Genomic DNA, 144,179 nt, shown 5'->3' with positions numbered 1-144,179 from the left:
ATTTTAAAAGCATTTTAGAACGCATATTTCTTCATTTTAAGCTTCTCAGAACACTTTATTTCGCATAGGCATACATAGTAAACTTTAGAGTCACTCTGTGTACCCCCTAATTGACCTTAATTATTTCCTGTGGTAGGGTACACTATAACCCTGTAATATAATACGTGGTCCAATTTAAAAATTATAGGTCAATATTAAGGTCCGATACCGTGCCGTTAGTTAACATAGAAAAGTGTCTTCGTATTTCTTTGTTTTAATGCACTATTTAAAATATACATAGTGTACCCCCTAATTGACCTATATATATTTCCTGTGGTAGGGTACACTATTACCCTGTAATATAATACCTGGTCCAATTTAAATATTATGGGTCAATATTAAGGTCTGATATCGCGCCTTGCGTTAGTTAACCATTGAAAGATGTCTTTGAATTTTTAAAGCATTTTAGAACGCTTATTTCTTCATTTTAAGCTTCTCAGAACACTCTATTTCGCATAGGCATACATAGTAAACTTTAGGGTCACGCTGTGTACCACCTAATTGACCTATAATTATTTCCTGTGGTAAGGTACACTATTACCCTGTAATATAATACGTGGTACAATTTAAAAATTATAGATCAATATTAAGGTCCGATACCGTGCCGTTAGTTAACATAGAAAAGTGTCTTCGTATTTCCTTGTTTTAATGCAGTATTTAAAATATACATAGTGTACCCCCTAAATGACCTATAATTATTTCCTGTGGTAGGGTACACTATTACCCTGTAATATAATAGGTGGTCCAATTTAAAAATTATAGGTCAATATTAAGGTCCGATACCGTGCCGTTAGTTAACATAGAAAAATGTCTTTGAATTTTTAAAGCATTTTAGAACGCTTATTTCTTCATTTTAAGCTTCTCAGAACACTCTATTTCGCATAGGCATACATAGTAAAATTTAGGGTCACGCTGTGTACCCCCTAAATGACCTATAATTATTTCCTGTGGTAGGGTACACAATTACCCTGGAATATAATGCGTGGTTCAATTTAAAAATTATAGGTCAATATTAAGTTCCGATACCGTGCCGTTAGTTAACATTGAAAAATGTCTTCGTATTTCCTTGTTTTAATGCACTATTTAAAATATACATAGTGTACCCCCTAATTGACCTATAATTATTTCCTGTGGTAGGGTACACTATTACCCTGTAATACAATACCTGGTCCAATTTAAATATTATGGGTCAATATTAAGGTTTGATATTGCGCCTTGCGTTAGTTAACCATTGAAAGATGTCTTTGAATTTTTAAAGCATTTTAGAACGCTTATTTCTTCATTTTAAGCTTCTCAGAACACTTTATTTTGCATAGGCATACATAGTAAACTTTAGGGTCACGCTGTGTACCCCCTAATTGACCTATAATTATTTCCTGTGGTAGGGTACACTATTACCCTGTAATATAATAGGTGGTCCAATTTAAAAATTATAGGTCAATATTAAGGTCCGATACCGTGCCGTTAGTTAACATAGAAAAATGTCTTTAAATTTTTAAAGCATTTTAGAACGCTTATTTCCTCATTTTAAGCTTCTCAGAACACTTTATTTCGCATAGGCATACATAGTAAATTTTAGGGTCACTCTGCGTACCCCCTAATTGACCTATAATTATTTCCTGTGGTAGGGTACACTATAACCCTGTAATATAATACGTGGTCCAATTTAAAAATTATAGGTCAATATTAAGGTCCGATACCGTGCCGTTAGTTAACATAGAAAAGTGTCTTCGTATTTCCTTGTTTTAATGCACTATTTAAAATATACATAGTGTACCCCCTAATTGACCTATAATTATTTCCTGTGGTAGGGTACACTATTACCCTGTAATATAATACCTGGTCCAATTTAAATATTATGGGTCAATATTAAGGTCTGATATTGCGCCTTGCGTTAGTTAACCATTGAAAGATGTCTTTGAATTTTTAAAGCATTTTAGAACGCTTATTTCTTCATTTTAAGCATCTCAGAACAATCTATTTCGCATAGGCATACATAGTAAAATTTAGGGTCACGCTGTGTACCCCCTAAATGACCTATAATTATTTCCTGTGGTAGGGTACACTATTACCCTGTAATATAATACGTGGTCCTATTTAAAAATTATAGGTCAATATTAAGGTCCTATACCGTGCCGTTAGTTAACATAGAAAAATGTCTTTGAATTTTTAAAGCATTTTAGAACGCTTATTTCCTCATTTTAAGCTTCTCAGAACACTTTATTTCGCATAGGCATACATAGTAAACTTTAGGGTCACTCTGTGTACCCCCTAATTGACCTATAATTATTTCCTGTGGTAGGGTACACTATAACCCTGTAATATAATACGTGGTCCAATTTAAAAATTATAGGTCAATATTAAGGTGCAATACCGTGCCGTTAGTTAACATAGAAAAATGTCTTCGTATTTCCTTGTTTTAATGCACTATTTAAAATATACATAGTGTACCCCCTAATTGACCTATAATTATTTCCTGTGGTAGGGTTCACTATTACCCTGGAATATAATGCGTGGTTCAATTTAAAAATTATAGGTCAATATTAAGTTCCGATACCGTGCCGTTAGTTAACATTGAAAAATGTCTTCGTATTTCCTTGTTTTAATGCACTATTTAAAATATACATAGTGTACCCCCTAATTGACCTATAATTATTTCCTGTGGTAGGGTACACTATTACCCTGTAATACAATACCTGGTCCAATTTAAATATTATGGGTCAATATTAAGGTTTGATATTGCGCCTTGCGTTAGTTAACCATTGAAAGATGTCTTTGAATTTTTAAAGCATTTTAGAACGCTTATTTCTTCATTTTAAGCTTCTCTGAACACTTTATTTTGCATAGGCATACATAGTAAACTTTAGGGTCACGCTGTGTACCCCCTAATTGACCTATAATTATTTCCTGTGGGAGGGTACACTATTACCCTGTAATATAATAGGTGGTCCAATTTAAAAATTATAGGTCAATATTAAGGTCCGATACCGTGCCGTTAGTTAACATAGAAAAATGACTTTGAATTTTTAAAGCATTTTAGAACGCTTATTTCTTCATTTTAAGCTTCTCAGAACACTCTATTTCGCATAGGCATACATAGTAAACTTTAGGGTCACGCTGTGTACCACCTAATTGACCTATAATTATTTCCTGTGGTAAGGTACACTATTACCCTGTAATATAATACGTGGTACAATTTAAAAATTAAAGGTCAATATTAAGGTCCGATACCGTGCCGTTAGTTAACATAGAAAAGTGTCTTCGTATTTCCTTGTTTTAATGCACTATTTAAAATATACATAGTGTACCCCCTAAATGACCTATAATTATTTCCTGCGGTAGGGTACACTATTACCCTGTAATATAATAGGTGGTCCAATTTAAAAATTATAGGTCAATATTAAGGTCCGATACCGTGCCGTTAGTTAACATAGAAAAATGTCTTTGAATTTTTAAAGCATTTTAGAACGCTTATTTCCTCATTTTAAGCTTCTCAGAACACTTTATTTCGCATAGGCATACATAGTAAACTTTAGGGTCACTCTCTGTACCCCCTAATTGACCTATAATTATTTCCTGTGATAGGGTACACTATAACCCTGTAATATAATACGTGGTCCAATTTAAAAATTATAGGTCAATATTAAGGTCCGATACCGTGCCGTTAGTTAACATAGAAAAGTGTCTTCGTATTTCCTTGTTTTAATGCACTATTTAAAATACACATAGTGTACCCCCTAATTGACCTATAATTATTTCCTGTGGTAGGATACACTATTACCCTGTAATATAATACCTGGTCCAATTTAAATATTATGGGTCAATATTAAGGTCTGATATTGCGCCTTGCGTTAGTTAACCATTGAAAGATGTCTTTGAATTTTAAAAGCATTTTAGAACGCATATTTCTTCATTTTAAGCTTCTCAGAACACTTTATTTCGCATAGGCATACATAGTAAACTTTAGAGTCACTCTGTGTACCCCCTAATTGACCTTAATTATTTCCTGTGGTAGGGTACACTATAACCCTGTAATATAATACGTGGTCCAATTTAAAAATTATAGGTCAATATTAAGGTCCGATACCGTGCCGTTAGTTAACATAGAAAAGTGTCTTCGTATTTCTTTGTTTTAATGCACTATTTAAAATATACATAGTGTACCCCCTAATTGACCTATATATATTTCCTGTGGTAGGGTACACTATTACCCTGTAATATAATACCTGGTCCAATTTAAATATTATGGGTCAATATTAAGGTCTGATATCGCGCCTTGCGTTAGTTAACCATTGAAAGATGTCTTTGAATTTTTAAAGCATTTTAGAACGCTTATTTCTTCATTTTAAGCTTCTCAGAACACTCTATTTCGCATAGGCATACATAGTAAACTTTAGGGTCACGCTGTGTACCACCTAATTGACCTATAATTATTTCCTGTGGTAAGGTACACTATTACCCTGTAATATAATACGTGGTACAATTTAAAAATTATAGATCAATATTAAGGTCCGATACCGTGCCGTTAGTTAACATAGAAAAGTGTCTTCGTATTTCCTTGTTTTAATGCAGTATTTAAAATATACATAGTGTACCCCCTAAATGACCTATAATTATTTCCTGTGGTAGGGTACACTATTACCCTGTAATATAATAGGTGGTCCAATTTAAAAATTATAGGTCAATATTAAGGTCCGATACCGTGCCGTTAGTTAACATAGAAAAATGTCTTTGAATTTTTAAAGCATTTTAGAACGCTTATTTCTTCATTTTAAGCTTCTCAGAACACTCTATTTCGCATAGGCATACATAGTAAAATTTAGGGTCACGCTGTGTACCCCCTAAATGACCTATAATTATTTCCTGTGGTAGGGTACACAATTACCCTGGAATATAATGCGTGGTTCAATTTAAAAATTATAGGTCAATATTAAGTTCCGATACCGTGCCGTTAGTTAACATTGAAAAATGTCTTCGTATTTCCTTGTTTTAATGCACTATTTAAAATATACATAGTGTACCCCCTAATTGACCTATAATTATTTCCTGTGGTAGGGTACACTATTACCCTGTAATACAATACCTGGTCCAATTTAAATATTATGGGTCAATATTAAGGTTTGATATTGCGCCTTGCGTTAGTTAACCATTGAAAGATGTCTTTGAATTTTTAAAGCATTTTAGAACGCTTATTTCTTCATTTTAAGCTTCTCAGAACACTTTATTTTGCATAGGCATACATAGTAAACTTTAGGGTCACGCTGTGTACCCCCTAATTGACCTATAATTATTTCCTGTGGTAGGGTACACTATTACCCTGTAATATAATAGGTGGTCCAATTTAAAAATTATAGGTCAATATTAAGGTCCGATACCGTGCCGTTAGTTAACATAGAAAAATGTCTTTAAATTTTTAAAGCATTTTAGAACGCTTATTTCCTCATTTTAAGCTTCTCAGAACACTTTATTTCGCATAGGCATACATAGTAAATTTTAGGGTCACTCTGCGTACCCCCTAATTGACCTATAATTATTTCCTGTGGTAGGGTACACTATAACCCTGTAATATAATACGTGGTCCAATTTAAAAATTATAGGTCAATATTAAGGTCCGATACCGTGCCGTTAGTTAACATAGAAAAGTGTCTTCGTATTTCCTTGTTTTAATGCACTATTTAAAATATACATAGTGTACCCCCTAATTGACCTATAATTATTTCCTGTGGTAGGGTACACTATTACCCTGTAATATAATACCTGGTCCAATTTAAATATTATGGGTCAATATTAAGGTCTGATATTGCGCCTTGCGTTAGTTAACCATTGAAAGATGTCTTTGAATTTTTAAAGCATTTTAGAACGCTTATTTCTTCATTTTAAGCATCTCAGAACACTCTATTTCGCATAGGCATACATAGTAAAATTTAGGGTCACGCTGTGTACCCCCTAAATGACCTATAATTATTTCCTGTGGTAGGGTACACTATTACCCTGTAATATAATACGTGGTCCTATTTAAAAATTATAGGTCAATATTAAGGTCCTATACCGTGCCGTTAGTTAACATAGAAAAATGTCTTTGAATTTTTAAAGCATTTTAGAACGCTTATTTCCTCATTTTAAGCTTCTCAGAACACTTTATTTCGCATAGGCATACATAGTAAACTTTAGGGTCACTCTGTGTACCCCCTAATTGACCTATAATTATTTCCTGTGGTAGGGTACACTATAACCCTGTAATATAATACGTGGTCCAATTTAAAAATTATAGGTCAATATTAAGGTTCGATACCGTGCCATTAGTTAACATAGAAAAGTGTCTTCGTATTTCCTTGTTTTAATGCACTATTTAAAATATACATAGTGTACCCCCTAATTGACCTATAATTATTTCCTGTGGTAGGGTACACTATTACCCTGTAATATAATACCTGGTTCAATTTAAATATTATGGGTCAATATTAAGGTCTGATATTGCGCCTTGCGTTAGTTAACCATTGAAAGATGTCTTTGAATTTTTAATGCATTTTAGAACGCTTATTTCTTCATTTTAAGCTTCTCAGAACACTCTATTTCGCATAGGCATACATAGTAAAATTTAGGGTCACGCTGTGTACCCCCTAAATGACCTATAATTATTTCCTGTGGTAGGGTACACTATTACCCTCTAATATAATACGTGGTCCAATTTAAAAATTATAGGTCAATATTAAGGTCCGATACCGTGCCGTTAGTTAACATAGAAAAATGTCTTTGAATTTTTAAAGCATTTTAGAACGCTTATTTCCTCATTTTAAGCTTCTCAGAACACTTTATTTCGCATAGGCATACATAGTAAACTTTAGGGTCACTCTGTGTACCCCCTAATTGACCTATAATTATTTCCTGTGGTAGGGTACACTATAACCCTGTAATATAATACGTGGTCCAATTTAAAAATTATAGGTCAATATTAAGGTGCAATACCGTGCCGTTAGTTAACATAGAAAAATGTCTTCGTATTTCCTTGTTTTAATGCACTATTTAAAATATACATAGTGTACCCCCTAATTGACCTATAATTATTTCCTGTGGTAGGGTTCACTATTACCCTGGAATATAATGCGTGGTTCAATTTAAAAATTATAGGTCAATATTAAGTTCCGATACCGTGCCGTTAGTTAACATTGAAAAATGTCTTCGTATTTCCTTGTTTTAATGCACTATTTAAAATATACATAGTGTACCCCCTAATTGACCTATAATTATTTCCTGTGGTAGGGTACACTATTACCCTGTAATACAATACCTGGTCCAATTTAAATATTATGGGTCAATATTAAGGTTTGATATTGCGCCTTGCGTTAGTTAACCATTGAAAGATGTCTTTGAATTTTTAAAGCATTTTAGAACGCTTATTTCTTCATTTTAAGCTTCTCTGAACACTTTATTTTGCATAGGCATACATAGTAAACTTTAGGGTCACGCTGTGTACCCCCTAATTGACCTATAATTATTTCCTGTGGGAGGGTACACTATTACCCTGTAATATAATAGGTGGTCCAATTTAAAAATTATAGGTCAATATTAAGGTCCGATACCGTGCCGTTAGTTAACATAGAAAAATGTCTTTGAATTTTTAAAACATTTTAGAACACTTATTTCCTCATTTCAATCTTCTCAGAACACTTTATTTCGCATAGGCATACATAGTAAATTTTAGGGTCACTCTGCGTACCCCCTAATTGACCTATAATTATTTCCTGTGGTAGGGTACACTATAACCCTGTAATATAATACGTGGTCCAATTTAAAAATTATAGGTCAATATTAAGGTCCGATACCGTGCCGTTAGTTAACATAGAAAAGTGTCTTCGTATTTCCTTGTTTTAATGCACTATTTAAAATATACATAGTGTACCCCCTAATTGACCTATAATTATTTCCTGTGGTAGGGTACACTATTACCCTGTAATATAATACCTGGTCCAATTTAAATATTATGGGTCAATATTAAGGTCTGATATTGCGCCTTGCGTTAGTTAACCATTGAAAGATGTCTTTGAATTTTTAAAGCATTTTAGAACGCTTATTTCTTCATTTTAAGCATCTCAGAACACTCTATTTCGCATAGGCATACATAGTAAAATTTAGGGTCACGCTGTGTACCCCCTAAATGACCTATAATTATTTCCTGTGGTAGGGTACACTATTACCCTGTAATATAATACGTGGTCCTATTTAAAAATTATAGGTCAATATTAAGGTCCTATACCGTGCCGTTAGTTAACATAGAAAAATGTCTTTGAATTTTTAAAGCATTTTAGAACGCTTATTTCCTCATTTTAAGCTTCTCAGAACACTTTATTTCGCATAGGCATACATAGTAAACTTTAGGGTCACTCTGTGTACCCCCTAATTGACCTATAATTATTTCCTGTGGTAGGGTACACTATAACCCTGTAATATAATACGTGGTCCAATTTAAAAATTATAGGTCAATATTAAGGTTCGATACCGTGCCGTTAGTTAACATAGAAAAGTGTCTTCGTATTTCCTTGTTTTAATGCACTATTTAAAATATACATAGTGTACCCCCTAATTGACCTATAATTATTTCCTGTGGTAGGGTACACTATTACCCTGTAATATAATACCTGGTCCAATTTAAATATTATGGGTCAATATTAAGGTCTGATATTGCGCCTTGCGTTAGTTAACCATTGAAAGATGTCTTTGAATTTTTAAAGCATTTTAGAACGCTTATTTCTTCATTTTAAGCATCTCAGAACACTCTATTTCGCATAGGCATACATAGTAAAATTTAGGGACACGCTGTGTACCCCCTAAATGACCTATAATTATTTCCTGTGGTAGGGTACACTATTACCCTGTAATATAATACCTGGTCCAATTTAAAAATTATAGGTCAATATTAAGGTCCGATACCGTGCCGTTAGCTAACATAGAAAAATGTTTTTGAATTTTTAAAGCATTTTAGAACGCTTATTTCCTCATTTTAAGCTTCTCAGAACACTTTATTTCGCATAGGCATACATAGTAAACTTTAGGGTCACGCTGTGTACCACCTAAATGACCTATAATTATTTCCTGTGGTAAGGTACACTATTTCCCTGTAATATAATACGTGGTACAATTTAAAAATTATAGGTCAATATTAAGGTCCCATACCGTGCCGTTAGTTAACATAGAAAAGTGTCTTCGTGTTTCCTTGTTTTAATGCACTATTTAAAATATACATAGTGTACCCCCTAAATGACCTATAATTATTTCCTGTGGTAGGGTACACTATTACCCTGTAATATAATAGGTGGTCCAATTTAAAAATTATAGGTCAATATTAAGGTCCGATACCGTGCCGTTAGTTAACATAGAAAAATGTCTTTGAATTTTTAAAGCATTTTAGAATGCTTATTTCCTCATTTTAAGCTTTTCAGAACACTTTATTTCGCATAGGCATACATAGTAAACTTTAGGGTCACTCTGTGTACCCCCTAATTGACCTATAATTATTTCCTGTGGTAGGGTACACTATAACCCTGTAATATAATAGGTGGTCCTATTTAAAAATTATAGGTCAATATTAAGGTCCGATACCGTGCCGTTAGTTAACATAGAAAAGTGTCTTCGTATTTCCTTGTTTTAATGCACTATTTAAAATATACATAGTGTACCCCCTAATTGACCTATATATATTTCCTGTGGTAGGGTACACTATTACCTTGTAATATAATACCTGGTCCAATTTAAATATTATAGGTCAATATTAAGGTCCGATACCCTTCCGTTAGTTAACATAGAAAAATGTCTTTGAATTTTTAAAGCATTTTAGAACGCTTATTTCCTCATTTTAAGCTTCTCAGAACACTTTATTTCGCATAGGCATACATAGTAAACTTTAGGGTCACGCTGTGTACCCCCTAATTGACCTATAATTATTTTACGGGGTAGGGTACACTATAACCCTGTAATATAATAGGTGGTTCAATTTAAAAATTTTAGGTCAATATTAAGGACCGATACCGTGCCGTTAGTTAACATAGAAAAGTGTCTTCGAATTTCCTTGTTTTAATGCACTATTTAAAATATACATAGTGTACCCCCTAATTGACCTTTAATTATTTCCTGTGGTAGGGTACACTATTACCCTGTAATATAATACCTGGTCCAATTTAAATATTATGGGTCAATATTAAGGTCTGATATTGCGCCTTGCGCTAGTTAACCATTGAAAGATGTCTTTGAATTTTAAAAGCATTTTAGAACGCATATTTCTTCATTTTAAGCTTCTCAGAACACTTTATTTCGCATAGGCATACATAGTAAACTTTAGGGTCACGCTGTGTACCCCCTAAGTGACCTATAATTATTTCCCGTGGTAGGTAACAATATTACCCTGTAATATAATACGTGGTCCAATTTAAAAATTATAGGTAAATATTAAGGTCCGATACCGTGCCGTTAGTTAACATAGAAAAATGTCTTTGAATTTTTAAAGCATTTTAGAACGCTTATTTCTTCATTTTAAGCTTCTCAGAACACTCTATTTCGCATAGGCATACATAGTAAACTTTAGGGTCACGCTGTGTACCACCTAATTGACCTATAATTATTTCCTGTGGTAAGGTACACTATTACCCTGTAATATAATACGTGGTACAATTTAAAAATTATAGGTCAATATTAAGGTCCGATACCGTGCCGTTAGTTAACATAGAAAAGTGTCTTCGTATTTCCTTGTTTTAATGCACTATTTAAAATATACATAGTGTACCCCCTAAATGACCTATAATTATTTCCTGCGGTAGGGTACACTATTACCCTGTAATATAATAGGTGGTCCAATTTAAAAATTATAGGTCAATATTAAGGTCCGATACCGTGCCGTTAGTTAACATAGAAAAATGTCTTTGAATTTTTAAAGCATTTTAGAACGCTTATTTCTTCATTTTAAGCTTCTCAGAACACTCTATTTTGCATAGGCATACATAGTAAACTTTAGGGTCACGCTGTGTACCACCTAATTGACCTATAATTATTTCCTGTGGTAAGGTACACTATTACCCTGTAATATAATACGTGGTACAATTTAAAAATTATAGGTCAATATTAAGGTCCGATACCGTGCCGTTAGTTAACATAGAAAAGTGTCTTCGTATTTCCTTGTTTTAATGCACTATTTAAAATATACATAGTGTACCCCCTAAATGACCTATAATTATTTCCTGCGGTAGGGTACACTATTACCCTGTAATATAATAGGTGGTCCAATTTAAAAATTATAGGTCAATATTAAGGTCCGATACCCTGCCGTTAGTTAACATAGAAAAATGTCTTTGAATTTTTAAAGCATTTTAGAACGCTTATTTCCTCATTTTAAGCTTCTCAGAACACTTTATTTCGCATAGGCATACATAGTAAACTTTAGGGTCACTCTGTGTACCCCCTAATTGACCTATAATTATTTCCTGTGATAGGGTACACTATAACCCTGTAATATAATACGTGGTCCAATTTAAAAATTATAGGTCAATATTAAGGTCCGATACCGTGCCGTTAGTTAACATAGAAAAGTGTCTTCGTATTTCCTTGTTTTAATGCACTATTTAAAATATACATAGTGTACGCCCTAATTGACCTATAATTATTTCCTGTAGTAGGATACACTATTACCCTGTAATATAATACCTGGTCCAATTTAAATATTATGGGTCAATATTAAGGTCTGATATTGCGCCTTGCGTTAGTTAACCATTGAAAGATGTCTTTGAATTTTTAAAGCATTTTAGAATGCTTATTTCCTCATTTTAAGCTTTTCAGAACACTTTATTTCGCATAGGCATACATAGTAAACTTTAGGGTCACTCTGTGTACCCCCTAATTGACCTATAATTATTTCCTGTGGTAGGGTACACTATAACCCTGTAATATAATAGGTGGTCCAATTTTAAAATTATAGGTCAATATTAAGGTCCGATACCGTGCCGTTAGTTAACATAGAAAAGTGTCTTCGAATTTCCTTGTTTTAATGCACTATTTAAAATATACATAGTGTACCCCCTAATTATCCTTTAATTATTTCCTGTGGTAGGGTACACTATTACCCTGTAATATAATACCTGGTCCAATTTAAATATTATGGGTCAATATTAAGGTCTGATATTGCGCCTTGCGCTAGTTAACCATTGAAAGATGTCTTTGAATTTTAAAAGCATTTTAGAACGCATATTTCTTCATTTTAAGCTTCTCAGAACACTTTATTTCGCATAGGCATACATAGTAAACTTTAGAGTCACTCTGTGTACCCCCTAATTGACCTTAATTATTTCCTGTGGTAGGGTACACTATAACCCTGTAATATAATACGTGGTCCAATTTAAAAATTATAGGTCAATATTAAGGTCCGATACCGTGCCGTTAGTTAACATAGAAAAGTGTCTTCGTATTTCTTTGTTTTAATGCACTATTTAAAATATACATAGTGTACCCCCTAATTGACATATATATATTTCCTGTGGTAGGGTACACTATTACCCTGTAATATAATACCTGGTCCAATTTAAATATTATGGGTCAATATTAAGGTCTGATATCGCGCCTTGCGTTAGTTAACCATTGAAAGATGTCTTTGAATTTTTAAAGCATTTTAGAACGCTTATTTCTTCATTTTAAGCTTCTCAGAACACTCTATTTCGCATAGGCATACATAGTAAACTTTAGGGTCACGCTGTGTACCACCTAATTGACCTATAATTATTTCCTGTGGTAAGTTACACTATTACCCTGTAATATAATACGTGGTACAATTTAAAAATTATAGATCAATATTAAGGTCCGATACCGTGCCGTTAGTTAACATAGAAAAGTGTCTTCGTATTTCCTTGTTTTAATGCAGTATTTAAAATATACATAGTGTACCCCCTAAATGACCTATAATTATTTCCTGTGGTAGGGTACACTATTACCCTGTAATATAATAGGTGGTCCAATTTAAAAATTATAGGTCAATATTAAGGTCCGATACCGTGCCGTTAGTTAACATAGAAAAATGTCTTTGAATTTTTAAAGCATTTTAGAACGCTTATTTCCTCATTTTAAGCTTCTCAGAGCACTTTATTTCGCATAGGCATACATAGTAAACTTTGGGGTCACTCTGTGTACCCCCTAATTGACCTATAATTATTTCCTGTGGTAGGGTACACTATAACCCTGTAATATAATACGTGGATCAATTTAAAAATTATAGGTCAATATTAAGGTCCGATACCGTGCCGTTAGTTAACATAGAAAAATGTCTTCGAATTTCCTTGTTTTAATGCACTATTTAAAATATACATAGTGTACCCCCCAATTGATCTATAATTATTTCCTGTGGTAGGGTACACTATTACCCTGTAATATAATACCTGGTCCGATTTAAATATTATGGGTCAATATTAAGGTCTGATATCGCGCCTTGCGTTGGTTAACCATTGAAAGATGTCTTTGAATTTTTAAAGCATTTTAGAATGCTTATTTCCTCATTTTAAGCTTCTCAGAACAATTTATTTCGCATAGGCATACATAGTAAACTTTAGGGTCACTCTGTGTACCCCCTAAGAGACCTATAATTATTTCCCGTGGTAGGGAACAATATTTCCCTGTAATATAATACGCGGTCCAATTTAAAAATTATAGGTCAATATTAAGGTCCGATACCGTACCGTTGGTTAACATAGAAAAATGTCTTTGAATTTTTAAAGCATTTTAGAACGCTTATTTCCTCATTTTAAGCTTCTCAGAACACTTTATTTTGCATAGGAATACATAGTAAACTTTAGGGTCACGCTGTGTACCCCCTAATTGACCTATAATTATTTCCCGTGGTAAGGAACAATATTACCCTGTAATATATTACGTGGTCCTATTTAAAAATTATAGGTCAATATTAAGGTCCGATACCGTACCGTTAGTTAACATAGAAAAATGTCTTTGAATTTTTAAAGCATTTTAGAACGTTTATTTCCTCATTTTAAGCTTCTCAGAACACTTTATTTCGCATAGGCATACATAGTAAACTTTAGGGTTACGCTGTGAACCCCCTAAGTGACCTATAATTATTTCCCGTGGTAGGGAACAATATTACCCAGTAATATAATACGTGGGCCAATTTAAAAATTATAGGTAAATATTAAGGTCCGATACCGTGCCGTTAGTTAACATAGAAAAGTGTCGTCGAATTTCCTTGTTTTAATGCACTATTTAAAATATACATAGTGTACCCCCCAATTGACCTATAATTATTTCCTGTGGTAGGGTACACTATTACCCTGTAATATAATACCTGGTCCAATTTAAATATTATGGGTCAATATTAAGGTCTGATATTGCGCCTTGCGCTAGTTAACCATTGAAAGATGTCTTTGAATTTTAAAAGCATTTTAGAACGCATATTTCTTCATTTTAAGCTTCTCAGAACACTTTATTTCGCATAGGCATACATAGTAAACTTTAGAGTCACTCTGTGTACCCCCTAATTGACCTTAATTATTTCCTGTGGTAGGGTACACTATAACCCTGTAATATAATACGTGGTCCAATTTAAAAATTATAGGTCAATATTAAGGTCCGATACCGTGCCGTTAGTTAACATAGAAAAGTGTCTTCGTATTTCTTTGTTTTAATGCACTATTTAAAATATACATAGTGTACCCCCTAATTGACATATATATATTTCCTGTGGTAGGGTACACTATTACCCTGTAATATAATACCTGGTCCAATTTAAATATTATGGGTCAATATTAAGGTCTGATATCGCGCCTTGCGTTAGTTAACCATTGAAAGATGTCTTTGAATTTTTAAAGCATTTTAGAACGCTTATTTCTTCATTTTAAGCTTCTCAGAACACTCTATTTCGCATAGGCATACATAGTAAACTTTAGGGTCACGCTGTGTACCACCTAATTGACCTATAATTATTTCCTGTGGTAAGTTACACTATTACCCTGTAATATAATACGTGGTACAATTTAAAAATTATAGATCAATATTAAGGTCCGATACCGTGCCGTTAGTTAACATAGAAAAGTGTCTTCGTATTTCCTTGTTTTAATGCAGTATTTAAAATATACATAGTGTACCCCCTAAATGACCTATAATTATTTCCTGTGGTAGGGTACACTATTACCCTGTAATATAATAGGTGGTCCAATTTAAAAATTATAGGTCAATATTAAGGTCCGATACCGTGCCGTTAGTTAACATAGAAAAATGTCTTTGAATTTTTAAAGCATTTTAGAACGCTTATTTCCTCATTTTAAGCTTCTCAGAGCACTTTATTTCGCATAGGCATACATAGTAAACTTTGGGGTCACTCTGTGTACCCCCTAATTGACCTATAATTATTTCCTGTGGTAGGGTACACTATAACCCTGTAATATAATACGTGGATCAATTTAAAAATTATAGGTCAATATTAAGGTCCGATACCGTGCCGTTAGTTAACATAGAAAAATGTCTTCGAATTTCCTTGTTTTAATGCACTATTTAAAATATACATAGTGTACCCCCCAATTGATCTATAATTATTTCCTGTGGTAGGGTACACTATTACCCTGTAATATAATACCTGGTCCGATTTAAATATTATGGGTCAATATTAAGGTCTGATATCGCGCCTTGCGTTGGTTAACCATTGAAAGATGTCTTTGAATTTTTAAAGCATTTTAGAATGCTTATTTCCTCATTTTAAGCTTCTCAGAACAATTTATTTCGCATAGGCATACATAGTAAACTTTAGGGTCACTCTGTGTACCCCCTAAGAGACCTATAATTATTTCCCGTGGTAGGGAACAATATTTCCCTGTAATATAATACGCGGTCCAATTTAAAAATTATAGGTCAATATTAAGGTCCGATACCGTACCGTTGGTTAACATAGAAAAATGTCTTTGAATTTTTAAAGCATTTTAGAACGCTTATTTCCTCATTTTAAGCTTCTCAGAACACTTTATTTTGCATAGGAATACATAGTAAACTTTAGGGTCACGCTGTGTACCCCCTAATTGACCTATAATTATTTCCCGTGGTAAGGAACAATATTACCCTGTAATATATTACGTGGTCCTATTTAAAAATTATAGGTCAATATTAAGGTCCGATACCGTACCGTTAGTTAACATAGAAAAATGTCTTTGAATTTTTAAAGCATTTTAGAACGTTTATTTCCTCATTTTAAGCTTCTCAGAACACTTTATTTCGCATAGGCATACATAGTAAACTTTAGGGTTACGCTGTGAACCCCCTAAGTGACCTATAATTATTTCCCGTGGTAGGGAACAATATTACCCAGTAATATAATACGTGGGCCAATTTAAAAATTATAGGTAAATATTAAGGTCCGATACCGTGCCGTTAGTTAACATAGAAAAGTGTCGTCGAATTTCCTTGTTTTAATGCACTATTTAAAATATACATAGTGTACCCCCCAATTGACCTATAATTATTTCCTGTGGTAGGGTACACTATTACCCTGTAATATAATACCTGGTCCAATTTAAATATTATGGGTCAATATTAAGGTCTGATATCGCGCCTTGCGTTGGTTAACCATTGAAAGATGTCTTTGAATTTTTAAAGCATTTTAGAACGCTTTTTTCCTCATTTTAAGCTTCTCAGAACACTTTATTTCGCATAGGCATACATAGTAAACTTTAGGGTCACGCTGTGTACCCCCTAAGAGACCTATAATTATTTCCCGTGGTAGGGAACAATATTACCCTGTAATATATTACGTGGTCCAATTTAAAAATTATAGGTCAATATTAAGGTCCGATACCGTACCGTTAGTTAACATAGAAAAATGTCTTTGAATTTTTAAAGCATTTTAGAACGCTTATTTCCTCATTTTAAGCTTCTCAGAACTATTTATTTCGCATAGGCATACATAGTAAACTTTAGGGTCACGCTGTGTACCCCCTAAATGACATATAATTATTTCCCGTGGTAGGGAACAATATTACCCTGTAATATAATACCTGGTAAAATTTAAATATTATGGGTCAATATTAAGGTCTGATATCGCGCCTTGCGTTGGTTAACCATTGAAAGATGTCTTTGAATTTTTAAAGCATTTCAGAAAGCTTATTTCTTCATTTTAAGCTTCTCAAAACATTTTATTTCGCATAGGCATACATAGTAAAATTTAGGGTGACGCTGTGTACCCCCTAAATGACCTATAATTATTTCCTGTGGTAGGGTACACTATTACCCTGTAATATAATACGTGGTCCAATTTAAAAATTATAGGTCAATATTAAGTTCCGATACCGTGCCGTTAGTTAACATAGAAAAATGTCTTTGAATTTTTAAAGCATTTTAGAACGCTTATTTCCTCATTTTAAGCTTCTCAGAACACTTTATTTCGCATAGGCATACATAGTAAACTTTAGGGTCACGCTGTGTACCCCCTAATTGACCTATAATTATTTCCTGTGGTAGGGTACACTATAACCCTGTAATATAATACGTGGTCCAATTTAAAAATTATAGGTCAATATTAAGGTCCGATACCGTGCCTTTAGTTAACATAGAAAAATGTCTTCGAATTTCCTTGTTTTAATGCACTATTTAAAATATACATAGTGTACCCCCCAATTGATCTATAATTATTTCCTGTGGTAGGGTACACTATTACCCTGTAATATAATACCTGGTCCGATTTAAATATTATGGGTCAATATTAAGGTCTGATATCGCACCTTGCGTTGGTTAACCATTGAAAGATGTCTTTGAATTTTTAAAGCATTTTAGAACGCTTATTTCCTCATTTTAAGCTTCTCAGAACACTTTATTTCGCATAGGCATACATAGTAAACTTTAGGGTCACTCTGTGTACCCCCTAAGAGACCTATAATTATTTCCCGTGGTAGGGAACAATATTTCCCTGTAATATAATACGTGGTCCAATTTAAAAATTATAGGTCAATATTAAGGTCCGATACCGTACCGTTAGTTAACATAGAAAAATGTCTTTGAATTTTTAAAGCATTTTAGAACGTTTATTTCCTCATTTTAAGCTTTTCTGAACACTTTATTTCCCATAGGCATACATAGTAAACTTTAGGGTCACGCTGTGTACCCCCTAATTGACCTATAATTATTTCCTGTGGTAGGGAACACTATAACCCTGTAATATAATACCTGGTCCAATTTAAATATTATGGTTCCATATTAAGGTCTGATATCGCGCCTTGCGTTAGTTAACCATTGAAAGATGTCTTTGAATTTTTAAAGCATTTTAGAACGCTTATTTCTTCATTTTAAGCTTCTCAGAACACTATATTTCGCATAGGCATACATAGTAAACTTTAGGGTCACGCTGTGTACCCCCTAAGAGACCTATAATTATTTCCCGTGGTAGGGAACAATATTACCCTGTAATATATTACGTGGTCCAATTTAAAAATTATAGGTCAATATTAAGGTCCGATACCGTACCGTTAGTTAACATAGAAAAATGTCTTTGAATTTTTAAAGCATTTTAGAACGCTTATTTCCTCATTTTAAGCTTCTCAGAACACTTTATTCCGCATAGGCATACATAGTAAACTTTAGGGTCACGCTGTGTACCCCCTAAATGACCTATAATTATTTCCCGTGGGAGGGAACAATATTTCCCTGTAATATAATACGTGGTCCAATTTAAAAATTATAGGTCAATATTAAGGTCCGATACCGTACCGTTAGTTAACATAGAAAAATGTCTTTGAATTTTTAAAGCATTTTAGAACGCTTATTTCCTTATTTTAAGCTTCTCAGAACACTTTATTTCGCATAGGCATACATAGTAAACTTTAGGGTCACTCTGTGTACCCCCTAATTGACCAATAATTATTTCCTGTGATAGGGTACACTATAACCCTGTAATATAATACGTGGTCCAATTTAAAAATTATAGGTCAATATTAAGGTCCGATACCGTGCCGTTAGTTAACATAGAAAAGTGTCTTCGTATTTCCTTGTTTTAATGCACTATTTAAAATATACATAGTGTACGCCCTAATTGACCTATAATTATTTCCTGTAGTAGGATACACTATTACCCTGTAATATAATACCTGGTCCAATTTAAATATTATGGGTCAATATTAAGGTCTGATATTGCGCCTTGCGTTAGTTAACCATTGAAAGATGTCTTTGAATTTTTAAAGCATTTTAGAATGCTTATTTCCTCATTTTAAGCTTTTCAGAACACTTTATTTCGCATAGGCATACATAGTAAACTTTAGGGTCACTCTGTGTACCCCCTAATTGACCTATAATTATTTCCTGTGGTAGGGTACACTATAACCCTGTAATATAATAGGTGGTCCAATTTTAAAATTATAGGTCAATATTAAGGTCCGATACCGTGCCGTTAGTTAACATAGAAAAGTGTCTTCGAATTTCCTTGTTTTAATGCACTATTTAAAATATACATAGTGTACCCCCTAATTATCCTTTAATTATTTCCTGTGGTAGGGTACACTATTACCCTGTAATATAATACCTGGTCCAATTTAAATATTATGGGTCAATATTAAGGTCTGATATTGCGCCTTGCGCTAGTTAACCATTGAAAGATGTCTTTGAATTTTAAAAGCATTTTAGAACGCATATTTCTTCATTTTAAGCTTCTCAGAACACTTTATTTCGCATAGGCATACATAGTAAACTTTAGAGTCACTCTGTGTACCCCCTAATTGACCTTAATTATTTCCTGTGGTAGGGTACACTATAACCCTGTAATATAATACGTGGTCCAATTTAAAAATTATAGGTCAATATTAAGGTCCGATACCGTGCCGTTAGTTAACATAGAAAAGTGTCTTCGTATTTCTTTGTTTTAATGCACTATTTAAAATATACATAGTGTACCCCCTAATTGACATATATATATTTCCTGTGGTAGGGTACACTATTACCCTGTAATATAATACCTGGTCCAATTTAAATATTATGGGTCAATATTAAGGTCTGATATCGCGCCTTGCGTTAGTTAACCATTGAAAGATGTCTTTGAATTTTTAAAGCATTTTAGAACGCTTATTTCTTCATTTTAAGCTTCTCAGAACACTCTATTTCGCATAGGCATACATAGTAAACTTTAGGGTCACGCTGTGTACCACCTAATTGACCTATAATTATTTCCTGTGGTAAGTTACACTATTACCCTGTAATATAATACGTGGTACAATTTAAAAATTATAGATCAATATTAAGGTCCGATACCGTGCCGTTAGTTAACATAGAAAAGTGTCTTCGTATTTCCTTGTTTTAATGCAGTATTTAAAATATACATAGTGTACCCCCTAAATGACCTATAATTATTTCCTGTGGTAGGGTACACTATTACCCTGTAATATAATAGGTGGTCCAATTTAAAAATTATAGGTCAATATTAAGGTCCGATACCGTGCCGTTAGTTAACATAGAAAAATGTCTTTGAATTTTTAAAGCATTTTAGAACGCTTATTTCCTCATTTTAAGCTTCTCAGAGCACTTTATTTCGCATAGGCATACATAGTAAACTTTGGGGTCACTCTGTGTACCCCCTAATTGACCTATAATTATTTCCTGTGGTAGGGTACACTATAACCCTGTAATATAATACGTGGATCAATTTAAAAATTATAGGTCAATATTAAGGTCCGATACCGTGCCGTTAGTTAACATAGAAAAATGTCTTCGAATTTCCTTGTTTTAATGCACTATTTAAAATATACATAGTGTACCCCCCAATTGATCTATAATTATTTCCTGTGGTAGGGTACACTATTACCCTGTAATATAATACCTGGTCCGATTTAAATATTATGGGTCAATATTAAGGTCTGATATCGCGCCTTGCGTTGGTTAACCATTGAAAGATGTCTTTGAATTTTTAAAGCATTTTAGAATGCTTATTTCCTCATTTTAAGCTTCTCAGAACAATTTATTTCGCATAGGCATACATAGTAAACTTTAGGGTCACTCTGTGTACCCCCTAAGAGACCTATAATTATTTCCCGTGGTAGGGAACAATATTTCCCTGTAATATAATACGCGGTCCAATTTAAAAATTATAGGTCAATATTAAGGTCCGATACCGTACCGTTAGTTAACATAGAAAAATGTCTTTGAATTTTTAAAGCATTTCAGAACGCTTATTTCCTCATTTTAAGCTTTTCTGAACACTTTATTTCCCAAAGGCATACATAGTAAACTTTAGGGTCACGCTGTGTACCCCCTAATTGACCTATAATTATTTCCTGTGGTAGGGTACACTATAACCCTGTAATATAATACGTGGTCCAATTTAAAAATTATAGGTCAATATTAAGGTCTGATATTGCGCCTTGCATTAGTTAACCATTGAAAGATGTCTTTGAATTTTTAAAGCATTTTAGAACGCTTATTTCTTCATTTTAAGCTTCTCAGAACACTTTATATCGCATAGGCATACATAGTAAACTTTAGGGTCACGCTGTGTACCCCCTAAGTGACCTATAATTATTTCCCGTGGTAGGGAACAATATTACCCTGTAATATATTACGTGGTCCAATTTAAAAATTATAGGTCAATATTAAGGTCCGATACCGTACCGTTGGTTAACATAGAAAAATGTCTTTGAATTTTTAAAGCATTTTAGAACGCTTATTTCCTCATTTTAAGCTTCTCAGAACACTTTATTTTGCATAGGAATACATAGTAAACTTTAGGGTCACGCTGTGTACCCCCTAATTGACCTATAATTATTTCCCGTGGTAAGGAACAATATTACCCTGTAATATATTACGTGGTCCTATTTAAAAATTATAGGTCAATATTAAGGTCCGATACCGTACCGTTAGTTAACATAGAAAAATGTCTTTGAATTTTTAAAGCATTTTAGAACGTTTATTTCCTCATTTTAAGCTTCTCAGAACACTTTATTTCGCATAGGCATACATAGTAAACTTTAGGGTTACGCTGTGAACCCCCTAAGTGACCTATAATTATTTCCCGTGGTAGGGAACAATATTACCCAGTAATATAATACGTGGGCCAATTTAAAAATTATAGGTAAATATTAAGGTCCGATACCGTGCCGTTAGTTAACATAGAAAAGTGTCGTCGAGTTTCCTTGTTTTAATGCACTATTTAAAATATACATAGTGTACCCCCCAATTGACCTATAATTATTTCCTGTGGTAGGGTACACTATTACCCTGTAATATAATACCTGGTCCAATTTAAATATTATGGGTCAATATTAAGGTCTGATATCGCGCCTTGCGTTGGTTAACCATTGAAAGATGTCTTTGAATTTTTAAAGCATTTTAGAACGCTTTTTTCCTCATTTTAAGCTTCTCAGAACACTTTATTTCGCATAGGCATACATAGTAAACTTTAGGGTCACGCTGTGTACCCCCTAAGAGACCTATAATTATTTCCCGTGGTAGGGAACAATTTTACCCTGTAATATATTACGTGGTCCAATTTAAAAATTATAGGTCAATATTAAGGTCCGATACCGTACCGTTAGTTAACATAGAAAAATGTCTTTGAATTTTTAAAGCATTTTAGAACGCTTATTTCCTCATTTTAAGCTTCTCAGAACTATTTATTTCGCATAGGCATACATAGTAAACTTTAGGGTCACGCTGTGTACCCCCTAAATGACATATAATTATTTCCCGTGGTAGGGAACAATATTACCCTGTAATATAATACCTGGTAAAATTTAAATATTATGGGTCAATATTAAGGTCTGATATCGCGCCTTGCGTTGGTTAACCATTGAAAGATGTCTTTGAATTTTTAAAGCATTTCAGAAAGCTTATTTCTTCATTTTAAGCTTCTCAAAACATTTTATTTCGCATAGGCATACATAGTAAAATTTAGGGTGACGCTGTGTACCCCCTAAATGACCTATAATTATTTCCTGTGGTAGGGTACACTATTACCCTGTAATATAATACGTGGTCCAATTTAAAAATTATAGGTCAATATTAAGTTCCGATACCGTGCCGTTAGTTAACATAGAAAAATGTCTTTGAATTTTTAAAGCATTTTAGAACGCTTATTTCCTCATTTTAAGCTTCTCAGAACACTTTATTTCGCATAGGCATACATAGTAAACTTTAGGGTCACGCTGTGTACCCCCTAATTGACCTATAATTATTTCCTGTGGTAGGGTACACTATAACCCTGTAATATAATACGTGGTCCAATTTAAAAATTATAGGTCAATATTAAGGTCCGATACCGTGCCTTTAGTTAACATAGAAAAATGTCTTCGAATTTCCTTGTTTTAATGCACTATTTAAAATATACATAGTGTACCCCCCAATTGATCTATAATTATTTCCTGTGGTAGGGTACACTATTACCCTGTAATATAATACCTGGTCCGATTTAAATATTATGGGTCAATATTAAGGTCTGATATCGCACCTTGCGTTGGTTAACCATTGAAAGATGTCTTTGAATTTTTAAAGCATTTTAGAACGCTTATTTCCTCATTTTAAGCTTCTCAGAACACTTTATTTCGCATAGGCATACATAGTAAACTTTAGGGTCACTCTGTGTACCCCCTAAGAGACCTATAATTATTTCCCGTGGTAGGGAACAATATTTCCCTGTAATATAATACGTGGTCCAATTTAAAAATTATAGGTCAATATTAAGGTCCGATACCGTACCGTTAGTTAACATAGAAAAATGTCTTTGAATTTTTAAAGCATTTTAGAACGTTTATTTCCTCATTTTAAGCTTTTCTGAACACTTTATTTCCCATAGGCATACATAGTAAACTTTAGGGTCACGCTGTGTACCCCCTAATTGACCTATAATTATTTCCTGTGGTAGGGAACACTATAACCCTGTAATATAATACCTGGTCCAATTTAAATATTATGGTTCCATATTAAGGTCTGATATCGCGCCTTGCGTTAGTTAACCATTGAAAGATGTCTTTGAATTTTTAAAGCATTTTAGAACGCTTATTTCTTCATTTTAAGCTTCTCAGAACACTATATTTCGCATAGGCATACTTAGTAAACTTTAGGGTCACGCTGTGTACCCCCTAAGAGACCTATAATTATTTCCCGTGGTAGGGAACAATATTACCCTGTAATATATTACGTGGTCCAATTTAAAAATTATAGGTCAATATTAAGGTCCGATACCGTACCGTTAGTTAACATAGAAAAATGTCTTTGAATTTTTAAAGCATTTTAGAACGCTTATTTCCTCATTTTAAGCTTCTCAGAACACTTTATTCCGCATAGGCATACATAGTAAACTTTAGGGTCACGCTGTGTACCCCCTAAATGACCTATAATTATTTCCCGTGGGAGGGAACAATATTTCCCTGTAATATAATACGTGGTCCAATTTAAAAATTATAGGTCAATATTAAGGTCCGATACCGTACCGTTAGTTAACATAGAAAAATGTCTTTGAATTTTTAAAGCATTTTAGAACGCTTATTTCCTTATTTTAAGCTTCTCAGAACACTTTATTTCGCATAGGCATTCATAGTAAACTTTAGGGTCACGCTGTGTACCCCCTAATTGACCTTTAATTATTTCCTGTGGTAGGGTACACTATAACCCTGTAATATAATACGTGGTCCAATTTAAAAATTATAGGTCAATATTAAGATCTGATATTGCGCCTTGCGTTAGTTAACCATTGAAAGATGTCTTTGAATTTTTAAAGCATTCTAGAACGCTTATTTCTTCATTTTAAGCTTCTCAGAACACTCTATTTCGCATAGGCATACATAGTAAACTTTAGGGTCACGCTGTGTACCCCCTAATTGAAATATAATTATTTCCTGTGGAAGGGTACACTATAACCCTGTAATATAATACGTGGTCCAATTTAAAAATTATAGGTCAATATTAAGGTCCGAGACCGTGCCGTTAGTTAACATAGAAAAGAGTCTTCGAATTTCCTTGTTTTAATGCACTATTTAAAATATACATAGTGTACCCCCTAATTGACCTATAATTATTTCCTGTTGTAGGGTACACTATTACCCTGTAATATGATACCTGGTCCAATTTAAATATTATGGTTCCATATTAAGGTCTGATATCGCGCCTTGCGTTAGTTAACCATTGAAAGATGTCTTTGAATTTTTAAAGCATTTTAGAACGCTTATTTCTTCATTTTAAGCTTCTCAGAACACTATATTTCGCATAGGCATACATAGTAAACTTTAGGGTCACGCTGTGTACCCCCTAAGAGACCTATAATTATTTCCCGTGGTAGGGAACAATATTACCCTGTAATATATTACGTGGTCCAATTTAAAAATTATAGGTCAATATTAAGGTCCGATACCGTACAGTTAGTTAACATAGAAAAATGTCTTTGAATTTTTAAAGCATTTTAGAACGCTTATTTCCTTATTTTAAGCTTCTCAGAACACTTTATTTCGCATAGGCATTCATAGTAAACTTTAGGGTCTCGCTGTGTACCCCCTAATTGACCTTTAATTATTTCCTGTGGTAAGGTACACTATTACCCTGTAATATAATACGTGGTACAATTTAAAAATTATAGATCAATATTAAGGTCCGATACCGTGCCGTTAGTTAACATAGAAAAGTGTCTTCGTATTTCCTTGTTTTAATGCAGTATTTAAAATATACATAGTGTACCCCCTAAATGACCTATAATTATTTCCTGTGGTAGGGTACACTATTACCCTGTAATATAATAGGTGGTCCAATTTAAAAATTATAGGTCAATATTAAGGTCCGATACCGTGCCGTTAGTTAACATAGAAAAATGTCTTTGAATTTTTAAAGCATTTTAGAACGCTTATTTCCTCATTTTAAGCTTCTCAGAGCACTTTATTTCGCATAGGCATACATAGTAAACTATGGGGTCACTCTGTGTACCCCCTAATTGACCTATAATTATTTCCTGTGGTAGGGTACACTATAACCCTGTAATATAATACGTGGATCAATTTAAAAATTATAGGTCAATATTAAGGTCCGATACCGTGCCGTTAGTTAACATAGAAAAATGTCTTCGAATTTCCTTGTTTTAATGCACTATTTAAAATATACATAGTGTACCCCCCAATTGACCTATAATTATTTCCTGTGGTAGGGTACACTATTACCCTGTAATATAATATCTGGTCCAATTTAAATATTATGGGTCAATATTAAGGTCTGATATTGCGCCTTGCGTTAGTTAACCATTGAAAGATGTCTTTGAATTTTTAAAGCATTTTAGAACGCTTATTTCTTCATTTTAAGCTTCTCAGAACACTCTATTTCGCATAGGCATACATAGTAAAATTTAGGGTCACGCTGTGTACCCCCTAAATGACCTATAATTATTTCCTGTGGTAGGGTACACAATTACCCTGGAATATAATGCGTGGTTCAATTTAAAAATTATAGGTCAATATTAAGTTCCGATACCGTGCCGTTAGTTAACATTGAAAAATGTCTTCGTATTTCCTTGCTTTAATGCACTATTTAAAATATACATAGTGTACCCCCTAATTGACCTATAATTATTTCCTGTGGTAGGGTACACTATTACCCTGTAATATAATACCTGGTCCAATTTAAATATTATGGGTCAATATTAAGGTCTGATATTGCGCCTTGCGTTAGTTAACCATTGAAAGATGTCTTTGAATTTTTAAAGCATTTTAGAACGCTTATTTCTTCATTTTAAGCTTCTCAGAACACTTTATTTTGCATAGGCATACATAGTAAACTTTAGGGTCACGCTGTGTACCCCCTAATTGACCTATAATTATTTCCTGTGGTAGGGTACACTATTACCCTGTAATATAATAGGTGGTCCAATTTAAAAATTATAGGTCAATATTAAGGTCCGATACCGTGCCGTTAGTTAACATAGAAAAATGTCTTTGAATTTTTAAAGCATTTTAGAACGCTTATTTCCTCATTTTAAGCTTCTCAGAACACTTTATTTCGCATAGGCATACATAGTAAATTTTAGGGTCACTCTGCGTACCCCCTAATTGACCTATAATTATTTCCTGTGGTAGGGTACACTATAACCCTGTAATATAATACGTGGTCCAATTTAAAAATTATAGGTCAATATTAAGGTCCGATACCGTGCCGTTAGTTAACATAGAAAAGTGTCTTCGTATTTCCTTGTTTTAATGCACTATTTAAAATATACATAGTGTACCCCCTAATTGACCTATAATTATTTCCTGTGGTAGGGAACACTATTACCCTGTAATATAATACCTGGTCCAATTTAAATATTATGGGTCAATATTAAGGTCTGATTTTGCGCCTTGCGTTAGTTAACCATTGAAAGATGTCTTTGAATTTTTAAAGCATTTTAGAACGCTTATTTCTTCATTTTAAGCATCTCAGAACACTCTATTTCGCATAGGCATACATAGTAAAATTTAGGGTCACGCTGTGTACCCCCTAAATGACCTATAATTATTTCCTGTGGTAGGGTACACTATTACCCTGTAATATAATACGTGGTGCTATTTAAAAATTATAGGTCAGTATTAAGGTCCTATACCGTGCCGTTAGTTAACATAGAAAAATGTCTTTGAATTTTTAAAGCATTTTAGAACGCTTATTTCCTCATTTTAAGCTTCTCAGAACACTTTATTTCGCATAGGCATACATAGTAAACTTTAGGGTCACTCTGTGTACCCCCTAATTGACCTATAATTATTTCCTGTGGTAGGGTACACTATAACCCTGTAATATAATACGTGGTCCAATTTAAAAATTATTGGTCAATATTAAGGTTCGATACCGTGCCATTAGTTAACATAGAAAAGTGTCTTCGTATTTCCTTGTTTTAATGCACTATTTAAAATATACATAGTGTACCCCCTAATTGACCTATAATTATTTCCTGTGGTAGGGTACACTATTACCCTGTAATATAATACCTGGTCCAATTTAAATATTATGGGTCAATATTAAGGTCTGATATTGCGCCTTGCGTTAGTTAACCATTGAAAGATGTCTTTGAATTTTTAAAGCATTTTAGAACGCTTATTTCTTCATTTTAAGCTTCTCAGAACACTCTATTTCGCATAGGCATACATAGTAAAATTTAGGGTCACGCTGTGTACCCCCTAAATGACCTATAATTATTTCCTGTGGTAGGGTACACAATTACCCTGGAATATAATGCGTGGTTCAATTTAAAAATTATAGGTCAATATTAAGTTCCGATACCGTGCCGTTAGTTAACATTGAAAAATGTCTTCGTATTTCCTTGTTTTAATGCACTATTTAAAATATACATAGTGTACCCCCTAATTGACCTATAATTATTTCCTGTGGTAGGGTACACTATTACCCTGTAATACAATACCTGGTCCAATTTAAATATTATGGGTCAATATTAAGGTTTGATATTGCGCCTTGCGTTAGTTAACCATTGAAAGATGTCTTTGAATTTTTAAAGCATTTTAGAACGCTTATTTCTTCATTTTAAGCTTCTCAGAACACTTTATTTTGCATAGGCATACATAGTAAACTTTAGGGTCACGCTGTGTACCCCCTAATTGACCTATAATTATTTCCTGTGGTAGGGTACACTATTACCCTGTAATATAATAGGTGGTCCAATTTAAAAATTATAGGTCAATATTAAGGTCCGATACCGTGCCGTTAGTTAACATAGAAAAATGTCTTTGAATTTTTAAAGCATTTTAGAACGCTTATTTCCTCATTTTAAGCTTCTCAGAACACTTTATTTCGCATAGGCATACATAGTAAATTTTAGGGTCACTCTGCGTACCCCCTAATTGACCTATAATTATTTCCTGTGGTAGGGTACACTATAACCCTGTAATATAATACGTGGTCCAATTTAAAAATTATAGGTCAATATTAAGGTCCGATACCGTGCCGTTAGTTAACATAGAAAAGTGTCTTCGTATTTCCTTGTTTTAATGCACTATTTAAAATATACATAGTGTACCCCCTAATTGACCTATAATTATTTCCTGTGGTAGGGTACACTATTACCCTGTAATATAATACCTGGTCCAATTTAAATATTATGGGTCAATATTAAGGTCTGATATTGCGCCTTGCGTTAGTTAACCATTGAAAGATGTCTTTGAATTTTTAAAGCATTTTAGAACGCTTATTTCTTCATTTTAAGCATCTCAGAACACTCTATTTCGCATAGGCATACATAGTAAAATTTAGGGACACGCTGTGTACCCCCTAAATGACCTATAATTATTTCCTGTGGTAGGGTACACTATTACCCTGTAATATAATACGTGGTCCAATTTAAAAATTATAGGTCAATATTAAGGTCCGATACCGTGCCGTTAGCTAACATAGAAAAATGTCTTTGAATTTTTAAAGCATTTTAGAATGCTTATTTCCTCATTTTAAGCTTTTCAGAACACTTTATTTCGCATAGGCATACATAGTAAACATTAGGGTCACTCTGTGTACCCCCTAATTGACCTATAATTATTTCCTGTGGTAGGGTACACTATAACCCTGTAATATAATAGGTGGTCCTATTTAAAAATTATAGGTCAATATTAAGGTCCGATACCGTGCCGTTAGTTAACATAGAAAAGTGTCTTCGTATTTCCTTGTTTTAATGCACTATTTAAAATATACATAGTGTACCCCCTAATTGACCTATATATATTTCCTGTGGTAGGGTACACTATTACCCTGTAATATAATACGTGGTCCAATTTAAATATTATAGGTCAATATTAAGGTCCGATACCCTTCCGTTAGTTAACATAGAAAAATGTCTTTGAATTTTTAAAGCATTTTAGAACGCTTATTTCCTCATTTTAAGCTTCTCAGAACACTTTATTTCGCATAGGCATACATAGTAAACTTTAGGGTCACGCTGTGTACCCCCTAATTGACCTATAATTATTTTACGGGGTAGGGTACACTATAACCCTGTAATATAATAGGGGGTTCAATTTAAAAATTTTAGGTCAATATTAAGGACCGATACCGTGCCGTTAGTTAACATAGAAAAGTGTTTTCGAATTTCCTTGTTTTAATGCACTATTTAAAATATACATAGTGTACCCCCTAATTGACCTTTATTTATTTCCTGTGGTAGGGTACACTATTACCCTGTAATATAATACCTGGTCCAATTTAAATATTATGGGTCAATATTAAGGTCTGATATTGCGCCTTGCGTTAGTTAACCATTGAAAGATGTCTTTGAATTTTTAAAGCATTTTAGAACGCTTATTTCTTCATTTTAAGCTTCTCAGAACACTCTATTTCGCATAGGCATACATAGTAAAATTTAGGGTCACGCTGTGTACCCCCTAAGTGACCTATAATTATTTCCCGTGGTAGGTAACAATATTACCCTGTAATATAATACGTGGTCCAATTTAAAAATTATAGGTAAATATTAAGGTCCGATACCGTGCCGTTAGTTAACATAGAAAAATGTCTTTGAATTTTTAAAGCATTTTAGAACGCTTATTTCTTCATTTTAAGCTTCGCAGAACACTCTATTTCGCATAGGCATACATAGTAAACTTTAGGGTCACGCTGTGTACCACCTAATTGACCTATAATTATTTCCTGTGGTAAGGTACACTATTACCCTGTAATATAATACGTGGTACAATTTAAAAATTATAGGTCAATATTAAGGTCCGATACCGTGCCGTTAGTTAACATAGAAAAGTGTCTTCGTATTTCCTTGTTTTAATGCACTATTTAAAATATACATAGTGTACCCCCTAAATGACCTATAATTATTTCCTGCGGTAGGGTAAACTATTACCCTGTAATATAATAGGTGGTCCAATTTAAAGATTATAGGTCAATATTAAGGTCCGATACCGTGCCGTTAGTTAACATAGAAAAATGACTTTGAATTTTTAAAGCATTTTAGAACGCTTATTTCTTCATTTTAAGCTTCTCAGAACACTCTATTTCGCATAGGCATACATAGTAAACTTTAGGGTCACGCTGTGTACCACCTAATTGACCTATAATTATTTCCTGTGGTAAGGTACACTATTACCCTGTAATATAATACGTGGTACAATTTAAAAATTAAAGGTCAATATTAAGGTCCGATACCGTGCCGTTAGTTAACATAGAAAAGTGTCTTCGTATTTCCTTGTTTTAATGCACTATTTAAAATATACATAGTGTACCCCCTAAATGACCTATAATTATTTCCTGCGGTAGGGTACACTATTACCCTGTAATATAATAGGTGGTCCAATTTAAAAATTATAGGTCAATATTAAGGTCCGATACCGTGCCGTTAGTTAACATAGAAAAATGTCTTTGAATTTTTAAAGCATTTTAGAACGCTTATTTCCTCATTTTAAGCTTCTCAGAACACTTTATTTCGCATAGGCATACATAGTAAACTTTAGGGTCACTCTCTGTACCCCCTAATTGACCTATAATTATTTCCTGTGATAGGGTACACTATAACCCTGTAATATAATACGTGGTCCAATTTAAAAATTATAGGTCAATATTAAGGTCCGATACCGTGCCGTTAGTTAACATAGAAAAGTGTCTTCGTATTTCCTTGTTTTAATGCACTATTTAAAATACACATAGTGTACCCCCTAATTGACCTATAATTATTTCCTGTGGTAGGATACACTATTACCCTGTAATATAATACCTGGTCCAATTTAAATATTATGGGTCAATATTAAGGTCTGATATTGCGCCTTGCGTTAGTTAACCATTGAAAGATGTCTTTGAATTTTAAAAGCATTTTAGAACGCATATTTCTTCATTTTAAGCTTCTCAGAACACTTTATTTCGCATAGGCATACATAGTAAACTTTAGAGTCACTCTGTGTACCCCCTAATTGACCTTAATTATTTCCTGTGGTAGGGTACACTATAACCCTGTAATATAATACGTGGTCCAATTTAAAAATTATAGGTCAATATTAAGGTCCGATACCGTGCCGTTAGTTAACATAGAAAAGTGTCTTCGTATTTCTTTGTTTTAATGCACTATTTAAAATATACATAGTGTACCCCCTAATTGACCTATATATATTTCCTGTGGTAGGGTACACTATTACCCTGTAATATAATACCTGGTCCAATTTAAATATTATGGGTCAATATTAAGGTCTGATATCGCGCCTTGCGTTAGTTAACCATTGAAAGATGTCTTTGAATTTTTAAAGCATTTTAGAACGCTTATTTCTTCATTTTAAGCTTCTCAGAACACTCTATTTCGCATAGGCATACATAGTAAACTTTAGGGTCACGCTGTGTACCACCTAATTGACCTATAATTATTTCCTGTGGTAAGGTACACTATTACCCTGTAATATAATACGTGGTACAATTTAAAAATTATAGATCAATATTAAGGTCCGATACCGTGCCGTTAGTTAACATAGAAAAGTGTCTTCGTATTTCCTTGTTTTAATGCAGTATTTAAAATATACATAGTGTACCCCCTAAATGACCTATAATTATTTCCTGTGGTAGGGTACACTATTACCCTGTAATATAATAGGTGGTCCAATTTAAAAATTATAGGTCAATATTAAGGTCCGATACCGTGCCGTTAGTTAACATAGAAAAATGTCTTTGAATTTTTAAAGCATTTTAGAACGCTTATTTCTTCATTTTAAGCTTCTCAGAACACTCTATTTCGCATAGGCATACATAGTAAAATTTAGGGTCACGCTGTGTACCCCCTAAATGACCTATAATTATTTCCTGTGGTAGGGTACACAATTACCCTGGAATATAATGCGTGGTTCAATTTAAAAATTATAGGTCAATATTAAGTTCCGATACCGTGCCGTTAGTTAACATTGAAAAATGTCTTCGTATTTCCTTGTTTTAATGCACTATTTAAAATATACATAGTGTACCCCCTAATTGACCTATAATTATTTCCTGTGGTAGGGTACACTATTACCCTGTAATACAATACCTGGTCCAATTTAAATATTATGGGTCAATATTAAGGTTTGATATTGCGCCTTGCGTTAGTTAACCATTGAAAGATGTCTTTGAATTTTTAAAGCATTTTAGAACGCTTATTTCTTCATTTTAAGCTTCTCAGAACACTTTATTTTGCATAGGCATACATAGTAAACTTTAGGGTCACGCTGTGTACCCCCTAATTGACCTATAATTATTTCCTGTGGTAGGGTACACTATTACCCTGTAATATAATACGTGGTGCTATTTAAAAATTATAGGTCAATATTAAGGTCCTATACCGTGCCGTTAGTTAACATAGAAAAATGTCTTTGAATTTTTAAAGCATTTTAGAACGCTTATTTCCTCATTTTAAGCTTCTCAGAACACTTTATTTCGCATAGGCATACATAGTAAACTTTAGGGTCACTCTGTGTACCCCCTAATTGACCTATAATTATTTCCTGTGGTAGGGTACACTATAACCCTGTAATATAATACGTGGTCCAATTTAAAAATTATTGGTCAATATTAAGGTTCGATACCGTGCCATTAGTTAACATAGAAAAGTGTCTTCGTATTTCCTTGTTTTAATGCACTATTTAAAATATACATAGTGTACCCCCTAATTGACCTATAATTATTTCCTGTGGTAGGGTACACTATTACCCTGTAATATAATACCTGGTCCAATTTAAATATTATGGGTCAATATTAAGGTCTGATATTGCGCCTTGCGTTAGTTAACCATTGAAAGATGTCTTTGAATTTTTAAAGCATTTTAGAACGCTTATTTCTTCATTTTAAGCTTCTCAGAACACTCTATTTCGCATAGGCATACATAGTAAAATTTAGGGTCACGCTGTGTACCCCCTAAATGACCTATAATTATTTCCTGTGGTAGGGTACACAATTACCCTGGAATATAATGCGTGGTTCAATTTAAAAATTATAGGTCAATATTAAGTTCCGATACCGTGCCGTTAGTTAACATTGAAAAATGTCTTCGTATTTCCTTGTTTTAATGCACTATTTAAAATATACATAGTGTACCCCCTAATTGACCTATAATTATTTCCTGTGGTAGGGTACACTATTACCCTGTAATACAATACCTGGTCCAATTTAAATATTATGGGTCAATATTAAGGTTTGATATTGCGCCTTGCGTTAGTTAACCATTGAAAGATGTCTTTGAATTTTTAAAGCATTTTAGAACGCTTATTTCTTCATTTTAAGCTTCTCAGAACACTTTATTTTGCATAGGCATACATAGTAAACTTTAGGGTCACGCTGTGTACCCCCTAATTGACCTATAATTATTTCCTGTGGTAGGGTACACTATTACCCTGTAATATAATAGGTGGTCCAATTTAAAAATTATAGGTCAATATTAAGGTCCGATACCGTGCCGTTAGTTAACATAGAAAAATGTCTTTGAATTTTTAAAGCATTTTAGAACGCTTATTTCCTCATTTTAAGCTTCTCAGAACACTTTATTTCGCATAGGCATACATAGTAAATTTTAGGGTCACTCTGCGTACCCCCTAATTGACCTATAATTATTTCCTGTGGTAGGGTACACTATAACCCTGTAATATAATACGTGGTCCAATTTAAAAATTATAGGTCAATATTAAGGTCCGATACCGTGCCGTTAGTTAACATAGAAAAGTGTCTTCGTATTTCCTTGTTTTAATGCACTATTTAAAATATACATAGTGTACCCCCTAATTGACCTATAATTATTTCCTGTGGTAGGGTACACTATTACCCTGTAATATAATACCTGGTCCAATTTAAATATTATGGGTCAATATTAAGGTCTGATATTGCGCCTTGCGTTAGTTAACCATTGAAAGATGTCTTTGAATTTTTAAAGCATTTTAGAACGCTTATTTCTTCATTTTAAGCATCTCAGAACACTCTATTTCGCATAGGCATACATAGTAAAATTTAGGGACACGCTGTGTACCCCCTAAATGACCTATAATTATTTCCTGTGGTAGGGTACACTATTACCCTGTAATATAATACGTGGTCCAATTTAAAAATTATAGGTCAATATTAAGGTCCGATACCGTGCCGTTAGCTAACATAGAAAAATGTCTTTGAATTTTTAAAGCATTTTAGAATGCTTATTTCCTCATTTTAAGCTTTTCAGAACACTTTATTTCGCATAGGCATACATAGTAAACATTAGGGTCACTCTGTGTACCCCCTAATTGACCTATAATTATTTCCTGAGGTAGGGTACACTATAACCCTGTAATATAATAGGTGGTCCTATTTAAAAATTATAGGTCAATATTAAGGTCCGATACCGTGCCGTTAGTTAACATAGAAAAGTGTCTTCGTATTTCCTTGTTTTAATGCACTATTTAAAATATACATAGTGTACCCCCTAATTGACCTATATATATTTCCTGTGGTAGGGTACACTATTACCCTGTAATATAATACGTGGTCCAATTTAAATATTATAGGTCAATATTAAGGTCCGATACCCTTCCGTTAGTTAACATAGAAAAATGTCTTTGAATTTTTAAAGCATTTTAGAACGCTTATTTCCTCATTTTAAGCTTCTCAGAACACTTTATTTCGCATAGGCATACATAGTAAACTTTAGGGTCACGCTGTGTACCCCCTAATTGACCTATAATTATTTTACGGGGTAGGGTACACTATAACCCTGTAATATAATAGGGGGTTCAATTTAAAAATTTTAGGTCAATATTAAGGACCGATACCGTGCCGTTAGTTAACATAGAAAAGTGTTTTCGAATTTCCTTGTTTTAATGCACTATTTAAAATATACATAGTGTACCCCCTAATTGACCTTTATTTATTTCCTGTGGTAGGGTACACTATTACCCTGTAATATAATACCTGGTCCAATTTAAATATTATGGGTCAATATTAAGGTCTGATATTGCGCCTTGCGCTAGTTAACCATTGAAAGATGTCTTTGAATTTTAAAAGCATTTTAGAACGCATATTTCTTCATTTTAAGCTTCTCAGAACACTTTATTTCGCATAGGCATACATAGTAAACTTTAGGGTCACGCTGTGTACCCCCTAAGTGACCTATAATTATTTCCCGTGGTAGGTAACAATATTACCCTGTAATATAATACGTGGTCCAATTTAAAAATTATAGGTAAATATTAAGGTCCGATACCGTGCCGTTAGTTAACATAGAAAAATGTCTTTGAATTTTTAAAGCATTTTAGAACGCTTATTTCTTCATTTTAAGCTTCGCAGAACACTCTATTTCGCATAGGCATACATAGTAAACTTTAGGGTCACGCTGTGTACCACCTAATTGACCTATAATTATTTCCTGTGGTAAGGTACACTATTACCCTGTAATATAATACGTGGTACAATTTAAAAATTATAGGTCAATATTAAGGTCCGATACCGTGCCGTTAGTTAACATAGAAAAGTGTCTTCGTATTTCCTTGTTTTAATGCACTATTTAAAATATACATAGTGTACCCCCTAAATGACCTATAATTATTTCCTGCGGTAGGGTACACTATTACCCTGTAATATAATAGGTGGTCCAATTTAAAAATTATAGGTCAATATTAAGGTCCGATACCGTGCCGTTAGTTAACATAGAAAAATGACTTTGAATTTTTAAAGCATTTTAGAACGCTTATTTCTTCATTTTAAGCTTCTCAGAACACTCTATTTCGCATAGGCATACATAGTAAACTTTAGGGTCACGCTGTGTACCACCTAATTGACCTATAATTATTTCCTGTGGTAAGGTACACTATTACCCTGTAATATAATACGTGGTACAATTTAAAAATTAAAGGTCAATATTAAGGTCCGATACCGTGCCGTTAGTTAACATAGAAAAGTGTCTTCGTATTTCCTTGTTTTAATGCACTATTTAAAATATACATAGTGTACCCCCTAAATGACCTATAATTATTTCCTGCGGTAGGGTACACTATTACCCTGTAATGTAATAGGTGGTCCAATTTAAAAATTATAGGTCAATATTAAGGTCCGATACCGTGCCGTTAGTTAACATAGAAAAATGTCTTTGAATTTTTAAAGCATTTTAGAACGCTTATTTCCTCATTTTAAGCTTCTCAGAACACTTTATTTCGCATAGGCATACATAGTAAACTTTAGGGTCACTCTCTGTACCCCCTAATTGACCTATAATTATTTCCTGTGATAGGGTACACTATAACCCTGTAATATAATACGTGGTCCAATTTAAAAATTATAGGTCAATATTAAGGTCCGATACCGTGCCGTTAGTTAACATAGAAAAGTGTCTTCGTATTTCCTTGTTTTAATGCACTATTTAAAATACACATAGTGTACCCCCTAATTGACCTATAATTATTTCCTGTGGTAGGATACACTATTACCCTGTAATATAATACCTGGTCCAATTTAAATATTATGGGTCAATATTAAGGTCTGATATTGCGCCTTGCGTTAGTTAACCATTGAAAGATGTCTTTGAATTTTAAAAGCATTTTAGAACGCATATTTCTTCATTTTAAGCTTCTCAGAACACTTTATTTCGCATAGGCATACATAGTAAACTTTAGAGTCACTCTGTGTACCCCCTAATTGACCTTAATTATTTCCTGTGGTAGGGTACACTATAACCCTGTAATATAATACGTGGTCCAATTTAAAAATTATAGGTCAATATTAAGGTCCGATACCGTGCCGTTAGTTAACATAGAAAAGTGTCTTCGTATTTCTTTGTTTTAATGCACTATTTAAAATATACATAGTGTACCCCCTAATTGACCTATATATATTTCCTGTGGTAGGGTACACTATTACCCTGTAATATAATACCTGGTCCAATTTAAATATTATGGGTCAATATTAAGGTCTGATATCGCGCCTTGCGTTAGTTAACCATTGAAAGATGTCTTTGAATTTTTAAAGCATTTTAGAACGCTTATTTCTTCATTTTAAGCTTCTCAGAACACTCTATTTCGCATAGGCATACATAGTAAACTTTAGGGTCACGCTGTGTACCACCTAATTGACCTATAATTATTTCCTGTGGTAAGGTACACTATTACCCTGTAATATAATACGTGGTACAATTTAAAAATTATAGATCAATATTAAGGTCCGATACCGTGCCGTTAGTTAACATAGAAAAGTGTCTTCGTATTTCCTTGTTTTAATGCAGTATTTAAAATATACATAGTGTACCCCCTAAATGACCTATAATTATTTCCTGTGGTAGGGTACACTATTACCCTGTAATATAATAGGTGGTCCAATTTAAAAATTATAGGTCAATATTAAGGTCCGATACCGTGCCGTTAGTTAACATAGAAAAATGTCTTTGAATTTTTAAAGCATTTTAGAACGCTTATTTCTTCATTTTAAGCTTCTCAGAACACTCTATTTCGCATAGGCATACATAGTAAAATTTAGGGTCACGCTGTGTACCCCCTAAATGACCTATAATTATTTCCTGTGGTAGGGTACACAATTACCCTGGAATATAATGCGTGGTTCAATTTAAAAATTATAGGTCAATATTAAGTTCCGATACCGTGCCGTTAGTTAACATTGAAAAATGTCTTCGTATTTCCTTGTTTTAATGCACTATTTAAAATATACATAGTGTACCCCCTAATTGACCTATAATTATTTCCTGTGGTAGGGTACACTATTACCCTGTAATACAATACCTGGTCCAATTTAAATATTATGGGTCAATATTAAGGTTTGATATTGCGCCTTGCGTTAGTTAACCATTGAAAGATGTCTTTGAATTTTTAAAGCATTTTAGAACGCTTATTTCTTCATTTTAAGCTTCTCAGAACACTTTATTTTGCATAGGCATACATAGTAAACTTTAGGGTCACGCTGTGTACCCCCTAATTGACCTATAATTATTTCCTGTGGTAGGGTACACTATTACCCTGTAATATAATAGGTGGTCCAATTTAAAAATTATAGGTCAATATTAAGGTCCGATACCGTGCCGTTAGTTAACATAGAAAAATGTCTTTAAATTTTTAAAGCATTTTAGAACGCTTATTTCCTCATTTTAAGCTTCTCAGAACACTTTATTTCGCATAGGCATACATAGTAAATTTTAGGGTCACTCTGCGTACCCCCTAATTGACCTATAATTATTTCCTGTGGTAGGGTACACTATAACCCTGTAATATAATACGTGGTCCAATTTAAAAATTATAGGTCAATATTAAGGTCCGATACCGTGCCGTTAGTTAACATAGAAAAGTGTCTTCGTATTTCCTTGTTTTAATGCACTATTTAAAATATACATAGTGTACCCCCTAATTGACCTATAATTATTTCCTGTGGTAGGGTACACTATTACCCTGTAATATAATACCTGGTCCAATTTAAATATTATGGGTCAATATTAAGGTCTGATATTGCGCCTTGCGTTAGTTAACCATTGAAAGATGTCTTTGAATTTTTAAAGCATTTTAGAACGCTTATTTCTTCATTTTAAGCATCTCAGAACACTCTATTTCGCATAGGCATACATAGTAAAATTTAGGGTCACGCTGTGTACCCCCTAAATGACCTATAATTATTTCCTGTGGTAGGGTACACTATTATCCTGTAATATAATACGTGGTCCTATTTAAAAATTATAGGTCAATATTAAGGTCCTATACCGTGCCGTTAGTTAACATAGAAAAATGTCTTTGAATTTTTAAAGCATTTTAGAACGCTTATTTCCTCATTTTAAGCTTCTCAGAACACTTTATTTCGCATAGGCATACATAGTAAACTTTAGGGTCACTCTGTGTACCCCCTAATTGACCTATAATTATTTCCTGTGGTAGGGTACACTATAACCCTGTAATATAATACGTGGTCCAATTTAAAAATTATAGGTCAATATTAAGGTTCGATACCGTGCCATTAGTTAACATAGAAAAGTGTCTTCGTATTTCCTTGTTTTAATGCACTATTTAAAATATACATAGTGTACCCCCTAATTGACCTATAATTATTTCCTGTGGTAGGGTACACTATTACCCTGTAATATAATACCTGGTTCAATTTAAATATTATGGGTCAATATTAAGGTCTGATATTGCGCCTTGCGTTAGTTAACCATTGAAAGATGTCTTTGAATTTTTAAAGCATTTTAGAACGCTTATTTCTTCATTTTAAGCTTCTCAGAACACTCTATTTCGCATAGGCATACATAGTAAAATTTAGGGTCACGCTGTGTACCCCCTAAATGACCTATAATTATTTCCTGTGGTAGGGTTCACTATTACCCTGGAATATAATGCGTGGTTCAATTTAAAAATTATAGGTCAATATTAAGTTCCGATACCGTGCCGTTAGTTAACATTGAAAAATGTCTTCGTATTTCCTTGTTTTAATGCACTATTTAAAATATACATAGTGTACCCCCTAATTGACCTATAATTATTTCCTGTGGTAGGGTACACTATTACCCTGTAATACAATACCTGGTCCAATTTAAATATTATGGGTCAATATTAAGGTTTGATATTGCGCCTTGCGTTAGTTAACCATTGAAAGATGTCTTTGAATTTTTAAAGCATTTTAGAACGCTTATTTCTTCATTTTAAGCTTCTCTGAACACTTTATTTTGCATAGGCATACATAGTAAACTTTAGGGTCACGCTGTGTACCCCCTAATTGACCTATAATTATTTCCTGTGGGAGGGTACACTATTACCCTGTAATATAATAGGTGGTCCAATTTAAAAATTATAGGTCAATATTAAGGTCCGATACCGTGCCGTTAGTTAACATAGAAAAATGTCTTTGAATTTTTAAAACATTTTAGAACGCTTATTTCCTCATTTCAATCTTCTCAGAACACTTTATTTCGCATAGGCATACATAGTAAATTTTAGGGTCACTCTGCGTACCCCCTAATTGACCTATAATTATTTCCTGTGGTAGGGTACACTATAACCCTGTAATATAATACGTGGTCCAATTTAAAAATTATAGGTCAATATTAAGGTCCGATACCGTGCCGTTAGTTAACATAGAAAAGTGTCTTCGTATTTCCTTGTTTTAATGCACTATTTAAAATATACATAGTGTACCCCCTAATTGACCTATAATTATTTCCTGTGGTAGGGTACACTATTACCCTGTAATATAATACCTGGTCCAATTTAAATATTATGGGTCAATATTAAGGTCTGATATTGCGCCTTGCGTTAGTTAACCATTGAAAGATGTCTTTGAATTTTTAAAGCATTTTAGAACGCTTATTTCTTCATTTTAAGCATCTCAGAACACTCTATTTCGCATAGGCATACATAGTAAAATTTAGGGTCACGCTGTGTACCCCCTAAATGACCTATAATTATTTCCTGTGGTAGGGTACACTATTACCCTGTAATATAATACGTGGTCCTATTTAAAAATTATAGGTCAATATTAAGGTCCTATACCGTGCCGTTAGTTAACATAGAAAAATGTCTTTGAATTTTTAAAGCATTTTAGAACGCTTATTTCCTCATTTTAAGCTTCTCAGAACACTTTATTTCGCATAGGCATACATAGTAAACTTTAGGGTCACTCTGTGTACCCCCTAATTGACCTATAATTATTTCCTGTGGTAGGGTACACTATAACCCTGTAATATAATACGTGGTCCAATTTAAAAATTATAGGTCAATATTAAGGTTCGATACCGTGCCGTTAGTTAACATAGAAAAGTGTCTTCGTATTTCCTTGTTTTAATGCACTATTTAAAATATACATAGTGTACCCCCTAATTGACCTATAATTATTTCCTGTGGTAGGGTACACTATTACCCTGTAATATAATACCTGGTCCAATTTAAATATTATGGGTCAATATTAAGGTCTGATATTGCGCCTTGCGTTAGTTAACCATTGAAAGATGTCTTTGAATTTTTAAAGCATTTTAGAACGCTTATTTCTTCATTTTAAGCATCTCAGAACACTCTATTTCGCATAGGCATACATAGTAAAATTTAGGGACACGCTGTGTACCCCCTAAATGACCTATAATTATTTCCTGTGGTAGGGTACACTATTACCCTGTAATATAATACCTGGTCCAATTAAAAAATTATAGGTCAATATTAAGGTCCGATACCGTGCCGTTAGCTAACATAGAAAAATGTTTTTGAATTTTTAAAGCATTTTAGAACGCTTATTTCCTCATTTTAAGCTTCTCAGAACACTTTATTTCGCATAGGCATACATAGTAAACTTTAGGGTCACGCTGTGTACCACCTAAATGACCTATAATTATTTCCTGTGGTAAGGTACACTATTTCCCTGTAATATAATACGTGGTACAATTTAAAAATTATAGGTCAATATTAAGGTCCCATACCGTGCCGTTAGTTAACATAGAAAAGTGTCTTCGTGTTTCCTTGTTTTAATGCACTATTTAAAATATACATAGTGTACCCCCTAAATGACCTATAATTATTTCCTGTGGTAGGGTACACTATTACCCTGTAATATAATAGGTGGTCCAATTTAAAAATTATAGGTCAATATTAAGGTCCGATACCGTGCCGTTAGTTAACATAGAAAAATGTCTTTGAATTTTTAAAGCATTTTAGAATGCTTATTTCCTCATTTTAAGCTTTTCAGAACACTTTATTTCGCATAGGCATACATAGTAAACTTTAGGGTCACTCTGTGTACCCCCTAATTGACCTATAATTATTTCCTGTGGTAGGGTACACTATAACCCTGTAATATAATAGGTGGTCCTATTTAAAAATTATAGGTCAATATTAAGGTCCCATACCGTGCCGTTAGTTAACATAGAAAAGTGTCTTCGTATTTCCTTGTTTTAATGCACTATTTAAAATATACATAGTGTACCCCCTAATTGACCTATATATATTTCCTGTGGTAGGGTACACTATTACCTTGTAATATAATACCTGGTCCAATTTAAATATTATAGGTCAATATTAAGGTCCGATACCCTTCCGTTAGTTAACATAGAAAAATGTCTTTGAATTTTTAAAGCATTTTAGAACGCTTATTTCCTCATTTTAAGCTTCTCAGAACACTTTATTTCGCATAGGCATACATAGTAAACTTTAGGGTCACGCTGTGTACCCCCTAATTGACCTATAATTATTTTACGGGGTAGGGTACACTATAACCCTGTAATATAATAGGTGGTTCAATTTAAAAATTTTAGGTCAATATTAAGGACCGATACCGTGCCGTTAGTTAACATAGAAAAGTGTCTTCGAATTTCCTTGTTTTAATGCACTATTTAAAATATACATAGTGTACCCCCTAATTGACCTTTAATTATTTCCTGTGGTAGGGTACACTATTACCCTGTAATATAATACCTGGTCCAATTTAAATATTATGGGTCAATATTAAGGTCTGATATTGCGCCTTGCGCTAGTTAACCATTGAAAGATGTCTTTGAATTTTAAAAGCATTTTAGAACGCATATTTCTTCATTTTAAGCTTCTCAGAACACTTTATTTCGCATAGGCATACATAGTAAACTTTAGGGTCACGCTGTGTACCCCCTAAGTGACCTATAATTATTTCCCGTGGTAGGTAACAATATTACCCTGTAATATAATACGTGGTCCAATTTAAAAATTATAGGTAAATATTAAGGTCCGATACCGTGCCGTTAGTTAACATAGAAGAATGTCTTTGAATTTTTAAAGCATTTTAGAACGCTTATTTCTTCATTTTAAGCTTCTCAGAACACTCTATTTCGCATAGGCATACATAGTAAACTTTAGGGTCACGCTGTGTACCACCTAATTGACCTATAATTATTTCCTGTGGTAAGGTACACTATTACCCTGTAATATAATACGTGGTACAATTTAAAAGTTATAGGTCAATATTAAGGTCCGATACCGTGCCGTTAGTTAACATAGAAAAGTGTCTTCGTATTTCCTTGTTTTAATGCACTATTTAAAATATACATAGTGTACCCCCTAAATGACCTATAATTATTTCCTGCGGTAGGGTACACTATTACCCTGTAATATAATAGGTGGTCCAATTTAAAAATTATAGGTCAATATTAAGGTCCGATACCGTGCCGTTAGTTAACATAGAAAAATGTCTTTGAATTTTTAAAGCATTTTAGAACGCTTATTTCTTCATTTTAAGCTTCTCAGAACACTCTATTTTGCATAGGCATACATAGTAAACTTTAGGGTCACGCTGTGTACCACCTAATTGACCTATAATTATTTCCTGTGGTAAGGTACACTATTACCCTGTAATATAATACGTGGTACAATTTAAAAATTATAGGTCAATATTAAGGTCCGATACCGTGCCGTTAGTTAACATAGAAAAGTGTCTTCGTATTTCCTTGTTTTAATGCACTATTTAAAATATACATAGTGTACCCCCTAAATGACCTATAATTATTTCCTGCGGTAGGGTACACTATTACCCTGTAATATAATAGGTGGTCCAATTTAAAAATTATAGGTCAATATTAAGGTCCGATACCCTGCCGTTAGTTAACATAGAAAAATGTCTTTGAATTTTTAAAGCATTTTAGAACGCTTATTTCCTCATTTTAAGCTTCTCAGAACACTTTATTTCGCATAGGCATACATAGTAAACTTTAGGGTCACTCTGTGTACCCCCTAATTGACCTATAATTATTTCCTGTGATAGGGTACACTATAACCCTGTAATATAATACGTGGTCCAATTTAAAAATTATAGGTCAATATTAAGGTCCGATACCGTGCCGTTAGTTAACATAGAAAAGTGTCTTCGTATTTCCTTGTTTTAATGCACTATTTAAAATATACATAGTGTACGCCCTAATTGACCTATAATTATTTCCTGTAGTAGGATACACTATTACCCTGTAATATAATACCTGGTCCAATTTAAATATTATGGGTCAATATTAAGGTCTGATATTGCGCCTTGCGTTAGTTAACCATTGAAAGATGTCTTTGAATTTTTAAAGCATTTTAGAATGCTTATTTCCTCATTTTAAGCTTTTCAGAACACTTTATTTCGCATAGGCATACATAGTAAACTTTAGGGTCACTCTGTGTACCCCCTAATTGACCTATAATTATTTCCTGTGGTAGGGTACACTATAACCCTGTAATATAATAGGTGGTCCAATTTTAAAATTATAGGTCAATATTAAGGTCCGATACCGTGCCGTTAGTTAACATAGAAAAGTGTCTTCGAATTTCCTTGTTTTAATGCACTATTTAAAATATACATAGTGTACCCCCTAATTATCCTTTAATTATTTCCTGTGGTAGGGTACACTATTACCCTGTAATATAATACCTGGTCCAATTTAAATATTATGGGTCAATATTAAGGTCTGATATTGCGCCTTGCGCTAGTTAACCATTGAAAGATGTCTTTGAATTTTAAAAGCATTTTAGAACGCATATTTCTTCATTTTAAGCTTCTCAGAACACTTTATTTCGCATAGGCATACATAGTAAACTTTAGAGTCACTCTGTGTACCCCCTAATTGACCTTAATTATTTCCTGTGGTAGGGTACACTATAACCCTGTAATATAATACGTGGTCCAATTTAAAAATTATAGGTCAATATTAAGGTCCGATACCGTGCCGTTAGTTAACATAGAAAAGTGTCTTCGTATTTCTTTGTTTTAATGCACTATTTAAAATATACATAGTGTACCCCCTAATTGACATATATATATTTCCTGTGGTAGGGTACACTATTACCCTGTAATATAATACCTGGTCCAATTTAAATATTATGGGTCAATATTAAGGTCTGATATCGCGCCTTGCGTTAGTTAACCATTGAAAGATGTCTTTGAATTTTTAAAGCATTTTAGAACGCTTATTTCTTCATTTTAAGCTTCTCAGAACACTCTATTTCGCATAGGCATACATAGTAAACTTTAGGGTCACGCTGTGTACCACCTAATTGACCTATAATTATTTCCTGTGGTAAGTTACACTATTACCCTGTAATATAATACGTGGTACAATTTAAAAATTATAGATCAATATTAAGGTCCGATACCGTGCCGTTAGTTAACATAGAAAAGTGTCTTCGTATTTCCTTGTTTTAATGCAGTATTTAAAATATACATAGTGTACCCCCTAAATGACCTATAATTATTTCCTGTGGTAGGGTACACTATTACCCTGTAATATAATAGGTGGTCCAATTTAAAAATTATAGGTCAATATTAAGGTCCGATACCGTGCCGTTAGTTAACATAGAAAAATGTCTTTGAATTTTTAAAGCATTTTAGAACGCTTATTTCCTCATTTTAAGCTTCTCAGAGCACTTTATTTCGCATAGGCATACATAGTAAACTTTGGGGTCACTCTGTGTACCCCCTAATTGACCTATAATTATTTCCTGTGGTAGGGTACACTATAACCCTGTAATATAATACGTGGATCAATTTAAAAATTATAGGTCAATATTAAGGTCCGATACCGTGCCGTTAGTTAACATAGAAAAATGTCTTCGAATTTCCTTGTTTTAATGCACTATTTAAAATATACATAGTGTACCCCCCAATTGATCTATAATTATTTCCTGTGGTAGGGTACACTATTACCCTGTAATATAATACCTGGTCCGATTTAAATATTATGGGTCAATATTAAGGTCTGATATCGCGCCTTGCGTTGGTTAACCATTGAAAGATGTCTTTGAATTTTTAAAGCATTTTAGAATGCTTATTTCCTCATTTTAAGCTTCTCAGAACAATTTATTTCGCATAGGCATACATAGTAAACTTTAGGGTCACTCTGTGTACCCCCTAAGAGACCTATAATTATTTCCCGTGGTAGGGAACAATATTTCCCTGTAATATAATACGCGGTCCAATTTAAAAATTATAGGTCAATATTAAGGTCCGATACCGTACCGTTAGTTAACATAGAAAAATGTCTTTGAATTTTTAAAGCATTTCAGAACGCTTATTTCCTCATTTTAAGCTTTTCTGAACACTTTATTTCCCAAAGGCATACATAGTAAACTTTAGGGTCACGCTGTGTACCCCCTAATTGACCTATAATTATTTCCTGTGGTAGGGTACACTATAACCCTGTAATATAATACGTGGTCCAATTTAAAAATTATAGGTCAATATTAAGGTCTGATATTGCGCCTTGCATTAGTTAACCATTGAAAGATGTCTTTGAATTTTTAAAGCATTTTAGAACGCTTATTTCTTCATTTTAAGCTTCTCAGAACACTTTATATCGCATAGGCATACATAGTAAACTTTAGGGTCACGCTGTGTACCCCCTAAGTGACCTATAATTATTTCCCGTGGTAGGGAACAATATTACCCTGTAATATATTACGTGGTCCAATTTAAAAATTATAGGTCAATATTAAGGTCCGATACCGTACCGTTGGTTAACATAGAAAAATGTCTTTGAATTTTTAAAGCATTTTAGAACGCTTATTTCCTCATTTTAAGCTTCTCAGAACACTTTATTTTGCATAGGAATACATAGTAAACTTTAGGGTCACGCTGTGTACCCCCTAATTGACCTATAATTATTTCCCGTGGTAAGGAACAATATTACCCTGTAATATATTACGTGGTCCTATTTAAAAATTATAGGTCAATATTAAGGTCCGATACCGTACCGTTAGTTAACATAGAAAAATGTCTTTGAATTTTTAAAGCATTTTAGAACGTTTATTTCCTCATTTTAAGCTTCTCAGAACACTTTATTTCGCATAGGCATACATAGTAAACTTTAGGGTTACGCTGTGAACCCCCTAAGTGACCTATAATTATTTCCCGTGGTAGGGAACAATATTACCCAGTAATATAATACGTGGGCCAATTTAAAAATTATAGGTAAATATTAAGGTCCGATACCGTGCCGTTAGTTAACATAGAAAAGTGTCGTCGAATTTCCTTGTTTTAATGCACTATTTAAAATATACATAGTGTACCCCCCAATTGACCTATAATTATTTCCTGTGGTAGGGTACACTATTACCCTGTAATATAATACCTGGTCCAATTTAAATATTATGGGTCAATATTAAGGTCTGATATCGCGCCTTGCGTTGGTTAACCATTGAAAGATGTCTTTGAATTTTTAAAGCATTTTAGAACGCTTTTTTCCTCATTTTAAGCTTCTCAGAACACTTTATTTCGCATAGGCATACATAGTAAACTTTAGGGTCACGCTGTGTACCCCCTAAGAGACCTATAATTATTTCCCGTGGTAGGGAACAATATTACCCTGTAATATATTACGTGGTCCAATTTAAAAATTATAGGTCAATATTAAGGTCCGATACCGTACCGTTAGTTAACATAGAAAAATGTCTTTGAATTTTTAAAGCATTTTAGAACGCTTATTTCCTCATTTTAAGCTTCTCAGAACTATTTATTTCGCATAGGCATACATAGTAAACTTTAGGGTCACGCTGTGTACCCCCTAAATGACATATAATTATTTCCCGTGGTAGGGAACAATATTACCCTGTAATATAATACCTGGTAAAATTTAAATATTATGGGTCAATATTAAGGTCTGATATCGCGCCTTGCGTTGGTTAACCATTGAAAGATGTCTTTGAATTTTTAAAGCATTTCAGAAAGCTTATTTCTTCATTTTAAGCTTCTCAAAACATTTTATTTCGCATAGGCATACATAGTAAAATTTAGGGTGACGCTGTGTACCCCCTAAATGACCTATAATTATTTCCTGTGGTAGGGTACACTATTACCCTGTAATATAATACGTGGTCCAATTTAAAAATTATAGGTCAATATTAAGTTCCGATACCGTGCCGTTAGTTAACATAGAAAAATGTCTTTGAATTTTTAAAGCATTTTAGAACGCTTATTTCCTCATTTTAAGCTTCTCAGAACACTTTATTTCGCATAGGCATACATAGTAAACTTTAGGGTCACGCTGTGTACCCCCTAATTGACCTATAATTATTTCCTGTGGTAGGGTACACTATAACCCTGTAATATAATACGTGGTCCAATTTAAAAATTATAGGTCAATATTAAGGTCCGATACCGTGCCTTTAGTTAACATAGAAAAATGTCTTCGAATTTCCTTGTTTTAATGCACTATTTAAAATATACATAGTGTACCCCCCAATTGATCTATAATTATTTCCTGTGGTAGGGTACACTATTACCCTGTAATATAATACCTGGTCCGATTTAAATATTATGGGTCAATATTAAGGTCTGATATCGCACCTTGCGTTGGTTAACCATTGAAAGATGTCTTTGAATTTTTAAAGCATTTTAGAACGCTTATTTCCTCATTTTAAGCTTCTCAGAACACTTTATTTCGCATAGGCATACATAGTAAACTTTAGGGTCACTCTGTGTACCCCCTAAGAGACCTATAATTATTTCCCGTGGTAGGGAACAATATTTCCCTGTAATATAATACGTGGTCCAATTTAAAAATTATAGGTCAATATTAAGGTCCGATACCGTACCGTTAGTTAACATAGAAAAATGTCTTTGAATTTTTAAAGCATTTTAGAACGTTTATTTCCTCATTTTAAGCTTTTCTGAACACTTTATTTCCCATAGGCATACATAGTAAACTTTAGGGTCACGCTGTGTACCCCCTAATTGACCTATAATTATTTCCTGTGGTAGGGAACACTATAACCCTGTAATATAATACCTGGTCCAATTTAAATATTATGGTTCCATATTAAGGTCTGATATCGCGCCTTGCGTTAGTTAACCATTGAAAGATGTCTTTGAATTTTTAAAGCATTTTAGAACGCTTATTTCTTCATTTTAAGCTTCTCAGAACACTATATTTCGCATAGGCATACATAGTAAACTTTAGGGTCACGCTGTGTACCCCCTAAGAGACCTATAATTATTTCCCGTGGTAGGGAACAATATTACCCTGTAATATATTACGTGGTCCAATTTAAAAATTATAGGTCAATATTAAGGTCCGATACCGTACCGTTAGTTAACATAGAAAAATGTCTTTGAATTTTTAAAGCATTTTAGAACGCTTATTTCCTCATTTTAAGCTTCTCAGAACACTTTATTCCGCATAGGCATACATAGTAAACTTTAGGGTCACGCTGTGTACCCCCTAAATGACCTATAATTATTTCCCGTGGGAGGGAACAATATTTCCCTGTAATATAATACGTGGTCCAATTTAAAAATTATAGGTCAATATTAAGGTCCGATACCGTACCGTTAGTTAACATAGAAAAATGTCTTTGAATTTTTAAAGCATTTTAGAACGCTTATTTCCTTATTTTAAGCTTCTCAGAACACTTTATTTCGCATAGGCATTCATAGTAAACTTTAGGGTCACGCTGTGTACCCCCTAATTGACCTTTAATTATTTCCTGTGATAGGGTACACTATAACCCTGTAATATAATACGTGGTCCAATTTAAAAATTATAGGTCAATATTAAGATCTGATATTGCGCCTTGCGTTAGTTAACCATTGAAAGATGTCTTTGAATTTTTAAAGCATTCTAGAACGCTTATTTCTTCATTTTAAGCTTCTCAGAACACTCTATTTCGCATAGGCATACATAGTAAACTTTAGGGTCACGCTGTGTACCCCCTAATTGAAATATAATTATTTCCTGTGGTAGGGTACACTATAACCCTGTAATATAATACGTGGTCCAATTTAAAAATTATAGGTCAATATTAAGGTCCGAGACCGTGCCGTTAGTTAACATAGAAAAGAGTCTTCGAATTTCCTTGTTTTAATGCACTATTTAAAATATACATAGTGTACCCCCTAATTGACCTATAATTATTTCCTGTTGTAGGGTACACTATTACCCTGTAATATGATACCTGGTCCAATTTAAATATTATGGTTCCATATTAAGGTCTGATATCGCGCCTTGCGTTAGTTAACCATTGAAAGATGTCTTTGAATTTTTAAAGCATTTTAGAACGCTTATTTCTTCATTTTAAGCTTCTCAGAACACTATATTTCGCATAGGCATACATAGTAAACTTTAGGGTCACGCTGTGTACCCCCTAAGAGACCTATAATTATTTCCCGTGGTAGGGAACAATATTACCCTGTAATATATTACGTGGTCCAATTTAAAAATTATAGGTCAATATTAAGGTCCGATACCGTACAGTTAGTTAACATAGAAAAATGTCTTTGAATTTTTAAAGCATTTTAGAACGCTTATTTCCTCATTTTAAGCTTCTCAGAACACTTTATTCCGCATAGGCATACATAGTAAACTTTAGGGTCACGCTGTGTACCCCCTAAATGACCTATAATTATTTCCCGTGGTAGGGAACAATATTACCCTGTAATATAATACGTGGTCCAATTTAAAAATTATAGGTCAATATTAAGGTCCGATACCGTACCGTTAGTTAACATAGAAAAATGTCTTTGAATTTTTAAAGCATTTTAGAACGCTTATTTCCTTATTTTAAGCTTCTCAGAACACTTTATTTCGCATAGGCATTCATAGTAAACTTTAGGGTCTCGCTGTGTACCCCCTAATTGACCTTTAATTATTTCCTGTGGTAAGGTACACTATTACCCTGTAATATAATACGTGGTACAATTTAAAAATTATAGATCAATATTAAGGTCCGATACCGTGCCGTTAGTTAACATAGAAAAGTGTCTTCGTATTTCCTTGTTTTAATGCAGTATTTAAAATATACATAGTGTACCCCCTAAATGACCTATAATTATTTCCTGTGGTAGGGTACACTATTACCCTGTAATATAATAGGTGGTCCAATTTAAAAATTATAGGTCAATATTAAGGTCCGATACCGTGCCGTTAGTTAACATAGAAAAATGTCTTTGAATTTTTAAAGCATTTTAGAACGCTTATTTCCTCATTTTAAGCTTCTCAGAGCACTTTATTTCGCATAGGCATACATAGTAAACTTTGGGGTCACTCTGTGTACCCCCTAATTGACCTATAATTATTTCCTGTGGTAGGGTACACTATAACCCTGTAATATAATACGTGGATCAATTTAAAAATTATAGGTCAATATTAAGGTCCGATACCGTGCCGTTAGTTAACATAGAAAAATGTCTTCGAATTTCCTTGTTTTAATGCACTATTTAAAATATACATAGTGTACCCCCCAATTGATCTATAATTATTTCCTGTGGTAGGGTACACTATTACCCTGTAATATAATACCTGGTCCGATTTAAATATTATGGGTCAATATTAAGGTCTGATATCGCGCCTTGCGTTGGTTAACCATTGAAAGATGTCTTTGAATTTTTAAAGCATTTTAGAATGCTTATTTCCTCATTTTAAGCTTCTCAGAACAATTTATTTCGCATAGGCATACATAGTAAACTTTAGGGTCACTCTGTGTACCCCCTAAGAGACCTATAATTATTTCCCGTGGTAGGGAACAATATTTCCCTGTAATATAATACGTGGTCCAATTTAAAAATTATAGGTCAATATTAAGGTCCGATACCGTACCGTTAGTTAACATAGAAAAATGTCTTTGAATTTTTAAAGCATTTCAGAACGCTTATTTCCTCATTTTAAGCTTTTCTGAACACTTTATTTCCCAAAGGCATACATAGTAAACTTTAGGGTCACGCTGTGTACCCCCTAATTGACCTATAATTATTTCCTGTGGTAGGGTACACTATAACCCTGTAATATAATACGTGGTCCAATTTAAAAATTATAGGTCAATATTAAGGTCTGATATTGCGCCTTGCATTAGTTAACCATTGAAAGATGTCTTTGAATTTTTAAAGCATTTTAGAACGCTTATTTCTTCATTTTAAGCTTCTCAGAACACTTTATATCGCATAGGCATACATAGTAAACTTTAGGGTCACGCTGTGTACCACCTAATTGACCTATAATTATTTCCTGTGGTAAGTTACACTATTACCCTGTAATATAATACGTGGTACAATTTAAAAATTATAGATCAATATTAAGGTCCGATACCGTGCCGTTAGTTAACATAGAAAAGTGTCTTCGTATTTCCTTGTTTTAATGCAGTATTTAAAATATACATAGTGTACCCCCTAAATGACCTATAATTATTTCCTGTGGTAGGGTACACTATTACCCTGTAATATAATAGGTGGTCCAATTTAAAAATTATAGGTCAATATTAAGGTCCGATACCGTGCCGTTAGTTAACATAGAAAAATGTCTTTGAATTTTTAAAGCATTTTAGAACGCTTATTTCCTCATTTTAAGCTTCTCAGAGCACTTTATTTCGCATAGGCATACATAGTAAACTTTGGGGTCACTCTGTGTACCCCCTAATTGACCTATAATTATTTCCTGTGGTAGGGTACACTATAACCCTGTAATATAATACGTGGATCAATTTAAAAATTATAGGTCAATATTAAGGTCCGATACCGTGCCGTTAGTTAACATAGAAAAATGTCTTCGAATTTCCTTGTTTTAATGCACTATTTAAAATATACATAGTGTACCCCCCAATTGATCTATAATTATTTCCTGTGGTAGGGTACACTATTACCCTGTAATATAATACCTGGTCCGATTTAAATATTATGGGTCAATATTAAGGTCTGATATCGCGCCTTGCGTTGGTTAACCATTGAAAGATGTCTTTGAATTTTTAAAGCATTTTAGAATGCTTATTTCCTCATTTTAAGCTTCTCAGAACAATTTATTTCGCATAGGCATACATAGTAAACTTTAGGGTCACTCTGTGTACCCCCTAAGAGACCTATAATTATTTCCCGTGGTAGGGAACAATATTTCCCTGTAATATAATACGCGGTCCAATTTAAAAATTATAGGTCAATATTAAGGTCCGATACCGTACCGTTAGTTAACATAGAAAAATGTCTTTGAATTTTTAAAGCATTTCAGAACGCTTATTTCCTCATTTTAAGCTTTTCTGAACACTTTATTTCCCAAAGGCATACATAGTAAACTTTAGGGTCACGCTGTGTACCCCCTAATTGACCTATAATTATTTCCTGTGGTAGGGTACACTATAACCCTGTAATATAATACGTGGTCCAATTTAAAAATTATAGGTCAATATTAAAGTCTGATATTGCGCCTTGCATTAGTTAACCATTGAAAGATGTCTTTGAATTTTTAAAGCATTTTAGAACGCTTATTTCTTCATTTTAAGCTTCTCAGAACACTTTATATCGCATAGGCATACATAGTAAACTTTAGGGTCACGCTGTGTACCCCCTAAGTGACCTATAATTATTTCCCGTGGTAGGGAACAATATTACCCTGTAATATATTACGTGGTCCAATTTAAAAATTATAGGTCAATATTAAGGTCCGATACCGTACCGTTGGTTAACATAGAAAAATGTCTTTGAATTTTTAAAGCATTTTAGAACGCTTATTTCCTCATTTTAAGCTTCTCAGAACACTTTATTTTGCATAGGAATACATAGTAAACTTTAGGGTCACGCTGTGTACCCCCTAATTGACCTATAATTATTTCCCGTGGTAAGGAACAATATTACCCTGTAATATATTACGTGGTCCTATTTAAAAATTATAGGTCAATATTAAGGTCCGATACCGTACCGTTAGTTAACATAGAAAAATGTCTTTGAATTTTTAAAGCATTTTAGAACGTTTATTTCCTCATTTTAAGCTTCTCAGAACACTTTATTTCGCATAGGCATACATAGTAAACTTTAGGGTTACGCTGTGAACCCCCTAAGTGACCTATAATTATTTCCCGTGGTAGGGAACAATATTACCCAGTAATATAATACGTGGGCCAATTTAAAAATTATAGGTAAATATTAAGGTCCGATACCGTGCCGTTAGTTAACATAGAAAAGTGTCGTCGAATTTCCTTGTTTTAATGCACTATTTAAAATATACATAGTGTACCCCCCAATTGACCTATAATTATTTCCTGTGGTAGGGTACACTATTACCCTGTAATATAATACCTGGTCCAATTTAAATATTATGGGTCAATATTAAGGTCTGATATCGCGCCTTGCGTTGGTTAACCATTGAAAGATGTCTTTGAATTTTTAAAGCATTTTAGAACGCTTTTTTCCTCATTTTAAGCTTCTCAGAACACTTTATTTCGCATAGGCATACATAGTAAACTTTAGGGTCACGCTGTGTACCCCCTAAGAGACCTATAATTATTTCCCGTGGTAGGGAACAATATTACCCTGTAATATATTACGTGGTCCAATTTAAAAATTATAGGTCAATATTAAGGTCCGATACCGTACCGTTAGTTAACATAGAAAAATGTCTTTGAATTTTTAAAGCATTTTAGAACGCTTATTTCCTCATTTTAAGCTTCTCAGAACTATTTATTTCGCATAGGCATACATAGTAAACTTTAGGGTCACGCTGTGTACCCCCTAAATGACATATAATTATTTCCCGTGGTAGGGAACAATATTACCCTGTAATATAATACCTGGTAAAATTTAAATATTATGGGTCAATATTAAGGTCTGATATCGCGCCTTGCGTTGGTTAACCATTGAAAGATGTCTTTGAATTTTTAAAGCATTTCAGAAAGCTTATTTCTTCATTTTAAGCTTCTCAAAACATTTTATTTCGCATAGGCATACATAGTAAAATTTAGGGTGACGCTGTGTACCCCCTAAATGACCTATAATTATTTCCTGTGGTAGGGTACACTATTACCCTGTAATATAATACGTGGTCCAATTTAAAAATTATAGGTCAATATTAAGTTCCGATACCGTGCCGTTAGTTAACATAGAAAAATGTCTTTGAATTTTTAAAGCATTTTAGAACGCTTATTTCCTCATTTTAAGCTTCTCAGAACACTTTATTTCGCATAGGCATACATAGTAAACTTTAGGGTCACGCTGTGTACCCCCTAATTGACCTATAATTATTTCCTGTGGTAGGGTACACTATAACCCTGTAATATAATACGTGGTCCAATTTAAAAATTATAGGTCAATATTAAGGTCCGATACCGTGCCTTTAGTTAACATAGAAAAATGTCTTCGAATTTCCTTGTTTTAATGCACTATTTAAAATATACATAGTGTACCCCCCAATTGATCTATAATTATTTCCTGTGGTAGGGTACACTATTACCCTGTAATATAATACCTGGTCCGATTTAAATATTATGGGTCAATATTAAGGTCTGATATCGCACCTTGCGTTGGTTAACCATTGAAAGATGTCTTTGAATTTTTAAAGCATTTTAGAACGCTTATTTCCTCATTTTAAGCTTCTCAGAACACTTTATTTCGCATAGGCATACATAGTAAACTTTAGGGTCACTCTGTGTACCCCCTAAGAGACCTATAATTATTTCCCGTGGTAGGGAACAATATTTCCCTGTAATATAATACGTGGTCCAATTTAAAAATTATAGGTCAATATTAAGGTCCGATACCGTACCGTTAGTTAACATAGAAAAATGTCTTTGAATTTTTAAAGCATTTTAGAACGTTTATTTCCTCATTTTAAGCTTTTCTGAACACTTTATTTCCCATAGGCATACATAGTAAACTTTAGGGTCACGCTGTGTACCCCCTAATTGACCTATAATTATTTCCTGTGGTAGGGAACACTATAACCCTGTAATATAATACCTGGTCCAATTTAAATATTATGGTTCCATATTAAGGTCTGATATCGCGCCTTGCGTTAGTTAACCATTGAAAGATGTCTTTGAATTTTTAAAGCATTTTAGAACGCTTATTTCTTCATTTTAAGCTTCTCAGAACACTATATTTCGCATAGGCATACATAGTAAACTTTAGGGTCACGCTGTGTACCCCCTAAGAGACCTATAATTATTTCCCGTGGTAGGGAACAATATTACCCTGTAATATATTACGTGGTCCAATTTAAAAATTATAGGTCAATATTAAGGTCCGATACCGTACCGTTAGTTAACATAGAAAAATGTCTTTGAATTTTTAAAGCATTTTAGAACGCTTATTTCCTCATTTTAAGCTTCTCAGAACACTTTATTCCGCATAGGCATACATAGTAAACTTTAGGGTCACGCTGTGTACCCCCTAAATGACCTATAATTATTTCCCGTGGGAGGGAACAATATTTCCCTGTAATATAATACGTGGTCCAATTTAAAAATTATAGGTCAATATTAAGGTCCGATACCGTACCGTTAGTTAACATAGAAAAATGTCTTTGAATTTTTAAAGCATTTTAGAACGCTTATTTCCTTATTTTAAGCTTCTCAGAACACTTTATTTCGCATAGGCATTCATAGTAAACTTTAGGGTCACGCTGTGTACCCCCTAATTGACCTTTAATTATTTCCTGTGGTAGGGTACACTATAACCCTGTAATATAATGCGTGGTCCAATTTAAAAATTATAGGTCAATATTAAGATCTGATATTGCGCCTTGCGTTAGTTAACCATTGAAAGATGTCTTTGAATTTTTAAAGCATTCTAGAACGCTTATTTCTTCATTTTAAGCTTCTCAGAACACTCTATTTCGCATAGGCATACATAGTAAACTTTAGGGTCACGCTGTGTACCCCCTAATTGAAATATAATTATTTCCTGTGGTAGGGTACACTATAACCCTGTAATATAATACGTGGTCCAATTTAAAAATTATAGGTCAATATTAAGGTCCGAGACCGTGCCGTTAGTTAACATAGAAAAGAGTCTTCGAATTTCCTTGTTTTAATGCACTATTTAAAATATACATAGTGTACCCCCTAATTGACCTATAATTATTTCCTGTTGTAGGGTACACTATTACCCTGTAATATGATACCTGGTCCAATTTAAATATTATGGTTCCATATTAAGGTCTGATATCGCGCCTTGCGTTAGTTAACCATTGAAAGATGTCTTTGAATTTTTAAAGCATTTTAGAACGCTTATTTCTTCATTTTAAGCTTCTCAGAACACTATATTTCGCATAGGCATACATAGTAAACTTTAGGGTCACGCTGTGTACCCCCTAAGAGACCTATAATTATTTCCCGTGGTAAGGAACAATATTACCCTGTAATATATTACGTGGTCCAATTTAAAAATTATAGGTCAATATTAAGGTCCGATACCGTACAGTTAGTTAACATAGAAAAATGTCTTTGAATTTTTAAAGCATTTTAGAACGCTTATTTCCTCATTTTAAGCTTCTCAGAACACTTTATTCCGCATAGGCATACATAGTAAACTTTAGGGTCACGCTGTGTACCCCCTAAATGACCTATAATTATTTCCCGTGGTAGGGAACAATATTACCCTGTAATATAATACGTGGTCCAATTTAAAAATTATAGGTCAATATTAAGGTCCGATACCGTACCGTTAGTTAACATAGAAAAATGTCTTTGAATTTTTAAAGCATTTTAGAACGCTTATTTCCTTATTTTAAGCTTCTCAGAACACTTTATTTCGCATAGGCATTCATAGTAAACTTTAGGGTCTCGCTGTGTACCCCCTAATTGACCTTTAATTATTTCCTGTGGTAAGGTACACTATTACCCTGTAATATAATACGTGGTACAATTTAAAAATTATAGATCAATATTAAGGTCCGATACCGTGCCGTTAGTTAACATAGAAAAGTGTCTTCGTATTTCCTTGTTTTAATGCAGTATTTAAAATATACATAGTGTACCCCCTAAATGACCTATAATTATTTCCTGTGGTAGGGTACACTATTACCCTGTAATATAATAGGTGGTCCAATTTAAAAATTATAGGTCAATATTAAGGTCCGATACCGTGCCGTTAGTTAACATAGAAAAATGTCTTTGAATTTTTAAAGCATTTTAGAACGCTTATTTCCTCATTTTAAGCTTCTCAGAGCACTTTATTTCGCATAGGCATACATAGTAAACTTTGGGGTCACTCTGTGTACCCCCTAATTGACCTATAATTATTTCCTGTGGTAGGGTACACTATAACCCTGTAATATAATACGTGGATCAATTTAAAAATTATAGGTCAATATTAAGGTCCGATACCGTGCCGTTAGTTAACATAGAAAAATGTCTTCGAATTTCCTTGTTTTAATGCACTATTTAAAATATACATAGTGTACCCCCCAATTGATCTATAATTATTTCCTGTGGTAGGGTACACTATTACCCTGTAATATAATACCTGGTCCGATTTAAATATTATGGGTCAATATTAAGGTCTGATATCGCGCCTTGCGTTGGTTAACCATTGAAAGATGTCTTTGAATTTTTAAAGCATTTTAGAATGCTTATTTCCTCATTTTAAGCTTCTCAGAACAATTTATTTCGCATAGGCATACATAGTAAACTTTAGGGTCACTCTGTGTACCCCCTAAGAGACCTATAATTATTTCCCGTGGTAGGGAACAATATTTCCCTGTAATATAATACGTGGTCCAATTTAAAAATTATAGGTCAATATTAAGGTCCGATACCGTACCGTTAGTTAACATAGAAAAATGTCTTTGAATTTTTAAAGCATTTCAGAACGCTTATTTCCTCATTTTAAGCTTTTCTGAACACTTTATTTCCCAAAGGCATACATAGTAAACTTTAGGGTCACGCTGTGTACCCCCTAATTGACCTATAATTATTTCCTGTGGTAGGGTACACTATAACCCTGTAATATAATACGTGGTCCAATTTAAAAATTATAGGTCAATATTAAGGTCTGATATTGCGCCTTGCATTAGTTAACCATTGAAAGATGTCTTTGAATTTTTAAAGCATTTTAGAACGCTTATTTCTTCATTTTAAGCTTCTCAGAACACTTTATATCGCATAGGCATACATAGTAAACTTTAGGGTCACGCTGTGTACCCCCTAAGTGACCTATAATTATTTCCCGTGGTAGGGAACAATATTACCCTGTAATATATTACGTGGTGCAATTTAAAAATTATAGGTCAATATTAAGGTCCGATACCGTACCGTTGGTTAACATAGAAAAATGTCTTTGAATTTTTAAAGCATTTTAGAACGCTTATTTCCTCATTTTAAGCTTCTCAGAACACTTTATTTTGCATAGGAATACATAGTAAACTTTAGGGTCACGCTGTGTACCCCCTAATTGACCTATAATTATTTCCCGTGGTAAGGAACAATATTACCCTGTAATATATTACGTGGTCCTATTTAAAAATTATAGGTCAATATTAAGGTCCGATACCGTACCGTTAGTTAACATAGAAAAATGTCTTTGAATTTTTAAAGCATTTTAGAACGTTTATTTCCTCATTTTAAGCTTCTCAGAACACTTTATTTCGCATAGGCATACATAGTAAACTTTAGGGTTACGCTGTGTACCCCCTAAGTGACCTATAATTATTTCCCGTGGTAGGGAACAATATTACCCAGTAATATAATACGTGGGCCAATTTAAAAATTATAGGTAAATATTAAGGTCCGATACCGTGCCGTTAGTTAACATAGAAAAGGGTCGTCGAATTTCCTTGTTTTAATGCACTATTTAAAATATACATAGTGTACCCCCCAATTGACCTATAATTATTTCCTGTGGTAGGGTACACTATTACCCTGTAATATAATACCTGGTCCAATTTAAATATTATGGGTCAATATTAAGGTCTGATATCGCGCCTTGCGTTGGTTAACCATTGAAAGATGTCTTTGAATTTTTAAAGCATTTTAGAACGCTTTTTTCCTCATTTTAAGCTTCTCAGAACACTTGATTTCGCATAGGCATACATAGTAATCTTTAGGGTCACGCTGTGTACCCCCTAAGAGACCTATAATTATTTCCCGTGGTAGGGAACAATATTACCCTGTAATATATTACGTGGTCCAATTTAAAAATTATAGGTCAATATTAAGGTCCGATACCGTACCGTTAGTTAACATAGAAAAATGTCTTTGAATTTTTAAAGCATTTTAGAACGCTTATTTCCTCATTTTAAGCTTCTCAGAACTATTTATTTCGCATAGGCATACATAGTAAACTTTAGGGTCACGCTGTGTACCCCCTAATTGACATATAATTATTTCCCGTGGTAGGGAACAATATTACCCTGTAATATAATACCTGGTAAAATTTAAATATTATGGGTCAATATTAAGGTCTGATATCGCGCCTTGCGTTGGTTAACCATTGAAAGATGTCTTTGAATTTTTAAAGCATTTCAGAAAGCTTATTTCTTCATTTTAAGCTTCTCAAAACATTTTATTTCGCATAGGCATACATAGTAAAATTTAGGGTGACGCTGTGTACCCCCTAAATGACCTATAATTATTTCCTGTGGTAGGGTACACTATTACCCTGTAATATAATACGTGTTCCAATTTAAAAATTATAGGTCAATATTAAGTTCCGATACCGTGCCGTTAGTTAACATAGAAAAATGTCTTTGAATTTTTAAAGCATTTTAGAACGCTTATTTCCTCATTTTAAGCTTCTCAGAACACTTTATTTCGCATAGGCATACATAGTAAACTTTAGGGTCACGCTGTGTACCCCCTAATTGACCTATAATTATTTCCTGTGGTAGGGTACACTATAACCCTGTAATATAATACGTGGTCCAATTTAAAAATTATAGGTCAATATTAAGGTCCGATACCGTGCCTTTAGTTAACATAGAAAAATGTCTTCGAATTTCCTTGTTTTAATGCACTATTTAAAATATACATAGTGTACCCCCCAATTGATCTATAATTATTTCCTGTGGTAGGGTACACTATTACCCTGTAATATAATACCTGGTCCGATTTAAATATTATGGGTCAATATTAAGGTCTGATATCGCGCCTTGCGTTGGTTAACCATTGAAAGATGTCTTTGAATTTTTAAAGCATTTTAGAACGCTTATTTCCTCATTTTAAGCTTCTCAGAACACTTTATTTCGCATAGGCATACATAGTAAACTTTAGGGTCACTCTGTGTACCCCCTAAGAGACCTATAATTATTTCCCGTGGTAGGGAACAATATTTCCGTGTAATATAATACGTGGTCCAATTTAAAAATTATAGGTCAATATTAAGGTCCGATACCGTACCGTTAGTTAACATAGAAAAATGTCTTTGAATTTTTAAAGCATTTTAGAACGTTTATTTCCTCATTTTAAGCTTTTCTGAACACTTTATTTCCCATAGGCATACATAGTAAACTTTAGGGTCACGCTGTGTACCCCCTAATTGACCTATAATTATTTCCTGTGGTAGGGTACACTATAACCCTGTAATATAATACCTGGTCCAATTTAAATATTATGGTTCCATATTAAGGTCTGATATCGCGCCTTGCGTTAGTTAACCATTGAAAGATGTCTTTGAATTTTTAAAGCATTTTAGAACGCTTATTTCTTCATTTTAAGCTTCTCAGAACACTATATTTCGCATAGGCATACATAGTAAACTTTAGGGTCACGCTGTGTACCCCCTAAGAGACCTATAATTATTTCCCGTGGTAGGGAACAATATTACCCTGTAATATATTACGTGGTCCAATTTAAAAATTATAGGTCAATATTAAGGTCCGATACCGTACCGTTAGTTAACATAGAAAAATGTCTTTGAATTTTTAAAGCATTTTAGAACGCTTATTTCCTCATTTTAAGCTTCTCAGAACACTTTATTCCGCATAGGCATACATAGTAAACTTTAGGGTCACGCTGTGTACCCCCTAAATGACCTATAATTATTTCCCGTGGGAGGGAACAATATTTCCCTGTAATATAATACGTGGTCCAATTTAAAAATTATAGGTCAATATTAAGGTCCGATACCGTACCGTTAGTTAACATAGAAAAATGTCTTTGAATTTTTAAAGCATTTTAGAACGCTTATTTCCTTATTTTAAGCTTCTCAGAACACTTTATTTCGCATAGGCATTCATAGTAAACTTTAGGGTCACGCTGTGTACCCCCTAATTGACCTTTAATTATTTCCTGTGGTAGGGTACACTATAACCCTGTAATATAATACGTGGTCCAATTTAAAAATTATAGGTCAATATTAAGGTCTGATATTGCGCCTTGCGTTAGTTAACCATTGAAAGATGTCTTTGAATTTTTAAAGCATTCTAGAACGCTTATTTCTTCATTTTAAGCTTCTCAGAACACTCTATTTCGCATAGGCATACATAGTAAACTTTAGGGTCACGCTGTGTACCCCCTAATTGAAATATAATTATTTCCTGTGGTAGGGTACACTATAACCCTGTAATATAATACGTGGTCCAATTTAAAAATTATAGGTCAATATTAAGGTCCGATACCGTGCCGTTAGTTAACATAGAAAAGAGTCTTCGAATTTCCTTGTTTTAATGCACTATTTAAAATATACATAGTGTACCCCCTAATTGACCTATAATTATTTCCTGTTGTAGGGTACACTATTACCCTGTAATATGATACCTGGTCCAATTTAAATATTATGGTTCCATATTAAGGTCTGATATCGCGCCTTGCGTTAGTTAACCATTGAAAGATGTCTTTGAATTTTTAAAGCATTTTAGAACGCTTATTTCTTCATTTTAAGCTTCTCAGAACACTATATTTCGCATAGGCATACATAGTAAACTTTAGGGTCACGCTGTGTACCCCCTAAGAGACCTATAATTATTTCCCGTGGTAGGGAACAATATTACCCTGTAATATATTACGTGGTCCAATTTAAAAATTATAGGTCAATATTAAGGTCCGATACCGTACCGTTAGTTAACATAGAAAAATGTCTTTGAATTTTTAAAGCATTTTAGAACGCTTATTTCCTCATTTTAAGCTTCTCAGAACACTTTATTCCGCATAGGCATACATAGTAAACTTTAGGGTCACGCTGTGTACCCCCTAAATGACCTATAATTATTTCCCGTGGTAGGGAACAATATTACCCTGTAATATAATACGTGGTCCAATTTAAAAATTATAGGTCAATATTAAGGTCCGATACCGTACCGTTAGTTAACATAGAAAAATGTCTTTGAATTTTTAAAGCATTTTAGAACGCTTATTTCCTTATTTTAAGCTTCTCAGAACACTTTATTTCGCATAGGCATTCATAGTAAACTTTAGGGTCACGCTGTGTACCCCCTAATTGACCTTTAATTATTTCCTGTGGTAGGGTACACTATAACCCTGTAATATAATACGTGGTCCAATTTAAAAATTATAGGTCAATATTAAGGTCTGATATTGCGCCTTGCGTTAGTTAACCATTGAAAGATGTCTTTGAATTTTTAAAGCATTCTGGAACGCTTATTTCTTCATTTTAATCTTCTCAGAACACTCTATTTCGCATAGGCATACATAGTAAACTTTAGGGTCACGCTGTGTACCCCCTAATTGACCTATAATTATTTCCTGTGGTAGGGTACACTATTACCCTGTAATATAATACGTGGTCCAATTTAAAATTTATAGGTCAATATTAAGGTCCGATACCGTGCCGTTAGTTAACATAGAAAAATGTCTTTGAATTTTTAAAGCATTTTAGAACGCTTATTTCCTTATTTTAAGCTTCTCAGAACACTTTATTTCGCATAGGCATACATAGTAACCTTTAGGGTCACGCTGTGTACCCCCTAATTGACCTATAATTATTTCCTGTGGTAGAGTTCACTATCACCCTGAAATATAATACGTGGTCCAATTTAAAAATTTTAGGTCAATATTAAGGTCCGATACCGTGCCGTTAGTTAACATAGAAAAGAGTCTTCGAATTTCCTTGTTTTAATGCACTATTTAAAATATACATAGTGTACCCCCTAACTGACCTATAATTATTTCCTGTGGTAGGGTACACTATTACCCTGTAATATAATACCTGGGCCAATTTAAATATTATGGGTCAATATTAAGGTCTGATATTGCGCCTTGCGTTAGTTAACCATTGAAAGATGTCTTTGAATTTTTAAAGCATTTTAGAACGCATATTTCTTCATTTTAAGCTTCTCAAAACACTTTATTTCGCATAGGCATACATAGTAAACTTTAGGGTCACGCTCTGTACCCCCTAAGTGACCTATAATTATTTCCCGTGGTAGGGAACAATATTACCCTGTAATATAATACGTGGTCCAATTTAAAAATTATAGGTCAATATTCAGGTCCGATACCGTGCCGTTAGTTAACATAGAAAAATGTCTTTGAATTTTTAAAGCATTTTAGAACGCTTATTTCCTCATTTTAAGCTTCTCAGAACACTTTATTTCGCATAGGCATACATAGTAACCTTTAGGGTCACGCTGTGTACCCCCTAAATGACCTATAATTATTTCCTGTGGTAGAGTGCACTATAACCCTGAAATATAATACGTGGTCAAATTTAAAAATTATAGGTCAATATTAAGGTCCGATACCGTGCCGTTAGTTAACATAGAAAAGTGTCTTCGAATTTCCTTGTTTTAATGCACTATTTAAAATATACATAGTGTAACCCCTAATTGACCTATAATTATTTCCTGTGGTAGGGTACACTATTACCCTGTAATATAATACCTGGTCCAATTTAAATATTATGGGTCAATATTAAGGTCTGATATTGTGCCTTGCGTTAGTTAACCATTTAAAGATGTCTTTGAATTTTTAAAGCATTTTAGAACGCTTATTTTTTCATTTTAAGCTTCTCAGAACACTTTATTTCGCATAGGCATTCATAGTAAACTTTAGGGTCACGCTGTGTTCCCCCTAATTGACATATAATTATTTCCTGTGGTAGGGTACACTATAACCCTGTAATATAATACGTGGTCCAATTTAAAAATTATAGGTCAATATTAAGGTCCGATACCGTGCCGTTAGTTAACACAGAAAAGTGTCTTCGAATTTCCTTGTTTTTATGCACTATTTAAAATATACATAGTGGGCTCCCTTATTGACCTATAATTATTTCCTGTGGTAGGGTACACTATTACCCTGTAATATAATACCTGGGCCACTTTAAATATTATGGGTCAATATTAAGGTCTGATATTGCGCCTTGCGTTAGTTAACCATTGAAAGATGTCTTTGAATTTTTAAAGCATTTTAGAACGCTTATTTCTTCATTTTAAGCTTCTCAGAACACTTTATTTCGCATAGGCATACATAGTAAATTTTAGGGTCACGCTGTGTACCCCCTAAGTGACCTATAATTATTTCCCGTGGTAGGGAACAATATTACCCTGTAATATACTACGTGGTCCAATTTAAAAATTATAGGTCAATATTAAGGTCCGATACCGTACCGTTAGTTAACATAGAAAAATGTCTTTGAATTTTAAAAGCTTTTTAGAACGCTTAATTCCTCATTTTAAGCTTCTCAGAACACTTTATTTTGCATAGGAATACATAGTAAACTTTAGGGTCCCGCTGTGTACCCCCTATTTGACCTATAATTATTTCCCGCGGTAGGGTACACTATTACCCTGTAATATAATACCTGGTCCAATTTAAATATTATGGGTCAATATTAAGGTCTGATATCGCGCCTTGCGTTGGTAAAACATTGAAAGATGTCTTTGAATTTTTAAAGCATTTTAGAACGCTTATTTCTTCATTTTAAGCTTCTCAAAACATTTTATTTCGCATAGGCATACATAGTAAAATTTAGGGTGACGCTGTGTACCCCCTAAATGACCTATAATTATTTCCTGTGGTAGGGTACACTATTACCCTGTAATATAATACGTGGTCCAATTTAAAAATTATAGGTCAATATTAAGGACCGATACCGTGCCGATAGTTAACATAGAAAAATGTCTTCGAATTTCATTGTTTTAATGCACTATTTAAAATATACATAGTGTACCCCCCAATTGACCTATAATTATTTCCTGTGGTAGGCTACACTATTACTCTGTAATATAATACCTGGTCAAATTTAAATATTATGGTTCCATATTAAGGTCTGATATCGCGCCTTGCGTTAGTTAACCATTGAAAGATGTCTTTAATTTTTAAAGCATTTTAGAACGCTTATTTCATTATTTTAATCTTCTCAGAACACTCTATTTCGCATAGGCATACATAGTAAACTTTAGGGTCACTCTGTGTACCCCCTAATTGACCTATAATTATTTCCCGTGGTAGGGTACACTATTACCCTGTAATATAATACGTGGTCCAATTTAAAAATTATAGGTCAATATTAAGGTCCGATACCGTGCCGTTAGTTAACATAGAAAAGTGTTTTCGTATTTCCTTGTTTTAATGCACTATTTAAAATATACATAGTGTACCCCCAAATTGACCTATAATTATTTCCTGTGGTAGGGTACACTATTACCCTGTAATATAATACCTGGTCCAATTTAAATATTATGGGTTAATATTAAGGTCTGATATTGCGCCTTGCGTTAGTTAACCATTGAAACATGTCTTTGAATTTTTAAAGCATTTTAGAACGCTTATTTCTTCATTTTAAGCATCTCAGAACACTCTATTTCGCATAGGAATACATAGTAAAATTTAGTGTCACGCTGTGTACCCCCTAAATGACCTATAATTATTTCCAGTGGTAGGGTACACTATTACCCTGTATTATAATACGTGGTCCAATTTAAAAATTATAGGTCAATATTAAGGTCCGATACCATGCCGTTAGTTAACATAGAAAAGTGTCTTCGTATTTCCTTGTTTTAATGCACTATTTAAAATATACATAGTGTACCCCCTAATTGACCTATAATTATTTCCTGTGGTAGGGTACACTATTACCCTGTAATAAAATACCTGGTCCAATTTAAATATTATGGGTCAATATTAAGGTCTGATATTGCGCCTTGCGTTAGTTAACTATTTAAAGATGTCTTTGAATTTTTAAAGCATTTTAGAACGCTTATTTCTTCATTTTAATCTTCTCAGAACACTTTATTTCGCATAGGCATACATAGTAAACTTTAGGGTCACGCTGTGTACCCCCTAATTGACATATAATATTTCCTGTGGTAGGGTACACTATAACCCTGTAATATAATACGTGGTCCAATTTAAAAATTATAGGTCAATATTAAGGTCCGATACCATGCCGTTAGTTAACACAGAAAAGTGTCTTCGAATTTCCTTGTTTTTATGCACTATTTAAAATATACATAGTGGGCTCCCTTTTTGACCTATAATTATTTCCCGTGGTAGGGAACAATATTACCCTGTAATATATTACGTGGTCCAATTTAAAAATTATAGGTCAATATTAAGGTCCGATAACGTACCGTTAGTTAACATAGAAAAATGTCTTTGGATTTTTAAAGCATTTTAGAACGCTTATATCCTCATTTTAAGCTTCTCAGAAAACTTTATTTTTCATAGGAATACATAGTAAACTTTAGGGTCACGCTGTGTACCCCTTATTTGACCTATAATTATTTCCTGCGGTAGGGTACACTATTACCCTGTAATATAATATCTGGTCCAATTTAAATATTATGGGTCAATATTAAGGTCTGATATCGCGCCTTGCGTTGGTTAACCATTGAAAGATGTCTTTGAATTTTTAAAGCATTTTAGAACGCTTATTTCTTCATTTTAAGCTTCTCAAAACATTTTATTTCGCATAGGCATACATAGTAAAATTTAGGGTGACGCTGTGTACCCCCTAAATGACCTATAATTATTTCCTGTGGTAGGGTACACTATTACCCTGTAATATAATACGTGGTCCAATTTAAAACTTATAGGTCAATATTAAGGTCCGATGCCGTGCCGTTAGTTAACATAGAAAAATGTCTTTGAATTTTTAAAGCATTTTAGAACGCTTATTTCCTCATTTTAAGCTTCTCAGAACACTTTATTTCGCATAGGCATACATAGTAAACTTTAGGGTCACTCTGTGTTCCCCCTAATTGACCTATAATTATTTCATGTGGTAGGATACACTATAACCCTGTAATATAATACGTGGTCCAATTTAAAAATTATAGGTCAATATTAAGGTCCGATACCGTGCCGTTAGTTAACATAGAAAAGTGTCTTCGTATTTCCTTGTTTTAATGCACTATTTAAAATATACATAGTGTACCCCCTAATTGAAATATAATTATTTCCTGTGGTAGGGTACACTATTACCCTGTAATATAATACCTGGTCCAATTTAAATATTATGGGTCAATATTAAGGTCTGATATTGCGCCTTGCGTTAGTTAACCATTGAAAGATGTCTTTGAATTTTTAAAGCATTTTAGAACGCTTATTTCTTCATTTTAAGCTTCTCAGAACACTTTGTTTCGCATACGCATACATAGTAAACTTTAGGGTCACGCTGTGTACCCCCTAATTGACCTATAATTATTTTACGTGGTAGGGTACACTATTACCCTGTAATATAATACGTGGTCCAATTTAAAAATTATAGGTCAATATTAAGGTCCGATACCATGCCGTTAGTTAACATAGAAAAGTGTCTTCGTATTTCCTTGTTTTAATGCACTATTTAAAATATACATAGTGTACCCCCTAATTGACCTATAATTATTTCCTGTGGTAGGGTACACTATTACCCTGTAATAAAATACCTGGTCCAATTTAAATATTATGGGTCAATATTAAGGTCTGATATTGCGCCTTGCGTTAGTTAACTATTTAAAGATGTCTTTGAATTTTTAAAGCATTTTAGAACGCTTATTTCTTCATTTTAATCTTCTCAGAACACTTTATTTCGCATAGGCATACATAGTAAACTTTAGGGTCACGCTGTGTACCCCCTAATTGACATATAATATTTCCTGTGGTAGGGTACACTATAACCCTGTAATATAATACGTGGTCCAATTTAAAAATTATAGGTCAATATTAAGGTCCGATACCATGCCGTTAGTTAACACAGAAAAGTGTCTTCGAATTTCCTTGTTTTTATGCACTATTTAAAATATACATAGTGGGCTCCCTTTTTGACCTATAATTATTTCCCGTGGTAGGGAACAATATTACCCTGTAATATATTACGTGGTCCAATTTAAAAATTATAGGTCAATATTAAGGTCCGATAACGTACCGTTAGTTAACATAGAAAAATGTCTTTGAATTTTTAAAGCATTTTAGAACGCTTATTTCTTCATTTTAATCTTCTCAGAACACTTTATTTCGCATAGGCATACATAGTAAACTTTAGGGTCACGCTGTGTACCCCCTAATTGACATATAATATTTCCTGTGGTAGGGTACACTATAACCCTGTAATATAATACGTGGTCCAATTTAAAAATTATAGGTCAATATTAAGGTCCGATACCATGCCGTTAGTTAACACAGAAAAGTGTCTTCGAATTTCCTTGTTTTTATGCACTATTTAAAATATACATAGTGGGCTCCCTTTTTGACCTATAATTATTTCCCGTGGTAGGGAACAATATTACCCTGTAATATATTACGTGGTCCAATTTAAAAATTATAGGTCAATATTAAGGTCCGATAACGTACCGTTAGTTAACATAGAAAAATGTCTTTGAATTTTTTAAGCATTTTAGAACGCTTATTTCCTCATTTTAAGCTTCTCAGAAAACTTTATTTTTCATAGGAATACATAGTAAACTTTAGGGTCACGCTGTGTACCCCTTATTTGACCTATAATTATTTCCTGCGGTAGGGTACACTATTACCCTGTAATATAATATCTGGTCCAATTTAAATATTATGGGTCAATATTAAGGTCTGATATCGCGCCTTGCGTTGGTTAACCATTGAAAGATGTCTTTGAATTTTTAAAGCATTTTAGAACGCTTATTTCTTCATTTTAAGCTTCTCAAAACATTTTATTTCGCATAGGCATACATAGTAAAATTTAGGGTGACGCTGTGTACCCCCTAAATGACCTATAATTATTTCCTGTGGTAGGTTACACTATTACCCTGTAATATAATACGTGGTCCAATTTAAAACTTATAGGTCATGTTAAGGTCCGATGCCGTGCCGTTAGTTAACATAGAAAAATGTCTTTGAATTTTTAAAGCATTTTAGAACGCTTATTTCCTCATTTTAAGCTTCTCAGAACACTTTATTTCGCATAGGCATACATAGTAAACTTTAGGGTCACTCTGTGTTCCCCCTAATTGACCTATAATTATTTCATGTGGTAGGATACACTATAACCCTGTAATATAATACGTGGTCCAATTTAAAAATTATAGGTCAATATTAAGGTCCGATACCGTGCCGTTAGTTAACATAGAAAAGTGTCTTCGTATTTCCTTGTTTTAATGCACTATTTAAAATATACATAGTGTACCCCCTAATTGAAATATAATTATTTCCTGTGGTAGGGTACACTATTACCCTGTAATATAATACCTGGTCCAATTTAAATATTATGGGTCAATATTAAGGTCTGATATTGCGCCTTGCGTTAGTTAACCATTGAAAGATGTCTTTGAATTTTTAAAGCATTTTAGAACGCTTATTTCTTCATTTTAAGCTTCTCAGAACACTTTGTTTCGCATACGCATACATAGTAAACTTTAGGGTCACGCTGTGTACCCCCTAATTGACCTATAATTATTTTACGTGGTAGGGTACACTATAACTCTGTAATATAATACGTGGTTCAATTTAAAAATTTTAAGTCAATATTAAGGTCCGATACCGTGCCGTTAGTTAACATAGAAAAGAGTCTTCGAATTTCCTTGTTTTAATGCACTATTTAAAATATACACAGTGTACCCCCTAATTGACCTATAATTATTTCCTGTTGTAGGGTACACTATTACCCTGTAATATAATACCTGGTCCAATTTAAATATTATGGTTCCATATTAAGGTCTGATATCGCACCTTGCGTTAGTTAACCATTGAAAGATGTCTTTGAATTTTTAAAGCATTTTAGAACGCTTATTTCTTCCTTTCAAGCTTCTCAGAACACTCTATTTCGCATAGGCATACATAGTAAATTTTAGGGTCACGCTGTGTACCCCCTAATTGACCTATAATTATTTCCAGTGGTAGGGTACACTATTACCCTGTAATATAATACGTGGTCCAATTTAAAAATTATAGGTCAATATTAAGAACCGATACCGTGCCGTTAGTTAACATAGAAAAGTGTCTTCGTATTTCCTTGTTTTAATGCACTATTTAAAATATACATAGTGTACCCCCTAATTGACCTATAATTATTTCCTGTGGTAGGGTACACTATTACCCTGTAATATAATACCTGGTCCAATTTAAATATTATAGGTCAATATTAAGGTCTGATATTGCGCCTTGCGTTAGTTAACCATTGAATGATGTCTTTGAATTTTTAAAGCATTTTAGAACGCTTATTTCTTCATTTTAAGCTTCTCAGAACACTTTATTTCGCATAGGCATACATAGTAAACTTTAGGGTCACGCTGTGTACCCCCAAATTGACCTATAATTATTTCCTGTGGTAGGGTACACTATAACCCTGTAATATAATACGTGGTCCAATTTAAAAATTATAGGTCAATATTAAGGTCCGATACCGTGGCGTTAGTTAACATAGAAAAGTGTCTTCGTATTTCCTTGTTTTAATGCACTATTTAAAATATACATAGTGTACCCCCTAATTGACCTATAATTATTTCCTGTGGTAGGGTACACTATTACCCTGTAATATAATACCTGGTTCAATTTAAATATTATGGGTCCATATTAAGGTCTGATATCGCGCTCTGCGTTATTTAACCATTGAAAGAAGTCTTTGAATTTTTAAAGCATTTTAGAACGCTTATTTCTTCATTTTAAGCTTCTCAGAACACTCTATTTCGCATAGGCATACATAGTAAACTTTAGGGTCACGCTGTGTAAAGCACTGACGTGTAATAGTAGGGCAGTGAAGAGTTCTATATTTTGTTCCACCGCAACGGGGTAAAAAAGCCACGCACGTGTCGCAGTAGGGCCGTGGAGTGTCCGCCATCTTTCGCCACTGATTAGAGCGGAAGCCGAACTGTGGAGTAAAGGCACTGGCGTGACGTAGTCGGGCAGTGTAGAGTACGCCATTTTGGGCCACTTCAACGCGGAACTTTAGCAGCGCACGTGCCGCTGAAGGGCCATGGAGTGTCCGACATCTTTTTCCATTAGTTAGAGTGGAAGCCGAACTGAGGAGAAAAGGCACAGGCGTGCAGTAGTAGGGCAGTGTAGTATCTTGTCATTTTGGACACCACTACGCAGCACTACAGCCGCGGACGTGCCGCAGTAGGGCTATAGACTGTCCGCCATCTTTAGCCACTGATTTAAGCGGAAGCCCTACTGAGGATTAAAGGAACAGGCGTGTCGTAGTAGGGCAGTGTAGAGTCCGATATTTTGGGGCAACGCAGCGCGACACTACAGCCGCGCGCTTGCCGCAGTAGGGCCATGGAGGGTCCGCCATATTTGGCCTCTGATTTAAGCGGAAGCGTAACTGAGAACTTAAGTCTTTGGTAGAGTCTAGTAGGGCAGTGTAGTGTCCACCATTTCGGGCCACCGCAACGCGGCACAACAGCCTATTACGTGCCGCAGTAGGGCCGTGGAGTGTCCTCCATTTTTGGCCACTGATTAGAGCGGAAGCCGAACTGAGGAGTAAAGGCACTGGCGTGTCGTAGTCGGACAGTGTTGCGTCCGACATGTTGGGCCACTGCAACGCGGCACTACAGCCGTGCAAGTGCCGCATTAGGGCCGGGGAGTGTTCGCCATCTTTGGTCCCGGATAAGAGCGGAAGCCCTGCTCAGGAGTAAAGGCACTGGCGTGTCGTAGTAGGGCAGTGTAGAGTCCTATATTTTGTTCCACCGCAACGGGGCAATAAAGCCACGCACGTGTCGCAGTAGGGCCGTGGAGTGTCCGCCATCTTTGGCCACTGATTAGAGCGGAAGCCGAACTGTGGAGTAGAGGCACTGGCGTGTAGTAGTAGGGCAGTGAAGAGTCCTATATTTTGTTCCACCGCAACGGGGCAATAAAGCCACGCACGTGTCGCAGTAGGGCAGTGGAGTGTCCGCCATCTTTGGCCACTGATTAGAGCGGAAGCCGAACTGTGGAGTAAAGGCACTGGCGTGTCGTAGTCGGGCAGTGTGGAGTCCGATATTTTGGGGCAAAGCAACGCGACACTACAGCCGCGGACGTGACGCAGTAAGGCTATAGACTGTCCGCCATCTTTGACCATTAATTAGAGCGGAAGCAGAACTGAGGAGTAAAGGCGGGGCCGCCATATTTGGGAGCTGATTAAAGCGGAAGCGCAATTGAGAACTTAAGTCTTTGGTAGAGTCTAGAAGGGCAGTGCAGTGTCCGCCCTTTTGGGCCCCCGCAACGCGGCACTACAGCCACGCACGTGCAGCAGTAGGGCCGTGGAGTGTCCGCCATTTTTGACCATTGATTCGAGCGGAAGCCGAACTGAGGAGTAAAGGCACTGGCGTGTCGTAGTCGGACAGTGTTGCGTCCGACATGTTGGGGCACTGCAACGCGGCACTTCAGCAGCGCACGTGCCGCTGAAGGGCCATGGAGTGTCCGACATCTTTTTCCACTATTTAGAGCGGAAGCCGAACTGCGGAGAAAAGGCACTGGCGTGTAGTAGTAGGGCAGTGCAGTGTTCGCCCTTTTGGGCCATCGCAACACGGCACTACAGCCGTGCACGCACCGAAGTAGGGCTATGGACTGTCCGCCATTTTTGGCCACTAATTAGAGTGGAAGCCGAACTGAAGAGTAAAGGCACAGGCGTGTAGTAGTAGGACAGTGTATAGTCCGATATTTTGGGCCACCGCAACGCGGCACTACAGCCGTGCACTTGCCGAAATAGGGCCGGGGAGTGTTCGCCATCTTTGGCCACGGATTAGAGCGGAAGCTCAACTGAGGAGAAAAAGCACAGGCGTTTCGTTGTAGAGCAGTGTAGAGTCCATTATTTTGGGGCACCGCAACGCGACACTACAGTCGCGGACGAGCTGCTGTAGGGCTATGGAGTGTCCGCCATCTTTGGCCACTGATTAGAGCGGAAGCTCATCTGAGGAGTAAAGCCACAGGCGTGTCGTTGTAGGGCAGTGTAGAGTCCGCCATTTAGGGGCACCGCAACGTGGCACTACAGCCGCAGACGTGCCGCAGTAGGGCTATAGACTGTCCGCCATCTTTAGCCACTGATTTAAGCGGAAGCCCTACTGAGGAGTAAAGGAACAGGCGTGTCGTAGTAGGGCAGTGTAGAGTCCGATATTTTGGGGCAACGCAACGCGACACTACAGCCGCGCGCTTGCCGCAGTAGGGCCATGGAGGGTCCGCCATATTTGGCCTCTGATTTAAGCGGAAGCGCAACTGAGAACTTAAGTCTTTGGTAGAGTCTAGTAGGGCAGTGTAGTGTCCGCCATTTCGGGCCACCGCAACGCGGCACAACAGCCTATTACGTGCCGCAGTAGGGCCGTGGAGTGTCCTCCATTTTTGGCCACTGATTAGAGCGGAAGCCGAACTGAGGAGTAAAGGCACTGGCGTGTCGTAGTCGGACAGTGTTGCGTCCGACATGTTGGGCCACTGCAACGCGGCACTTCAGCCGTGCAAGTGCCGCATTAGGGCCGGGGAGTGTTCGCCATCTTTGGTCCCGGATAAGAGCGGAAGCCCTGATGAGGAGTAAAGGCACTGGCGTGTCGTAGTAGGGCAGTGTAGAGTCCGCCATTTTGGGGCAACGCAACGCGACACTACAGCCTCGGACGTACCGCAGTAGGGCTATAAACTGTCCGCCATCTTTGGCCATTAATTAGAGCGGAAGCCGAACTGAGGAGTAAAGGCACTAACGTGTAGTAGTAGGTCAGTGAAGAGTCCTATATTTTGTTCCACCGGAACGGGGCAATAAAGCCACGCACGTGTCGCAGTAGGGCCGTGGAGTGTTCGCCATCTTTTGCCACTGATTAGAGCGTAAGCCGAACTGTGGAGTAAAAACACTGGCGTGTCGTAGTCGGGCAGAGTGGAGTACGCCATTTTGGGCCTCTACAACGCGGCATTTTAGCAGTGCACGTGCCGCTGAAGGGCCATGGAGTGTCCGACATCTTTTTCCATTAGTTAGAGTGGAAGCAGAACTGAGGAGAAAAGGCACTGGCGTGTAGTAGTAGGGCGGTGTAGTATCCAGTCATTTTGGCCACCACTACGCAGCACTACAGCCGCGGACGTGCCGCAGTAGGGCTATAGACTGTCCTCCATCTTTAGCCACTGATTTAAGCGGAAGCCCTACTGAGGAGTAAAGGAACAGGCTTGTCGTAGTAGGGCAGTGTAGAGTCCGATATTTTGGTGCAACGCAACGCGACACTACAGCTGCGCGCTTGCCGCAATAGGGCCATGGATGGTCCGCCATATTTGGCCTCTGATTTAAGCGGAAGCGCAACAGAGAACTTAAGTCTTTGGTAGAGTCTAGTAGGGCAGTGTGGTGTCCGCCATTTCGGGCCACCGCAACGCGGCACAACAGCCTATTACGTGCCGCAGTAGGGCCATGGAGTGTCCGCCATTTTTGGCCACTGATTAGAGCGGAAGCCGAACTGAGGAGTAAAGGCACTGGTGTGTCGTAGTCGGACAGTGTTGCGTCCGACATGTTGGGCCACTGCAACGCGGCACTTCAGCAGCGCACGTGCCGCCGAAGGGCCATGGAGTGTCCGACAACTTTTTCCACTATTTAGAGCGGAAGCAGAACTGAGAAGAAAAGGCACTGGCGTGTAGTAGTAGGGCAGTGTAGAGTCCGATATTTTGGGCCATCGCAACACGGCACTACTGCCGTGCACGTGCCGCATTAGGGCCGGGGAGTGTTCATCATCTTTGGACACGGATTAGAGCGGAAGCCTAACTGAGGAGTAAAGCCACAGGCGTGTCGTAGTCGGGCAGTGTTGCGTCCGACATGTTGGGCAGCAGCAACGCGGCACTACAGCTTACACGTGCCGCTGAAGGGCCATGGAGTGTCCGCCATCTTTTTCCATTAGTTAGATTGGAAGCCGAACTGAGGAGAAAAGGCACTGGCGTGTAGTAGTAGGGCAGTGTAGTATCCTGCCATTTTGGCCACCACTGCTCAGCACTACAGCCGCGGACGTGCCGCAGTAGGGCTATAGACTGTCCGCCATCTTTAGCCACTGATTTAAGCGGATGCCCAACTGAGGAGTAAAGGAACAGCCGTGTCGCAGTAGGGCAGTGTAGAGTCCGCTATTTTGGGGCACCGCAACACGGCACAACAGCCGCGGACGTGCCGCAGTAGGACTATGGAGTGTCCACCATCTTTGGCCACTGATTAGAGCGGAAGCTCATCTGAGGAGTAAAGCCACTGGCGTGTCGTAGTAGGGCAGAGTAGAGTCCTCCATTTAGGGGCACCGCAACGCGGCACTACAGCCGCAGACGTGCCGCAGTAGGGCCACGGAGGGTCCGCCATATTAGGCCACTGATTTAAGCGGAAGCGCAACTGAGAACTTAAGTCTTTGGTAGAGTCTAGTAGGGCAGTGTAGAGTCCGACATTTTGGGGCACCGCATCGCGGCACTACAGCCGCGGACGTGCTGCAGTAGGGCCATGGAGGGTCCGCCATATTTGGCCACTGATTTAAGCGAAAGCACAACTGAGGAGTAAAGGAACAGGCGTGTCGTAGTAGGGCAGTGAAGTGTCCGCCATTTTGGGGCACCGCAACGCGGCACTACAGCCGCGGACGTGCCGCAGAAGGTCTATAGACTATTCGCCATCTTTGGCCACTGATTTGAGCGGAAGTCGATTTAAGGAGTAAAGGAACTAACGTGTCGTCTTAGGGCAGTGTAGAGTCCGATATTTTGGGTCAACACTACGTGGCACTTCAGCAGCGCACGTGCCGCTGAAGGGCCATGGAGTGTCCGCCATCTTTGGCCACTGATTAGAGCGGAAGCCGAACTGTGGAGTAAAGGCACTGGCGTGTCGTAGTCGGGCAGTGTGGAGTACGCCATTTTGGGCCACTGCAACGCGGCACTTTAGCAGCGCACGTGCCGTTGAAGGGCCATGGAGTGTCCGACATCTTTTTCCATTAGTTAGAGTGGAAGCAGAACTGAGGAGAAAAGGCACTGGCGTGTAGTAGTATGGCAGTGTAGTATCCTGTCATTTTGGCCACCACTACGCAGCACTACAGCCGCGCGCTTGTCGCAGTAGGGTCAAGAAGGGGCCGCCATATTTGGGAGCTGATTAAAGCGGAAGCGCAATTGAGAACTTAAGTCTTTGGTAGAGTCTAGAAGGGCAGTGCAGTGTCCGCCCTTTTGGGCCACCGCAACGCGGCACTACAGCCACGCACGTGCAGCAGTAGGGCCGTGGAGTGTCCGCCATTTTTGACCATTGATTCGAGCGGAAGCCGAACTGAGGAGTAAAGGCACTGGCGTGTCGTAGTCGGACAGTGTTGCGTCCGACATGTTGGGCCATCGCAACGCGGCACTACAGCAGCGCACGTGCCGCTAAAGGGCCATGGAGTGTCCGACATCTTTTTCCACTTTTTAGAGCGGAAGCCGAACTGAGGAGAAAAGGCACTGGCTTGTAGTAGTAGGGCAGTGCTGTGTCCGCCCTTTTGGGCCATCGCAACACGGCACTACAGCCGTGCACGCGCCGAAGTAGGGCTATGGACTGTCCGCCATTTTTTGCCACTAATTAGAGTGGAAGCAGAACTGAAGAGTAAAGGCACAGGCGTGTAGTAGTAGGACAGTGTATAGTCCGATATTTTGGGCTAGCGCAACGCGGCACTACAGCCGTGCACGTGCCGAAATAGGGCCGGGGAGTGTTCGCCATCTTTGGCCACGGATTAGAGCGGAAGCCCTGATGAGGAGTAAAGGCACTGGCGTGTCGTAGTAGGGCAGTGTAGAGTCCTCCATTTTGGGGCAACGCAACGCGACACTACAGCCGCGGACGTGCCGCAGTAGGGCTATAGACTGTCCGCCATCTTTGGCCATTAATTAGAGCGGAAGCCGAACTGAGGAGTAAAGGCACTGACGTGTAGTAGTAGGGCAGTGAAGAGTCCTATATTTTGGGCCATCGCAACACGGCACTATTGCCGTGCACGTGCCGCATTAGGGCCGGGGAGTGTTCATCATCTTTGGACACGGATTAGAGCGGAAGCCCAACTGAGGAGTAAAGCCACAGGCGTGTCGTAGTCGGGCAGTGTTGCGTCCGACATGTTGGGCCGCAGCAACGCGGCACTACAGCCGTGCAAGTGCCGCATTAGGGCCGTGGAGTGTCCGCCATCTTTGGCCACTGATTAGAGCGGAAGCCGAAATGTGGAGTAAAGGCACTGGCGTGTCGTAGTCGGGCAGTGTAGAGTACGCCATTTTGGACCACTGCAACGCGACACTTTAGCAGCGCACGTGCCGCTGAAGGGCCATGGAGTGCCTGACATATTTTTCCATTAGTTAGAGTGGAAGCAGAACTGAGGAGAAAATGCACTGGCGTGTAGTAGTAGGGCAGTGTAGTATCCTGTCATTTTGGCCACCACTACGCAGCACTACAGCCGCGGACGTGCCGCAGTAGGGCTATAGACTGTCCGCCATCTTTAGCCACTGATTTAAGCGGAAGCCCTACTGAGGAGTAAAGGAACAGGCGTGTCGTAGTAGGGCAGTGTAGAATCCGATATTTTGGGCCATCGCAACACGGCACTATTGCCGTGCACGTGCCGCATTAGGGCCGGGGAGTGTTCATCATCTTTGGACACGGATTAGAGCGGAAGCCCAACTGAGGAGTAAAGCCACAGGCGTGTCGTAGTCGGGCAGTGTTGCGTCCGACATGTTGGGCCGCAGCAACGCGGCACTACAGCCGTGCAAGTGCCGCATTAGGGCCGTGGAGTGTCCGCCATCTTTGGCCACTGATTAGAGCGGAAGCCGAACTGTGGAGTAAAGGCACTGGCGTGTCGTAGTCGGGCAGTGTAGAGTACGCCATTTTGGACCACTGCAACGCGACACTTTAGCAGCGCACGTGCCGCTGAAGGGCCATGGAGTGCCCGACATCTTTTTCCATTAGTTAGAGTGGAAGCAGAACTGAGGAGAAAATGCACTGGCGTGTAGTAGTAGGGCAGTGTAGTATCCTGTCATTTTGGCCACAGCTACGCAGCACTACAGCCGCGGACGTGCCGCAGTAGGGCTATAGACTGTCCGCCATCTTTAGCCACTGATTTAAGCGGAAGCCCTACTGAGGAGTAAAGGAAATGGCGTGTCGTAGTAGGGCAGTGTAGAGTCCGATATTTTGGGGCAACGCAACGCGACACTACAGCCGCGCGCTTGCCGCAGTAGGGCCATGGAGGGTCCGCCATATTTGGCCTCTGATTTAAGCGGAAGCGCAACTGAGAACTTAAGATTTGGTAGAGTCTAGTAGGGCAGTGTAGTGTCCGCCATTTCGGGCCACCGCAACGCGGCACAACAGCCTATTACGTGCCGCAGTAGGGCCGTGGAGTGTCTGCCATTTTTGGCCACTGATTAGAGCGGAAGCCGAACTGAGGAGTAAAGGCACTGGCGTGTCGTAGTAAGACAGTGTTGCGTCCGACATGTTGGGCCACTGCAACGCGGTACTTCAGCAGCGCACGTCCGCCGAAGTTCCATGGAGTGTCCGACATCTTTTTCCACTATTTAGAGCGGAAGCAGATCTGAGGAGAAAAGGCACTGGCGTGTAGTAGTAGGGCAGTGTAGAGTCCGATATTTTAGGATATCGCAACACGGCACTACTGCCGTGCACGTGCCGCATTATGGCCGGGGAGTGTTCGCCATCTTTGGACACGGATTAGAGCGGAAGCCCAACTGAGGAGTAAAGCCACAGGCGTGTCGTAGTCGGGCAGTGTTGCGTCCGACATGTTGGGCCGCGCTACGTGGCGCTACAGCTTACACGTGCCGCTGAAGGGCCATGGAGTGTCCGCCATCTTTTTCCATTAGTTAGATTGGAAGCCGAACTGAGGAGAAAAGGCACTGGCGTGTAGTAGTAGGGCAGTGTAGTATCCTGCCATTTTGGCCACCACTGCTCAGCACTACAGCTGCGGACGTGCCGCAGTAGGGCTATAGACTGTCCGCCATCTTTAGCCACTGATTTAAGCGGAAGCCCAACTGAGGAATAAAGGAACAGGTGTGTCGCAGTAGGGCAGTGTAGAGTCCGCTATTTTGGGGCACCGCAACACGGCACTTCAGCCGCGGACGTGCCGCAGTAGGGCTATGTAATGTCCGCCATCTTTGGTAATGGATAAGAGCGGAAGCTCAACTGAGGAGTAAAGGCACAGGCGTGTCGTAGTAGAGCAGTGTAGAGTCCGCCATTTTAGAGAACCGCAACGCGACACTACAGCCGCGGACGTGACGCAGTAGGGCTATAGACTGTCCGCCATCTTTGACCATTAATTAGAGCGGAAGCCGAACTGAGGAGTAAAGGCACTGACGTGTAGTAGTAGGGCAGTGTAGAGTCCGATATTTTGGGGCAACGCAACGCGGCAATAAAGCCGCGCACGTGCCGAAGAAGGGCAACGGAGGGTCCGCCATATTTGGCCACAGATTAAAGCGGAAGCGCAACTGAGAACATGTCTTTGGCAGAGTCTAGCAGGACAGTGTTGTGTCCGCCATTTTGGGCCACCGCAACGCGGCCCTACAGCCACGCACGTGCCACAGTTGGGCCGTGGAGTATCCGCCATCTTTGGCCACGGATTGTAGTGGAAGCTTAACTGAGGAGTAAAGGCACTCGCGTGTCACAGTAAGGCAGTGTAGAGTCCGCCATTTTTGGGCACTGCAACGCGACACTACAGTCACGGACGTGCCGCAGTAGGGCTATAGACTGTCCGCCATCTTTAGCCACTGATTAGAGCATAAGCCGAACTGAGGAGTAAAGGCACGGGCGTATCGTAGTCGGGCAGTGTAGCGTCCGACTTGTTGGGCCACTGCAACGCGGCACTACAGCCGTGCACGTGCCGCAGTAGCTCCGGGGAGCGTTCGCCATCTTTGGAAACTGATTTGAGCTGAATCCCAACTGAGCAGTAAAGGCACTGGCATGTCGTAGTAAGGTAGTGTAGAGTCCGACATTTTGGGCCACTGCAACGTGGCACTACAGCCACGCACGTGCCGCAGAAAGGCCGTGGAGTGTCCGCCATCTTTATCCACTGATTAGAGCGGAATCCCAACTGAGGAGTAAAGGCACTGGCGTGCCGTAGTAAGCCAGTGTAGAGTCCGACATTTTGGGCCACTGCAACGTGGCACTACAGCCACACACGTGCCGCAGTAGGGCAATAGACCGTCCGCCATCGTTAGACACTGATTAGAGCAGAAGCCGAACTGAGGAGTAAAGGCACAGGCGTGTCGTAGTCGGGCAGTGTAGCGTCCGACATGTTGGGCCACCGCAACGCGGCAATAAAGCCACGCACGTGCCGCAGAAGGGCAATGGAGGGTCCGCCATATTTGGCTATAGATTAAAGCGGAAGCGCAACTGAGAACTTAAGTTTATGGTACAGTCTAGTAGGGTAGTGTTGTGTCCACCATTTTGGGCCACCTCAACACAGCACTACAGCCACGCGCGCGCCGAAGTAGTGCCGGGGAGTGTTCGCCATCTTTGGTCCCGGATAAGAGCGGAAGCCCTGCTGAGGAGTAAAGGCAATGGCGTGTCGTAGTAGGGCAGTGAAGTGTCCGCCACTTTGGGGCACCGCAACGCGGTACTACAGCCGCGGACGTGCCGCAGAAGGTCTATAGACTATTCGCCATCTTTGGCCACTGTTTAGAGCGGAAGCCGAACTGTGGAGTAAAGGCACTGGCGTGTCGTAGTCGGGCAGTGTGGAGTACGCCATTTTGGGCCACTGCAACGCGGCACTTTAGCAGCGCACGTGCCGCTGAAGGGCCATGGAGTGTCCGACATCTTTTTCCATTAGTTAGAGTGGAAGCAGAACTGAGGAGAAAAGGCACTGGCGTGTAGTAGTATGGCAGTGTAGTATCCTGTCATTTTGGCCACCACTACGCAGCACTACAGCCGCGCGCTTGCCGCATTAGGGCAGGGGAGTGTTCATCATCTTTGGACACGGATTAGAGCGGAAGCCCAACTGAGGAGTAAGGCCACAGGCGTGTCGTAGTCGGGCAGTGTTGCGTCCGACATGTTGGGCAGCAGCAACGCGGCACTACAGCTTACACGTGCCGCTGAAGGGCCATGGAGTGTCCGCTATCTTTTTCCATTAGTTAGATTGGAAGCCGAACTGAGGAGAAAAGGCACTGGCGTGTAGTAGTAGGGCAGTGTAGTATCCTGCCATTTTGGCCACCACTGCTCAGCACAACAGCCGCGGACGTGCCGCAGTAGGGCTATAGACTGTCCGCCATCTTTAGCCACTGATTTAAGCGGATGCCCAACTGAGGAGTAAAGGAACAGCCGTGTCGCAGTAGGGCAGTGTAGAGTCCGCTATTTTGGGGCACCGCAACACGGCACAACAGCCGCGGACGAGCCACAGTAGGACTATGGAGTGTCCACCATCTTTGGCCACTGATTAGAGCGGAAGCTCATCTGAGGAGTAAAGCCACTGGCGTGTCGTAGTAGGGCAGAGAAGAGTCCTCCATTTAGGGGCACCGCAACGCGGCACTACAGCCGCAGACGTGCCGCAGTAGGGCCACGGAGGGTCCGCCATATTAGGCCACTGATTTAAGCGGAAGCGCAACTGAGAACTTAAGTCTTTGGTAGAGTCTAGTAGGGCAGTGTAGAGTCCGACATTTTGGGGCACCGCATCGCGGCACTACAGCCGCGGACGTGCTGCAGTAGGGCCAAGGAGGGTCCGCCATATTTGGCCACTGATTTAAGCGAAAGCCCAACTGAGGAGTAAAGGAACAGGCGTGTCGTAGTAGGGCAGTGAAGTGTCCGCCATTTTGGGGCACCGCAACGCGGCACTACAGCCGCGGACGTGCCGCAGAAGGTCTATAGACTATTCGCCATCTTTGGCCACTGATTTGAGCGGAAGTCGATTTAAGGAGTAAAGGCACTAACGTGTCGTCTTAGGGCAGTGTAGAGTCCGATATTTTGGGGCAACACTACGTGGCACTTCAGCAGCGCACGTGCCGCTGAAGGGCCATGGAGTGTCCGCCATCTTTGGCCACTGATTAGAGCGGAAAACGAACTGTGGAGTAAAGGCACTGGCGTGTCGTAGTCGGGCAGTGTGGAGTACGCCATTTTGGGCCACTGCAACGCGGCACTTTAGCAGCGCACGTGCCGCTGAATGGCCATGGAGTGTCCGACATCTTTTTCCATTAGTTAGAGTGGAAGCAGAACTGAGGAGAAAAGGCACTGGCGTGTAGTAGTATGGCAGTGTAGTATCCTGTCATTTTGGCCACCACTACGCAGCACTACAGCCGCGCGCTTGCCGCATTCGGGTCAAGAAGGTGCCGCCATATTTGGGAGCTGATTAAAGCGGAAGCCCAACTGAGGAATAAAGGAACAGGTGTGTCGCAGTAGGGCAGTGTAGAGTCCGCTATTTTGGGGCACCGCAACACGGCACTTCAGCCGCGGACGTGCCGCAGTAGGGCTATGGAATGTCCGCCATCTTTGGTAATGGATAAGAGCGGAAGCTCAACTGAGGAGTAAAGGCACAGGCGTGTCGTAGTAGGGCAGTGTAGAGTCCGCCATTTTAGAGAACCGCAACGCGACACTACAGCCGCGGACGTGACGCAGTAGGGCTATAGACTGTCCGCCATCTTTGGCCATTAATTAGAGCGGAAGCCGAACTGAGGAGTAAAGGCACTGACGTGTAGTAGTAGGGCAGTGTAGAGTCCGATATTTTGGGGCAACGCAACGCGGCAATAAAGCCGCGCACGTGCCGAAGAAGGGCAACGGAGGGTCCGCCATATTTGGCCACAGATTAAAGCGGAAGCGCAACTGAGAACATGTCTTTGGTAGAGTCTAGCAGGACAGTGTTGTGTCCGCCATTTTGGGCCACCGCAACGCGGCCCTACAGCCACGCACGTGCCACAGTTGGGCCGTGGAGTATCCGCCATCTTTGGCCACGGATTGTAGTGGAAGCTTAACTGAGGGGTAAAGGCACTCGCGTGTCACAGTAAGGCAGTGTAGAGTCCGCCATTTTTGGGCACTGCAACGCGACACTACAGTCGCGGACGTGCCGCAGTAGGGCTATAGACTGTCCGCCATCTTTAGCCACTGATTAGAGCATAAGCCGAACTGAGGAGTAAAGGCACGGGCGTATCGTAGTCGGGCAGTGTAGCGTCCGACTTGTTGGGCCACTGCAACGCGGCACTACAGCCGTGCACGTGCCGCAGTAGCTCCGGGGAGCGTTCGCCATCTTTGGAAACTGATTTGAGCTGAATCCCAACTGAGCAGTAAAGGCACTGGCATGTCGTAGTAAGGTAGTGTAGAGTCCGACATTTTGGGCCACTGCAACGTGGCACTACAGCCACGCACGTGCCGCAGAAGGGCCGTGGAGTGTCCGCCATCTTTATCCACTGATTAGAGCGGAATCCCAACTGAGGAGTAAAGGCACTGGCGTGCCGTAGTAAGCCAGTGTAGAGTCCGACATTTTGGGCCACTGCAACGTGGCACTACAGCCACACACGTGCCGCAGAAGGGCCATGGAGGGTCCGCCATATTTGGCTATAGATTAAAGCGGAAGCGCAACTGAGAACTTAAGTTTATGGTACAGTCTAGTAGGGTAGTGTTGTGTCCACCATTTTGGGCCACCGCAACGCAGCACTACAGCCACGCGCGTGCTGAAGTAGTGCCGGGGAGTGTTCGCCATCTTTGGTCCCGGATAAGAGCGGAAGCCCTGCTGAGGAGTAAAGGCAATGGCGTGTCGTAGTAGGGCAGTGAAGTGTCCGCCATTTTGGGGCACCGCAACGCGGCACTACCGCCGCGGACGTGCCGCAGAAGGTCTATAGACTATTCGCCATCTTTGGCCACTGATTTGAGCGGAAGTCGATTTAAGGAGTAAAGGCACTAACGTGTCGTCTTAGGGCAGTGTAGAGTCCGATATTTTGGCGCAACACTACGTGGCACTTCAGCAGCGCACGTGCCGCTGAAGGGCCATGGAGTGTCCGCCATCTTTGGCCACTGATTAGAGCGGAAGCCGAACTGTGGAGTAAAGGCACTGGCGTGTCGTAGTCGGGCAGTGTGGAGTACGCCATTTTGGGCCACTGCAACGCGGCACTTTAGCAGCGCACGTGCCGCTGAAGGGCCATGGAGTGTCCGACATCTTTTTCCATTAGTTAGAGTGGAAGCAGAACTGAGGAGAAAAGGCACTGGCGTGTAGTAGTATGGCAGTGTAGTATCCTGTCATTTTGGCCACCACTACGCAGCACTACAGCCGCGCGCTTGCCGCATTCGGGTCAAGATTGTGCCGCCATATTTGGGAGCTGATTAAAGCGGAAGCACAATTGAGAACTTAAGTCTTTGGTAGAGTCTAGAAGGGCAGTGCAGTGTCCGCCCTTTTGGGCCACCGCAACGCGGCACTACAGCCACGCACGTGCAGTAGTAGGGCCGTGGGGTGCCCGCCATTTTTGACCATTGATTCGAGCGGAAGCCGAACTGAGGAGTAAAGGCACTGGCGTGTCTTAGTCGGACAGTGTTGCGTCCGACATGTTGGGCCACTGCAACGCGGCACTTCAGCAGCGCACGTGCCGCTGAAGGGCCATGGAGTGTCCGACATCTTTTTCCACTATTTAGAGCGGAAGCCGAACTGAGGAGAAAAGGCACTGGCGTGTAGTAGTAGGGCAGTGCTGTGTCCGCCCTTTTGGGCCATCGCAACACGGCACTACAGCCGTGCACGCGCCGAAGTAGGGCTATGGACTGTCCGCCATTTTTTGCCACTAATTAGAGTGGAAGCCGAACTGAAGAGTAAAGGCACAGGCGTGTAGTAGTAGGACAGTGTATAGTCCGATATTTTGGGCCACCGCAACGCGGCACTGCAGCCGTGCACGTGCCGAAATAGGGCCGGGGAGTGTTCGCCATCTTTGGCCATGGATTAGAGCGGAAGCTCAACTGAGGAGAAAAAGCACAGGCGTTTCGTTGAAGGGCAGTGTAGAGTCCATTATTTTGGGGCACCGCAACGCGACACTACAGTCGCGGACGAGCTGCTGTAGGGCTATGGAGTGTCCGCCATCTTTGGCCACTGATTAGAGCGGAAGCTCATCTGAGGAGTAAAGGTACAGGCGTGTCGTAGTAGGGCAGTGTAGAGTCCGATATTTTGGGGCAACGCAACGCGACACTACAGCCGCGCGCTTGCCGCAGTAGGGCCATGGAGGGTCCGCCATATTTGGCCTCTGATTTAAGCGGAAGCGCAACTGAGAACTTAAGTCTTTGGTAGAGTCTAGTAGGGCAGTGTAGTGTCCGCCATTTCGGGCCACCGCAACGCGGCACAACAGCCTATTACGTGCCGCAGTAGGGCCGTGGAGTGTCCTCCATTTTTGGCCACTGATTAGAGCGGAAGCCGAACTGAGGAGTAAAGGCACTGGGGCGTGTCGTAGTCGGACAGTGTTGCGTCCGACATGTTGGGCCACTGCAACGCGGCACTTCAGCCGTGCATGTGCCGCATTAGGGCCGGGGAGTGTTCGCCATCTTTGGTCCCGGATAAGAGCGGAAGCCCTGATGAGGAGTAAAGGCACTGGCGTGTCGTAGTAGGGCAGTGTAGAGTCCTCCATTTTGGGGCAACGCAACGCGACACTACAGCCTCGGACGTGCCGCAGTAGGGCTATAGACTGTTCGCCATCTTTGGCCATTAATTAGAGCGGAAGCCGAACTGAGGAGTAAAGGCACTGACGTGTAGTAGTAGGGCAGTGAAGAGTCCTATATTTTGTTCCACCGGAACGGGGCAATAAAGCCACGCACGTGTCGCAGTAGGGCCGTGGAGTGTTCGCCATCTTTGGCCACTGATTAGAGCGTAAGCCGAACTGTGGAGTAAAGGCACTGGCGTGTCGTAGTCGGGCAGAGTGGAGTAAATAATTTTGGGCCACTACAACGCGGCACTTTAGCAGCGCACTTGCCGCTGAAGGGCCATGGAGTGTCCGACATCTTTTTCCATTAGTTAGAGTGGAAGCAGAACTGAGGAGAAAAGGCACTGGCGTGTAGTAGTAGGGCAGTGTAGTATCCAGTCATTTTGGCCACCACTACGCAGCACTACAGACGCGGACGTGCCGCAGTAGGGCTATAGACTGTCCGCCATCTTTAGCCACTGATTTAAGCGGAAGCCCTACTGAGGAGTAAAGGAACAGGCGTGTCGTAGTAGGGCAGTGTAGAGTCCGATATTTTGGGCCATCGCAACACGGCACTACTGCCGTGCACGTGCCGCATTAGGGCCGGGGAGTGTTCATCATCTTTGGACACGGATTAGAGCGGAAGCCCACTTGAGGAGTAAAGCCACAGGCGTGTCGTAGTCGGGCAGTGTTGCGTCCGACATGTTGGGCCGCAGCAACGCGGCACTACAGCTTACACGTGCCGCTGAAGGGCCATGGAATTTCCGCCATCTTTTTCCATTAGTTAGATTGGAAGCCGAACTGAGGAGAAAAGGCACTGGCGTGTAGTAGTAGGGCAGTGTAGTATCCTGCCATTTTGGCCACCACTGCTCAGCACTACAGCCGCGGACGTGCCGCAGTAGGGCTATAGACTGTCCGCCATCTTTAGCCACTGATTTAAGCGGATGCCCAACTGAGGAGTAAAGGAACAGGCGTGTCGCAGTAGGGCAGTGTAGAGTCCGCTATTTTGGGGCACCGCAACACGGCACTACAGCCGCGGACGTGCCGCAGTAGGACTATGGAGTGTCCACCATCTTTGGCCACTGATTAGAGCGGAAGCTCATCTGAGGAGTAAAGCCACTGGCGTGTCGTAGTCGGGCAGTGTTGCGTCCGACATGTTGGGCCGCAGCAACGCGGCACTACAGCTTACACGTGCCGCTGAAGGGCCATGGAATTTCCGCCATCTTTTTCCATTAGTTAGATTGGAAGCCGAACTGAGGAGAAAAGGCACTGACGTGTAGTAGTAGGGCAGTGAAGAGTCCTATATTTTGTTCCACCGGAACGGGGCAATAAAGCCACGCACGTGTCGCAGTAGGGCCGTGGAGTGTTCGCCATCTTTGGCCACTGATTAGAGCGTAAGCCGAACTGTGGAGTAAAGGCACTGGCGTGTCGTAGTCGGGCAGAGTGGAGTAAATAATTTTGGGCCACTACAACGCGGCACTTTAGCAGCGCACTTGCCGCTGAAGGGCCATGGAGTGTCCGACATCTTTTTCCATTAGTTAGAGTGGAAGCAGAACTGAGGAGAAAAGGCACTGGCGTGTAGTAGTAGGGCAGTGTAGTATCCAGTCATTTTGGCCACCACTACGCAGCACTACAGACGCGGACGTGCCGCAGTAGGGCTATAGACTGTCCGCCATCTTTAGCCACTGATTTAAGCGGAAGCCCTACTGAGGAGTAAAGGAACAGGCGTGTCGTAGTAGGGCAGTGTAGAGTCCGATATTTTGGGCCATCGCAACACGGCACTACTGCCGTGCACGTGCCGCATTAGGGCCGGGGAGTGTTCATCATCTTTGGACACGGATTAGAGCGGAAGCCCACTTGAGGAGTAAAGCCACAGGCGTGTCGTAGTCGGGCAGTGTTGCGTCCGACATGTTGGGCCGCAGCAACGCGGCACTACAGCTTACACGTGCCGCTGAAGGGCCATGGAATTTCCGCCATCTTTTTCCATTAGTTAGATTGGAAGCCGAACTGAGGAGAAAAGGCACTGGCGTGTAGTAGTAGGGCAGTGTAGTATCCTGCCATTTTGGCCACCACTGCTCAGCACTACAGCCGCGGACGTGCCGCAGTAGGGCTATAGACTGTCCGCCATCTTTAGCCACTGATTTAAGCGGATGCCCAACTGAGGAGTAAAGGAACAGGCGTGTCGCAGTAGGGCAGTGTAGAGTCCGCTATTTTGGGGCACCGCAACACGGCACTACAGCCGCGGACGTGCCGCAGTAGGACTATGGAGTGTCCACCATCTTTGGCCACTGATTAGAGCGGAAGCTCATCTGAGGAGTAAAGCCACTGGCGTGTCGTAGTCGGGCAGTGTTGCGTCCGACATGTTGGGCCGCAGCAACGCGGCACTACAGCCGTGCAAGTGCCGCATTAGGGCCGGGGAGTGTTCGCCATCTTTGGTCCCGGATAAGAGCGGAAGCCCTGCTGAGGAGTAAGGGCACTGGCGTGTCGTAGTAGGGCAGTGTAGAGTCTGCCATTTTGGGGCAACGCAACGCGGCACTACAGCCGCGGACGTGCCGCAGAAGGTCTATAGACTGTCCGCGATCTTTAGCCACTGATTTAAGCGGATGCCCAACTGAGGAGTAAAGGAACAGGCGTGTCGCAGTAGGGCAGTGTAGAGTCCGCTATTTTGGGGCACCGCAACACGGCACTACAGCCGCGGACGTGCCGCAGTAGGACTATGGAGTGTCCACCATCTTTGGCCACTGATTAGAGCGGAAGCTCATCTGAGGAGTAAAGCCACTGGCGTGTCGTAGTCGGGCAGAGTTGCGTCCGACATGTTGGGCCGCAGCAACGCGGCGCTACAGCCGTGCAAGTGCCGCATTAGGGCCGTGGAGTGTCCGCCATCTTTGGCTACTGATTAGAGCGGAAGCCGAACTGTGGAGTAAAGGCACTGGCGTGTCGTAGTCGGGCAGTGTAGAGTACGCCATTTTGGACCACTGCAACGCGACACTTTAGCAGCGCACGTGCCGCTGAAGGGCCATGGAGTGCCCGACATCTTTTTCCATTAGTTAGAGTGGAAGCAGAACTGAGGAGAAAATGCACTGGCGTGTAGTAGTAGGGCAGTGTAGTATCCTGTCATTTTGGCCACAGCTACGCAGCACTACAGCCGCGGACGTGCCGCAGTAGGGCAATAGACTGTCCGCCATCTTTAGCCACTGATTTAATCGGAAGCCCTACTGAGGAGTAAAGGAAATGGCGTGTCGTAGTAGGGCAGTGTAGAGTCCGATATTTTGGGGCAACGCAACGCGACACTACAGCCGCGCGCTTGCCGCAGTAGGGCCATGGAGGGTCCGCCATATTTGGCCTCTGATTTAAGCGGAAGCGCAACTGAGAACTTAAGATTTGGTAGAGTCTAGTAGGGCAGTGTAGTGTCCGCCATTTCGGGTCACCGCAACGCGGCACAACAGCCTATTACGTGCCGCAGTAGGGCCGTGGAGTGTCCGCCATTTTTGGCCACTGATTAGAGCGGAAGCCGAACTGAGGAGTAAAGGCACTGGCGTGTCGTAGTCGGACAGTGTTGCGTCCGACATGTTGGGCCACTGCAACGCGGCACTTCAGAAGCGCACGTCCGCCGAAGGGCCATGGAGTGTCCGACATCTTTTTCCACTATTTAGAGCGGAAGCAGATCTGAGGAGAAAAGGCACTGGCGTGTAGTAGTAGGGCAGTGTAGAGTCCGATATTTTGGGATATCGCAACACGGCACTACTGCCGTGCACGTGCCGCATTATGGCCGGGGAGTGTTCGCCATCTTTGGACACGGATTAGAGCGGAAGCCCAACTGAGGAGTAAAGCCACAGGCGTGTCGTAGTCGGGCAGTGTTGCGTCCGACATGTTAGGCCGCGCTACGTGGCGCTACAGCTTACACGTGCCGCTGAAGGGCCATGGAGTGTCCGCCATCTTTTTCCATTAGTTAGATTGGAAGCCGAACTGAGGAGAAAAGGCACTGGCGTGTAGTAGTAGGGCAGTGTAGTATCCTGCCATTTTGGCCACCACTGCTCAGCACTACAGCTGCGGACGTGCCGCAGTAGGGCTATAGACTGTCCGCCATCTTTAGCCACTGATTTAAGCGGAAGCCCAACTGAGGAATAAAGGAACAGGTGTGTCGCAGTAGGGCAGTGTAGAGTCCGCTATTTTGGGGCACCGCAACACGGCACTTCAGCCGCGGACGTGCCGCAGTAGGGCTATGGAATGTCCGCCATCTTTGGTAATGGATAAGAGCGGAAGCTCAACTGAGGAGTAAAGGCACAGGCGTGTCGTAGTAGGGCAGTGTAGAGTCCGCCATTTTAGAGAACCGCAACGCGACACTACAGCCGCGGACGTGACGCAGTAGGGCTATAGACTGTCCGCCATCTTTGGCCATTAATTAGAGCGGAAGCCGAACTGAGGAGTAAAGGCACTGCCGTGTAGTAGTAGGGCAGTGTAGAGTCCGATATTTTGGGGCAACGCAACGCGGCAATAAAGCCGCGCACGTGCCGAAGAAGGGCAACGGAGGGTCCGCCATATTTGGCCCCAGATTAAAGCGGAAGCGCAACTGAGAACATGTCTTTGGTAGAGTCTAGCAGGACAGTGTTGTGTCCGCCATTTTGGGCCACCGCAACGCGGCCCTACAGCCACGCACGTGCCACAGTTGGGCCGTGGAGTATCCGCCATCTTTGGCCACGGATTGTAGTGGAAGCTTAACTGAGGAGTAAAGGCACTCACGTGTCACAGTAAGGCAGTGTAGAGTCCGCCATTTTTGGGCACTGCAACGCGACACTACAGTCGCGGACGTGCCGCAGTAGGGCTATAGACTGTCCGCCATCTTTAGCCACTGATTAGAGCATAAGCCGAACTGAGGAGTAAAGGCACGGGCGTATCGTAGTCGGGCAGTGTAGCGTCCGACTTGTTGGGCCACTGCAACGCGGCACTACAGCCGTGCACGTGCCGCAGTAGCTCCGGGGAGCGTTCGCCATCTTTGGAAACTGATTTGAGCTGAATCCCAACTGAGCAGTAAAGGCACTGGCATGTCGTAGTAAGGTAGTTTAGAGTCCGACATTTTGGGCCACTGCAACGTGGCACTACAGCCACGCACGTGCCGCAGAAGGGCCGTGGAGTGTCCGCCATCTTTATCCACTGATTAGAGCGGAATCCCAACTGAGGAGTAAAGGCACTGGCGTGCCGTAGTAAGCCAGTGTATTGTCCGACATTTTGGGTCACTGCAACGTGGCACTACAGCCACACACGTGCCGCAGTAGGGCAATAGACCGTCCGCCATCGTTAGACACTGATTAGAGCAGAAGCCGAACTGAGGAGTAAAGGCACAGGCGTGTCGTAGTCGGGCAGTGTAGCATCCGACATGTTGGGCCACCGCAACGCGGCAATAAAGCCACGCACGTGCCGCAGAAGGGCCATGGAGGGTCCGCCATATTTGGCTATAGATTAAAGCGGAAGCGCAACTGAGAACTTAAGTTTATGGTACAGTCTAGTAGGGTAGTGTTGTGTCCACCATTTTGGGCCACCGCAACGCAGCACTACAGCCACGCGCGCGCCGAAGTAGTGCCGGGGAGTGTTCGCCATCTTTGGTCCCGGATAAGAGCGGAAGCCCTGCTGAGGAGTAAAGGCAATGGCGTGTCGTAGTAGGGCAGTGAAGTGTCCGCCATTTTGGGGCACCGCAACGCGGCACTACAGCCGCGGACGTGCCGCAGAAGGTCTATAGACTATTCGCCATCTTTGGCCACTGATTTGAGCGGAAGTCGATTTAAGGAGTAAAGGCACTAACGTGTCGTCTTAGGGCAGTGTAGAGTCCGATATTTTGGGGCAACACTACGTGGCACTTCAGCAGCGCACGTGCCGCTGAAGGGCCATGGAGTGTCCGCCATCTTTGGCCACTGATTAGAGCGGAAAACGAACTGTGGAGTAAAGGCACTGGCGTGTCGTAGTCGGGCAGTGTGGAGTACGCCATTTTGGGCCACTGCAACGCGGCACTTTAGCAGCGCACGTGCCGCTGAAGGGCCATGGAGTGTCCGACATCTTTTTCCATTAGTTAGAGTGGAAGCAGAACTGAGGAGAAAAGGCACTGGCGTGTAGTAGTATGGCAGTGTAGTATCCTGTCATTTTGGCCACCACTACGCAGCACTACAGCCGCGCGCTTGCCGCATTCGGGTCAAGAAGGTGCCGCCATATTTGGGAGCTGATTAAAGCGGAAGCCCAACTGAGGAATAAAGGAACAGGTGTGTCGCAGTAGGGCAGTGTAGAGTCCGCTATTTTGGGGCACCACAACACGGCACTTCAGCCGCGGACGTGCCGCAGTAGGGCTATGGAATGTCCGCCATCTTTGGTAATGGATAAGAGCGGAAGCTCAACTGAGGAGTAAAGGCACAGGCGTGTCGTAGTAGGGCAGTGTAGAGTCCGCCATTTTAGAGAACCGCAACGCGACACTACAGCCGCGGACGTGACGCAGTAGGGCTATAGACTGTCCGCCATCTTTGGCCATTAATTAGAGCGGAAGCCGAACTGAGGAGTAAAGGCACTGACGTGTAGTAGTAGGGCAGTGTAGAGTCCGATATTTTGGGGCAACGCAACGCGGCAATAAAGCCGCGCACGTGCCGAAGAAGGGCAACGGAGGGTCCGCCATATTTGGCCACAGATTAAAGCGGAAGCGCAACTGAGAACATGTCTTTGGTAGAGTCTAGCAGGACAGTGTTGTGTCCGCCATTTTGGGCCGCCGCAACGCGGCCCTACAGCCACGCACGTGCCACAGTTGGGCCGTGGAGTATCCGCCATCTTTGGCCACGGATTGTAGTGGAAGCTTAACTGAGGAGTAAAGGCACTCGCGTGTTACAGTAAGGCAGTGTAGAGTCCGCCATTTTTGGGCACTGCAACGCGACACTACAGTCGCGGACGTGCCGCAGTAGGGCTATAGACTGTCCGCCATCTTTAGCCACTGATTAGAGCATAAGCCGAACTGAGGAGTAAAGGCACGGGCGTATCGTAGTCGGGCAGTGTAGCGTCCGACTTGTTGGGCCACTGCAACGCGGCACTACAGCCGTGCACGTGCCGCAGTAGCTCCGGGGAGCGTTCGCCATCTTTGGAAACTGATTTGAGCTGAATCCCAACTGAGCAGTAAAGGCACTGGCATGTCGTAGTAAGGTAGTGTAGAGTCCGACATTTTGGGCCACTGCAACGTGGCACTACAGCCACGCACGTGCCGCAGAAGGGCCGTGGAGTGTCCGCCATCTTTATCCACTGATTAGAGCGGAATCCCAACTGAGGAGTAAAGGCACTGGCGTGCCGTAGTAAGCCAGTGTAGAGTCCGACATTTTGGGCCACTGCAACGTGGCACTACAGCTACACACGTGCCGCAGTAGGGCAATAGACCGTCCGCCATCGTTAGACACTGATTAGAGCAGAAGCCGAACTGAGGAGTAAAGGCACAGGCGTGTCGTAGTCGGGCAGTGTAGCGTCCGACATGTTGGGCCACGCAACGCGGCAATAAAGCCACACACGTGCCGCAGAAGGGCCATGGAGGGTCCGCCATATTTGGCTATAGATTAAAGCGGAAGCGCAACTGAGAACTTAAGTTTATGGTACAGTCTAGTAGGGTAGTGTTGTGTCCACCATTTTGGGCCACCGCAACGCAGCACTACAGCCACGCGCGCGCTGAAGTAGTGCCGGGGAGTGTTCGCCATCTTTGGTCCCGGATAAGAACGGAAGCCCTGCTGAGGAGTAAAGGCAATGGCGTGTCGTAGTAGGGCAGTGAAGTGTCCGCCATTTTGGGGCACCGCAACGCGGCACTACATCCGCGGACGTGCCGCAGAAGGTCTATAGACTATTCGCCATCTTTGGCCACTGATTTGAGCGGAAGTCGATTTAAGGAGTAAAGGCACTAACGTGTCGTCTTAGGGCAGTGTAGAGTCCGATATTTTGGCGCAACACTACGTGGCACTTCAGCAGCGCACGTGCCGCTGAAGGGCCATGGAGTGTCCGCCATCTTTGGCCACTGATTAGAGCGGAAGCCGAACTGTGGAGTAAAGGCACTGGCGTGTCGTAGTCGGGCAGTGTGGAGTACGCCATTTTGGGCCACTGCAACGCGGCACTTTAGCAGCGCACGTGCCGCTGAAGGGCCATGGAGTGTCCGACATCTTTTTCCATTAGTTAGAGTGGAAGCAGAACTGAGGAGAAAAGGCACTGGCGTGTAGTAGTATGGCAGTGTAGTATCCTGTCATTTTGGCCACCACTACGCAGCACTACAGCCGCGCGCTTGCCGCATTCGGGTCAAGATTGTGCCGCCATATTTGGGAGCTGATTAAAGCGGAAGCGCAATTGAGAACTTAAGTCTTTGGTAGAGTCTAGAAGGGCAGTGCAGTGTCCGCCCTTTTGGGCCACCGCAACGCGGCACTACAGCCACGCACGTGCAGTAGTAGGGCCGTGGAGTGCCCGCCATTTTTGACCATTGATTCGAGCGGAAGCCGAACTGAGGAGTAAAGGCACTGGCGTGTCTTAGTCGGACAGTGTTGCGTCCGACATGTTGGGCCACTGCAACGCGGCACTTCAGCAGCGCACGTGCCGCTGAAGGGCCATGGAGTGTCCGACATCTTTTTCCACTATTTAGAGCGGAAGCCGAACTGAGGAGAAAAGGCACTGGCGTGTAGTAGTAGGGCAGTGCTGTGTCCGCCCTTTTGGGTCATCGCAACACGGCACTACAGTCGTGCACGCGCCGAAGTAGGGCTATGGACTGTCCGCCATTTTTTGCCACTAATTAGAGTGGAAGCCGAACTGAAGAGTAAAGGCACAGGCGTGTAGTAGTAGGACAGTGTATAGTCCGATATTTTGGGCCACCGCAACGCGGCACTGCAGCCGTGCACGTGCCGAAATAGGGCCGGGGAGTGTTCGCCATCTTTGGCCATGGATTAGAGCTGAAGCTCAACTGAGGAGAAAAAGCACAGGCGTTTCGTTGAAGGGCAGTGTAGAGTCCATTATTTTGGGGCACCGCAACGCGACACTACAGTCGCGGACGAGCTGCTGTAGGGCTATGGAGTGTACGCCATCTTTGGCCACTGATTAGAGCGGAAGCTCATCTGAGGAGTAAAGGAACAGGCGTGTCGTAGTAGGGCAGTGTAGAGTCCGATATTTTGGGGCAACGCAACGCGACACTACAGCCGCGCGCTTGCCGCAGTAGGGCCATGGAGGGTCCGCCATATTTGGCATCTGATTTAAGCGGAAGCGCAACTGAGAACTTAAGTCTTTGGTAGAGTCTAGTAGGGCAGTGTAGTGTCCGCCATTTCGGGCCACCGCAACGCGGCACAACAGCCTATTACGTGCCGCAGTAGGGCCGTGGAGTGTCCTCCATTTTTGGCCACTGATTAGAGCGGAAGCCGAACTGAGGAGTAAAGGCACTGGGGCGTGTCGTAGTCGGACAGTGTTGCGTCCGACATGTTGAGCCACTGCAACGCGGCACTTCAGCCGTGCAAGTGCCGCATTAGGGCCGGGGAGTGTTCGCCATCTTTGGTCCCGGATAAGAGCGGAAGCCCTGATGAGGAGTAAAGGCACTGGCGTGTCGTAGTAGGGCAGTGTAGAGTCCTCCATTTTGGGGCAACGCAACGCGACATTACAGCCTCGGACGTGCCGCAGTAGGGCTATAGACTGTTCGCCATCTTTGGCCATTAATTAGAGCGGAAGCCGAACTGAGGAGTAAAGGCACTGACGTGTAGTAGTAGGGCAGTGAAGAGTCCTATATTTTGTTCCACCGGAACGGGGCAATAAAGCCACGCACGTGTCGCAGTAGGGCCGTGGAGTGTTCGCCATCTTTGGCCACTGATTAGAGCGTAAGCCGAACTGTGGAGTAAAGGCACTGGCGTGTCGTAGTCGGGCAGAGTGGAGTAAATAATTTTGGGCCACTACAACGCGGCACTTTAGCAGCGCACTTGCCGCTGAAGGGCCATGGAGTGTCCGACATCTTTTTCCATTAGTTAGAGTGGAAGCAGAACTGAGGAGAAAAGGCACTGGCGTGTAGTAGTAGGGCAGTGTAGTATCCAGTCATTTTGGCCACCACTACGCAGCACTACAGACGCGGACGTGCCGCAGTAGGGCTATAGACTGTCCGCCATCTTTAGCCACTGATTTAAGCGGAAGCCCTACTGAGGAGTAAAGGAACAGGCGTGTCGTAGTAGGGCAGTGTAGAGTCCGATATTTTGGGCCATCGCAACACGGCACTACTGCCGTGCACGTGCCGCATTAGGGCCGGGGAGTGTTCATCATCTTTGGACACGGATTAGAGCGGAAGCCCACTTGAGGAGTAAAGCCACAGGCGTGTCGTAGTCGGGCAGTGTTGCGTCCGACATGTTGGGCCGCAGCAACGCGGCACTACAGCTTACACGTGCCGCTGAAGGGCCATGGAATTTCCGCCATCTTTTTCCATTAGTTAGATTGGAAGCCGAGCTGAGGAGAAAAGGCACTGGCGTGTAGTAGTAGGGCAGTGTAGTATCCTGCCATTTTGGCCACCACTGCTCAGCACTACAGCCGCGGACGTGCCGCAGTAGGGCTATAGACTGTCCGCCATCTTTAGCCACTGATTTAAGCGGATGCCCAACTGAGGAGTAAAGGAACAGGCGTGTCGCAGTAGGGCAGTGTAGAGTCCGCTATTTTGGGGCACCGGAACACGGCACTACAGCCGCGGACGTGCCGCAGTAGGACTATGGAGTGTCCACCATCTTTGGCCACTGATTAGAGCGGAAGCTCATCTGAGGAGTAAAGCCACTGGCGTGTCGTAGTCGGGCAGTGTTGCGTCCTACATGTTGGGCCGCAGCAACGCGGCACTACAGCCGTGCAAGTGCCGCATTAGGGCCGGGGAGTGTTCGCCATCTTTGGTCCCGGATAAGAGCGGAAGCCCTGCTGAGGAGTAAGGGCACTGGCGTGTCGTAGTAGGGCAGTGTAGAGTCTGCCATTTTGGGGCAACGCAACGGGGCAATAAAGCCACGCACGTGTCCCAGTAGGGCCGTGGAGTGTCCGCCATCTTTGGCCACTGATTAGAGCGGAAGCCGAACTGAGGAGTAAAGGCACTGGCGTGTCGTAGTCGGGCAGTGTAGAGTACGCCATTTTGGACCACTGCAACGCGACACTTTAGCAGCGCACGTGCCGCTGAAGTGCCATGGAGTGCCCGACATCTTTTTCCATTAGTTAGAGTGGAAGCAGAACTGAGGAGAAAATGCACTGGCGTGTAGTAGTAGGGCAGTGTAGTATCCTGTCATTTTGGCCACAGCTACGCAGCACTACAGCCGCGGACGTGCCGCAGTAGGGCTATAGACTGTCCGCCATCTTTAGCCACTGATTTAAGCGGAAGCCCTACTGAGGAGTAAAGGAAATGGCGTGTCGTAGTAGGGCAGTGTAGAGTCCGATATTTTGGGCCACCGCAACGCGGCACAACAGCCTATTACGTGCCGCAGTAGGGCCGTGGAGTGTCCGCCATTTTTGGCCACTGATTAGAGCGGAAGCCGAACTGAGGAGTAAAGGCACTGGCGTGTCGTAGTCGGACAGTGTTGCGTCCGACATGTTGGGCCTCTGCAACGCGGCACTTCAGCAGCGCACGTCTGCCGAAGGGCCATGGAGTGTCCGACATCTTTTTCCACTATTTAGAGCGGAAGCAGATCTGAGGAGAAAAGGCACTGGCGTGTAGTAGTAGGGCAGTGTAGAGTCCGATATTTTGGGATATCGCAACACGGCACTACTGCCGTGCACGTGCCGCATTATGGCCGGGGAGTGTTCGCCATCTTTGGACACGGATTAGAGCGGAAGCCCAACTGAGGAGTAAAGCCACAGGCGTGTCGTAGTCGGGCAGTGTTGCGTCCGACATGTTAGGCCGCGCTACGCGGCGCTACAGCTTACACGTGCCGCTGAAGGGCCATGGAGTGTCCGCCATCTTTTTCCATTAGTTAGATTGGAAGCCGAACTGAGGAGAAAAGGCACTGGCGTGTAGTAGTAGGGCAGTGTAGTATCCTGCCATTTTGGCCACCACTGCTCAGCACTACAGCTGTGGACGTGCCGCAGTAGGGCTATAGACTGTCCGCCATCTTTAGCCACTGATTTAAGCGGAAGCCCAACTGAGGAATAAAGGAACAGGTGTGTCGCAGTAGGGCAGTGTAGAGTCCGCTATTTTGGGGCACCGCAACACGGCACTTCAGCCGCGGACGTGCCGCAGTAGGGCTATGGAATGTCCGCCATCTTTGGTAATGGATAAGAGCGGAAGCTCAACTAAGGAGTAAAGGCACAGGCGTGTCGTAGTAGGGCAGTGTAGAGTCCGCCATTTTAGAGAACCGCAACGCGACACTACAGCCGCGGACGTGACGCAGTAGGGCTATAGACTGTCCGCCATCTTTGGCCATTAATTAGAGCATAAGCCGAACTGAGGAGTAAAGGCACTGACGTGTAGTAGTAGGGCAGTGTAGAGTCCGATATTTTGGGGCAACGCGGCAGTAAAGCCGCGCACGTGCCGAAGAAGGGCCACGGAGGGTCCGCCATATTTGGCCACAGATTAAAGCGGAAGCGCAACTGAGAACATGTCTTTCGTAGAGTCTAGCAGGACAGTGTTGTGTCCGCCATTTTGGGCCACCGCAACGCTGCCCTACAGCCACGCACGTGCCACAGTTGGGCCGTGGAGTATCCGCCATCTTTGGCCACGGATTGTAGTGGAAGCTTAACTGAGGAGTAAAGGCACTCGCGTGTCACAGTAAGGCAGTGTAGAGTCCGCCATTTTTGGGCACTGCAACGCGACACTACAGTCGCGGACGTGCCGCAGTAAGGCTATAGACTGTCCGCCATCTTTAGCCACTGATTAGAGCATAAGCCGAACTGAGGAGTAAAGGCACGGGCGAATCGTAGTCGGGCAGTGTAGCGTCCGACTTGTTGGGCCACTGCAACGCGGCACTACAGCCGTGCACGTGCCGCAGTAGGTCCGGGGAGCGTTCGCCATCTTTGGAAACTGATTTGAGCTGAATCCCAACTGAGCAGTAAAGGCACTGGCATGTCGTAGTAAGGTAGTGTAGAGTCCGACATTTTGGGCCACTGCAACGTGGCACTACAGCCACGCACGTGCCGCAGAAGGGCCGTGGAGTGTCCGCCATCTTTATCCACTGATTAGAGCGGAATCCCAACTGAGGAGTAAAGGCACTGGCGTGCCGTAGTAAGCCAGTGTAGAGTCCGACATTTTGGGCCACTGCAACGTGGCACTACAGCCACGCACGTGCCGCAGAAGGGCCATGGAGGGTCCGCCATATTTGGCTATAGATTAAAGCGGAAGCGCAACTGAGAACTTAAGTTTATGGTACAGACTAGTAGGGTAGTGTTGTGTCCACCATTTTGGGCCACCGCAACGCAGCACTACTGCCACGCGCGCGCCGAAGTAGTGCCGGGGAGTGTTCGCCATCTTTGGTCCCGGATAAGAGCGGAAGCCGAACTGAGGAGTAAAAGCACTGACGTGTAGTAGTAGGGCAGTGAAGAGTCCTATATTTTGTTCCACCGCAACGGGGCAATAAAGCCACGCACGTGTCGCTGTAGGGCCGTGGAGTGCCCGAGATCTTTTTCCATTAGTTAGAGTGGAAGCAGAACTGAGGAGAAAATGCACTGGCGTGTAGTAGTAGGGCAGTGTAGTATCCTGTCATTTTGGCCACAGCTACGCAGCACTACAGCCGCGGACGTGCCGCAGTAGGGCTATAGACTGTCCGCCATCTTTAGCCACTGATTTAAGCGGAAGCCCTACTGAGGAGTAAAGGAAATGGCGTGTCGTAGTAGGGCAGTGTAGAGTCCGATATTTTGGGGCAACGCAACGCGACACTACAGCCGCGCGCTTGCCGCAGTAGGGCCATGGAGGGTCCGCCATATTTGGCCTCTGATTTAAGCGGAAGCGCAACTGAGAACTTAAGTCTTTGGTAGAGTCTAGTAGGGCAGTGTAGTGTCCGCCATTTCGGGCCACCGCAACGCGGCACAACAGCCTATTACGTGCCGCAGTAGGGCCGTGGAGTGTCCGCCATTTTTGGCCACTGATTAGAGCGGAAGCCGAACTGAGGAGTAAAGGCACTGGCGTGTCGTAGTCGGACAGTGTTGCGTCCGACATGTTGGGCCACTGCAACGCGGCACTTCAGCAGCGCACGTCCGCCGAAGGGCCATGGAGTGTCCGACTTCGTTTTCCACTATTTAGAGCGGAAGCAGATCTGAGGAGAAAAGGCACTGGCGTGTAGTAGTAGGGCAGTGTAGAGTCCGACATTTTGGGGCACTGCATCGCGGCACTACAGCCGCGGACGTGCTGCAGTAGGGCCATGGAGGGTCCGCTATATTTAACCACTGATTTAAGCGAAAGCCGAACTGAGGAGTAAAGGAACAGGCGTGTCGTAGTAGGGCAGTGAAGTGTCCGCCATTTTGGGCCACCGCAACACGGCACTACAGCCGTGATGTGCCGCATTAGGGCCGGGGAGTGTTCGCCATCTTTGGCCAGGGATTAGAGCGGAAGCCGAACTGAGGAGTAAAGGCACTGACGTGTAGTAGTAGGGCAGAGTAGAGTCCGATATTTTGGGGCAACACAACGTGGCACTTCAGCTTACACCTGCCGCAAAAGGGCCATGGAGTGTCCGCCATCTTTTTCCATTAGTTAGATTGGAAGCCGAACTGAGGAGAAAAGGCACTGGCGTGTAGTAGTAGGGCAGTGTAGTATCCTGCCATTTTAGCCACCACTGCTCAGCATTACAGCCGCGGTCGTGACGCAGTAGGGCTATAGACTGTCCGCCATCTTTAGCCACTGATTTAAGCGGAAGCCCAACTGAGGAGTAAAGGAACAGGCGTGTCGCAGTAGGGCAGTGTAGAGTCCGCTATTTTGGGGCACCGCAACACGGCCCTACAGCCGCGGACGTGCCGCAGTAGGGCTATGGAATGTCCGCCATCTTTGGTAACGGATAAGAGCAGAAGCTCAACTGAGGAGTAAAGGCACAGGCGTGTCGTAGTAGGGCAGTGTAGAGTCCGCCATTTTAGGGCACCGCAACGCGACACTACTGCCGCGGACGTGACGCAGAAGGGCTATAGACTGTCCGCCATCTTTGGCCACTAATATGAGCGGAAGCCGAACTGAAGAGTAAAGGCGCTGGCGTGTAGTAGTAGGGCAGTGTATAGTCCGACATTTTGAGCCACCGCACCGCGGCACTACAGTCGCGGACGTGCTGCTGTAGGGCTATGGAGTGTCCGCCATATTAGGCCACTGATTTAAGCGGAAGCGCAACTGAGAACTTAAGTCTCTGGTAGAGTCTAGTAGGGCAGTGTAGAGTCTGACATTTTGGGGCACCGCAACGCGGCACTACAGCCGCGGACGTGCCGCAGAAGGTCTATAGACTATTCGCCATCTTTGGCCACTGATTTGAGCGGAAGTTGAATTAAGTTGTAAAGGCACTGACGTGTCGTCGTAGGGCAGTGTAGAGTCCGATATTTTTGGCCATCGCAACATGGCACTACTGCCGTGCACGTGCCGCATTAGGGCCGGGGAGTGTTCATCATCTTTGGACACGGATTAGAGCGGAAGCCCTACTGAGGAGTAAAGCCACAGGCGTGTCGTAGTAGGGCAGTGTAGAGTCTGCCATTTTAGGGCACCGCAACGCGTCACTACTGCCGCGGACGTGCCGCAGTAGGGCTATAGACTGTCCGCCATCTTTAGCCACTGATTTAAGCGGAAGCCCAACTGAGGAGTAAAGGAATAGGCGTGTCGCAGTAGGGCAGTGTAGAGTCCGCTATTTTGGGGCACCGCAACACGGCACTACAGCCGCGGACGTGCCGCAGTAGGGCTATGGAATGTCCGCCATCTTTGGAAAACGGATAAGAGCGGAAGCTCAACTGAGGAGTAAAGGCACAGGCGTGTCGTAGTAGGGCAGAGTAGAGTCCGATATTTTGGGCCACCGCAACGTGACACTACAGCCGTGCATGTGCCGCGGTAAGGCTATGGATTGTCCGCCAACTTTGGCCACAAATTAGAGCGGAAGCCGAACTGAAGAGTAAAGGCACTTGCGTGTCGTGGTAGGGCAGTGTATAGTCCGACATTTTGGGCCACCGCACCGCGGCACTACAGTCGCGGACGTGCTGCTGTATGGCCATAGACTGTTCGCCATCTTTGGCCACGGAGTGGTGCGGAATCCCAACTGAGGAGTAAAGGCACTGGCGTGCCGTAGTAAGCCAGTGTAGAGTCCGACATTTTGGGCCACTGCAACGTGGCACTACAGCCACACACGTGCCGCAGAAGGGCCATGGAGGGTCCGCCATATTTGGCTATAGATTAAAGCGGAAGCGCAACTGAGAACTTAAGTTTATGGTACAGTCTAGTAGGGTAGTGTTGTGTCCACCATTTTGGGCCACCGCAACGCAGCACTACAGCCACGCGCGTGCTGAAGTAGTGCCGGGGAGTGTTCGCCATCTTTGGTCCCGGATAAGAGCGGAAGCCCTGCTGAGGAGTAAAGGCAATGGCGTGTCGTAGTAGGGCAGTGAAGTGTCCGCCATTTTGGGGCACCGCAACGCGGCACTACCGCCGCGGACGTGCCGCAGAAGGTCTATAGACTATTCGCCATCTTTGGCCACTGATTTGAGCGGAAGTCGATTTAAGGAGTAAAGGCACTAACGTGTCGTCTTAGGGCAGTGTAGAGTCCGATATTTTGGCGCAACACTACGTGGCACTTCAGCAGCGCACGTGCCGCTGAAGGGCCATGGAGTGTCCGCCATCTTTGGCCACTGATTAGAGCGGAAGCCGAACTGTGGAGTAAAGGCACTGGCGTGTCGTAGTCGGGCAGTGTGGAGTACGCCATTTTGGGCCACTGCAACGCGGCACTTTAGCAGCGCACGTGCCGCTGAAGGGCCATGGAGTGTCCGACATCTTTTTCCATTAGTTAGAGTGGAAGCAGAACTGAGGAGAAAAGGCACTGGCGTGTAGTAGTATGGCAGTGTAGTATCCTGTCATTTTGGCCACCACTACGCAGCACTACAGCCGCGCGCTTGCCGCATTCGGGTCAAGATTGTGCCGCCATATTTGGGAGCTGATTAAAGCGGAAGCGCAATTGAGAACTTAAGTCTTTTGTAGAGTCTAGAAGGGCAGTGCGGTGTCCGCCCTTTTGGGCCACCGCAACGCGGCACTACAGCCACGCACGTGCAGTAGTAGGGCCGTGGGGTGCCCGCCATTTTTGACCATTGATTCGAGCGGAAGCCGAACTGAGGAGTAAAGGCACTGGCGTGTCTTAGTCGGACAGTGTTGCGTCCGACATGTTGGGCCACTGCAACGCGGCACTTCAGCAGCGCACGTGCCGCTGAAGGGCCATGGAGTGTCCGACATCTTTTTCCACTATTTAGAGCGGAAGCCGAACTGAGGAGAAAAGGCACTGGCGTGTAGTAGTAGGGCAGTGCTGTGTCCGCCCTTTTGGGCCATCGCAACACGGCACTACAGCCGTGCACGCGCCGAAGTAGGGCTATGGACTGTCCGCCATTTTTTGCCACTAATTAGAGTGGAAGCCGAACTGAAGAGTAAAGGCACAGGCGTGTAGTAGTAGGACAGTGTATAGTCCGATATTTTGGGCCACCGCAACGCGGCACTGCAGCCGTGCACGTGCCGAAATAGGGCCGGGGAGTGTTCGCCATCTTTGGCCATGGATTAGAGCGGAAGCTCAACTGAGGAGAAAAAGCACAGGCGTTTCGTTGAAGGGCAGTGTAGAGTCCATTATTTTGGGGCACCGCAACGCGACACTACAGTCGCGGACGAGCTGCTGTAGGGCTATGGAGTGTCCGCCATCTTTGGCCACTGATTAGAGCGGAAGCTCATCTGAGGAGTAAAGGAACAGGCGTGTCGTAGTAGGGCAGTGTAGAGCACTTCAGCCGTGCAAGTGCCGCATTAGGGCCGGGGAGTGTTCGCCATCTTTGGTCCCGGATAAGAGCGGAAGCCCTGATGAGGAGTAAAGGCACTGGCGTGTCGTAGTAGGGCAGTGTAGAGTCCTCCATTTTGGGGCAACGCAACGCGACACTACAGCCTCGGACGTGCCGCAGTAGGGCTATAGACTGTTCGCCATCTTTGGCCATTAATTAGAGCGGAAGCCGAACTGAGGAGTAAAGGCACTGACGTGTAGTAGTAGGGCAGTGAAGAGTCCTATATTTTGTTCCACCGGAACGGGGCAATAAAGCCACGCACGTGTCGCAGTAGGGCCGTGGAGTGTTCGCCATCTTTGGCCACTGATTAGAGCGTAAGCCGAACTGTGGAGTAAAGGCACTGGCGTGTCGTAGTCGGGCAGAGTGGAGTAAATAATTTTGGGCCACTACAACGCGGCACTTTAGCAGCGCACTTGCCGCTGAAGGGCCATGGAGTGTCCGACATCTTTTTCCATTAGTTAGAGTGGAAGCAGAACTGAGGAGAAAAGGCACTGGCGTGTAGTAGTAGGGCAGTGTAGTATCCAGTCATTTTGGCCACCACTACGCAGCACTACAGACGCGGACGTGCCGCAGTAGGGCTATAGACTGTCCGCCATCTTTAGCCACTGATTTAAGCGGAAGCCCTACTGAGGAGTAAAGGAACAGGCGTGTCGTAGTAGGGCAGTGTAGAGTCCGATATTTTGGGCCATCGCAACACGGCACTACTGCCGTGCACGTGCCGCATTAGGGCCGGGGAGTGTTCATCATCTTTGGACACGGATTAGAGCGGAAGCCCACTTGAGGAGTAAAGCCACAGGCGTGTCGTAGTCGGGCAGTGTTGCGTCCGACATGTTGGGCCGCAGCAACGCGGCACTACAGCTTACACGTGCCGCTGAAGGGCCATGGAATTTCCGCCATCTTTTTCCATTAGTTAGATTGGAAGCCGAGCTGAGGAGAAAAGGCACTGGCGTGTAGTAGTAGGGCAGTGTAGTATCCTGCCATTTTGGCCACCACTGCTCAGCACTACAGCCGCGGACGTGCCGCAGTAGGGCTATAGACTGTCCGCCATCTTTAGCCACTGATTTAAGCGGATGCCCAACTGAGGAGTAAAGGAACAGGCGTGTCGCAGTAGGGCAGTGTAGAGTCCGCTATTTTGGGGCACCGCAACACGGCACTACAGCCGCGGACGTGCCGCAGTAGGACTATGGAGTGTCCACCATCTTTGGCCACTGATTAGAGCGGAAGCTCATCTGAGGAGTAAAGCCACTGGCGTGTCGTAGTCGGGCAGTGTTGCGTCCTACATGTTGGGCCGCAGCAACGCGGCACTACAGCCGTGCAAGTGCCGCATTAGGGCCGGGGAGTGTTCGCCATCTTTGGTCCCGGATAAGAGCGGAAGCCCTGCTGAGGAGTAAGGGCACTGGCGTGTCGTAGTAGGGCAGTGTAGAGTCTGCCATTTTGGGGCAACGCAACGGGGCAATAAAGCCACGCACGTGTCCCAGTAGGGCCGTGGAGTGTCCGCCATCTTTGGCCACTGATTAGAGCGGAAGCCGAACTGAGGAGTAAAGGCACTGGCGTGTCGTAGTCGGGCAGTGTAGAGTACGCCATTTTGGACCACTGCAACGCGACACTTTAGCAGCGCACGTGCCGCTGAAGGGCCATGGAGTGCCCGACATCTTTTTCCATTAGTTAGAGTGGAAGCAGAACTGAAGAGAAAATGCACTGGCGTGTAGTAGTAGGGCAGTGTAGTATCCTGTCATTTTGGCCACAGCTACGCAGCACTACAGCCGCGGACGTGCCGCAGTAGGGCTATAGACTGTCCGCCATCTTTAGCCACTGATTTAAGCGGAAGCCCTACTGAGGAGTAAAGGAAATGGCGTGTCGTAGTAGGGCAGTGTAGAGTCCGATATTTTGGGCCACCGCAACGCGGCACAACAGCCTATTACGTGCCGCAGTAGGGCCGTGGAGTGTCCGCCATTTTTCGCCACTGATTAGAGCGGAAGCCGAACTGAGGAGTAAAGGCACTGGCGTGTCGTAGTCGGACAGTGTTGCGTCCGACATGTTGGGCCTCTGCAACGCGGCACTTCAGCAGCGCACGTCTGCCGAAGGGCCATGGAGTGTCCGACATCTTTTTCCACTATTTAGAGCGGAAGCAGATCTGAGGAGAAAAGGCACTGGCGTGTAGTAGTAGGGCAGTGTAGAGTCCGATATTTTGGGATATCGCAACACGGCACTACTGCCGTGCACGTGCCGCATTATGGCCGGGGAGTGTTCGCCATCTTTGGACACGGATTAGAGCGGAAGCCCAACTGAGGAGTAAAGCCACAGGCGTGTCGTAGTCGGGCAGTGTTGCGTCCGACATGTTAGGCCGCGCTACGCGGCGCTACAGCTTACACGTGCCGCTGAAGGGCCATGGAGTGTCCGCCATCTTTTTCCATTAGTTAGATTGGAAGCCGAACTGAGGAGAAAAGGCACTGGCGTGTAGTAGTAGGGCAGTGTAGTATCCTGCCATTTTGGCCACCACTGCTCAGCACTACAGCTGTGGACGTGCCGCAGTAGGGCTATAGACTGTCCGCCATCTTTAGCCACTGATTTAAGCGGAAGCCCAACTGAGGAATAAAGGAACAGGTGTGTCGCAGTAGGGCAGTGTAGAGTCCGCTATTTTGGGGCACCGCAACACGGCACTTCAGCCGCGGACGTGCCGCAGTAGGGCTATGGAATGTCCGCCATCTTTGGTAATGGATAAGAGCGGAAGCTCAACTGAGGAGTAAAGGCACAGGCGTGTCGTAGTAGGGCAGTGTAGAGTCCGCCATTTTAGAGAACCGCAACGCGACACTACAGCCGCGGACGTGACGCAGTAGGGCTATAGACTGTCCGCCATCTTTGGTCATTAATTAGAGCGGAAGCCGAACTGAGGAGTAAAGGCACTGACGTGTAGTAGTAGGGCAGTGTAGAGTCCGATATTTTGGGGCAACGCAACGCGGCAGTAAAGCCGCGCACGTGCCGAAGAAGGGCCACGGAGGGTCCGCCATATTTGGCCACAGATTAAAGCGGAAGCGCAACTGAGAACATGTCTTTCGTAGAGTCTAGCAGGACAGTGTTGTGTCCGCCATTTTGGGCCACCGCAACGCTGCCCTACAGCCACGCACGTGCCACAGTTGGGCCGTGGAGTATCCGCCATCTTTGGCCACGGATTGTAGTGGAAGCTTAACTGAGGAGTAAAGGCACTCGCGTGTCACAGTAAGGCAGTGTAGAGTCCGCCATTTTTGGGCACTGCAACGCGACACTACAGTCGCGGACGTGCCGCAGTAAGGCTATAGACTGTCCGCCATCTTTAGCCACTGATTAGAGCATAAGCCGAACTGAGGAGTAAAGGCACGGGCGAATCGTAGTCGGGCAGTGTAGCGTCCGACTTGTTGGGCCACTGCAACGCGGCACTACAGCCGTGCACGTGCCGCAGTAGGTCCGGGGAGCGTTCGCCATCTTTGGAAACTGATTTGAGCTGAATCCCAACTGAGCAGTAAAGGCACTGGCATGTCGTAGTAAGGTAGTGTAGAGTCCGACATTTTGGGCCACTGCAACGTGGCACTACAGCCACGCACGTGCCGCAGAAGGGCCGTGGAGTGTCCGCCATCTTTATCCACTGATTAGAGCGGAATCCCAACTGAGGAGTAAAGGCACTGGCGTGCCGTAGTAAGCCAGTGTAGAGTCCGACATTTTGGGCCACTGCAACGTGGCACTACAGCCACGCACGTGCCGCAGAAGGGCCATGGAGGGTCCGCCATATTTGGCTATAGATTAAAGCGGAAGCGCAACTGAGAACTTAAGTTTATGGTACAGTCTAGTAGGGTAGTGTTGTGTCCACCATTTTGGGCCACCGCAACGCAGCGCTACTGCCACGCGCGCGCCGAAGTAGTGCCGGGGAGTGTTCGCCATCTTTGGTCCCGGATAAGAGCGGAAGCCGAACTGAGGAGTAAAAGCACTGACGTGTAGTAGTAGGGCAGTGAAGAGTCCTATATTTTGTTCCACCGCAACGGGGCAATAAAGCCACGCACGTGTCGCTGTAGGGCCGTGGAGTGCCCGAGATCTTTTTCCATTAGTTAGAGTGGAAGCAGAACTGAGGAGAAAATGCACTGGCGTGTAGTAGTAGGGCAGTGTAGTATCCTGTCATTTTGGCCACAGCTACGCAGCACTACAGCCGCGGACGTGCCGCAGTAGGGCTATAGACTGTCCGCCATCTTTAGCCACTGATTTAAGCGGAAGCCCTACTGAGGAGTAAAGGAAATGGCGTGTCGTAGTAGGGCAGTGTAGAGTCCGATATTTTGGGGCAACGCAACGCGACACTACAGCCGCGCGCTTGCCGCAGTAGGGCCATGGAGGGTCCGCCATATTTGGCCTCTGATTTAAGCGGAAGCGCAACTGAGAACTTAAGTCTTTGGTAGAGTCTAGTAGGGCAGTGTAGTGTCCGCCATTTCGGGCCACCGCAACGCGGCACAACAGCCTATTACGTGCCGCAGTAGGGCCGTGGAGTGTCCGCCATTTTTGGCCACTGATTAGAGCGGAAGCCGAACTGAGGAGTAAAGGCACTGGCGTGTCGTAGTCGGACAGTGTTGCGTCCGACATGTTGGGCCACTGCAACGCGGCACTTCAGCAGCGCACGTCCGCCGAAGGGCCATGGAGTGTCCGACTTCGTTTTCCACTATTTAGAGCGGAAGCAGATCTGAGGAGAAAAGGCACTGGCGTGTAGTAGTAGGGCAGTGTAGAGTCCGACATTTTGGGGCACTGCATCGCGGCACTACAGCCGCGGACGTGCTGCAGTAGGGCCATGGAGGGTCCGCTATATTTAACCACTGATTTAAGCGAAAGCCGAACTGAGGAGTAAAGGAACAGGCGTGTCGTAGTAGGGCAGTGAAGTGTCCGCCATTTTGGGCCACCGCAACACGGCACTACAGCCGTGATGTGCCGCATTAGGGCCGGGGAGTGTTCGCCATCTTTGGCCAGGGATTAGAGCGGAAGCCGAACTGAGGAGTAAAGGCACTGACGTGTAGTAGTAGGGCAGAGTAGAGTCCGATATTTTGGGGCAACACAACGTGGCACTTCAGCTTACACCTGCCGCAAAAGGGCCATGGAGTGTCCGCCATCTTTTTCCATTAGTTAGATTGGAAGCCGAACTGAGGAGAAAAGGCACTGGCGTGTAGTAGTAGGGCAGTGTAGTATCCTGCCATTTTAGCCACCACTGCTCAGCATTACAGCCGCGGACGTGCCGCAGTAGGGCTATAGACTGTCCGCCATCTTTAGCCACTGATTTAAGCGGAAGCCCAACTGAGGAGTAAAGGAACAGGCGTGTCGCAGTAGGGCAGTGTAGAGTCCGCTATTTTGGGGCACCGCAACACGGCCCTACAGCCGCGGACGTGCCGCAGTAGGGCTATGGAATGTCCGCCATCTTTGGTAACGGATAAGAGCAGAAGCTCAACTGAGGAGTAGAGGCACAGGCGTGTCGTAGTAGGGCAGTGTAGAGTCCGCCATTTTAGGGCACCGCAACGCGACACTACTGCCGCGGACGTGACGCAGAAGGGCTATAGACTGTCCGCCATCTTTGGCCACTAATATGAGCGGAAGCCGAACTGAAGAGTAAAGGCGCTGGCGTGTAGTAGTAGGGCAGTGTATAGTCCGACATTTTGAGCCACCGCACCGTGGCACTACAGTCGCGGACGTGCTGCTGTAGGGCTATGGAGTGTCCGCCATATTAGGCCACTGATTTAAGCGGAAGCGCAACTGAGAACTTAAGTCTCTGGTAGAGTCTAGTAGGGCAGTGTAGAGTCTGACATTTTGGGGCACCGCAACGCGGCACTACAGCCGCGGACGTGCCGCAGAAGGTCTATAGACTATTCGCCATCTTTGGCCACTGATTTGAGCGGAAGTTGAATTAAGTTGTAAAGGCACTGACGTGTCGTCGTAGGGCAGTGTAGAGTCCGATATTTTTGGCCATCGCAACATGGCACTACTGCCGTGCACGTGCCGCATTAGGGCCGGGGAGTGTTCATCATCTTTGGACACGGATTAGAGCGGAAGCCCTACTGAGGAGTAAAGCCACAGGCGTGTCGTAGTAGGGCAGTGTAGAGTCCGCCATTTTAGGGCACCGCAACGCGACACTACTGCCGCGGACGTGCCGCAGTAGGGCTATAGACTGTCCGCCATCTTTAGCCACTGATTTAAGCGGAAGCCCAACTGAGGAGTAAAGGAATAGGCGTGTCGCAGTAGGGCAGTGTAGAGTCCGCTATTTTGGGGCACCGCAACACGGCACTACAGCCGCGGACGTGCCGCAGTAGGGCTATGGAATGTCCGCCATCTTTGGAAAACGGATAAGAGCGGAAGCTCAACTGAGGAGTAAAGGCACAGGCGTGTCGTAGTAGGGCAGAGTAGAGTCCGATATTTTGGGCCACCGCAACGTGACACTACAGCCGTGCATGTGCCGCGGTAAGGCTATGGATTGTCCTCCAACTTTGGCCACAAATTAGAGCGGAAGCCGAACTGAAGAGTAAAGGCACTTGCGTGTCGTGGTAGGGCAGTGTATAGTCCGACATTTTGGGCCACCGCACCGCGGCACTACAGTCGCGGACGTGCTGCTGTATGGCCATAGACTGTTCGCCATCTTTGGCCACGGAGTGGTGCGGAAGCCCAACTGAGGAGTAAAGGCACTGTCGTGTCGTAGTTGGGCAGTGCAGAATCCGACATTTTGGACTACCGCAAAGCGGCACTACAGCCGCGCACGTGCCGCAGAAATGCCATAGAGTGTCCGCCTTCTTTGGTCACAGATTAGATTGGAAGCCGAACTGAGGAGTAAAGGCACAGGCGTGTGGTAGTAGGGCTGGGAAGAGTCCGACATGTTGGTCCACGGAAACGCGGCGCTACAGCCGTGCACGTGTCGCTGAAGGGCCATGGAGTGTCTGCCATCTTTTTCCACTATTTAGAGCGGAAGCCGAACAGAGGAGTAAAGGCACTGGTGTGTCGTAGTAGGGCAGTGTAGAGTCCGACATTTTGGGCCACCGCAACGCGGCACTACAGTCGCGCATCTGCCGCAATAGGGCCATGGAGTGTCCGCCTTCTTTGGTCACTAATTTGAGCGGAAGTCGAAATGAGGAGTGAAGGCACTGGCGTGTTGAAATAGGGCAGTGTAGTTTCCTGCCATTTTGGCCACCGCAACGCGGCACTACTGCCGTGCACGTGCAGCACTAGGGCCATAGACTGTTCGCCATCTTTTTCCACGGAGTGGTGCGGAAGCCCAACTTAGGAGTAAAGGCATTGTCGTGTCGTAGTTGGGCAGTGCAGAATCCGACATTATGGACTACCGCAAAGCGGCACTACAGCCGCTCAGGTGCCGCAGAAACGCCATAGAGTGTCCGCCTTCTTTGGTCACAGATTAGAGCGGAAGCCGAACTGAGGAGTAAAGGCACAGGCGTGTGGTAGTAAAGGCTGGGAAGAGTCCGACATGTTGGTCCACCGAAACACGGCGCTACAGCCGTGCACGTGCCGCTGAAGGGCCATGGAGTGTCTGCCATCTTTTTCCACAATTTACAGCAAAAGCCGAACAGAGGAGTAAAGGCACTGGCGTGTAGTAGTTGGGCAGTACAGTTTCCTGCCATTTTTGCCACTGCAACGCGGCGCTACAGCCGTGCACGTGCGGCATTAGGGGGCGGGAGTATTCGCCATCTTTGGCCACGGATTAGAGCGGAAGCCCAACTAAGGAGTAAAGACACTGGCGAGTCGTAGTAGTACAGTGTAATTTCCTGCCATTTTGGCCCCCGCAACGCGGCTATAAAGCCGCACATGTGCCGCAGTTGGGCCATGGAGGGTCCGCCATATTTGGCCACTGATTAGGGCGGAAGCCGACCTGAGGAGTAAAGGCACTCGCGTGCCGTAGTAGGGCAGTGTAGTTTCGGCCATTATGGCCACTGCAACGCGGCACTACAGCCGCGGACGTGCCGCATTTGAGCTATGGAGTGTCCGCCATCTTTGGCAACGGATTAGCCATCTTTGGCCATTAATTAGAGCGGAAGCCGAACTGAGGAGTAAAGGCACTAACGTGTAGTAGTAGGGCAGTGTAGAGTCCGATATTTTGGGGCAACGCAACGCGGCAATAAGGCCGCGCACGTGCAGCATTAGGACCGTGGACTGTCCGCAATCTTTGGCCACTGATTAGAGCGGAAGCGCAACTGAGAACTTAAGTCTTTGGTAGGGTTTTGTAGGGCAGTGTAGAGTCCGACATTTTGGACACCGCAACGCGGCACTACAGCCGCGGACGTGCCGCACTAGGGCTATAGACTGTTCGCCATCTTTGGCCACTGATTAGAGCGGAAGCCCAACTGTGGAGTAAAGGCACTGGTGTGTAGAAATAGGGCAGTGTTATTTCCTGCCATTTTGGCCACCGCAACGCGGCACTACAGCCGTGCACGTGCAGCATTAGGGCCTTGGAGTGTTCGCCATTTGTTAGCCTGGGATTAGAGCGGCAGACCAACTGAGGAGTAAAGGCACTGGCGTGTCGTAGTAGGGCAGTGTAGAGTCCAACATTTTGGGCAACCGCAAAGCGGTACTACTGCCGCAGAGGTGCCGCACTAGGGCTATAGACTCTTCGCCAATTTTGGCCACTGATTAGAGCGGAAGCCCAACTGAGGAGCAAAGGCACTGGCGTGTCGTAGTAGGGCAGAGTAGAGTCTGACAATTTGGGCCACCGCAACGCGGCACTACCGCCGCGCGAGTGCCGCTGAAGGGCCATGGAGGGTCCGCTATATTTGGCCACTGATTAGAGCGGAAGCGCTACTGAGAACTTAAGTCTTTGGTAGGGTCTAGAAGGGCAGTGTTGTGTCCGCCATTTTGGGCAATCGCAACTTGGCACATTCAGCCGTGGACGTGCTGCAGAAGGGCCATAGAGTGTCCGCCTTCTTTGTTCACTAATTTGAGCGGAAGTCGAACTGAGGAGTAAAGGCACTGGCGTGTAGAAATAGGGCAGTGTAGTTTCCTGCCATTTTGGCCCCCGCAACGCGGCGCGACAGCCGTACACGTGCCGCTGATGGGCCATGGAGTGTCCGCCATCTTTTTCCACTATTTGCGAACTGAGGAGTAAAAGCACTGGTGTTTAGTAGTTGGGCAGTGTAGTTTCCTGCCATTTTCGCCACTGCAACGCGGCACTACAGCCGTGCACGTGCGGCATTAGGGGGCGTTAGTGTTCGCCATCTTTGGCCACGGATTAGAGCGGAAGCCCAACTGAGGAGTAAAGGCACTGGCGTGTCGTAGTAGGGCAGTGTAATTTCGTGCCATTTTGGCCCCCGCAACGCGGCTATAAAGCCGCACACGTGCCGCAGTAGGGCCATGGAGGGTCCGCCATATTTGGCCACTGTTTAGAGCGGAAGCGCTACTGAGAACTTAAGTCTTTGGTAGGGTCTAGAAGGGCAGTGTAGTGTCCACCATTTTGGGCAATCGCAACTTGGCACATTCAGCCGTGGACGTGCCGCAGAAGGGCTATAGACTATCCGCCATCTTTGGCTCCTGATTAGAGCGGAAGCAGAACTGTGGAGTAAAGGCACTGGCGTGTTGTAGTCAGGCAGTGTAGCGACTGAAAAGTTGGGCCACCGCAACGCGGCACTACAGTCGTGCACGTGCCGCAGAAGGGCCATGGAGTGTCCGCCATCTTTGGTCACTGATTAGGGCGGAAGCCGACCTGAGGAGTAAAGGCACTCGCGTGTCGTAGTAGGGCAGTGTAATTTCCTGCCATTTTGGCCCCCGCAACGCAGCTATAAAGCCGCACACGTGCCGCAGTAGGGCCATGGAGGGTCCGGAAGCTGGAATGGATAAGAGCGGAAGCCCAACTGAGGGGTTATGGGACTGGCGTTTAGTAGTAGGACAGCGATGAGTTCGACAATTTGGGCAACCGCAACGCGGCACTACAGCCGCGGATGTGCCGCATTAGAGCTATGGAGTGTCCGCCATCTTTGGCCAATGCTTAGTGTGGAAGCGCAATTGAGAACTTATGTCTTTGGTAGGGTCATGTAGGCGGTGTAGTGTCCGCTATTTTGGGCCACCACAACGCGGCACTACAGTTGCGCATGTGCCGCAGTTGGACCATGGAGTGTCCGAAATCTTTGGCCAGTGATTAGAGTGGAAGCCCAACTGAGGTGTAAAGGCACTGGCTTTTCGTTGTAGGGCAGTGTAGTTTCCTGCCATTTTGGCCACCACAATGCGGCACTACAGCCGTGCACGTGCCGCATTAGGGCCTTGGAGTTTTCGCCATTTTTTGGCCACGGATTAGAGCGGAAGCCCAACTGAGGAATAAAGGCACTTTCGTGTCGTAGTAGGGCAGTGTAGTTTCCTGCCATTTTGGCCCCCGCAACGCGGCGCTACAGCCGTGCACGTGCCGCTGAAGGGCCATGGAGTGTCCGCCATCTTTTTCCACTATTTAGAGCGGAAGCCGAACAGAGGAGTAAAGGCACTGGTGTGTCGTAGTAGGGCAGTGTAGAGTCCGAGAATTTAGGCCACCGCAACGCGACACTACAGCCGCGCATGTGCCGCAATAGGGCCATAGAGTGTCCGCCTTCTTTGTTCACTAATTTGAGCGGAAGTCGAACTGAGGAGTAAAGGCACTGGCGTGTAGAAATAGGGCAGTGTAGTTTCCTGCCATTTTGGCCACCGCAACGCAGTAATACAGCCGTGCACGTGCAGCATTAGGACCGTGGAGTGTCCGCAATACTTGGCTACGGATTAGAGCGGAAACCCAACAGAGGGGTAAAGGGACTGGCGTGTCGTAGTAGGGCAGTGTAGCGACTGAAAAGTTAGGCCACCGCAACGCGGCACTACAGTCGTGCACGTGCCGCAGAAGGGCCACGGAGAGTCCGCCATCTTTGGTCACTGATTAGGGCGGAAGCCGACCTGAGGAGTAAAGGCACTCGCGTGTCGTAGTAGGGCAGTGTAATTTCCTGCCATTTTGGCCCCCGCAACGCAGCTATAAAGCCGCATACGTGCCGCAGTAGGGCCATGGAGGGTCCGCAATCTTTGGCAACGGATAAGAGTGGAAGCCCAACTGAGGGGTTATGGGACTGGCGTTTAGTAGTAGGACAGCGATGAGCTCGACAATTTGGGCAACCGCAACGCGGCACTACAGCCGCGGACGTGCCGCATTAGAGGTATGGAGTGTCCGCCATCTTTGGCCAATGCTTAGTGTGGAAGCGCAATTGAGAACTTATGTCTTTGGTAGGGTCATGTAGGGCGGTGTAGTGTCCGCTATTTTGGGCCACCACAACGCGGCACTACAGTTGCGCATGTGCCGCAGTTGGACCATGGAGTGTCCGAAATCTTTGGCCAGTGATTAGAGTGGAAGCCCAACTGAGGTGTAAAGGTACTGGCTTTTTGTTGTAGGGCAGTGTAGATTCCTGCCATTTTGGCCCCCGCAACGCGGCTATAAAGCCGCACACGTGCCACAGTAGGGCCATGGAGGGTCCGCCATATTTGGCCACTGTTTAGAGCGGAAGCGCTACTGAGAACTTAAGTCTTTGGTAGGGTCTAGAAGGGCAGTGTAGTGTCCACCAATTTGGGCAATCGCAACTTGGCACATTCAGCCGTAGACGTGCCGCAGAAGGGCTATAGACTGTCCGCCATCTTTGGCTCGTGATTAGAGTGGAAGCAGAACTGTGTAGTAAAGGCACTGGCGTGTTGTAGTCAGGCAGTGTAGCGACTGAAAAGTTGGGCCACCTCAACACGGCACTACAGTCGTGCACGTGCAGCATTAGGACCGTGGAGTGTCCGCCATATTTGTCCAATGCTTAGTGTGGAAGCGCAATTGAGAACTTATGTCTTTGGTAGGGTCATGTAGGCGGTGTAGTGTCCGCTATTTTGGGCCACCACAACGCGGCACTACAGTTGCGCATGTGCCGCAGTTGGACCATGGAGTGTCCGAAATCTTTGGCCAGTGATTAGAGTGGAAGCCCAACTGAGGTGTAAAGGCACTGGCTTTTCGTTGTAGGGCAGTGTAGTTTCCTGCCATTTTGGCCACCACAATGCGGCACTACAGCCGTGCACGTGCCGCATTAGGGCCTTGGAGTTTTCGCCATTTTTTGGCCACGGATTAGAGCGGAAGCCCAACTGAGGAATAAAGGCACTTTCGTGTCGTAGTAGGGCAGTGTAGTTTCCTGCCATTTTGGCCCCCGCAACGCGGCGCTACAGCCGTGCACGTGCCGCTGAAGGGCCATGGAGTGTCCGCCATCTTTTTCCACTATTTAGAGCGGAAGCCGAACAGAGGAGTAAAGGCACTGGTGTGTCGTAGTAGGGCAGTGTAGAGTCCGAGAATTTAGGCCACCGCAACGCGACACTACAGCCGCGCATGTGCCGCAATAGGGCCATAGAGTGTCCGCCTTCTTTGTTCACTAATTTGAGCGGAAGTCGAACTGAGGAGTAAAGGCACTGGCGTGTAGAAATAGGGCAGTGTAGTTTCCTGCCATTTTGGCCACCGCAACGCAGTAATACAGCCGTGCACGTGCAGCATTAGGACCGTGGAGTGTCCGCAATACTTGGCTACGGATTAGAGCGGAAACCCAACAGAGGGGTAAAGGGACTGGCGTGTCGTAGTAGGGCAGTGTAGCGACTGAAAAGTTAGGCCACCGCAACGCGGCACTACAGTCGTGCACGTGCCGCAGAAGGGCCACGGAGAGTCCGCCATCTTTGGTCACTGATTAGGGCGGAAGCCGACCTGAGGAGTAAAGGCACTCGCGTGTCGTAGTAGGGCAGTGTAATTTCCTGCCATTTTGGCCCCCGCAACGCAGCTATAAAGCCGCATACGTGCCGCAGTAGGGCCATGGAGGGTCCGCAATCTTTGGCAACGGATAAGAGTGGAAGCCCAACTGAGGGGTTATGGGACTGGCGTTTAGTAGTAGGACAGCGATGAGCTCGACAATTTGGGCAACCGCAACGCGGCACTACAGCCGCGGACGTGCCGCATTAGAGGTATGGAGTGTCCGCCATCTTTGGCCAATGCTTAGTGTGGAAGCGCAATTGAGAACTTATGTCTTTGGTAGGGTCATGTAGGGCGGTGTAGTGTCCGCTATTTTGGGCCACCACAACGCGGCACTACAGTTGCGCATGTGCCGCAGTTGGACCATGGAGTGTCCGAAATCTTTGGCCAGTGATTAGAGTGGAAGCCCAACTGAGGTGTAAAGGTACTGGCTTTTTGTTGTAGGGCAGTGTAGATTCCTGCCATTTTGGCCCCCGCAACGCGGCTATAAAGCCGCACACGTGCCACAGTAGGGCCATGGAGGGTCCGCCATATTTGGCCACTGTTTAGAGCGGAAGCGCTACTGAGAACTTAAGTCTTTGGTAGGGTCTAGAAGGGCAGTGTAGTGTCCACCAATTTGGCACATTCAGCCGTAGACGTGCCGCAGAAGGGCTATAGACTGTCCGCCATCTTTGGCTCGTGATTAGAGTGGAAGCAGAACTGTGTAGTAAAGGCACTGGCGTGTTGTAGTCAGGCAGTGTAGCGACTGAAAAGTTGGGCCACCTCAACACGGCACTACAGTCGTGCACGTGCAGCATTAGGACCGTGGAGTGTCCGCCATATTTGGCCACTGTTTAGAGCGGAAGCGCTACTGAGAACTTAAGTCTTTGGTAGGGTCTAGAAGGGCAGTGTAGTTTCCTGCCATTTCCAGCATTAGGACCGTGGAGTGTCCGCAATCTTTGGCTACGGATTAGAGTGGAAACCCAACAGAGGGGTAAAGGGACTGGCGTGTCGTAGTAGGGCAGTGTAGAGTCCGACATTTTGGACGCCGCAACGCGGCACTACAGCCGCGAACGTGCCGCAGTAGAGCTATGGAGTGTCCACCATCTTTGACCACTGATTAGAGTGGAAGCGCAACTGAGAACTTAAGTCTTTGAAAGGGTCTTGTAGTTCAGTGTAGTGTCCGCTATTTTGGGCCACCACAACGCGGCACTACAGCCGCGAACGTGCCGCACTAGGGCTATAAACTGTTCGCCATCTTTGGCCACTGATTAGAGCTGAAGCCCAACTGTGGAGTAAAGGCACTGGCGTTTTGTAGTCGGACTGTGTAGAGTTCAACAAGTTGGGCCACCTCAACGTGGCACTACAGCCGTGCACGTGCCGCTGAAGGGCCATAGAGTGTACGCCTTCTTTGGTCACTAAAGAGAGCGGAGGCAGAACAGAGGAGTAAATGCACTGGTGTGTAGAAATAGGGCAGTGTAGTTTCCTGCCAATTTGTCCACCGCAACGCGGCACTTCAGCCGTGCACGTGCGGCATTAGGGGGCGGTAGTGTTCGCCATCTTTGGCCACGGATTAGAGCGGAAGCACTACTGAGGAGTAACGGCACTGACGTTTCGTAGTAGGGCAGTGTAATTTCCTGCCATTTTGGCCCCCGCAAACGCTGCTATAAAGCCGCACACGTGCCGAAGTAGGGCCATGGAGGGTCCACCATATTTGGCCACTGATAAGTGCGGAAGCGCTACTGAGAACTTAAGTCTTTGGTAGGGTCTCGAAGGGCAGTGTAGTGTCCACTATTTTGGACAATCGCAACTTGGCACATTCAGCCGTGGACGTGCCGCAAAAGGGCTATAGACTGTCCGCCTTCTTTGGCTCCTGATTAGAGCGGAAGCAGAACTGTGGAATAAAAGCACTGGCGTGTTGTAGTCGGGCAGTGTAGCGACCGACAAGTTGGGCAACCGCAACGCGGCACTACAGTCGTGCACGTGTCGCAGAAGGGAAAAGGAGGGTCCACCATCTTTGGTCACTGATTAGGGCGGAAGCCGACCTGAGGAGTAAAGGCTCTCGCGTGTCGTAGTAGGGCAGAGTAGTTTCCGCCATTTTGGCCACTGCAACGCGGCACTACAGCTGTGCACAAGCCGCAATAGGACCGTGGAGTGTCCGCAATCTTTGGCAACGGATAAGAGCGTTATCCCAAATGAAGGGTTATGGGACTGGCGTGTCGTAGTAGGGCAGTGAAGAGTTAGACAATTTGGGCTACCGCAACACGGCACTACACCCGCGGACGTGCCGCATTAGAGCTGTGGAGTGTCCGCCTATTTTTGGCCAATGCTTAGAGTGGAAGCGCAATTGAGAACTTAAGTCTTTGGTAGGGTCATGTAGGGCAGTGTAGTGTCCGCTATTTTGGGCCACCACAACGCGGCACTACAGTTGCCCATGCGCCGCAGTTGGACCATGGAGTGTCCGCCTTCTTTGGACACAGATTAGAGCGGATGCCCTACTGAGGAGTAAAGGCACTGGTGTGTAGAAATAGGACAGTGTAGTTTCCTGCCATTTTGGCCACCGCAACGCGGCACTAAAGCCGTGCACGTGCCGCAGAAATGCCATAGAGTGTCCGCCATATTTTCCCACTATTTAGAGCGGAAGCCGAACTGAGGAGTAATGGCACTGGCGTGTAGTAGTTGGGCAGTGTAGTTTCCTGCCATTTTCGCCACTGCTACGCGGCACTACAGCCGCGGACGTGCCACACTAGGGCTATAGACTGTTCGCATTCCTTGGCCACGGAGTGGAGTGGAAGCCCAACTGAGGAGTAAAGGCACAGTCGTGTCGTAGTTGGGCAGTGCAGAATCCGACAATTTGAGCTACAGCAACGCGGCACTACAGCCGCGCACGTGCCGCTGAAGGGCCATGGAGTGTCCGCCATATTTTTCCACTATTTATAGCGGATGCCGAACTGAGGAGTAAAGGCACTGGTGTGTAGAAATAGGGCAGTGTAATTTCCTGCCATTTTGGCCACCGCAACGCGGCACTACAGCCGTGCACGTGCAGCATTAGGGCCTTGGAGTGTTCGCCATTTTTTAGCCTGGGATTAGAGCGGAAGCCCAACTGTGGAGTAAAGACACTGGCGTGTCGAAGTAGGTCTGTGTAGAGTCCACCATTTTGGTTCACCGCAACCCGGCACTACAGCCGCACATGTGCCGCAGTAGGGCCATAGAGTGTCCGCCTTCTTTGGTCACTAATTAGAGCGGAATCCGAACTGAGGAGTAAAGGCACTGGTGTGTAGAAACAGGACAGTGTAATTTCCTGCCATTTCGGCCACCGCAACGCGGCACTACTGCCGCGGACGTGCCACACTAGGGCTATAGACAGTTCGCCATCTTTGGCCACGGAGTGGAGCGGAAGCCCAACTGAGGAGTAAAGGCACTGTCGTGTCGCAGTTGGGCAGTGCTAAATCCGACAATTTGGGCTACCGCTACGCGGCACTACAGCCGCGCACGTGCCGCAGAAATGCCATAGAGTGTCCGCCTTCTTTGGTCACAGATTAGAGCGGAAGCCGAACTGAGGAGTAAAGCCACAGGCGTGTGGTCGTAGGACTGGGAAGAGTCCGACATATTGGGCCACCGAAACGCGGCACTTCAGCCGCGCGAGTGCCGCTGAAGGGCCATGGAGTGTCCGCAATATTTTTCCACTATTTAGAGCGGAAGCCGAACTGAGGAGTAAAGGCACTGGCGTGTAGTAGTTGGGCAGTGTAGTTTCCTGCCATTTTCTTCACTGCAACGCGGCACTACAGCCGTGCACGTGCGGCATTAGGGGGCGGTAGTGTTCGCCATCTTTGGCCACGGATTAGAGCGGAAGCTCTACTGAGGAGTAACGGCACTGGCGTGTCGTAGTAGGGCAGTGTAATTTCCAGCCATTTTGGCCCCCGCAACGCGGCTATAAAGCCGCACACGTGCCGAAGTAGGGCCATGGAGGGTCCGCCATATTTGGCCACTGATTAGAGCGGAAGCGCTAGTGAGAACTTATGTCTTTGGTAGGGTCTCGAAGGGCAGTGTAGTGTCCACCATTTTGCGCAATCGCAACTTGGCACATTCAGCCGTGGACGTGCCGCAAAAGGGCTATAGACTGTCCGCCATCTTTGGCTCCTGATTAGAGCGGAAGCAGAACTGTGGAGTAAAAGCACTGGCGTGTTGTAGTCGGGCAGTGTAGCGACCGACAAGTTGGGCAACCGCAACGCGGCACTACAGCTGCGCCCAAGCCGCAATAGCACCATAGAGAGTCCGCTTTCTTTGGTCACCAATTAGAGCGGAAGCCGAACTGAGGAGTAATGGAACTGGCGTGTAGAAAAAGGGATGGGTAGTTTCCTGCCATTTTGGCGACCACAACGCGGCACTACAGCCGTGCACGTGCAGCATTAGGGCCGTGGAGTGTTCGCCATTTTTTGGCCACGGATTAGAGGGGTAGCCCAACTGAGGAGTAAAGGCACTGGCGTGTCGTAGTAGGGCAGTGTAGAGTCTGACATTTTGGGCCACCGCAGCGTGGCACTACAGAATCCGACATTTTGGGCTACCGCAACGCGGCACTACAGCCGCGCTCGTGCCGCAGTATTGCCATAGAGTGTCTGCCTTCTTTGGTCACAGATTAGAGCGGAAGCCGAACTGAGGAGTAAAGGCACTGGTGTGTAGAAATAGGGCAATGTAGTTTCCTGCCATTTTGGCCACCGCAACGCGGCACTACAGCCGTGCACGTGCAGCATTAGGGCCTTGGAGTGTTCGCCATTTTTTAGCCTGGGAAAAGAGCGGAAGACCAACTGAGGAGTAAAGGCACAGGCGTGCCGTAGTCGGGCAGTGTAGCGTCCGACATGTTGGGCCACCGCAACGCGTCACTAAAGCAGCGAACGTGCCGCAGTAGGACCATGGAGTGCCCGCAATATTTTTCCACTATTTAGAGCGGAAGCCGAACTGAGGAGTGAAGGCACAGTCGTGTCGTAGTTGGGCAGTGCAGAATCCGTCGATTTGAGCTACAGCAACGCGGCACTACAGCCGCAGAAATGCCATAGAGTGTCCGCCTTCTTTGGTCACAGATTAGAGCGGAAGCCGAACTGAGGAGTAAAGGCACAGGCGTGTGGTAGTAGGGCTGGGAAGAGTCCGACATGTTGGGCCACCGAAACGCGGCTCTACAGCCGCGCGAGTGCCGCTCAAGGGCCATGGAGTGTCCGCCATATTTTTTCACTATTTAGAGCGGAAGCCGAACTGAGGAGTAAAGGCACTGGCGTGTAGTAGTTGGGCAGTGTAGTTTTCTGCCATTTTCGCCACTGCAGCGCAGCACTACAGCCGTGCACGTGCGGCATTAGGGGGCGGTAGTGTTCGCCATCTTTGGCCACGGATTAGAGCGGAAGCCCAACTGAGGAGTAAAGGCACTGGCCTGTCGTAGTAGGGCAGTGTAATTTCCTGCCATTTTGGCCCCCGCAACGCGGCTATAAAGCCGCACACGTGCTGCAGTAGGGCCATGGAGGGTCCGCCATATTTGGCCACTGATTGGAGCGGAAGCGCTACTGAGAACTTAAGTCTTTGGTAGGGCCTATAAGGGTACACTATTACCCTGTAATATAATACCTGGTCCAATTTAAATATTATGGTTCCATATTAAGGTCTGATATCGCACCTTGCGTTAGTTAACCATTGAAAGATGTCTTTGAATTTTTAAAGCATTTTAGAACGCTTATTTCTTCATTTTAAGCTTCTCAGAACACTTTATTTCGCATAGGCATACATAGTAAACTTTAGGGTCACGCTGCTTACCCCCTAATTGACCTATAATTATTTTCTGTGGTAGGGTACACTATCACCCTGTAATATAATACGTGGTCCAATTTAAAAATTTTGGGTCAATATTAAGGTCCGATACCCTACCGTTAGTTAACATAGAAAAGAGTCTTCGAATTTCCTTGTTTTAATGCACTATTTAAAATATACATAGTGTACCCCCTAAATGACCTATAATTATTTCCTGTGGTACGGTACTTTATTACCCTGTAATATAATACCTGGTCCAATTTAAATAATATGGGTCAATATTAAGGTCTGATATTGCGCCTTGCGTTAGTTAACCATTGAAAGATGTCTTTGAATTTTTAAAGCATTTTAGAAAGCTTATTTCTTCATTTTAAGCTTCTCAGAACACTCTATTTCGCATAGGCATACATAGTAAACTTTGGGGTCACGCTGTGTACCCCCTAATTAACCTATAATTATTTCCTGTGGTAGGGTGCACTATTACCCTGTAATATAATACGTGGTCCAATTTAAAAATTTTAGGTCAATATTAAGGTCCGATACCCTAACGTTAGTTAACATAAAAAAGAGTCTTCGTATTTCCTTGTTTTAATGCACTATTTAAAATATACATAGTGTACCCCCTAAATGACCTATAATTATTTCCTGTTGTAGGGTACACTATTACCCTGTAATATAATACCTGGTCCAATTTAAATATTATGGTTCCATATTAAGGTCTGATATCGCGCCTTGCGTTAGTTAACCATTGAAAGATGTCTTTAAATTTTTAAAGCATTTTAGAACGCTTATTTCTTCATTTTAAGCTTCTCAGAACACTCTATTTCGCATAGGCATACATAGTAAACTTTAGGGTCACGCTGTGTACCCCCTAAATGACCTATTATTATTTCCTGTGGTCGGGTACTCTATTACCCTGTAATATAATTCGTGGTCCAATTTAAAAAGTATAGGTCAATATAAAGGTCCGATACCGTGCCGTTAGTTAACATAGAAAAGTGTCTTCGAATTTCCTTGTTTTAATGCACTATTTAAAATATACATAGTGTACCCCCTAATTGACCTATAATTATTTCCTGTGGTAGGGTACACTATTACCCTGTAATATAATACCTGGTCCAATTTAAATAATATGGGTCAATATTAAGGTCTGATATTGCGCCTTGTGTTAGTTAACCATTGAAAGATGTCTTTGAATTTTTAAAGCATTTTAGAACGCTTATTTCTTCATTTTAAGCTTCTCAGAACACTCTATTTCGCATAGGCATACATAGTAAACTTTGGGGTCACACTGTGTACCCCCTAATTGACCTATAATTATTTCCTGTGGTAGGGTACACTATTACCCTGTAATATAATACGTGGTCCAATTTCAAAATTATAGGTCAATATTAAGGTCCGATACCGTGCCGTTAGTTAACATAGAAAAGTGTCTTCGTATTTCCTTGTTTTAATGCACTATTTAAAATATACATAGTGTACCCCCTAATTGACCTATAATTATTTCCTGTGGTAGGGTACACTATTACCCTGTAATATAATACCTGGTCCAATTTAAATATTATGGGTCAATATTAAGGTCTGATATTGCGCCTTGCGTTAGTTAACCATTGAAAGATGTCTTTGAATTTTTAAAGCATTTTAGAACGCTTATTTCTTCATTTTAAGCTTCTCAGAACCCCTTATTTCGCATAGGCATACATAGTAAACTTTAGGGTCACGCTGTGTACCCCCTAATTGACCTATACTTATTTTCTGTGGTAGGGTACACTATCACCCTGTGATATAATACGTGGTCCAATTTAAAAATTATAGGTCAATATTAAGGTCCGATACCGTGCCGTTAGTTAACATAGAAAAGTGTCTTCGTTTTTCCTTTTTTTAATGCACTATTTAAAATATCCATAGTGTACCCCCTAATTGACCTATAATTATTTCCTGTGGTAGGGTACACTATTACCCTGTAATATAATACCTGGTCCAATTTAAATGATATGGGTCAATATTAAGGTCTGATATTGCGCCTTGCGTTAGTTAACCATTGAAAGATGTCTTTGAATTTTTAAAGCATTTTAGGACGCTTATTTCTTCATTTTAAGCTTCTCAGAACACTCTATATCGCATAGGCATACATAGTAAAATTTGGGGTCACGCTGTGTCCCCCCTAAATGACATATATTTATTTCCTGTGGTAGGGTACACTATTACCCTGTAATATAATACGTGGTCCAATTTAAAAATTATAGGTCAATATTAAGGTCTGATACCGTGCCGTTAGTTAACATAGAAAAATGTCTTTGAATTTTTAAAGCATTCTAGAACGCTTATTTCCTCATTTTAAGCTTCTCAGAACACTTTATTTCGCATAGGCATACATTGTAAACTTTAGGGTCACGCTGTGTACCCCCTAATTGACCTATAATTATTTCCTGTGGTAGGGTACACTATAACCTTGTAATATAATACGTGGTCCAATTTCAAAATTATAGGTCAATATTAAGGTCCGATACCGTGCCGTTAGTTAACATAGAAAAGTGTCTTCGTATTTCCTTGTTTTAATGCACTATTTAAAATATACATAGTGTACCCCCTAATTGACCTATAATTATTTCCTGTGGTAGGGTACACTATTACCCTGTAATATAATACCTGGTCCAATTTAAATATTATGGGTCAATATTAAGGTCTGATATTGCGCCTTGCGTTAGTTAACCATTGAAAGATGTCTTTGAATTTTTAAAGCATTTTAGAACGCTTATTTCTTCATTTTAAGCTTCTCAGAACCCCTTATTTCGCATAGGCATACATAGTAAACTTTAGGGTCACGCTGTGTACCCCCTAATTGACCTATACTTATTTTCTGTGGTAGGGTACACTATCACCCTGTGATATAATACGTGGTCCAATTTAAAAATTATAGGTCAATATTAAGGTCCGATACCGTGCCGTTAGTTAACATAGAAAAGTGTCTTCGTTTTTCCTTTTTTTAATGCACTATTTAAAATATCCATAGTGTACCCCCTAATTGACCTATAATTATTTCCTGTGGTAGGGTACACTATTACCCTGTAATATAATACCTGGTCCAATTTAAATGATATGGGTCAATATTAAGGTCTGATATTGCGCCTTGCGTTAGTTAACCATTGAAAGATGTCTTTGAATTTTTAAAGCATTTTAGAACGCTTATTTCTTCATTTTAAGCTTCTCAGAACACTCTATATCGCATAGGCATACATAGTAAAATTTGGGGTCACGCTGTGTCCCCCCTAAATGACATATATTTATTTCCTGTGGTAGGGTACACTATTACCCTGTAATATAATACGTGGTCCAATTTAAAAATTATAGGTCAATATTAAGGTCTGATACCGTGCCGTTAGTTAACATAGAAAAATGTCTTTGAATTTTTAAAGCATTTTAGAACGCTTATTTCCTCATTTTAAGCTTCTCAGAACACTTTATTTCGCATAGGCATACATTGTAAACTTTAGGGTCACGCTGTGTACCCCCTAATTGACCTATAATTATTTCCTGTGGTAGGGTACACTATAACCTTGTAATATAATACGTGGTCCAATTTATAAATTATAGGTCAATATTAAGGTCCGATACCGTGCCGTTAGTTAACATAGAAAAGTGTCTTCGTATTTCCTTGTTTTAATGCACTATTTAAAATATACATAGTGTACCCCCTAATTGACCTATAATTATTTCCTGTGGTAGGGTACACTATTACCCTGTAATATAATACCTGGTCCAATTTAAATATTATGGGTCAATATTAAGGTCTGATATTGCGCCTTGCGTTAGTTAACCATTGAAAGATGTCTTTGAATTTTTAAAGCATTTTAGAACGCTTATTTCTTCATTTTAAGCTTCTCAGAACCCCTTATTTCGCATAGGCATACATAGTAAACTTTAGGGTCACGCTGTGTACCCCCTAATTGACCTATACTTATTTTCTGTGGTAGGGTACACTATCACCCTGTGATATAATACGTGGTCCAATTTAAAAATTATAGGTCAATATTAAGGTCCGATACCGTGCCGTTAGTTAACATAGAAAAGTGTCTTCGTTTTTCCTTTTTTTAATGCACTATTTAAAATATCCATAGTGTACCCCCTAATTGACCTATAATTATTTCCTGTGGTAGGGTACACTATTACCCTGTAATATAATACCTGGTCCAATTTAAATGATATGGGTCAATATTAAGGTCTGATATTGCGCCTTGCGTTAGTTAACCATTGAAAGATGTCTTTGAATTTTTAAAGCATTTTAGGACGCTTATTTCTTCATTTTAAGCTTCTCAGAACACTCTATATCGCATAGGCATACATAGTAAAATTTGGGGTCACGCTGTGTCCCCCCTAAATGACATATATTTATTTCCTGTGGTAGGGTACACTATTACCCTGTAATATAATACGTGGTCCAATTTAAAAATTATAGGTCAATATTAAGGTCTGATACCGTGCCGTTAGTTAACATAGAAAAATGTCTTTGAATTTTTAAAGCATTCTAGAACGCTTATTTCCTCATTTTAAGCTTCTCAGAACACTTTATTTCGCATAGGCATACATTGTAAACTTTAGGGTCACGCTGTGTACCCCCTAATTGACCTATAATTATTTCCTGTGGTAGGGTACACTATAACCTTGTAATATAATACGTGGTCCAATTTCAAAATTATAGGTCAATATTAAGGTCCGATACCGTGCCGTTAGTTAACATAGAAAAGTGTCTTCGTATTTCCTTGTTTTAATGCACTATTTAAAATATACATAGTGTACCCCCTAATTGACCTATAATTATTTCCTGTGGTAGGGTACACTATTACCCTGTAATATAATACCTGGTCCAATTTAAATATTATGGGTCAATATTAAGGTCTGATATTGCGCCTTGCGTTAGTTAACCATTGAAAGATGTCTTTGAATTTTTAAAGCATTTTAGAACGCTTATTTCTTCATTTTAAGCTTCTCAGAACCCCTTATTTCGCATAGGCATACATAGTAAACTTTAGGGTCACGCTGTGTACCCCCTAATTGACCTATACTTATTTTCTGTGGTAGGGTACACTATCACCCTGTGATATAATACGTGGTCCAATTTAAAAATTATAGGTCAATATTAAGGTCCGATACCGTGCCGTTAGTTAACATAGAAAAGTGTCTTCGTTTTTCCTTTTTTTAATGCACTATTTAAAATATCCATAGTGTACCCCCTAATTGACCTATAATTATTTCCTGTGGTAGGGTACACTATTACCCTGTAATATAATACCTGGTCCAATTTAAATGATATGGGTCAATATTAAGGTCTGATATTGCGCCTTGCGTTAGTTAACCATTGAAAGATGTCTTTGAATTTTTAAAGCATTTTAGAACGCTTATTTCTTCATTTTAAGCTTCTCAGAACACTCTATATCGCATAGGCATACATAGTAAAATTTGGGGTCACGCTGTGTCCCCCCTAAATGACATATATTTATTTCCTGTGGTAGGGTACACTATTACCCTGTAATATAATACGTGGTCCAATTTAAAAATTATAGGTCAATATTAAGGTCTGATACCGTGCCGTTAGTTAACATAGAAAAATGTCTTTGAATTTTTAAAGCATTTTAGAACGCTTATTTCCTCATTTTAAGCTTCTCAGAACACTTTATTTCGCATAGGCATACATTGTAAACTTTAGGGTCACGCTGTGTACCCCCTAATTGACCTATAATTATTTCCTGTGGTAGGGTACACTATAACCTTGTAATATAATACGTGGTCCAATTTATAAATTATAGGTCAATATTAAGGTCCGATACCGTGCCGTTAGTTAACATAGAAAAGTGTCTTTGAATTTCCTTGTTTTAATGCACTATTTAAAATATACATAGTGTACCCCCTAATTGACCTATCATTATTTCCTGTGGTAGGGTACACTATTACCCTGTAATATAATACCTGGTCCAATTTAAATAATATGGGTCAATATTAAGGTCTGATATTGCGCCTTGCGTTAGTTAACCATTGAAAGATGTCTTTGAATTTTTAAAGCATTTTAGAACGCCTATTTCTTCATTTTAAGCTTCTCAGAACACTCTATTTCGCATATGCATACATAGTAAAATTTAGGGTCACGCTGTGTCCCCCCTAAATGACATATATTTATTTCCTGTGGTAGGGTACACTATTACCCTGTAATATAATACGTGGTCCAATTTAAAAATTATAGGTCAATATTAAGGTCTGATACCGTGCCGTTAGTTAACATTGAAAAATGTCTTTGAATTTTTAAAGCATTTTAGAACACTTATTTCCTCATTTTAAGCTTCTCAGAACACTTTATTTCGCATAGGCATAAATTGTAAACTTTAGGGTCACGCTGTGTACCGCCTAATTGACCTATAATTATTTCCTGTGGTAGGGCACACTATAACCCTGTAATATAATACGTGGTCCAATTTATAAATTATAGGTCAATATTAAGGTCCGATACCGTGCCGTTAGTAAACATAGAAAATTGTCTTCGAATTTCCTTGTTTTAATGCACTATTTAAAATATACATAGTGTACCCCCTAATTGACCTATAATTATTTCCTGTGGTAGGGTACACTATTACCCTGTAATATAATACCTGGTCCAATTTAAATAATATGGGTCAATATTAAGGTCTGATATTGCGCCTTGCGTTAGTTAACCATTGAAAGATGTCTTTGAATTTTTAAAGCGTTTTAGAACGCCTATTTCTTCATTTTAAGCTTCTCAGAACACTCTATTTCGCATAGGCATACATAGTAAACTTTAGGTTCACGCTGTGTACCCCCTAATTGACCTATAATTATTTCCTGTGGTAGGGTACACTATTACCCTGTAATATAATACGTGGTCCAATTTAAAAATTATAGGTCAATATTAAGGTCCGATACCGTGCCGTTAATTAACATAGAAAAGTGTCTTTGAATTTTTAAAGCATTTTAGAACGTTTATTTCCTCATTTTAAGCTTCTCAGAACACTTTATTTCGCATAGGCATACATAGTAAACTTTAGGGTCACGCTGTGTACCCCCTAATTGACCTATAATTATTTCCTGTGGTAGGGTACACTATTACCCTGTAATATAATTCGTGGTCCAATTTAGAAAATTATAGGTCAATATTAAGGTCCGATACCGTGCCGTTAGTTAACATAGAAAAGTATCTTCGTATTTCCTTGTTTTAATGCACTATTTAAAATATACATAGTGTACCCCCTAATTGACCTATAATTATTTCCTGTGGTAGAGTACACTATTACCCTGTAATATAATACCTGGTCCAATTTAATTATTATGGGTCAATATTAAGGTCTGATATTGCGCCTTGCGTTAGTTAACCATTGAAAGATGTCTTTGAATTTTTAAAGCATTTTAGAACGCTTATTTCTTAATTTAAAGCTTCTCAGAACACTCTATTTCGCATAGGCATACATAGTAAACTTTAGGGTCACGCTGTGTACCCCCTAATTGACCTATAATTATTTCCTGTGGTAGGGTACACTATTACCCTGTAATATAATACGTGGTCCAATTTAAAAATTATAGGTCAATATTAAGGTCCAATACCGTGCCGTTAGTTAACATAGAAAAGTGTCTATGAATTTTTAAAGCATTTTAGAACGCTTATTTCCTCATTTTAAGCTTCTCAGAACACGTTATTTCGCATAGGCATACATAGTAAACTTTAGGGTCACGCTGTGTACCCCCTAAATGACCTATAATTATTTCCTGTGGTAGGGTACACTATTTCCCTGTAATATAATACGTGGTCCAATTTAAAAATTATAGGTCAATATTAAGGTCCGATACCCTACCGTTAGGTAACATAGAAAAGAGTCTTCGAATTTCCTTGTTTTAATGCACTATTTAAAATATACATAGTGTACCCCCTAATTGACCTATAATTATTTCCTGTTGTAGGGTACACTATTACCCTGTAATATAATACCTGGTCCAATTTAAATATTATGGTTCCATATTAAGGTCTGATATCGCGCCTTGCGTTGGTTAACCATTGAAAGATTTCTTTGAATTTTTAAAGCATTTTAGAACGCTTATTTCTTCATTTTAAGCATCTCAGAAAACTCTATTTCGCATAGGCATACATAGTAAACTTTAGGGTCACGCTGTGTGCCCCCTAAATGACCAATAATTATTTCCTGTGATAGGGTACACTATTACCCGGAAATATAATACGTGGTCCAATTTAAAAATTATAGGTCAATATTAAGGTCCGATACCGTGCCGTTAGTTAACATTGAAAAATGTCTTTGAATTTTTAAAGCAGTTTAGAACGCTTATTTCCTCATTTTAAGCTTCTCAGAACACTTTATTTCGCATAGGCATACATAGTAAACTTTAGGGTCGCGCTGTGTACCCCCTAATTGACCTATAATTATTTCCTGTGGTAGGGTACACCATAACCCTGTAATATAATACGTGGTCCAATTTAGAAATTATAGGTCAATATTAAGGTCCGATACCGTGCCGTTAGTTAACATAGAAAAGTGTCTTCGAATTTCCTTGTTTTAATGCACTATTTAAAATATACATAGAGTACCCCCTAATTGACCACTAATTATTTCCTGTTGTAGGGTACACTATTACCCTGTAATATAATACCTGGTCCAATTTAAATATTATGGTTCTATATTAAGGTCTGATATCGCGCCTTGCGTTAGTTAACCATTGAAAGATGTCTTTGAATTTTTAAAGCATTTTAGAACGCTTATTTCTTCATTTTAAGCTTCTCAGAACACTTTATTTCGCATAGGCATACATAGTAAACTTTAGGGTCCCGCTGTGTACCCCCTAATTGACCTATAATTATTTTCTGTTTTAGGGTACACTATCACCCTGTAATATAATACGTGGAGCAATTTAAAAATTATAGGTCAATATTAAGGTCCGATACCGTGCCGTTAGTTAACATAGAAAAGTGTCTTCGTATTTCCCTGTTTTAATGCACTATTTAAAATATACATAGTGTACACCCTAATTGACGTATAATTATTTCCTGTGGTAGGGTACACTATTACCCTGTAATACAATACCTAGTCCAATTTAAATATTATGGGTCAATATTAAGGTCGGAAATTGCGCCTTGCGTTAGTTAACCATTGAAAGATGTCTTTGAATTTTTAAAGCATTTTAGAACGCCTATTTCTTCATTTTAAGCTTCTCAGAACACTCTATTTCGCATATGCATACATAGTAAAATTTAGGGTCACGCTGTGTCCCCCCTAAATGACATATATTTATTTCCTGTGGTAGGGTACACTATTACCCTGTAATATAATACGTGGTCCAATTTAAAAATTATAGGTCAATATTAAGGTCTGATACCGTGCCGTTAGTTAACATTGAAAAATGTCTTTGAATTTTTAAAGCATTTTAGAACACTTATTTCCTCATTTTAAGCTTCTCAGAACACTTTATTTCGCATAGGCATAAATTGTAAACTTTAGGGTCACGCTGTGTACCGCCTAATTGACCTATAATTATTTCCTGTGGTAGGGCACACTATAACCCTGTAATATAATACGTGGTCCAATTTATAAATTATAGGTCAATATTAAGGTCCGATACCGTGCCGTTAGTAAACATAGAAAATTGTCTTCGAATTTCCTTGTTTTAATGCACTATTTAAAATATACATAGTGTACCCCCTAATTGACCTATAATTATTTCCTGTGGTAGGGTACACTATTACCCTGTAATATAATACCTGGTCCAATTTAAATAATATGGGTCAATATTAAGGTCTGATATTGCGCCTTGCGTTAGTTAACCATTGAAAGATGTCTTTGAATTTTTAAAGCGTTTTAGAACGCCTATTTCTTCATTTTAAGCTTCTCAGAACACTCTATTTCGCATAGGCATACATAGTAAACTTTAGGTTCACGCTGTGTACCCCCTAATTGACCTATAATTATTTCCTGTGGTAGGGTACACTATTACCCTGTAATATAATACGTGGTCCAATTTAAAAATTATAGGTCAATATTAAGGTCCGATACCGTGCCGTTAATTAACATAGAAAAGTGTCTTTGAATTTTTAAAGCATTTTAGAACGTTTATTTCCTCATTTTAAGCTTCTCAGAACACTTTATTTCGCATAGGCATACATAGTAAACTTTAGGGTCACGCTGTGTACCCCCTAATTGACCTATAATTATTTCCTGTGGTAGGGTACACTATTACCCTGTAATATAATTCGTGGTCCAATTTAGAAAATTATAGGTCAATATTAAGGTCCGATACCGTGCCGTTAGTTAACATAGAAAAGTATCTTCGTATTTCCTTGTTTTAATGCACTATTTAAAATATACATAGTGTACCCCCTAATTGACCTATAATTATTTCCTGTGGTAGAGTACACTATTACCCTGTAATATAATACCTGGTCCAATTTAATTATTATGGGTCAATATTAAGGTCTGATATTGCGCCTTGCGTTAGTTAACCATTGAAAGATGTCTTTGAATTTTTAAAGCATTTTAGAACGCTTATTTCTTAATTTAAAGCTTCTCAGAACACTCTATTTCGCATAGGCATACATAGTAAACTTTAGGGTCACGCTGTGTACCCCCTAATTGACCTATAATTATTTCCTGTGGTAGGGTACACTATTACCCTGTAATATAATACGTGGTCCAATTTAAAAATTATAGGTCAATATTAAGGTCCAATACCGTGCCGTTAGTTAACATAGAAAAGTGTCTATGAATTTTTAAAGCATTTTAGAACGCTTATTTCCTCATTTTAAGCTTCTCAGAACACGTTATTTCGCATAGGCATACATAGTAAACTTTAGGGTCACGCTGTGTACCCCCTAAATGACCTATAATTATTTCCTGTGGTAGGGTACACTATTTCCCTGTAATATAATACGTGGTCCAATTTAAAAATTATAGGTCAATATTAAGGTCCGATACCCTACCGTTAGGTAACATAGAAAAGAGTCTTCGAATTTCCTTGTTTTAATGCACTATTTAAAATATACATAGTGTACCCCCTAATTGACCTATAATTATTTCCTGTTGTAGGGTACACTATTACCCTGTAATATAATACCTGGTCCAATTTAAATATTATGGTTCCATATTAAGGTCTGATATCGCGCCTTGCGTTGGTTAACCATTGAAAGATTTCTTTGAATTTTTAAAGCATTTTAGAACGCTTATTTCTTCATTTTAAGCATCTCAGAAAACTCTATTTCGCATAGGCATACATAGTAAACTTTAGGGTCACGCTGTGTGCCCCCTAAATGACCAATAATTATTTCCTGTGATAGGGTACACTATTACCCGGAAATATAATACGTGGTCCAATTTAAAAATTATAGGTCAATATTAAGGTCCGATACCGTGCCGTTAGTTAACATTGAAAAATGTCTTTGAATTTTTAAAGCAGTTTAGAACGCTTATTTCCTCATTTTAAGCTTCTCAGAACACTTTATTTCGCATAGGCATACATAGTAAACTTTAGGGTCGCGCTGTGTACCCCCTAATTGACCTATAATTATTTCCTGTGGTAGGGTACACCATAACCCTGTAATATAATACGTGGTCCAATTTAGAAATTATAGGTCAATATTAAGGTCCGATACCGTGCCGTTAGTTAACATAGAAAAGTGTCTTCGAATTTCCTTGTTTTAATGCACTATTTAAAATATACATAGAGTACCCCCTAATTGACCACTAATTATTTCCTGTTGTAGGGTACACTATTACCCTGTAATATAATACCTGGTCCAATTTAAATATTATGGTTCTATATTAAGGTCTGATATCGCGCCTTGCGTTAGTTAACCATTGAAAGATGTCTTTGAATTTTTAAAGCATTTTAGAACGCTTATTTCTTCATTTTAAGCTTCTCAGAACACTTTATTTCGCATAGGCATACATAGTAAACTTTAGGGTCCCGCTGTGTACCCCCTAATTGACCTATAATTATTTTCTGTTTTAGGGTACACTATCACCCTGTAATATAATACGTGGAGCAATTTAAAAATTATAGGTCAATATTAAGGTCCGATACCGTGCCGTTAGTTAACATAGAAAAGTGTCTTCGTATTTCCCTGTTTTAATGCACTATTTAAAATATACATAGTGTACACCCTAATTGACGTATAATTATTTCCTGTGGTAGGGTACACTATTACCCTGTAATACAATACCTAGTCCAATTTAAATATTATGGGTCAATATTAAGGTCGGAAATTGCGCCTTGCGTTAGTTAACCATTGAAAGATGTCTTTGAATTTTTAAAGCATTTTAGAACGCTTATTTCTTCATTTTAAGCTTCTCAGAACACTTTATTTCGCTTAGGCATACATAGTAAACTTTAGGGTCCCGCTGTGTACCCCCTAATTGACCTATAATTATTTTCTGTGGTAGGGTACACTATCACCCTGTAATATAATACGTATTCCAATTTAAAAATTTTAGGTCAATATTAAGGTCCGATACCGTGCCGTTAGTTAACATAGAAAAGAGTCTTCGAATTTCCTTGTTTTAATGTACTATTTAAAATACACATAGTGTACCCCCTAATTGACCTATATTTAATTCCTGTGGTAGGGTACACTATTACCCTGTAATATAATTCCTGGTCCAATTTAAATATTATGGTTCCATATTAAGGTCTGATATCGCGCCTTGCGTTAGTTAACCATTGAAAGATGTCTTTCAATTTTTAAAGCATTTTAGAACGCTAATTTCTTCATTTTAAGCTTCTCAGAACACTCTATTTCGCATAGGCATACATAGTAAACTTTAGGGTCACGCTGTGTACCCCCTAATTGACCTATAATTATTTCCTGTCTTAGGGTACACTATTACCCTGTAATATAATACGAGGTCCAATTTAAAAAGTATAGGTCAATATTAAGGTTCGACACCGTGCCGTTAGTTAACATAGAAAAGTGTCTTTGAATTTTTAAAGCATTTTAGAACGCTTATTTCCTCATTTTAAGCTTCTCAGAACAGTTTATTTCGCATAGGCATACATAGCAAACTTTAGGGTCACACTGTGTATCCCCTAATTGACCTATAATTATTTCCTGTGATAGGGTACACTATTACCCTGTAATATAATACGTGGTCAAATCTAAAAATTATAGGTCAATATTAAGGTCCGATACCGTTCCGTTAGTTAACATAGGAAAGTGTCTTCGTATTTCCTTGTTTTAATGCACTATTTAAAATATACATAGTGTACCCCCTAATTGACCTATAATTATTTCCTGCGGAAGGGTACACTATTACCCTGTAATATAATACGTGGTCCAATTTAAAAATTATAGGTCAATATTAAGGTCCGATACCTTTCCGTTAGTTAACATAGAAAAGTGTCTTCGAATTTCCTTGTTTTAATGCGCTATTTAAAATATACATAGTGTACCCCCTAATTGACCTATAATTATTTCCTGTGGTAGGGTACACTATTACCCTGTAATATAATACGTGGTCCAATTTAAAAATTATAGGTCAATATTAAGGTCCGATACCGTGCCGTTAGTTAACATTGAAAAATGTCTTTGAATTTTTAAAGCATTTTAGAACGCTTATTTCTTCATTTTAAGCTTCTCAGAACACTCTATTTCGCATAGGCATGCATAGTAAAATTTAGGGTCACGCTGTGTACCCCCTAAATGATCTATAATTATTTCCTGTGGTAGGATACACTATAACCCTGTAATATAATACGTGGTCCAATTTAAAAATTATAGGTCAATATTAATTTCCGATACCGTGCCGTTAGTTAACATAGAAAAGAGTCTTCGAATTTCCTTGTTTTAATGTACTATTTAAAATATACATAGTGTACCCCCTAATTGACCTATATTTAATTCCTGTGGTAGGGTACACTATTACCCTGTAATACAATACCTGGTCCAATTTAAATATTATGGGTCAATATTAAGGTGTGATATTGCGCCTAGCGTTAGTTAACCATTGAAAGATGTCTTTGAATTTTTAAAGCATTTTAGAACGCTTATTTCTTCATTTTAAGCTTCTCAGAACACTCTATTTCGCATAGGCATACATAGTAAACTTTAGGGTCACGCTGTGTACCCCCTAATTGACCTATAATTATTTCCTGTGGTAGGGTACACTATTACCCTATAATATAATACGTGGTCCATTTTAAAAATTATAGGTAAATATTAAGGTCCGATACCGTGCCGTTAGTTAACATAGAAAAGTGTCTTTGAATTTTTAAAGCATTTTAGAACGCTTATTTCCTCATTTTAAGCTTCTCAGAACAGTTTATTTCGCATAGGCATACATAGTAAACTTTAGGGTCACACTGTGTATCCCCTAATTGACCTATAATTATTTCCTGTGATAGGGTACACTATTACCCTGTAATATAATACGTGGTCAAATTTAAAAATTATAGGTCAATATTAAGGTCCGATACCGTTCCGTTAGTTAACATAGGAAAGTGTCTTCGTATTTCCTTGTTTTAATGCACTATTTAAAATATACATAGTGTACCCCCTAATTGACCTATAATTATTTCCTGCGGAAGGGTACACTATTACCCTGTAATATAATACGTGGTCCAATTTAAAAATTATAGGTCAATATTAAGGTCCGATACCGTGCCGTTAGTTAACATAGAAAAGTGTCTTCGAATTTCCTTGTTTTAATGCGCTATTTAAAATATACATAGTGTACCCCCTAATTGACCTATAATTATTTCCTGTGGTAGGGTACACTATTACCCTGTAATATAATACGTGGTCCAATTTAAAAATTATAGGTCAATATTAAGGTCCGATACCGTGCCGTTAGTTAACATTGAAAAATGTCTTTGAATTTTTAAAGCATTTTAGAACGCTTATTTCTTCATTTTAAGCTTCTCAGAACACTCTATTTCGCATAGGCATGCATAGTAAAATTTAGGGTCACGCTGTGTACCCCCTAAATGATCTATAATTATTTCCTGTGGTAGGATACACTATAACCCTGTAATATAATACGTGGTCCAATTTAAAAATTATAGGTCAATATTAAGGTCCGATACCGTGCCGTTAGTTAACATAGAAAAGTGTCTTTGAATTTTTAAAGCATTTTAGAACGCTTATTTCCTCATTTTAAGCTTCTCAGAACAGTTTATTTCTCATAGGCATACATAGTAAACTTTAGGGTCACACTGTGTATCCCCTAATTGAACTATAATTATTTCCTGTGGTAGGGTACACTATTACACTGTAATATAATACGTGGTCCAATTTAAAAATTATAGGTCAATATTAATTTCCGATACCGTGCCGTTAGTTAACATAGAAAAGAGTCTTCGAATTTCCTTGTTTTAATGTACTATTTAAAATATACATAGTGTACCCCCTAATAGACCTATATTTAATTCCTGTGGTAGGGTACACTATTACCCTGTAATATAATACCTGGTCCAATTTAAATATTATGGGTCAATATTAAGGTCTGATATTGCGCCTTGCGCTAGTTAACCATTGAAAGATGTCTTTGAATTTTTAAAGCATTTTAGAACGCTTATTTCTTCATTTTAAGCTTCTCAGAACACTCTATTTCGCATAGGCATACATAGTAAAATTTAGGGTCACGCTGTGTACCCCCTAAATGACCTATAATTATTTCCTGTTGTAGGGTACACTATCACCCTGTAATATAATACGTATTCCAATTTAAAAATTTTAGGTCAATATTAAGGTCCGATACCGTGCCGTTAGTTAACATAGAAAAGAGTCTTCGAATTTCCTTGTTTTAATGTACTATTTAAAATACACATAGTGTACCCCCTAATTGACCTATATTTAATTCCTGTGGTAGGGTACACTATTACCCTGTAATATAATTCCTGGTCCAATTTAAATATTATGGTTCCATATTAAGGACTGATATCGCGCCTTGCGTTAGTTAACCATTGAAAGATGTCTTTGAATTTTTAAAGCATTTTAGAACGCTAATTTCTTCATTTTAAGCTTCTCAGAACACTCTATTTCGCATAGGCATACATAGTAAATTTTAGGGTCACGCTGTGTACCCCCTAATTGACCTATAATTATTTCCTGTCTTAGGGTACACTATTACCCTATAATATAATACGTGGTCCAGTTTAAAAATTATAGGTCAATATTAAGGTCCGACACCGTGCCGTTAGTTAACATAGAAAAGTGTCTTTGAATTTTTAAAGCATTTTAGAACGCTTATTTCCTCATTTTAAGCTTCTCAGAACAGTTTATTTCGCATAGGCATACATAGTAAACTTTAGGGTCACACTGTGTATCCCCTAATTGACCTATAATTATTTCCTGTGGTAGGGTACACTATTACCCTGTAATATATTACGTGGTCAAATTTAAAAATTATAGGTCAATATTAAGGTCCGATACCGTTCCGTTAGTTAACATAGGAAAGTGTCTTCGTATTTCCTTGATTTAATGCACTATTTAAAATATACATAGTGTACCCCCTAATTGACCTATAATTATTTCCTGCGGTAGGGTACACTATTACCCTGTAATATAATACCTGGTCCAACTTAAATATTATGGCTCAATATTAAGGTCTGATATTGCGCCTTGCGCTAGTTAACCATTGAAAGATGTCTTTGAATTTTTAAAGCATTTTAGAACGCTTATTTCTTCATTTTAAGCTTCTCAGAACACTCTATTTCGCATAGGCATACATAGTAAACTTTAGGGTCACGCTGTGTACCCCCTAATTGACCTATAATTATTTCCTGTCTTAGGGTACACTATTACCCTGTAATATAATACGAGGTCCAATTTAAAAAGTATAGGTCAATATTAAGGTCCGATACCGTGCCGTTAGTTAACATAGAAAAGAGTCTTCGTAGTTCCTTGTTTTAATGCACTATTTAAAATATACATAGTGTACCCCCTAATTGACCTATAATTATTTCCTGTGGTAGGGTACACTATTACCCTGTAATATAATACCTGGTCCAATTTAAATATTATGGGTCAATATTAAGGTGTGATATTGCGCCAAGCGTTAGTTAACCATTGAAAGATGTCTTTGAATTTTTAAAGCATTTTAGAACGCTTATTTCTTCATTTTAAGCTTCTCAGAACACTCTATTTCGCATAGGCATACATAGTACACTTTAGGGTCACGCTGTGTACCCCCTAATTGACCTATAATTATTTCCTGTGGTAGGGTACACTATTACCCTATAATATAATACGTGGTCCAATTTAAAAATTATAGGTCAATATTAAGGTCCGATACCGTGCCGTTAGTTAACATAGAAAAGTGTCTTTGAATTTTTAAAGCATTTTAGAACTCTTATTTCCTCATTTTAAGCTTCTCAGAACAGTTTATTTCGCATAGGCATACATAGTAAACTTTAGGGTCACACTGTGTATCCCCTAATTGACCTATAATTATTTCCTGTGATAGGGTACACTATTACCCTGTAATATAATACGTGGTCAAATTTAAAAATTATAGGTCAATATTAAGGTCCGATACCGTTCCGTTAGTTAACATAGGAAAGTGTCTTCGTATTTCCTTGTTTTAATGCACTATTTAAAATATACATAGTGTACCCCCTAATTGACCTATAATTATTTCCTGCGGAAGGGTACACTATTACCCTGTAATATAATACGTGGTCCAATTTAAAAATTATAGGTCAATATTAAGGTCCGATTACGTGCCGTTAGTTAACATAGAAAAGTGTCTTCGAATTTCCTTGTTTTAATGCGCTATTTAAAATATACATAGTGTACCCCCTAATTGACCTATAATTATTTCCTGTGGTAGGGTACACTAATACCCTGTAATATAATACGTGGTCCAATTTAAAAATTATAGGTCAATATTAAGGTCCGATACCGTGCCGCTAGTTAACATTGAAAAATGTCTTTGAATTTTTAAAGCATTTTAGAACGCTTATTTCCTCATTTTAAGCTTCTCAGAACACTTTATTTTGCATAGGCATACATAGTAAACTTTAGGGTCACGCTGTGTACCCCCTAATTGACCTATAATTATTTCCTGTTGTAGGATACACTATAACCCTGTAATATAATACGTGGTCCAATTTAAAAATTATAGGTCAATATTAAGGACCGATACCGTGCCGTTAGTTAACATAGAAAAGTGTCTTCGAATTCCCTTGTATTAATGCACTATTTAAAATATACATAGTGTACCCCCTAATTGACCTATAATTATTTCCTGTGGTAGGGTACACTATTACCCTGTAATATAATACGTGGTCCAATTTAAAAATTATAGGTCAATATTAAGGTCCGATACCGTGCCGTTAGTTAACATTGAAAAATGTCTTTGAATTTTTAAAGCATTTTAGAACGCTTATTTCCTCATTCTAAGCTTCTCAGAACACTTTATTTCGCATAGGCATACATAGTAAACTTTAGGGTCACGCTGTGTACCCCCTAATTGACCTATAATTATTTCCTGTGGTAGGATACACTATAACCCTGTAATATAATACGTGGTCCAATTTAAAAATTATAGGTCAATATTAAGGTCCGATACCGTGCCGTTAGTTAACATAGAAAAGTGTCTTCGAATTTCCTTGTTTTAATGCACTATTTAAAATATACATAGTGTACCCCCTAATTGACCTATAATTATTTCCTGTGGTAGGGTACACTATTACCCTGTAATATAATACGTGGTCCAATTTAAAAATTATAGGTCAATATTAAGGTCCGATACCGTGCCGTTAGTTAACATTGAAAAATGTCATTGAATTTTTAAAGCATTTTAGAACGCTTATTTCCTCATTTTAAGCTTCTCAGAACATTTTATTTCGCATAGGCATACATAGTAAACTTTAGGGTCACGCTGTGTACCCCCTAATTGACCTATAATTATTTCCTGTGGTAGGATACACCATAACCCTGTAATATAATACGTGGTCCAATTTAAAAATTATAGGTCAATATTAAGGTCCGATACCGTGCCATTAGTTAACATAGAAAAGTGTCTTCGATTTTCCTTGTTTTAATGCACTATTTAAAATATACATAGTGTACCCCCTAATTGACCTATAATTATTTCCTGTGGTAGGGTACACTATTACCCTGTAATATAATACCTGGTCCAATTTAAATATTATGGGTCAATATTAAGGTCTGATATTGCGCCTTGCGTTAGTTAATAATTGAAAGATGACTTTGAATTTTTAAAGCATTTTAGAACGCTTATTTCTTAATTTTAAGCTTCTCAGAACACTCTATTTCGCATAGGCATACATAGTAAACTTTAGGGTCACGCTGTGTACCCCCTAAATGACCTATAATTATTTCCTGTGGTAGGGTACACTATTACCCTGTGATATAATACGTGGTTCATTTTAAAAATTATAGGTCAATATTTAGGTCCGATACCGTGCCGTTAGTTAACATTGAAAAATGTCTTTGAATTTTTAAAGCATTTTAGAACGCTAATTTCTTCATTTTAAGCTTCTCAGAACACTTTATTTCGCATAGGCATACATAGTAAATTTTAGGGTCACGCTGTGTACCCCCTAATTGACCTATAATTATTTCCTGTGGTAGGGTACACTATTACCCTGTGATATAATACGTGGTTCATTTTAAAAATTATAGGTCAATATTAAGGTCCGATACCGTGCCGTTAGTTAACATAGAAAAGTGTCTTCGTATTTCCTTGTTTTAATGCACTATTTAAAATATACATAGTGTACCCCCTAATTTACCTATAATTATTTCCTAGGGTAGGGTACACTATTACCCTGTAATATAATGCCTGGTCCAATTTAAATATTATGGGTCAATATTAAGGTCTGATATTGCGCCTTGCGTTAGTTAACCATTGAAAGATGTCTTTGAATTTTTAAAGCATTTTAGAACGCTTATTTCTTCATTTTAAGCTTCTGAGAACACTTTATTTCGCATAGGCATACATAGTAAACTTTAGGGTCCCGCTGTGTACCCCCTAATTGACCTATAATTATTTTCTGTTTTAGGGTACACTATCACCCTGTAATATAATACGTGGTCCAATTAAAAAATTTTAGGTCAATATTAAGGTCCGCTACCGTGCCGTTAGTTATCATAGAAAAGAGTCTTCGAATTTCCTTGTTTTAATGTACTATTTAAAATATACATAGTGTACCCCCTAATTGACCTATCTTTAATTCCTGTGGTAGGGTACACTATTACCCTGTAATATAATACCTGGTCCAAGTTAAATATTATGTTTCCATATTAAGGTCTGATATCGCGCCTTGCGTTAGTTAACCATTGAAAGATG

This window comes from Parasteatoda tepidariorum, unplaced genomic scaffold (genome assembly GCF_982258835.1).
Source record: "Parasteatoda tepidariorum strain Cologne lab strain unplaced genomic scaffold, Ptep-v5.0 scaffold_18, whole genome shotgun sequence".
Taxonomy (NCBI): Eukaryota; Metazoa; Arthropoda; class Arachnida; order Araneae; family Theridiidae; genus Parasteatoda; species Parasteatoda tepidariorum.
Note: the sequence above shows the minus strand (reverse complement) of the source record.